This window comes from Anomalospiza imberbis, chromosome 6, assembly GCF_031753505.1.
Source record: "Anomalospiza imberbis isolate Cuckoo-Finch-1a 21T00152 chromosome 6, ASM3175350v1, whole genome shotgun sequence".
NCBI classification, from domain to species: domain Eukaryota; kingdom Metazoa; phylum Chordata; class Aves; order Passeriformes; family Viduidae; genus Anomalospiza; species Anomalospiza imberbis.
The window spans coordinates 46,757,171-46,865,427 of record NC_089686.1 but is presented as its reverse complement, the minus strand read 5'-3'; the positions used below and the strand labels follow the sequence as shown (position 1 = coordinate 46,865,427).

Genomic DNA, 108,257 nt, shown 5'->3' with positions numbered 1-108,257 from the left:
TGGGGAGTAAATAACGTTTCTCAGGGAGGGGCTGGCTCTGCACCTCCTTCAACTGCATCTGTTTTGGGACTAATATGCACCAGCCCCATAAATTATGCAGTGAACCTCAAGGCTATGACTTCAAAATAAGAGGACTGGAAAAAGCACACACACACAAAAAAAGTAAGAACTGCAAGTTCCAAAGCCCTTTCTGGATGCTGCATAGCCCTAAATCACCACAACAGCATCACCAAAAACCAACCTGGCAATAGATTTGGAACCCCAAACCCAATTCAGAGATGTTTCCTTCTGCACAGCCTGTTCTAGGCTGATTCTAATGTTGACACTGAAAGCTGAGGCTTTAAAATCCCTTTACAAGTCTTTCTCAGGTGACTGATTTCCTCCTCCATCTCATTAGCGGCTGCCAGCAGATGCTGTTTCCCCAGCAGAAGCCACACTTCACTTGTTACAGTCATCTCAAAACCACCCTGTCATTTCTCCTCTCCTCACGGCCACAGCGAAGCCTGGAGAATATTCATCAAGAGGCAGACACAGAAGCAGCTTTTTATGGTTAAACTCAGGTCATTAATCTCTATTGAGACTTTTCATAATCTTCCTCAGCTTCATGTTTGTTTAACTCTTGGGTAGTCACTCTGTGGAGCTCTGGGTAATCACAGATTAACTGCTTTTTAATATTAATAGCATTTCATTAATGTGCCAGGCTCTCTCCCCTCCAGAGTCCAGGCAATAGCTATTAGCACTGAGCCTGCAGCTCCCTGTGGTGAAAAGGACTTTCTTCTTTGGGGCCAAAATTCCACAGCATGAGTCCAGACCTTGTGTTCTGCGGCTGCTTTGTAGCAGAAGGATTTTAGAACAGGAGCAATTCCTAGTGCAGGGAGCTTCCTCCTGCAGATGGCTCAGAGAAGCTGCTCTGGAGTCACCCCAAACTGCAGCATACTCAAGGGCATGTAGCGGCACCACTCCGATGCCCTCATCCTTCTAGGAGAGATCTTTGCTTACATAGCCCCAACACCAAGGCCCCACAAAGCAGGGTGGGGCGGGACATGTGGCCACAAAAAACCTCCCAGATTAAACATGAAACCTGTCCAGAAGTGAGGTGAGGGCTGCAAGCCAGCCTTTACCAGGGTGGTGTGATCACAGTGTGAAAGCAAGAGCCTCAGCCCCTCCACCCTGGCAGGACTTCTAGGTGCCAGAGGTGCAGACGTTGCTGTGCCACTCTTGTAGGACCATATGAGGTGAAAGGAGCTGACACTATGCATCTTCATCCGTGCGGTGCATGGGGATGGCCACTGGTGAGTCCCAGAGCCTGAGTCACATCTTAGTGTGCACAAATCATCACGGGCTGAGAACGGGCTAAGTGTGAAGCCACATTGCTTCTCATTTAGCCTCTAGCCAGGACACAGAGCACACATTAGAGAGGCACTAAAGAGCTAGTTTGACGTCTCCAACACCTTCCTCATCCACCTGTATTCCTTCTCTCATGCCTCTTAATTTTCTTCAATATCTTGGTCTTGTTTAAAAGCCTTCACAGGAAACATGAACACACTTCTCACCAAGTTATTCACAACTAAAGAAACTTCCCACCCATGCCACCAGCACGTTAACCCTCTGCTTTATAAATATCAGTGGACTCTGTTTCGCATGAGCCTGAAGCTCTGTGTATTCCCACCACCCAGCCCATGAGCAGTTGGGATGAGCCCTTGACATTCCCCACTATCACCCTCTGCTCCACGTCCAACCTTGCCCTTGGATGCCAAGCTGCCCTGTCCCAGGTGCCACACAGAGCACGAGCTGCACCAGCAGCCAGATCATCTCTTGGCCAGAAGGAGTCTCAGTCCCCTCTTTGCTGACAATGAGCTGGGACCAACATGTCTAGAGCTTGCTGAGCAGAAGCCCCTCACTCTTCCATAAGCCCACCATCCTGCTCCCTGGGTGGAGAAGGAGACCCCCCACTATCTGGAGTGCAGGGGCAGCTTGAGGTGGGACTTCAGTCCCAGGGCTTTGTCCACCACCTCCGGGGGCTGCAGGATGTGCCACTGGGCGAGGGGCCGGCGTGGGTTGGACAGCATGTCAGACCAGTGCCGCAGCTGGTTGCCTGTGGCTCGGCAGCCCAGGAAGAGTTTGCCGATGGGCTCATTCTTGGTCACTTTGTCATGATCCCAGACGGAGATGACTACGTCCACATTCTAGGGGGGACACAAGAAAGAGGGTCAGTGGGAAGAGGTCTGCTGCAGTGAGGACCTGCTCAGGGAACTTCACGGAAACCCACCTGGATCTGACTGAAAGGCACCTCAAAAACAAACACCTCGTTGAAGTAAGGGCTTAAGGTGTTTTTCTTCACACTTGTCCTTTTTTTCTTCCATTTCTTCCTGTTCAGTATGAGATGCACCTTGACAAAAGGATCTGAAGAGAGAGAGGGCACATCTTGCACAAGTGACAGTTTTTGACTGAAGAACTCAGCCACAAAACAGCTTTCCTGAGCCATTCCCAAGGAGACCATGGCATCCCACTTGTCACTCCTTATGGTGAGACAGCCATCTCAGAGCTCACTTCCTCCTGCCAAGCTCCCTGTACAATCCAGCCATGACATCTCCTCCTGGAAGATACCTCCAGTATGGCCCAAAGCTGGAGTATCTGTGCTGTGAGAGGCTGCGAGTCAGCCAAGGGGTGACATATGGTGGTTGCAGCAGGAAGCAGGTCTTAACACCAAGAGTTTTCAAGGCTTTGCAGCTCTTGGTGCCACCACTGAGGCCTGGGCAGTAGTAGGAAGCGCAAGCAGCCCGCACTGACCTGAGAGTCCCTCCGAGTCCATCCGCTTCAGCTGCTTGGCTTCCAGGATGAGCACCGTCAGCTTGCCAGTGCTGGGGACATAGCGCATCGAGAAGCAGATCTCACCCAGATGCTCTTCCTGATAGAGAGATGCCACTAATTAGTACCAGGCAGAGGAGCCAGCTCACCTGAGGCTGGAGCACCAGGCTGGCCCCAGGTTTCCTGAATCGCCCCCACTCTCATGCTTGCCCCTAAGGGCTTGCTTCTTGGGGCAGTGGCAAGCCAAACAACAGAATATCCCTCCCAGCAGTTTCCCACCCACCAGGACCAACCTCCACTTTACTGGCCACCGCCAGGTCACTCCACTGCTCGATGACATGCTGCAGGTTGACACTGGCCAGGGGCAGCTGAACCTCACCAAAGATGTCATGCTTGGAAAAGTGGTTGAAGTCATAGATCTGCATCACCAGCGTGGATTTAGACACCTCAGCCTGGGGTACCTGCAGGAGAGGATCCAAAAGCCTGGACTCACTCCTCAGTGGCAGCCCTGCCCCATGAGGGTATTCCTCTCTCACATTTCCCAGTCCTGATTGCACAAGCAACTCCCAGTCTGGAGAGTTTTGTTCCCAGGGAGCAGTGTCTATGCAACACTCTTGATGGGATCCAAAAAACATCATTGGCTTTGGTTTGCACCTGGAAAGTGAAGGTCTCGTTGAAGATGGGGTTAAGGGTCTTGCGGTAAACCTTGGTCTCATATCTCTTCTTCATATCGGATGTTAGGTAGACAATCACATATGGGTCAGATGTGCCTCCACTGCCCATGGCCTTCAGCTCAACTGCCTGCTTCACGCCAACTTTCAGCTGGAGAGGAGTGAGACACAAGGTCACCAGGTGGAGAAGGATAGGATCAGACAGATGGGGCTCAGTGGGAAGTGAGTGCAACAGTGAGGAACACCTTGACACCATGCAGGCATGAGAGCTAGTGGGCTGCAGGCAGCTGGGAGAGGGCACGTCCACCTCAGTGGGCAGCAAAGGGTGACCATGCAAGAGCATGGCTTTTTCCCTGCTGTGCCATGGCCATGAGCATCCCCACCTCCTGCATGCGGAAGTTGTACTCCAGGGAGTACTGCAGCTTTCCTCGCCGCTTCTGCTCTACTTCCCGCTCCAGGTCCTCCATCTCAGGCTGGACCTGTGGCAGAGAGCAACACTCAGCCATGTCCCTGCCATGCTGTGCTCCCACCATCCCTGGGGCTAGGCAGTGCAGCAGCAAACCCCTCAGAGGGGAGGAAAGTGGGATTGAGGGGAAGGGAGGACGCACAAGGTTGATCGTGGTGGAGTTGCTGACGGCGCACAAGCCGATTCTCTCCTTCTTCTTGGGCCTCCTCTTGGTACAACAGCACTTGACAATGCAGATGAGGAAGAGAAGGAGGAGAATGGCCCCTGCCACAGCCACGGTGATAAGCGCCCATTTGGGTACTGGTGCAATGTTCAGGGAGCGGAGTTGGATAGAAGAGTTAAAACCAAGCAAAACATATAGAGTACATTTAAACCTCTTCCTGGTGCTTCAGCGTTAAGGAGTTGTACTTTCAAAATTGCCCCTAGAATCCTGGACAGGCCCCATGCAGGGAGACTGAGGCTGAAAACCATTCCCCAAATGGGTAGCAAAGATACCCTCTGCTCCTGAAGTAGTGTGGTACTACTCTGCAGTAATCCCACCCTGATGGAGCCCACCAGAAAATGGAATTGAAGGGAAAGTGAAGTGAATACACAGCCTCAGAGTCCAGCAGCCCCACCAGGTAGTGCTGCCTGGGAGAGGAGGGCAAAAGACACCATACTTACACGTGATCCAGCTAAGCCAGCTGTCCAGGGAGCCTGGCCAAGCTGTGGTGGTGATGCTGGTGTGTGGGGAGGCTGTAGTCCTGCCTTTCCTGGCTGCCACTGCCATGGCTAATCTGGGGTGACCTGGGAACACAGGCAAAATTAACAGGGTGGGGATTTCCTCTCCGGTAGCACGTGTGCTGCCTGTAGCCCAGGGCTCTAATGAGAGCAAACACAATTAAAATATAGAGCTCAGGGTAAGCGATTACAGCCTGGCCACATTGACAATGAGATGTGAAATGGAGTGGGAAGGAGCTGCTGGCAGGGAGGGCTCTGCACCAGCCAGCCCCTCCCATACAGCCTTCTCCTTCATATCCTTGCAAGTCTGCCTGCTGAAAGTGGAGAGGTTGTGGGGTCCAGGAAGTTTTGAGAAGAGGAATCACTTGGCTGTAGGGGATAAAAACCAAGAGCTATTTTGTGCTGGGTCCTCCCCGGCCAGGCAGAGTGAGCTGAAGGGTTTGCTCAGCTCCAGGAAAGCCCCATCATCAGCTAACACCCCTTTTTGGCCATTTTCCCTCCTGTCGCAGGCCTGAGGAGCGGTAAGGTTGGTTCCTGGGCTTGCAACAGGGCCTGGTGCCCTCCTTGCCGGTGGCAGTGCTGCCACCAGGCTGGGGCCACACCGGCTCAGAATCTTTGCGTGAGCTTGGCCTGTGCACGTGGGCAACGCTGACACAGCCTGAGGGAAGGCTTCACATTGAAAGCAGGATGGTTTTACAGCATTACTTTCCCCACGGCAAAGCTCTGATTCTAGCATGAACACTTCCTCATAGTCAAATTCCTTTCGCGTCAGCAGGACAGGTGTGCCCGGAGCCGTGCCGCGCAGTGAGTGGGTCTGCAGCCACCACGGCACAGGTGGCACCCAGCCCCGGTGCCCGGGCTGGCAGGTATGTGCCTGTGGCTGCCAGCCTCCTGCCCTGCGTTCCAGCGGGTGCCTGCTCAAGCAGCCAACTCCACCTCGCTCTGCCTGCACCCTGCCCACGCTCTGCCCGTCCCAAGGTACTCCTTGCATGGGGATCTTCCTGGGGAGGAGGAAACCACGTCTGCACTTCCCTTTGCTGAGCCCGCAAAGCCAGCAAGCAGCCTTTCTTTTTCCAGCACACAATTAGGAGTGCCAGTACATTTTGCCTGACACAGGCTGTTTCACATTAGTCTAACATTGAACGTGGTTTAAAAAAACCTTTATCCCAACCCCAAAGAATGAACCGAACCACCACCTTGGGAACGATGGGGACAGCCCTGCTGCGGTCTGGCACAGGAGACGTAGTCTCAGTGGGCAGTCTGCTGGGACCATCGAGCATCCATGTTCCTGAAAAAGGGGCTGGGGGAACCCTGACTCTTGCTCCCACGCTGTGCTGACTGGGTTGCCAAATCCAGACTTACCCACAAGTATCCTTCCCAGCGTCAGCGTCCCCTCCCTGCTGCGCAGGCTGCAGTCAAGCCACCACGTGTGGCAGGGGCATGCTGTGGGCTGAGATGGGAGCCCACCGGGCACGCAGCTGAGGGTGCAGAAGGGATGGTGGCTGCACTGTACAGCTGAAACTGGAAAGTCTGCTTTGCCAGCTCAGGAGCCGGGTGGCCCCAGCAGCTCTGCCGGCCCCACCTCGCCGCTGACCCAAGCAGTGTTCATGCAGGCGAAAAGCCAGCGGGGAACTCCCTGCCGGACCAGGAAGCAAAACCTGCCCTCCTGCCTGCAAGAGGCTGGAGGGCATTGCTGCCCAGCTCCATGCACTGGGAAATTCGCTTCTCCAAGTTATCCCTGCAGCGATGCTGGGCTGGACTGTGTGGCTGCAAGCACTTAGCACAAAGGAATGGACACTTTCAAGGGGATGGGTGCATGACTGCATCCATCCCTGGTGAGCTCTGCACTTGAGAAGCCCAGCTCCTTGGCCCACAGGGCATGCACTGTGTGAGGGCTGGCAAAACGTGTGTGTGGATGAACAGGAATGCTCTGCTGCAACACGGCAGGGAGGACAGACAGGACAAGGGGATACTGCTTGGGTGGTTTCATCCTCCAGCACCAACAGAAGCACCAGGCACACAGCCAGAAGCAATTTCACAGGCTTCCACTGCATTAAATGTATGTTTGTAAACTTCTTCCCTTGTTGCCAATTCAGCAAAGTCTGCCCAAAACCTGCCTTATCGCCACGTAAATTTGGGGTGGTGTCAGCAGCAGGGAGCAATACCGTGAAACTGCCAGTGTCTAGTGGCTGATGTAGTGATGGGAGGAGATGCCCAGAAACCAGACCTGTCCCAGCTCTGTCCCACCACCCTAACTCACCAGTCCTTCCAGATTTTCACATGGCCACAAAGGCGTTCCACAGCAGGTGCCTAGCCACAGGAGAAGGGCTAGGGCTATCCCTCAGCCACCCAAAAAATAGCCACACTCACAAGGGCCTTGCACTCCTGCTGCTCAGAAAAGCACCATCTCCAAGAGCAGGAGATGCAGGAATGGTGCTGCAGGAATGATGCTGCAGCAAACCTCTGGGGGAACTTTTTGCTCTAAATTGGAAATCCCAAGGGATGCACAAGAGAAATGCATTATGAGGATGGGGGAATAGGGAATATTAAAATCCTCCAGGGAAAGGGGGTCTGCATATGCACACTAAGAGCTGAGTACATAAGTAGCCTTTTCAACAGGTTGTTTGCTTGAGACAGCTAAAAGAGAAGAGATTCAGATCTTAGGAAGAAATTCTTTACTCAGAGGGTAATGAGGCACTGGAACACGTTGCCCAAAGAAGTTGTGGCCTCATCCCTGGAAGAGTTGAAGGCCAGGATGGATAGGGCTCTGAGCAAGCTGATCTGGTGCGTGGCATCCCTGCCCATGGTGGAAGGGGTTGGAACTAAACTATCTTTAGGACCCTTCCAACCAAAATCATTCTGTGATTCTATGATCTCAGTGAGACCAAGCTGCACAGGACCCTGGTGGCTTCCCACATTTTGGGAGGAGATTTGGTGATCCTGGTGATAGCCTGGCGTCATGTAGGGGGACAAGCGCTCAGCCTTAGTGCAGGTGAGTTTGGTCTCATTGGCAAGAGTCAGGCTGGGCAGGCTGCTGCAATGGAACTTGTTCCAGCAGCAGGGCAAAGGAAAAGCTGTATGATGGTCCTGTGTCGGCCCCCCTCTCGTCATCCTCTCCCCGCCACATCCCTGACAGCCACACTCTTGGACAGAAAAGGGGTGTTGAACTGTCTTGGCACCATGAGCCCCACAGAGCTGAGTGCCACACAGCCTACCCAGAAAAGTAAAATCCTAGCCCCAAAATCAACCCTGCCCAGGACAGCATGTGAGACAGGGCTTTCAGAAAATTAGGGAAAAGAGACCCAAAACCATTACAGTAGAATTACAAACGCGCTGCCCCCAGCCACACTCTGCACCTGCCTTTGCTCCCCGCATGCCTGCATACGCCGCGAGTCACTCTCGACCAGGTACCCCTATTTTTTTCGGTCAAAAATACAACTATTCAGGGGCTGGGAAATGAGAGGACTGGAGGCACGCTATAAATACTCCAGCTGCAGAAATAAGACATCACGGCTTGTGGACAGCGATCAGCCACTAAGCACAAGCACCGAGAGGGCTCGGAAGCAGGAACAACGCCGAGTCCCCTCCGCAGGGTGACCGCGGCTGCGTCCGCAGCCAGGCCCAGGTGACCGTGATCCTGTGCAATGCCAGCTGGGAAATGCAGTCTGGCCCGGGCACGACGCCAACCAGCTGGCTGCCTACAAATCCCGGCTCCCGCCTGCTTCCTGCAGGGCGGACAGGGGGAAATATAAACAGCAGCGCCTTGGGCAGGGTGGGGATGCTGCCGCCGGACGGGCTGTGCCGGGGAGCCGAGGCGGCGCTGGCGGTGAGTGTGGGCTTTTCTCTCTAGCAGAACCCTGCCTGTGTGCAGGGGGTAACATCTGCTCCCTGCTAGGCAGCCGTAGGAAGAGCTGCGGGGACCAGCAGCACCCGCCTGGAATGGTTTCCTGCGGTTTCGCAGCGAGGCGTGTGCCTGTGCAGATCCGTGTGTCTGATGCGAACAGCGCTGCGGGCTGTCGGGGCAGGGAGATGGAAAGGAGAAGCCGAGCTTGGTCTGTTGGAAGAGCGAAGCAGAAATTAGAGGTGGATTCTCCCACCAGGAAGGGCTGCTCAGCTCCGTTGCGTCCTTGCATTTAATTTTGACTTTCAGAGAATACTTGGCTGGGATTATGTCAGAGGAAAGCTTCTGCCGGCGCAGCTGGGCTGGTGTTTGCCACCCTCTCTGGGAGGAGACCCCTTCCCAGCATGGGGTGGAGGAAGCAGAGGGATGCTCAGCACCTGCTGGCTTTCCAGGCAGCCCTGGCTGGGGCGGTAGCCCTGCTGCAGGACTTTCTAGTCCTCGGGCAGTCGGGGAGTGCACTGAGCAAGCACTGAGCCCCCCCTGGCAAGGCTGTGGCTCTCACAGCTGGCATCAGCCAAGTGTGTTGCCTACTGGCCCAGACAACATTTTGCCGTCCCTGAACAATAAACATTAATTAATAAAACTGGGGCAAAAGACAGGTCTCTGTGGAGACCCTGACTTGTCCTTTACACTGCATGTTGGCTTTGCTCTTTGCTTGCCCAGCCCCCATTACAGTAATCAGGTAGGGCCTGTCTGGCTCACAGGGCTACGGAGGGGCAGACCAACCCCATCACAGGGGTCTCAGCTTTTATCCAAGCCCTCACCACACACTTCTACTTTCTCTGGCAGATGAGCTGCAGATGCAGTGAACTCCTTCATTTGTAGATACAAATTCACCATTCAAGCAAAACTGGCAAAAAAGGCAACAAGGATGTGGACTAGAAACCTACCTATAAGATCTAACCTACTTTGGCTTTTAAAAACAGTTTAAAAAAAAATTTTGCTTGGAAAAGAGCTCTACAACAGCTTTCAGCAGTTCCACACAGAGTTTTTCTCTTTGAGAAAAACGAAAGTAAAAATAAAGCAGTGATCTGCATTTGAAAAGCCACTTTTCCATCACATTTAGTTGGAACTACTAGAACAGTTTTTCTCGGCACAAAGCTGCTGTCAGCAGAAACAGGTTCATTTGGGCTGCTGTACTTGGTGTGTAGGATGTTTCCTGTCTCCTTTCCACTCTTCTCCCTCTCAAGAATGACTACAGATTGGCTATATCTGTCCATTTTATTTTATATTTTCTCTTAAAGGCTGAGAGTTGAAGATGGCAGAGCTGGAAAGCACAGTCATAAACACCAATGTAAAACAGGTAAAAGGCTGTCCATTACAAAACACACATCCTGTATTTCCAAACCAAGTTTTGAAATGCCACCACAGAAGAGAACACACCACAGCCCAGAACTGTCGTGGCCTGGATTGCTCGTGCCTGGGTTTCAGCAGAAGTGGCTGTCCCACGGCTGCTGGGCACCTGGTTCCAGTGAAGTCCATGTGATTTCCAGTTGCTTGGACTGGGCACATACATTTGCTCACACTTAAATTTTGGAGCAGCCAGAGAGAAAGCAGCAGCTTCTCCACATACACAGAGACTTCATTCAACTGTCCAGAACAGACAAAACCAAAGGGTAATACCAGCAGTATGTGCAGAGAAACCCAGCACAAACAGATGATTGTGGCTCTGCTGTCCCCACAAAGAACAAAATTATGGAGCAATCCCCTCTGTGTGAGCTGTCCTTGGAGCATGTGGTACTTATCAGACAGGTTAGAGTTTCACAACTGCCAGCTCCTTCCTTGGTGGCCTGAAAATGAAGACTGGGTGTGGTATCTCTGGTATCAGAACTGTGACACAGGGTTGATACCTCCAGCACCCAACCCTACCACTCTGGTTGGTGCCCCCTGCTCACCCCACCTCTGTGAGCTCCTTCTCTGCTGTCCCCTGACTCCTCTTTTCTCCCTGTCCTGCAGAAAGACCCCAGCACGGCACTGGTCATTGCTGTGACCACCAGAGCCATCTTCAACCTGGAGGAGGAGCACAAGCTCTACCTGGAAAAGGGCAAGGAGGCGTACACAAGGCACCAGCAGGCCAACCAAGACAAGCCCTTGCCACCAGGCACAGCCTTTGCCTTCATCCAGGTGAGCCCCACACCTGTCTAGGGGCACATGCAGACATTGGCAGGATGGGGTGAAAGCTCAGCTTTCTCAGCTTTAAGTCTCAACTCCCATCACGGGGTGTAGTTACGCCTGTGCTTATCTCCTGGCCTCATTGCAGGGCATGGACACCTGTGCTCCTGACCAGTCCATCTCCCCCTGGCTTTTCCAGGATGGTTGCTCTGTCTGGCTCTCCATAACATGCCAGCCCTGCCATAGCTGACAGATGCAGCACAAACCACTCACCTTAACTGCAAAAGAACCCCTGCAAAGGTACCACAGTCATGCCTCTTTAAAAGAGTCCCATCTCCTCCCAGGCAGTGCAGTATGTTAACAAGAAGATCCTGGAGAGCAACCCAGCAGAGAGGGACCTCTTTGACATCCTGGTGCTCTCCAACAACAGCCCAGAGAGCGGCGTGCGCATCATCAACAGCGCCAAGCACTACGGTAAGGGGGACCCATCCCTGGCAGTGCCTGACACCCTTGGGAGGCTGCAGAGCAGATCAGGCACCACAGTGCATCATCAGTGGCAAATGGAGAGCCAGGGGATACAAGGGGAAGTGGGGAAGGGGTTCTCTTTGAGCCCAGCTCCCCTCAGCCATATCTTTCACACCAGGAAGTCTGGCAGCATTTTGCATGGCCCGGGCATGTTCAGGCAGGTACTGAAAATAAAAAAAAGTTGTTTAAAAAAGCCACCCTAAATCCCAGAGTCAGGAGGAATGCTCATTTAAGGGAGGGATGGAGGGAATATTTTCCTGCACTCTGCAGTTTTATAGGAGCAACAACAGGTCAAGAAGATGCAGCAAGAACACAGGCATTGGGAAATCCATTGCCCTGTGCTCTTACAGCAAAGCACACCGAGACATGGTGGGGGAGTGAGGGGCTGTCAGGAGGATGTTGCTTCATAAGACTTCACTCACATCCCTTGTCCTGAAGGCCTGGAGATCTCCAAGTTCTGCTTCGTCAGTGATGAGGACTCCACACAGTACCTGAAGTCCCACGGCGTCAAGCTGTTCCTCTCAGCTGACAGGACAGATGTCTGCAATGCCCTCCAGAGAGGTATGTTCTCCCCTCCATCCCACGTCCCCAAACCCACCACACTTTTTCCAAGCAGCTCAGTACCAAGAGACAACACCAGAGCCTGTGATTTCACAGGGACGAGGGGTGAATGGCACATTGATTACCAGTACAGTCCTGAACAGTTCAGTCTCCTTTTCTGTCCTTACCAGTAGCATGCAAACACACCAAGTTTGCTGAGATGCCCTCACAAGTCACTGAGTGCATTATGCATCATTCTGAAAACAGCTCTGCCATGGGCTGGTCATTCCCTGCCCGACATTTAAGCCTTTCTAACCAAAAATGAAATTCCATTCATCAGAGTTTATCAGTGTTCATCAGAGTTTATCAGTGATTCCCAGGACTTTATGAGGATGCCACAGAAATTTGCTGTCTTGGTACATGCAGAGTTACTGTGTGCTCAGTGATAGATGTAAGCACATGCCTGACCTCAATCAGAGGCAGTGCAGTCTCCCCAACTCCTCTAATGAGATTAATCACCTTCTTATTAATTCACTTGGGTATGAGCACATCAGCTGGCCACTGTCCTTCAAGGTCAGGAGCAAGCCATCTGCAACCTGGACTTTCCTTCACTACACAGCACATTCCTGGAACCTCGTTGAGAGACTCATTGCCCTGACAAGTGTCTCCCATCTGGGAGCCTGGGTCCACATATGAGGGTGGGCAGGGAGCAGCTTGTAGGAAGAGACTGTAATTAAGCCAATTACCACAATCAATGGAGATGCCAGCCTGTATTATTCACACCACGGGGTGCTAAATCTGGGCATTAAAGATTGAAGCTTGGCAGGGTGAGCAAGCACCAGGAGGAGTGCTGCTAATGCCTTGACAACCACCCACCATCTCTTACCACACTTCAGTGTCTCCCCAGACCTCGGTTTCTGATCAGCAGCACTTTCTTGGGGGATAATACAGCCATGGAAAAGCTGGGCTGACTCCCCTAGAAAGCTCCCTGACTTGGGGCCCCTGGCATGATGATGTGGGACAGGGCTGCAGCAGATGAGTGGGGAGCAGCTGGCCGTGCATGAGCTGCCCCAGGCAGGGGTGGCCCTCCTGACCCCACCTTGCTCTGCCTCACAGGGGTCTCAGCAGCGCTCGTCTTCCAACAAGAGGTGCAGGCCCCCAGCACTCCACTCCGCGTGGTGTTTGACGGGGATGCTGTGCTCTTCTCCAGCGAGACAGACCAGATCTTCCAGGAGCAGGGCCTGGAGGGGGCAGTGCAGTACGAGCGGGCGATGGAGGCCGTCCCTATAGGAGAGGTGAGCATGCCACCTCGCTTCCATGGGCACCCACAGACTCTGCCGTCTCTCCTGCTAGGGCTTTGGCATGAACAGTCACAAAAGCAGAAATCCTTACAGAGTCCCTGTGCATCCACTACTCAGTCCCTGGTGTGGGCCTGATCTGGAGTCTCACTGGAAATGGATCTGTTATCTCCTATAAATAAGCCGTAAATACCTAGGATTGTGGCTAATCCCAGCACCACCTTTTGTAGCTGTGACGTCTTGCTGTCCAAGTCCCTGCAGGACTCAGACCAAGAGGCACTGCTTGCTGGGATGTATCTTGCTGGTCTCTTTGGGATTAGGATGAGCACCACAAGGCTCACCTTCCTCCCAGGGACCACAGTACAGAGCCCCAGTCCCAGCATTTTCTGGTCCTGGAGCCTACAGGCATTGTGTGCTCTGCAGAGCCCTGAGAAAGCCTGGGAGAGGAACAAGTGGCTTGTACAGGCAGAGTAGGTGTTTGCTATTTCCCACACACTCCCAACTGTCTTGCTGTCCTCCCAGGGTCCCCTGAAGGCTTTTGCCATGCACCTCGGGAAGATGCGCAAGAAGTTTGGCCAGGAGAAATCCCCCATCCGCACCTACCTGGTGACAGCCCGCAGCGGCCGGGACATGGGCATCCGAGCCATCAAGACGCTCCGGGAATGGGGTCTGCCCATCGACGAGGCTTTCTTCATGGATGGGGCTCCCAAAGGCCCCATCCTCGCCCAGATCCAGCCTCACATTTTCTTTGATGATGGGCTTCATAACATCCAAGGGGCCCAAAATGTGGGGGTACCCTCTGCCTGGGTCCCTTCCTGCTGCTGATGGGCTGCAGGCCAGCAGTCCTCCCTCCCAGCTACACAGGGGACTGGGTCAGTTGGAGGCAAAACTTCTGGTGGAGAAGGAAAGATCTCCTAACATGCAGCAAGCAAATCTCAGGGAAAGGGGACGAGAGCATGGACTCCCATGCAAAGCTTGATGCATATTTCTGCTCCTAATAAGGGGTTCTCTACATCTTAGGATAAAGCCAAAAGACACAACTGCTCCAGGATGGGAGGACACCTTTGCTGTGACACTGAGGACTACACCTACCTGCCCTGTAGGACCTGGGAACTTTTCTCAAAGAAATTAGTGAAGCTAATGCCACACACACAAGCTGAAAGAAGCAAGAAAAAAATGCTAGTTTTGGCTGTGCTCAGACAGTCTCCAAGATTGAGCAACACAGGAAGGACATCAGCCTGTTGAGCTGAGTCCAGAGGAGGCAGACCAAGATGATTAAAGGGATAGAGCACCTCTCCTGTGAGGAAAGGCTGAGAGAATTGAGGTTGTTCAGCCTGGAAAAGAGAAGGCTTCAGGGTAACCTAATTGTGGCCTTCCAGGACCTGAAGGGAATCTACAGGAAAGATGGAAAGCAACTATTTACAAGAGCATGTAGTGACAGGACAAGGGAGAATGGCTTTAAATTGAACAAAGGCAGGTTTAGATCAGATATTAGGAAGAAATTCTTTACTGCGAGGATGATGAGGCACTGAAATAGGTTGCCAAGGGAAGTTGTGGATGCCCCATCCCTAGGAGTGTCAAAGATCAGGTTGAATGGCGCTCTGAGTAACCTGGTCTAGAGAAAGGTGTCCGTGCTCACACCAGGGTGGCTGATACTGGATGATCTTTAAGGTCTCTTCCAACCCAAACCATTCTATGATTCTATGATTTATTCCCAGGATCTCTGCCTAAAGGGAGACCTCAAGACCCTGCCTCACCAAACACACTCATCCTGGTTTCCTGAGGAGACTGATGTGCTAGTGAGTGCTTCAGGCAGCTCCAGCTGAACTCAGAAGAGGGAGAAAGACTTAAAAACTGTAAAGGACCTACAAACCTTTTAGAAATGGGTGCGTGGGTTGAAGAAAGAAAGCCCAAGATCTTCCTCCTCATAAAAGAGATTATAGCACAAGAGAGCTTTCCTGAGACATGCATACTGCTCAGAGTGCTTTTAGGAGACAGACCTGTGGGACACTCACGTCCTGGAGCTGCATGACAGGGACAAGGCTACAACCCAGCACTGAGGTCCCACCAGGAGAGGGCACTGGAGATAGGCTGCCTGCAGCACAAGCCGTGGAGGGGCCCGGGCTGCAGACCAGCACTACGGGGGCTGGGGCAGGACTGGGAGCTGTGCCCAGACTTAAATGGATCTCCAGAGCTGTGGGTGGAGGGCATGGGTGGGGGTCTCAGGAGCAACTGCTCCTTGCACATGGGGTACGTGGGTGTGCTCAGCTACATGCCTGACATCATACCACACCCCGAACAGGGATGCCTCTCCTCTGGCAGTTTGGATTCAATTCTTAATTTTCCTGGGGAACAAGGAACCTGCAAGGTTCACCTGCAAGTTTCTTTCCCCAGGGCTGGATGTGAGTTGACACTAGAGACCACTGTGCTTCCTGGGGACATGGCACCTCAAATCCCTGCCAGCTGTCCAGAAAAAAACCCACAAACTGGCTGCTCAGGTGGCAGAGGCATTATGGATGAGGAGATAAAGATGATGCTGGCTTCGTTTTTTTTAATCTCAGTGTAATCAGAAAATAATTATTTTTAAAGGCTTCACAAGTATTGGTCTAACCAAAGCTTTTTTCCTCCCAATAAATAAATAAACAAGTATCCCAGTGGGAGTGCTTGTTCCTCATGCCTGTATCTAGCAGTGTGGGAGGAAGGGTGGGATAGCTCAGTGCTCCTTTACATACATCCATTTATTTATCAGGTGTTTGGCATGTTCATCAAAATGGCTTAAATACACAAGAAACCTTCAGTGGGCTTTGGATTGGGCCCCTGAATGTCATCTTGTATCTGTCTCCAAGCTCACTCCTGGCTGCCTTGGGCATGGGACTCTGCACTTCTTGCCTTAGCAAGGGCAGCTGCTGGCCCTGACATGCCACTGGCAGAGGTCCTGTCCCTGCTTTCGTGACCACCATGTAGGTCCAAACTCGGGGCTGCTAGGGCAGGGCAGGGATGCCAATGTGCACAGATTTGATAGGAAACCGCCTCCAAAGAAGCAAAGCCTGGCAGGGTCTTGGAACCAGCTGTCTGGCCCCTGGCCCTTTAGCTCAGTGCAGATGCTGAAATTAGATGTTTTGAGGTAGCAACATCAACATCAGCCACTCATCATTCGCTAATAATGCTAAGCAGCCGTCAGCTGAGCAAACATTAATTACAGGATGCTCCAAACATGCTCAGTAAGCAGGTGCAGATATTCGTCCCACTTTTGTGCAGGTCAGATACCACCGGGCTCAGTGTGGTGATCCAAGCCCCCACCTCCACCCCTGGCTACCACACACAGCTAGCTGCTTCCCTGGCAACTGCTGCTGGGGACACGGACCCAGTGCTGGAGGTGACGGTGGTCCTGGGCATCTTCCACCACCTCGACCCATTGCATTTGCTGATGCTTGGATGAGGCCAGCAGGAGCTTGGTCGCTGCCTTGGGCAAGAGGAAATTTGCCGAGTCAAGGGTGGTGGGGACAGGCCCACGTGAGCCACTGCAGTGCGTGGGATGCGAAGGCAGGGGGAAAGCACCACATGCCTTCTTCCAGCACTGTCAGCACAGTGGGGGATGACAGGGCAAAACGTGCCCAAAATAAGAAAAAAAGGAAGGAAACTCGGGGCTTGGGAGGTTGCATCATATAGGGCCAAGTACAGCTGCTTCAGGCCATAGTTCAACCTTGTAGCATCAAAACTCCACTTATTGCCCTGCTCCAACAATGTGCCGTCGAAAACACCCTCTGCCAAGGACTGCTGCAGCTTCATGCCCTGCTGCAAGGACAAACTTGCTGTTTCTGTCTTAGAGGCAGCTGTAATAATTTCGTTTATGCTTGGGATGCTCCTCAGGTTTTGGCTTCTGAGGCATCTTAAGCTCCCTCCTTCAAGGGATTGCTGATGCCCCAGGGTCTTGTGCCGCTGCTGCACCCTGAAGAGGGTTTAGCTGCTGGGGCTGGTCATGGCATGCTTCTCTTGATACCCATTTCAGGTTTTGCTGGCCAGGCAAGGCAGGAGCAGACCACACTGCCGTGTCACCACCACACATAGGCTCCCTTTGAACCCTGCTGGGTTTCATACCTTTCCACTCCAGGAAGAGAAGTGCCAAGGGGACTCTGAGGAACTGCACTTGATTCTGACCATCGCTTTCCAACAACCCCCCATGACCCCAGCCAAAGCTGCCTGGTGTCTGGATTCCCCTCTGAGACACCCTCCTGGTCCAGAAAAGGAAGTGGGCCCCTACTCTTCTCAGCCACAGGCAGGCCAGCTGCCTCCTCTGCAGGGCCCAGTTCTGCCAGCGATGCCAAACAAGTGGCCCTTGTTTCAGGGTGGGGCGCGTGACCCCGGGGATCAGAGGCTGCAGCTGGTCGGCCCCGAGGAGTTGTGGTAGAACTTTGCCCAGGACCGGTGGCCTTAATCCCTCCCTCACTGCACCGGTCAATTCAGAGTTGCAATGCTAAAAACAAAACAACTCAGTGCTAAGCAAGAGAAAGGGTTATATGAAATGGTGGTACTGCAGGGAGGGGAGATTGGTGATATTTGTCTGCTAATAGAGATCTGCAGTGGCAGTGTCCGAGCTGTTCAGCTTCATTGACTCCTGGCTGCAGAGAGAGAGGATGCTGGAGGCTGCACACCTGGGTGCAGCTGCAGTGTCTGCCAAGGATGCTCCCACACCTCCCTAACCTACAAGCACCTTTGGTCATGAGCACTGAGCAAGGCATCTTTACGTTTTTGACCATAACCCTGACCCTAAGTCACCCTGGTGGCAGTGTACCTTGAGAAACACTCAGGAGTTCTCAGCCAGAGAGGCCGAGATGCCATGTCCCATGCTGCAAAAAATTATTAACCGGCTGTTGTGCATGTAGAAGGTCAGAGAGAGGGTGTGCAAAGCCACAGACTGTGTTTGCCAATGTGCTTAAAACTGGTTTCAAGATCTTAACCCCAGGCAGTCACACTTAAAATAGTGGCTGTGGTGGCAAGTAAAGATGGAGCTTAGCAGAAAGGTGACAATAAATTAGAATTCAGAGCCTTTGTGGAAATATTGACACAGCAGAAACTGCCCCAGGAGGTCCAGACTGACTCACCAAATCACCAGTGAGAGCTGGTTGCTCCCACTGCAAGAAAACACATTGCAACTTTTAAGCTGATCCTTGGGTTGCAATGGGGTGTTGACCCTCATCTTTCTGAGCCCACACTTCTCTCAGGATCAGAAATGTCAATTACTTCAGTGTTTTATTACGTGGAAGAGACATGATTGTAAATACGATGGTTGTCTTAGGGCAGCTTCTGCTGGAAACTAAAGGAAATAATTAAATGACATCTATTGCTGGCAAAGGAAATGAAATGTATGTTTGGATGTGGCTGGAGGCACTTCTCTGCATCACGATGGAAACCCTACCAGCATGCCAATACCCCCCATCCCAAGCCAGGCTTACATGGGGGACAGAAGCAGGAATTGCTCAAGGTGGTGACAAGGTGAGTTGGGTCCCTGTGTTCCCTATCACGTCCTGGCGTGGGTGGGGATGAATCAATACCGTCATTGTCACTTATCACCCCATCCTGTCAGCCACGGGTCACGCTGCCTTGCTGCCAGGGTCTGCCAGGATTGTTGTTGCCCATCCCTGGCAATTTCAGCCTGCTGCAAAATAACTCCGGTGAAGCAAACAACATGAGATCCCTGCCCTGAGGACCAGACAGGGCCAGCAGCCAGGAAGAGGCAGGTCCCCTCCTCCCCAAAGTGGGTGCCAGGTGTGTCACTAGCCATGGGGGAGGATGGGCCAGGGGATGATGAAGAACATCCAACGCTGAGCAGGGTCAGGAGCGGGCAGGTGGTGTGGGGGTGGCAAGGATTTGGGCAGGGCCATGAAGTGCGTGGGACACAGGGACAGGTGATGTCAAGCTTGGCAGCAGCCCACTGAGACAAGGTAGTGTGTAAGTAAACCCTAGTGAAGACACCAGAGCAGCTCAGAATCTTAAAGACCATAAGTATATTTCACTTATTAAATACTTTCTGTGTTTTGTTTTTAAATAGCTAGGGAAAAGATGGAAGATAGCTAGGAACAAGATGTGATGAAAACACTCCACATTTGAAGGCTGCTGCAAATGGCCCTAATGAGGATGGAGCCATGCTCAGGGCTCCTGCCTGTTATGACATCCAGTTGTGTCACACGGCCACCAGTGAGCCACCCTCACCCGCCAGCAGGATCACAGTTTGCAGCATGAGAGACACCAAATGAAAAAATACCACCCAGCCTTGGCCATTTGCAACTGCACTTAGCATTCCCCCAAGGTCATTGCAGCCCATGATGGTAGCCAGAACATGTTTCAGCAGGCTGCTGGCCCGCTGTGCCTCCAAACCAGCCCCAGCCAGCCGGCATGAATGGACTGGGATTGCCACCACCCATGAGGCCAAGGACATCTTCCCCAGTGCACACAGCGCTGGGACACAACAGCCAGGGCCTGCATGAGTCACCTTGTTATGCTCAGTGCAACCCCTCCTCTGCTCCCAGGTTTCCCACCACCCAGAGCTGCTCCTAAACCACCTTTTAGTCTTGCTTTTGTGGGTGTTACCCTGAAAAAGGGTGTAGTTTGGGATGTGCCAGCGCCACTGCAAAACGCACCCTCACCTTGTGAATTGTACATCAGTTTAGGAAACGGTGTAGGGAGTGGGCGAAGTCCTGGCACTGTGCCGGGAAAAAGTTACCACTGATTCCCTCGGGATCTCAGGGATGGTGAATCAGGCTCTGCTAATGAGCTGCATCCAGCACCTTCACACCAGCACCAGCACCAGTGGAGGCAGGCTGTTTGAAACCGGACTTGCCCAGGCTTGTGTACCCGTAGGCTCTGCTCAGCTCAGATGGGAGAATGGTTTTCTTTTCTTGTAGCAACGAGCTTCAAAATTAGAAATGCATTTTCTTGAATTTGAAGATGCCCTCTAAAAATCCCACCCACAACTGAGCAAAAAAATAATCTGCATCTCTGAGCTGAAGCTTTCCTTGCCCTGTACGTCATTGCAGTTCACAACATTGGTGCTGCTGTGATAAATACATTTAGGAAAAAAACACTGCGGAAAGGGTGGAGGCAAACACACAGCCATGTGTAAGGACAAAGAGACAACTATAGCAGCCCTGGCAGAGATCTGCCAAACTGCAAATGGGAGACCTGCTAGAGCCCCCCAAAAATAAGGCACTTGAAACTGAACATGAGCCAGTGTGCTCCGGTGGCCAAGGAAACCAGTGGCATCCTGGCCGGTATGAAAAACATTGTGGCCAGCAGGGCTAGGGCAGTGATTGTCCCTCTGTACTGGTGCTGGTGAGGCTGTACCTCAAGTCCTGTGTCCAGTGATGGGCCCCTCACTACAAGAAAGTCATTGAGGTGCTGAAGTATGTCTAAAGAAGGGCAATGGAGCTGGTGAAGGGTCTGGAGCACAAATCCTATGAGGAGAGGCTGAGGGAGCTGGGGGTGTTTAGCCTGGAAAAAAGGAGGCTCAGGAGAGGCCTCATCGCTCTCTACAACTGCTTGAAAGGGGACTGTAGTGAGGTGGGAGCTTGTTTCCCCAGATAACAGATGACAGGATGAGAAAAAATGGCTTCAGGTTGTGGCAGGGGAGCTTTAGACTGGATATTGGAAAAATTTATTCCCTGAAATGGTAATCAGGCATTGGAACAGACTGTACAGGAAAATGGTGGAATCACCATTGCCAAAGGCACTTAAAAGCCATGTAATTGTGGCACTTAGGGACATGGTTTAGTGATGGACTTGGCAGTACTGGGTTAATAGTTGGACTCAATGGTCTTCTAGGTCTTTTCCAACCTAAAGGATTCTATGTTTATAAACTAAGCTGCATCAGGTTCCTGCCTGAGGGGCAAAGGGCAGATGGGACAGCCAGGTGTCACTTGCAGAGGAGACCCCAATCTCCCAGAGCTGGAGTGCTCTTCCCAACTGGAGCTATTGGAGCTGAGTCATTTGACCCCACCTTGGGAATCCTCTCAAGCAGGCACCAAGGTTGTGAAAGCATGGCAGGGCCCCAGGGGCGTGTCACCCCACACCCACAGCTGTGGCTGCAGGGGAAGATGCGCTGGTTCACCCTTGGAGCCACAGGGGATGCAGGGGGCTAGGGAGACAGAGCAGCAATGAAAGGGATTAATCCACTGTGACAAAAATAGGAGTGAGAAGGGATACATCCCTCCATTGTGTCTCACAGGTTCTCTAGATACCTCAGCCATGGCACTCCTTGTTTGCTCCACAAACAAGGAAAAGTGTGTAAAAAACTCTAAGCCCAGGCTCATGCTACTCTATCTTTTTAAGATAATATGGTGCAACTCTCACAGTCCCAGCCTATAAATACCCAGACGTGCTCCCAGCTCCTGGTTAAACATACCCACTGTACTTCTCAACGCTTTAACATCAGGGCAAACATTCCACAGAGGTGCTGAGGGAGCCTGAATGCAGAAATCCTGTCTCCTTACTGGAGCCACTGGCTTCCCAGCATGCAGGCACTGCAGTGTCAGCTCCAAAACTACTGGTTCCAAGGGACAGAGACAGATTAAAAACTCAGGGATAAGACCCCCAGTCCCTTCCCATCCTGCAAGCACCCAGGAGAGGATCACTATTGTAACATTCCCTGACACAGCCCCATTCTCCCTTTTTCCCAGTAAACCATTGGAAACATGGGGCACGTAAGTCACTTAGAACAGCTCAAAAAGCAGCGACTCTCTTGCACTGGTATGAGAGCAGTCCCAGATGAGGATACAAGGTTTGCTACCATGAAGCTCAAGGTAAGGCTCATTCATAATAGCAAAGCTTGCCTCTAATCCCTTGGAATCAAAAAAACAGACACAGCCTGGGTCCAGAGTTCTTTACTTGCTGAAGCACTTTGCTGTGCACCGTGTGATGGTACGTGACTAGTACAGCATGCTGTACTCACCGGCCCATCCCTGCACACTGGAGCCCACTCCATAGCCACGGGATTCTAGCAGAGACTGGCCAGACTGGAAACGCTCGAGGAGGAGCTACCATAGGTGCCTCAGCCTGGGAGCCAAGGTGCAGGTTGTCTGGCCAGCTACAGTTTCCCAGCCACTTCAAAGAGAAGAGAGGAGGACTGGTATTTCACTTGCTCTGCCACAGGCTCCAGGAAAGCCTATAAGGGACATAGGGGACGCCTGGGCCTGGCGTCAGAACTGTCCTTTTTGTCTGCAAAGGACATTTGTAAAGGGGTTTAGAGCCCTTTGGGAGGGTGGATTTGCTTGGATGGGGCCACGGTCGGGCTGGTTTATGTCTGACCCACTCCTGCCCACAAGCATCCAGGGGGATGAGAGGAGGAGACCCGTGAGCTGGAGCCCGCAGCAGCAGCAGCAGCAGCGATGCCTCTGGGGTCAGGCTACCGGTGCTGGGGACCCGCTATGCCTTGGCCCCTTGCCCGAATGAGCCACACGGGATTTTGCTGAGTCACGCAGTGCCGCAGGGCCGGGAGGGCAACGGGTTCTGCTGACTCATGGTCAGTGGCACTCAGCTTGACCACACACCCGCAGGGGCAGGAAGGAAGCAGGTGCTGGCCGAAATAACGGGACCCACCAGGTCCAACCAATGCCTCCAGCGATCACTCCAGAAAACCTCATCCCAATGGCAGCTGTGTCCCACAAGCAGGCGGCAGGTTTCCTGAAGCCCATCATCTTGACCAAGATGTGGCAATTTCGAGAGCTCGTGGGACAAAATACAGCCCAGGGCAGAAATGCCCTCTAAAAATACTCGGGATGGGTCACGGCTGGGGGGATAGCACGAACGGACCCAGGGCAGCAGGGTCCTGTGGGAGGCCATGGGAGGATGGAAGAGGCTTAGGGACAGAGTGCGGGAAGGAGTTGGTGCAAGTGAGGTGCCAGTGACCTGACCCAGCAATTTTACAGAAGTTGCATGAACACGAATGTGACAGGAGAGGGACAGGAACTTCATCACAAAGCTAGGGGTCCCCCACTCCAGCAGTGCCCAGCTCGTCCCACAGGCTGCTACTTTCCCATTCCCATGATTAGGCACAAGCAGGAGCAGGAAACAAGCCCTCCCAGCCCTCAGGACTTGGAAGGGAAAATGTCTGTAAATCTGATTTAATTTTTATTGTTTTTCTAGCAGGTCTCATGGCTCTGTAGGAGCTCTGTTGGGCCAAACTGGACAGAGATTAGCTGTGGCCTCCTGAGTTGGTGGGGTGACACCTCTGAACCCTGTTAGGACAGTCCGGTGGTGGTGAGGAGCCCACCCCGGTACTCCTCGTTGCTCAGTCTGCATTTTGAGGAAGGGGCAGACCTCAGGGACTGCTGGTGGCCGGTGTCCTCCCGGGCTCTGCCCTGCACCAGCATCGTTCTCAGCGGCTGTAGGTGGCACAGTACCCCCACAGTGCATTTTGAGGGGAGGCAGATATGGCTTGACATCCTCCACCGCACCTCCCAAAAAAGCTGTGGCCTAGGCTATCTTCTCCAGAAGCACCCATCTCAGAGGGACTAGAGGGATGAGTCCCCCAAACTGGAGGTGTTCGGGGGCCAGGGAGAAACACGGGGCTTGGGGGGCTGCCACGGCCCCCCATGGCGGGGGTGCGCAATGAAACCCCCGTGGTGGCAGCGGGTGACACGGTGGCCGAGGGCCGTGAGCAGCCGAGCCCTGCACGGAACTCGGGGTCTGCAGCCTGGAGCTGTGCATGTGTCCTGTGCCTTCCCCCCCGCCCCGCTCCACTCCACTGGGAGAAAAAACGCCAGATAACCTGGAAAGAACAAAAAAACCCAGCCCAGCAGAAGGAAGTTAGAGGCAGGGCAGCAGGAGCACGCGCGGCCGGGCACGCATCTCATGATTGATTTCAGGGTGTTTATTCCCCTTTCCCGGGGGCTGAGTCACGGCCCGAGGCGCCGGGGGTCAGCCCGGGGGGGCCGTGAGGCGGCGCCCCCGGCCCCGCTGCCGCTCCCGCCCCGTCCCGCCCTCACGTGACGCCGCCGGTTGCAATTTTAGACCGTCAGCTGACTCCAGAGATCCGTGGAGAGGGGCCGCTCTGCCTACAAAAACAGCGACGGAAAGCGGGAGCGGCGTCTCGGCCTCTCAGCGTCGGGACCTCCAGCCTCTGACCCCTCGTCATCGCCGCCAGCAGCGCCATCGCCGCCATGGGCCCCCGCGGCCTCCTCCTGCTGCTCGCCCTGGCCGGGTCCTGCGCCGCCCTCATCAGGTGAGGGGAGGGGGCTCCTCAGGGGCTGCTGAGCCCCCAGGGTTGGGAGGGACAGGGGAAACGCACCCCCGGTGCTGCTGCAGCCGTGGCCTCCGAGCTCCACTCACAGCCCTCCATAGCGGGTGGCTCCCCCTCCATCAAAGCAAGGAGGGGAAGGTTCGGAATATCCCCCCAATCCTGCGCATGGAGGGGCCTCGCCCCAGCTTCCCCTACACCTGGTGACCTCTGGCAGCCCGCCGGCCTTTCCCCCTATCCTCTGGTTTTGGAAAAAACACTGAACGCAGCGCGCCGAGGGGGGATCTAGCATAGGGTGCTGGCAGGAGCCCAAACCTCACCCACCTCGTACTGGCGCGTTCCCTGTTTTGAGTGGAGCCCTGCTGCCCCCCTTCCCTAGGTATCCTTGCCCTGCACACCCTCTTTAACGGGAGTGTGTTTGCCGTCCTGACACAGGATCCCCCTGACCAAGTTCCCTTCCATGCGGCGGATCCTGAGAGAGGCAGGCAGCGAGATCCCAGATATGAATTCCATCACCGAGGCCATCAAGTACAAGCTGGGCTTTGCCGAGGAGGGTAAGCCCACTCCGGAGATTTTGAAGAACTACATGGATGTGAGTAACAACCCCCCTGCAGACCATCCCCTGCACTGCAGCGGACCCCAGCACAATGTCACTTGTAGGGGTACCCATCCCAGGGGGTGGTGAGACATGCCAGCCTCCCACCAGCCAGGAAGGCAAAGGCGGGAGAGATGTTGACCCTGTAGGACAGATTCATTCACCCCCATGGCTTAGTGAGTGAGTACCAAAAGGTGCTTCCCATCATTACTAAACTAAAAATACTAATAGTAGTAATTATAAGAACAATAAATAACCCAGTGCCACCCAAGCAGGAGCTTTACAGTTTGTGACCTATTTCCTTTCCCCTTTGTCAGTAATTAACAATCATAAATAGGGGCCTGCTCACTTACAGTCATTCCTAGCATCTTCTGGCCATTTGGATTCTACTTCTGTCAAGACAGAGGCATAAAAATCATGCTCTACTCCTTGAGGATGCTAGCTTACTATGGTACTGGGGATGCAGGACCCTTCTTCTCACTATCCTTCATCTTTTGCACTGCCCTGGGAAAAGCCACCCTTTATCTCCACTTTCTTGTCAGCAGTTTAGGGAGCAAAGAGACCTGGGTGGTGGTGGAAAGAGAAGCCATCAGATAAAGGGCATGAAGTTTGCCCTTGCTCTGCTGCCAGACACGTGTGAGGTTTACTATTTCAGGGTTCCTTACCAGGCAGTGTAGGATATGAGCATTAGCTGGCAGAATGAAACTGGGCCCAGATATTTAGGCATTAATTCAGCACATGTTCCCCCTGCTGCCCTTCCCCAGCAACTCTTGTCACCCAGCCAGCGCCGTCCTGTCCTGGGAAGGGCCACCGGTGTTTCAGTTGGCAATGTTGAAAGCGAGGGCAAGCAGTTGTGTCACAGTGCTGTCTCTTGCAGCCACAGCTCAGACCTCCACTCAGGGCAGCACTGTTTTCCCTTGTCACAGTGGCACCAATCCAACCTGTGGTGGCAGATAAGGGACCACTGGGTCCCTCCCAGCCTGGCTGAAAATACTTTGCTGCCAAATGAATTCTTGGGACAAACCCCACTAGCCTGCCTCGTATGCTCCCTGCCCTGGGACCCTTCATGGGTCTGTGTGTGTGACAAACGGAGCCCCTGTACCGGGGGTTAATTTTCAAGCCCCAGCAATAATTACAGAACCACTGGAAGCAATGCTGCCTCCCCATTATGGCTAATTGCAATGTTGCAATGGATTGTTAATTACTTAGTGAGCAAGCCTTGCAAACTAAGCGCACAGGAGGTGAACAGCTTTGATAATCCTGTTTTCTTCCCTTCCCCCCTTTCCCCCCTCTTAATTAAGTACACGTGGGGTTTGGAAAGGCTACTGGCTGACTTCCCTCGCTAGCAGCCTTCTCTCCAGAGCCCTGAACCAGCTCCTCACCAGGCAGGACACAGCTCCCTGCCTGTTTGGGAGGACTGGGGAAAAATGAGTCCTTGTATCATCTGCCTAGCATTCTCCATTCATCCTCTCCTCTGTGGAGAGAGGGTTACTTTGCCAACAACTCAGCCATTCAGGTTTCTTCCAGTTCCAGCAGAAATATAGTCTCAGAGCAAAGGTGTATCCATCAGATTCCTGTGCTACAGGGACTTCTCCCAGTCTTTCACCTTAGAGGCCTAAATCCATCTCTGGTGGTGCTGCTCATGCTCTTTGCTCCCACCACTCCTCCAGTCTTCCACCTCTCCAGAGTGAGCATTTGTTTATTCCCTCATATTCCTGGAGCTCACCAGCAAGCACCAAAACCTGCAGCAGCTGTACCTCCACCTGCAGTGGGCAGTGCTGCTGCTCGCTGCAACCCACAGTTTCTCTGCAATCACACGAGCAAAGCAGCTTCCCAGCCAGTTTCAGCTTTTCAATAACGCAGGTGTTTTGCTTGGCTTCCTTCCGTTGTTTTTTTCTCATCCTTGTAGTGAACTGCATATTAGCCTGCAGACCTTCCCCCTTCTGTTCTTCTCTGTCTCCCTGCCCCAAATGTCCTCCCCCGAACACACCCATCCCACTTGTCCTCGATTTATCCTTTTCACACCCGCTGTAATGAATTGTGAACGCTGAAGGGGAACCTCCCTTCCAGAGGACAAAAGGCTGGGAACCCATCAGTGCCAAAACCAAGAGGAGGGCAATGTTTAGATAAGAAGCTGATCCTCTATTCAACCCTAAGAGATTTTTTAATCTTTAATCCCTGCTTTTAGCCAGCTGCCTCTACTCATGGCTCCCTTTTTCTGCTTTGCAGGCCCAGTATTTCGGTGTGATCGGTATCGGAACACCCCCCCAGAATTTCACTGTGATCTTTGACACTGGCTCCTCCAACCTCTGGGTTCCATCCGTGCACTGTTCCATGTTGGACATCGCCTGCAGTAAGTGTCACGGGTGCCAGAAGCTGCCAAACAGCTTCTCCTTCCCTGCAAAATGTGGAGCCTTGCATTGCAAGAGGAGAAACTGAGGCAGCAGTGTGAAAGGACTTGCCAGAGGCTGATGGGCTTTTTAGGGTGAGAGCTAGAAATACAATCCCAGCTTCCTGCATCCATCCTTCATTAGTCCTTTCCTGGGTTTTTTCTTTTCCAAGTAAGTCCTATACAAGGCCAAATTTTCTCCAACAGCTTCAGCCCTACAGCAGGGGAGCAGCATCACTGGCTGTGATGTTTCTCCCCAAATTATAGACCAATGCTGCTGTTATCCCATTGCACAAGGCTGACTTTTTTAAGTCAGCCTCTTGCCAGATCTGATACAAACTGTCCTAGTTTCTGGTTTATTGCTGCACAGAGCATGTGTGTGCATGTTTATGGAGTTATAATTAACAAGAGCCAGGTAGGCACAATGGAATGAGAATGTCTTAGAGACTACAAGTTGGGTTTTTTTAATTCTGTGGCATTCCTATGCAATAACCTTCCACAGCTGAAGATGTCAAACCTGGCTATGGCAAAATGCCATTTAAAAGCTGCTGGTTGTGCTGCTTAAGCAAAGTGGAGAAACCTGTGGAGTCAATAAATGCAACCATGAAAGGCATTCCACAGAGCTCACTGGGAGTAGAGTGGAAATTTGGACTTCCTGTACACAGATCTTCTCTTTGCATATGTGAAACGAGCTTTAGAACACTGACAGGGTGGTGAGGTTCAGACCTGGTATGCCTAGGGAATTCTTGATTTGTAGCAGGGAGATGGTTTCTCAAGGCAGTGCCTCGTGAGGTCTTGTCTGGGACCAAAGGGCTCGTCTTATGAATATACAAGGAGCTTAAACTCCTGCCAGACTGGAATCCAAACTGGGACCCAGACAGCCTAGCTGGGAAACTCCTTGTGTAGCTCTGTTACTTTGTGTAGGGCTCAGCTGCTTCATCCTCAGCTGCTGTCTGCACCACTCAGCAACCAGCTATGGGACTGCACTGGCCAGCTCGTGACTCGGGAGGAGTCTGGGGAGGAGGAGTCTGCCTGCCCATAAAACCAGGGATATTCTACAGTGCCCAACCGAGCCAAGGGGAAAAGCAGCTTAGACTAGGGGAAAGCCCTTCTCCTCTGCAAATAAAGCATAAAGGAATATTTTGACTTCTTTCTGTACTAAAAACAATGTATGAAAAGTTTCCAGCTACTCCTAGTAAAAGAAACAGATAAGTCCATGAGGTAAAAGCGTTCCTGCCCAGAGCAGACTATATTTAAAGCCACCCTGGTTCTCCATGGCATGCAGAGGGATACATTTTGCTCTGCTGACTAACACACCACACCAACCACATAACCTCTAGGCTTTTAATACCCAGTAGCCAAATCGGATTTAACAGCCTGAATTAGATCTGCCCACCTAATTCCCCAGACACTAGAAATGCTTTGTTGAACAATCTGGGCATGGCAAACCCTGGGTTCAGGCCTACCTTTACATCATTGAGTGTCCATTTGTCTGGATAAACTGGATGGTGTGGTTAGGTATTGGGGAACCGTAGATATAAAGGAGCACTAATGCTGTGTGTCCCTTTGTGTCCCCTTTCCCAACTGCAGTGGTGCACCACAAGTACGACTCTGCTAAATCCAGCACCTATGTGAAGAATGGCACCAAGTTTGCCATCCGCTATGGCACAGGGAGCCTTTCCGGGTTCCTCAGCCAAGACGTAGTCACGGTGAGTTACGACTGCCCCTGTCCTGTGCTGCCCCAGACTGCTTTCAGTAGAGTGCTTGGAGCTGTTAGATTTCAATGGATCTCCTTTCTTGAGTGTCCTGCTTGCATAGAACATCCTTCAGTGCTGTGTTTCCAAGTCCTTTGAAATGACATGGTAATGATGACTGTTAAGGTAGCAATAACCATGGCAGGCTGAGAAGGGAGAAGGTATTAATCTGCAGGTCGGCAGGCTGGGAGTGGGGACTGCTCACATGGTGCCCCTGCAAACATGGTCTCTGGCCATCCCTTCAACCCTTTTCCTGGTGACCCCAAAAACTTATCAGCCCGAGCACATGCCAACACCACTGCACAGACTGCTGGTGATGCCCAGCTTGTTCTTGGCCAATATCCACACATTAGTGGATGCCCACATGGGCAGCTGCCCAAACACAGGCCAGGAAAGGTCTCTTTACTGCCCCATCCCGGTCTCACATCAAGAACTGGTGCTCATGCTTATAAAGGCTGGGAGGAGGTTCCCCAGCAGTATTCAGTGTGCAGCTTGAATTAGCTGGGTGGTGGTTGCTTCACAGTTTGCTTTTCAGCAAGCAAAGCCTGAGCTTTCTGTCCTATGAAGGACAAGTGCCTTTCATGACTTCCTTCCAGGTACAGATGCTCGGAAGAGTTTGCCAGCTGCCAAACATCAGGGGTGCATGTGCTCTCAGATTACTTGCTCTCCTGGCAGGGATAAGAGCATATGTTTGCTTTGCAGGGGGGGAGAAACAAAGCAAAAGTTTTGAATAAGCACATAAATCTGGGGATTTGGAGGTTTCTGTTTAGGTTCAGATGAAAAGTACTGGCTTGCCAATTTCATCAGAATCAAAAAGTATCCAGGAGAAGTTTAAAGTGTGTGACTCTTGTAGGATGCACTCTTTAGCCCATCCTTATGGCATGAAGATTTCAGGCTAGCCTGGAAGCATCAGCTGTTGCCTCTATGCTGCATCCAGAGATGCAGTAAGGCAAACAGCAAACTTCATTGTCCTTAGAAAGCGTGGGCTTAATGCAAGGGCTGAAATGAGTCAGAAAGAAGATTGCCATTTTTTCCCTTTTTTTGGTTTGTAATTGTCACCCTAGTGCCTGTTCGCTGATTAGCTCTCCACTTCCCAGCAGCTCAGAGGAAGGATTTTGTGCCTCAGTTTGTTTGTGAAGTGGGGATGGCTCTTGTCAGAAAGCACAGCTTGTAGCATTTGATTTCTGTCTGCACAGAAGCAAGAGAAACCTCTTGCATGGAGCTGAGCAATGTTCCACTTGTAGTAGGCAAGAGCAGAGGTGAGTCTGAGGGTCAGGGACCTTCAGCTTGGACACAAGGATGCATCCTTTGATCCACAACATGTTGTAGGCAAGCTCCCAGTCAGGTATAGTGTTGAAAGAAAGACATTGAAATAACCTTCAGGGTGACCCTCTTGGCTCCAGCCATTCTGGTGGGTGGAAGCAGCCACAGCAACCCCTAGCAGCACTGACATCTGACCAAAAGATGCTTGTTGACAGGTAGTCCAGAGTCCCTCAGCCCTAATGTTTTTTTTGAGAGCTCATGTCAAACATCCTCTCTTGTTCTGTGGAGGAGCAATGTCCTGTAGTGCTGCACTCTGCAGTGCTGCTTGCTCTCCAAAGAGCAGCAGGTTCAGCCAGCCCTCTGCTGCTCAGACATCTCATCTCTTTATCACAGCCCAACCTCGGGATGTCCTTCAAGGACAGCAGAGGAAAGATAGCTGACCATGGGGCACAGTGTCTCTCCCATGACTGCAGTGCAGATACACTGCACAGGAGATTACTTTCCTTGCCTCTCCCTTGTGCCTCTATATCCCAAGCCCTAGTGCCAAGCTGTGCCTTAGAGGCCCTCACCTCTTGGTGTGCCTTTGCCATCCAGTGCTTAACTGCTGGCTGAGGCCACTAACAAGGAGGCCAGGTGAGCTGTGGAGGACTGACGCCTGTCTGCTGGAGGGTAGCCACCACACGGCCATCCACTGGTCATGATTTTTCGTTGCTCAGTGTCGGGGCAAGAGCCAGCCAAGAGACAGAGACAAAGGATCTGTGACCTGGCAGGAGCACTGCTGAAGATGGTCTTGGGTTTCAAGCCCTGCTGAGGACCAAGTGCAGGCAGGGTCTGTTGAGAATCCATGACTGGGCAGAAATCTGCCTCCCCCTTGGGATGTGCAAGCAAATATTCAAACAAACCTGACACTCAGTGTTACCAGTCTATTACATTTTACTTTTTTTGAAGTAGAAGCTTCATTGAACTTTCCGAGCCGCTGAGGATCAGTGGTGCCAAGGGGTGGCTTTTGTAAACCTGGAGTGTACAACTGGGGCAGGCGCAGGCGAGCGGATGCGTTGCCCCACACGCTGCCCCCCACATCCTGCCCTGTGGCTTTTAGCTTTCGCAAGGCTCGATCGCCCTTTCCTAGTGCAGTCCTCCAATACCATTAAAGGCAGCACTGCTGTCCCGGCCTTGCACTGTCTAACCCTAGGGGGATATTAGTAATTTACAGGGATCGTTATCTGCCATCAGGTAGGAGAGGCCAGCTTGTCAGTCCAGCCTGGCTCACTACAGGGCTGCTAGCTGCAGGCTGAGAGGCTGAAATTGTCCTAGTGTGGATGCTAAAATTGCCTGTGGTGAGCCAGAAGCTCACAAGCCTCCTGAACTGCTAGAGCCAGAAGCCAGCAGATGCATCCTGCTCCCCATCAGCAGAGCTATCCTCCTTTCTCTGATCATCTTTCTGGGGATCTGCCCTTGGAAGGCGTTTCAGCTTTCCAGTGGGGAATGCCAGTCCTTCTCATGGCTGGCAAGGGAGGTGACCTTTGAATTCTCAGTATTCTGCTTGCTATTTTTGTGCTTCAGGCTCAACCTCACTTTCTTGGCTGGGTCTTCTCCGCTTTCACGGCAGGTCTCTGCAGGCTGGTGGCTCTTCCAAGAGATTCAGCAATATCCCGGGATGTTCCTTATTAGGGGACATCACAGGGATTGTGGGCAGAGGTGGGAGGGATTTGTGCTCCCAGCTGAGGATGAGTGAAGCACCCAAGGAGGTAGGATACACAGATGACTTAGATGATGTCCAGAGTGGGAAAGAGGATAAAAGGAACAGCACAAGAGCTTTTCAGACTGGGAGGAAATGATGAAGTAGGTGACAGAGGAGGAGATGCAGGAGGGACAAATGGATATGAGTCCTCTGAGGCCAGTGCTGGGACGCTGCAAAAGGCTGAAGAGATTCTCCTGCCCTTAGAAGTGTGCTGAGCTTTGCAGGGACTCAGGAGGTTGCACTGAGCCAGAGTTGCCAGTCTCTTCCCCTGGTAAGAGTGGCACCAGGGTATCTAGTTTCTGTAGCGGGCTACAAATGGAGTGGTGGAAGCAGGCAGGAGTGTGGCAGCACACTGAAGGACGTGCTACAGCCTGTGTTCAGTGAGGTTCTGTTACCACCCAGGTCCCCTGAGTCAGTTTTCTTTACAATCTGCTTTTCCCTTCCCTCCCCATCTCCCCACAGCTTGGTGACTTGAAAATCATGGATCAGATCTTTGGGGAAGCCACAAAGCAGCCAGGCATAACATTCATCGCTGCCAAGTTTGATGGCATCCTGGGCCTGGCATTCCCAAGGATCTCTGTGGAGGGCGTCGAGCCTTTCTTCGATAACGTCATGAAACAGAAGCTGGTCGACAAAAATATGTTCTCTTTCTACCTAAACAGGTAGTGTTTGGTTTGGTGGCACACCTCTGGTTGCAAGGGCAAGCCAGTGGGCTTTTCTCTGTTTCCCAGTAGCACCTCTTGTCATCTGCTGTTTTACACTCTGGACAGCACTTCCCAGTTGAGGAAGTCACAAGCAAGTTCTGCTTGCAGGAGCAGTCAGGCCAAAATCTCTTATGTTTGCTGCTCTGAAGTAAGGAAACAGGAAGTTGAAATGCAGTTCTTTTTCTGACAAAAAGCTGGGTAGATCTGTGACCAGATTTCTTAACTGATGAATAGACAGAGGATGTTTCCAGAGGAAAGAAAAATAAAAATAAACAGGGCTGTGATCATGAGACTGATATTAGTGCAGTCCCCTTTTAGAGAGGTAAACAGCCCTAATCTGCTGCCAAAATCCATAAGCCATGTGGTCACCACCATGTCGCCTCCCCAGCAAAGGTGCCCCCCATCAGTCATCACTAATAAGGGGGCCAGTGCTCTCTCACCACCCTGGGAAATCATCTTCTGCAGCTGCCAGCACCTTCCCACCCACTCCTGCTCCCCTCAGGACACCCCGTCACTTTTCTGGCACCACAGCAGCGAATCTGAACTACTTCAGCCCAAAAAGTAGCATGCCAAGAGCAGGTAGGGCAGAGAGGGCTGCTGCTGGCCATTCAAGCACCAGCCCTCCCCCATCACCATATTTCTTCCCATCTGCTCAGGTAACCTTGAGGATTCACTCCAAGGCTGCTGGTTGTCAGAGTTGAGTGCAGCTAACCTAACCCTACATCAGCTGTGTCCAGCCCTGCACAGGCACTTTTTACAAGCTGATTTAGGAAGTCCCTGTGTCAGTGCTTAGTTCCCCTTTGCCATCCCCCTTCCCTGCCATGAGTTTCTTCAGGTTTCTATGAGAAAGTACCAGGTGAAAAGCTCCAAGATGCTTTGGCTGGGCCAAAATATTCCCATTTCCCCATCCCAGCCTGTGTCACGGTATCTGTCCTTATATTGACATAACATAGCATGACATAAGTTATCTGTTTCCAATACTGTTAATGCTGTGCTTCACCTCCAAGCAACGCAGCAGGTATTTTAGGAGGCACTTGAAGCGGGTTGTTCTCACCCTGGCCTCCATGTTCACAGGATTGGGTATTGTTTTTCAGAGATCCCTCTGGTGTCCCTGGCGGTGAGATGGTCCTGGGAGGGACCGACCCCAAGTATTACAAGGGCGAGTTCAGCTGGTTTAATGTGACGCGTAAGGCCTACTGGCAGATCCACATGGACTCGTAAGTTCCCTGTCCACCTGACTACATGCATGGAGTCACATGTGCTGACAGCACATGCTTGAGGCTTCAGTGCGATCCTCCTTGAAAAGGAATCATCCCTGCAACATATCCACACTAAAAAAACCAGATATATTCGCACCCTAGGGCTGGGTTGTTTGTCACTCGGAGACAAAAGGCAGAAGCCATAAGGAAATGTTCTGCAAAATCCTTTCCTCTTGTTTGTGGCTTGACCCTTGGCCTTTGAAAGGATGCCTGCTGCATCCTTGTGAAGCGGAGAAAAATGCAAGTGTGTCCTCCTTGCAGGCAGGGCAAGCCCCATAGATTAAACCCCTGTTTTGCTCAGCTATCAGCAAGGCCTGAGCTGCATGGCTGTCCTGCACACAGCTCCGGAGGAGCAGGATGAGGCCTCAGGAAGCCAGCCCTTGACTGAAGGGCACGGCGCAGCAATCAGCATGCATTGTTGGAGGCAAAGGGGAGGAGAGCAGGCTGAGCTGACGGCCGCCAGCCCCACGGTCTATTCTGAGCTCTCCCACGTGATGGGAACTTAGAAATGGCCTGTGATCAGAGTGTGTCCTTTTCCTGGGAATTGCATCCCTCCCCAGTGCGGCATTTCAGTTCTCATTTTCCCCCAGAGCTGCAGCGTTGGCAAAGTATGGCAGACCCTTGGCTGGAAGGCTTTGTCTTTCTGCACCGCTGTGAAATGCAATGCGGGCAAGGAAGCCAAGCAGCTCCTGGCTTGCCTTTTCTCTGCACAGGAGCCCTTTCCTTGCCCATGGCTGTCACACCACCCTTTTAACCCTTTTTTTTCTGCAGTAGCACAGGCCATAAAAGTCCATAATTCATTGTCCTTAGCTCTCTCTCACGTCCATTAGCTGCAGCACTAGCTCTGGAGTGCAGGTAGCAGGCAGGGTACGCAGGCAGCATCCAGGCTCTCTGCAGAAATGCAGTTAGACTTCAAGGCACCTGCTCAGTCACGAGCAGACCACAGGGAGCCAGGGGGTCTGTGCGTTGAGTTGGTGCTGCATCAGTGTTTCTGAACATCTGTGCATCCTGGGTGTCTGTTACAGCCCTCCCTTGCCTGCCTGCATACTGCTTCCTGCTGCCTTCTCTGGGAGGCCTTAAGGGTTGTGTAATGTCTGGGTATCTCTCCCCAGGGTGGATGTTGCCAACGGGCCAAGCGTGTGTCAGGGGGGCTGTGAGGCCATTGTGGACACGGGAACCTCACTCATCACTGGCCCCACCAAAGAAGTGAAGAAGATACAGGAGGCCATTGGTGCAAAACCACTCATAAAAGGCGAGGTGAGGCTGGGCTGGAAATGTGAGGGTCTATGGCCATCACAGCACCTATGCTTACACCATACTTTGTACCTAGATGCTTGTTGAGACCCTAGTCTTCTGCTCCCTCTCATCTTTGTTCCCAGCCTATGCTCCTGGAAAAGCCACTGGCACGTCAGGGACCCCTTCATCTTTTCATCTTGGGCAGCATTCACTATCCTGCTCATGCTCACGGTAGAAAACCCAGGTCCCATAAACTTTGTGAAGCCTTGAGTCACCTCTGCCACCCATCTCTGGAAGGTGGAAGAGAAGGGATCCGAGTTGCAGCTGAGACGAAGTATTCACATTAATATGAGTCCAGAGACACTTTAATAAAAGTATTATTCATGCAAATGGCAACCTTTTGCATGAAGGTTTTCAACCATCAAAGCTAATCTCACAAGACACTCTTCCCTCCCTAAAATTGTGGAAGAATATGGATTATAATTTTTTTCTACTCTGTAGAAAAAAAATTGCCTGCTCTGAAAGCCCTCCCAAATCAGAGCCATGAGCATTTGTTGGGCTTTTCTGCAGTGTCAGTAACCCCAAGCTGCAGCAACAGTTGGCCTAGACCTGCCATCATCCCCAAGACTTGCCATTGTTAATGAAACTGGCTTTGTCTATTTACCTAGCCACAGCTGCCTCTCCTCTGGTAAAAACCCCCAGCCATGCCACATTAGCTGTGGCACTCTGGGACTCAGCAGAGCCAAAAGCTGAATCCAACATCCTTTGACTCCGTGCCTATCCATAAAGCCCTCTTGCCCCTCAGCTTGGAGCCCTAGGCAGGGAGCAGCCTACTTACCCCAGCTCGAGCTTCTGCACTCTGTGCTGAGCTGGTTTTAGGGAAAACCACAGCAAAGATGTAACCCTGTTCAAGGAAGACTGCGGGAGAGTGTGGGCGGTCCAATCTAAAGCCTTTACTGTTGCAATTTCAGTACATGATCCCCTGTGAAAAAGTGCCAACACTGCCTATCGTTGCAATGAAAATGGGAGGGAAGTCCTTCAACCTCACAGGAGACCAGTATGTCCTCAAGGTAAGTCCAGGCAGATTTTTCCTGCCTTATGCTTCTTCCCCAAGGCCTGGCTTTTGCTTCCACTGCACCAAAACACAAGAGCAGCCAAAGCAATGCTGCAGCTGGTGCTCAGGAAAAAATCTGAAAGGTTGGGCTGTCAGGTGGTGGCACTGCCAATGGATCCAGGTAACCTCATCAAAATCTCACAGGAGTAAGACCCCCTGCATAATGCTCATGAGGGATAGCAGGATGGTTAAGGAAGGGGGAGGCAAGCTGTTGCATCACTTTAAACAAACATTGCAACTCTTTTCTGCTGCATTCTGGTGCCATGAGGCCAGCCTTATTACAGCAGAGGCCACCAGCCTGTCATTTAAGCCATCAGAATCAACTTGCAGGGACCATGTTGTGCAGACCTTCACCAATGGCCCTAATTCAGAGCTGCATGGGCTGGGAGGTTTATGGCCATGTGCAGCTTTGCTTGATGCTTTAGTGCTTAAGGGAGGGGGAGTTGGGTTTGCAGTCGCAGAAATGGTGGGTTGGGAGTCACTTTTGCAATCTTTGGATTTCAGTCTGGGAGAGGCTGAAGCAAAGGCAGCCTTGCAGGTCTTCTTGCCAAGCCTGCAAGGTTGAGGAAAGGGAATGGCCTGCTTAAATTGAAGCTTTCACTCTTCTTTCTAGATGAGTGCACAAGGAGAGACTATCTGCATGAGTGGCTTTTCAGGCCTGGACATCCCACCCCCCGGGGGCCCACTCTGGATCCTGGGAGATGTCTTTATTGGACCCTACTACTCCGCCTTTGACCGTGATAACAACTGTGTTGGCTTTGCCTCAAGTGCCTAAACACTTGACCCCCACTGCCTCTGCCACACACACACTTGAAAACACACACACACGGGAGCTGTAGAGAAAGGTTGCCAGTATTAGAAATCCAGTGAGTGGAAAGGAGGAAAAGAAAAAGGAAAAAGAAATTGAACTAGATTTAAAATTACATGGAAAATAGTCATTAGTGCCCTGCTAGCTACTTTTTCCACTGAGTAAGTGGTGCTGGGAGGTCTCTAGCGGACATCTCCAGCTGGAGTAGCCCCTTGCTTTACTTCTAGGTCTTCCAGTATTTCTTTTTGAGAATGATTCTCAGAGGTGAACAAGGCCCTCTCACATCTCCCAGCACTGGTGTCCTTCCTGGGGGTAGGGAGGAGCAGCTGGCTGAAGCCATCCCCTGGCATATCTGTTTGTGCAGAGAGGCTGTGCTACTGCTCTTGGGTTTGATCTTCTGTGCTGGGGGAGAGGGACAAGGGAAGGCTGTCCTGCACATTAGTTCTTACTGCTTTTTCACTCATGAAGTGGGGGAGTGGATGGCCTGGGAGAAATTGTCTTTATGACCCCTCCTTGGCAGGTTGAGGCAGTAACCAGTAGGTCATTTCTCAAGGAGTTTGTGCTGGTTTGGTCCTAGGAAAGCATTTCCTGGGCTGCAGCGGTGGGGAAGCATGGTAATGTGCCCCAAGGATGAGTTTCAGAGCCTAGGGGCCGTGGTGGTGTGTTTTGTTTAGTTGTGGCATTAGAGAGCTGGGAGGCATGGTGTCCACATCCCTGACAGAATGGGACATGGGTTTTTAGGGGGGCTCTAGGCAGTGGGACTTTTCAGTCAGTATGAATATTAAGGGGGTCAAGATAGGTTATAATAGAGGTTAATTGAATTCAGGGCAATACTTGCCCAGCCTTCTGCTGAGCAAAGTCATGTGGCACAAGTTCTCTTGAGTTTAGTGACCTTCTCCCAGGTTCCCCAAACAGCAAATCTTCCCAGCTTCAACCACAGCCAGTGAGTTGAGAATAATGTTTCCTGAAGCAACTAAGAAATCTACAAGCTGAAATCATACTGGTAAAATCTGTGTTAGTTAGCCACATAAGAGCTTTTGGAAACATGATTCACAACATTTTGAACTGCTCAAAACTCAAGAGACAAGTTGGCAGAGCCAGCAAACCTCCTGGGCAGGAGGATGCCATGGCAGCTGCTGGACTTACATTCACTTTCCTTGCTGCCTTGTCCCAAAATCCAGCTGCCTTTAACACCCTCTGTACCTGCTTTCCACTTCACTAACACTGGTGAGGTCTGTTCATGTCCAGCTGTGTTGCAGAGAGAGTGAGGCACAATCCTGCTTTGGATTTGGCTGATTCAGCTGTGCACTCAGATCCTCCCAGAGAGCCGGGATCTGCGCATGTCATGCCACTAACTGGGCTGGCACTGGTAGGCAAACACTGGCAGAGCTGGGAGGATGATAAAATTAAGTTTTAAGCAGTACTGGAAAGCAGAAGAGAGCCTGCCAAGAATCCCAGCCCCTGTGCCGGGAGCAAGAGACTCTCTTCATTTTCCTGGCCTGCTGGATCAGGTTCTGAAGTTAAGGGAGTGGCAGCAGATATGGAGCAAATCTTGGAGTGACAAAAAGATAAGATCAGTGGTGGCCATGACCTCAAACCAGGCTAAACAGATGGCAAAATCCTGGCTACCCAAAATTCACTGATAATCTTGCCAGCAGTAGCAGTGGGGCTAAGAAGTTTTTTGAGAAAGGTCTTTGGTCAGTGAGAGAATAGACAGTTTTGCCCAGCAGAATAAGTTTGGCATTATAACCATGCTTCACCTTGGAGGGGTCTGGCATGGACAGTGGGGACAGGTGTAGGCACACATGGGACACATGCATTGTTCCCTACAACCCCAGATGTGACAAATGCTGCTCCCCAAAGCTTGCTTCTGCCTCCTCATAATCTTCACCTGGAGCTCTGCATCTGGACACCAAAGGACATCTCTTTTAGACTGGCCAGAGAACAGTAGCATGTTACCAAAAAAAAAAAAAAAATCTTCAGTAGCTGCTCCAGAATTAGCAAATGTTCAGCACCTCTCCAGGGATCTTCAGTTTCACACCAGTTAAGTGCTCCGAGCTCCTCCAAGTTCTGCTACATTGTTTCCCAGCTGCAGGATTTCTTCAGCATGGGAAGACAAGAGTTGGCCTCTTGGGTACCTGCTGAATAGACTTGATGTGAGGTGGAAGGTTGACATGGACCAGGCAGTGGCTTTTGAACATGTTCAGCATGAGATTGAAGTGGGATGTGCAGCACAGCCCCCGATGGAGCCCTTGGGCCATGGCTGTGCTGGGCGTGCGCTGCCTCCCGCTGCCTGCGTGGTCCCAGCACAGTGACTCCAGGTGGGCCGGTGTCTTAGCAGGCAGGAGGCAGCTGCCTGGGAAAGCATGGCCCAGAGTGATGCCCTGAGTGACATATTGTAGGATGGGCTGGAGGACCAGTTCACTGCAGTCTTCCCTGAATGGGTCTCCTCCCTTTGTTCTGTTGTTTGCATTTTTAAACCCATCTCTAATCGTGTGACTGGTTTTTTAAAATTATTTTGCTGTCAGAATTAATTGTCTCTTCATAGAAAATTGAAAAGAAAATACAGTATTTTCCCCTTTACTCTGAGAGCGATCTTTCCTTTTGCAGTTTGAGATGCCAAACTTTGTGGGTGTGCAGAGACTGTGTCTCCCTGACCTATTATCCCTGGACATCTGGTTGCCCTCTTGTGTGGACTCCTGTGTGTTTCAGAAGGGCTCCTCCCTTTCTCTCTGATAAGGAAACATGCTAGGACCCTGTTGGATTTGTCTTTTTCAATAAATTAAAACACAACTCAGCCTCTGCAAGGTGACATGACAATGCCAGCTGCCTGGGGCAGCAGGCACTCCCAGCATCCCTGCTAGTCTACAGCCTTCTCCTGGGGCCACACCTCCCCAGCTGAGTATTGCCAAGGGTAGTCCATTAATAGGGAATTTAAGTTGTTCCCTGATCGTCTGGACCAGTTAGAACAATATCCTGCTTAGGATTAGAACAAGTTCCTGTTTAGGATTAGAACAAGTTCCAGCTTAGGATTTGGAATGGTCCTGTAGCAGCCAAAGTGCAATTTCAGTTTCTAAGTTTGGCCTATACTCAACTAAGGTGTGAAGTCTGGGGAAGTCCCGTAGCGCAGTGATGAACATGGTGTAGGGTTTGTTCAACAATGTAGGAAAAATCCATCCCTCTTGCCTAGCTGTGTCATTTTTCGTCCTAGCAGTGCTGTATAGGAGCTGGAGACTCTGAAGCGGAATGAAGGCCCCATGTGCCAGGTGGAAGATAAGAGCTAATCCCTACTTTGAAAAAAGCATCATCTACATAAGCGAGATGGATGCAGCCAAGTCCCAACCCATCTTCTGAGCGCAGATCTAAGCACACAGCTTAGCCGATTTCCCTATTGGCATATCCTGAGCCTTTGTTCCCCCAGGATGCCTAAATTCCCCCATCAGCTGTTCTCCTATGTTAAAGAGATGGATTTAACCCAAAAGGGCTGGCTGGATCCTAAAAACCAATCATGCAGCCCACTGTTCCTCAACAGCCCAAGGGGAGAACAAGTCATCTGCTGCCAAATATTTATTGACAGGAATATGAGGGCCCTGTTTCTGCTGGGGGTTTCTGCCTAAGTCTTCAATCGTGCCTTGTGTACTGAACATTACATCCCAGTGGGAACAATCACAGCCTTGATCTTGGCCAAGAGCAGGAGAAGCCAAGAGCCAGAATTGCCCACCCATGCTTTTCCAGCAGGTAGCAAAGCACACACTCTGCCCCAGGAGCAGCCTGAATGCAGCCCCACACTATCTTCCCCAGAAAGTCCTCAGTTTACTTCAGCCCCCCTGTTTACTGCCCCATCTCTACAGAACTCCATGTACATGACAATTTGGTATTTCACTCTTCATTAAATGTCTCCACTGGTGAGAAAAACCATCAAATTTTTCATTACATGTCCCCTTAAGTAGTGGGGTGCCTGGCACTGACCCCCAGGGCTGTCTTCATGGACCAGACCCTTCTCCAGTTCTGCTTAGGGCTTTACCAAAAGCCGATTAACACAATGGCTTCCTTCTCCTGCCCAAGGGGAGGGAAAATGAGACCCCTAATTTATGGAGATGACTTGCTCATCTGGTTGGCTCAGCAATTTGTTCATTTGGGAAACTATTTTTACTCACCATGAATGACTAAGCACATCATTTTGGGGGTTGATGGCTTTTCCTTTTTCCGCTCTTTCTTGGATTTATTTATTTTTAGGTTTCTTTGGGAGGGAAGAGAAGCAGAGTGCAGAATGAAAGCTCAGAGAACAGGAGACAGAGATCAAGGGAGAATGGGAAGATTGGATTTACCCCTCAGAGTCTCAGGCTGCCTTACTGCTTATGGAACTTAGCAACCCACTGAGCAAATTTATAGGGGTAATAGGAAGGGAGCATTCAGGAGGCTGTGGACTTTTTCCTTCTGGAAAAAAAAAAAAGAAAAAAAAAAAGAAAAAGCAGGGTCAGGTTTCTGAAGAGCTTGAGTAGGATTTGAGACAGAAGATTTTCTCACAGGTCTTACAGCACTTCATTATGCTACAGCCCACATGTCTCTAGTGTGAATACAGGAGAATTGCTTGGGGCAGAAAGCATCCTTCTGTTCTGTTTGTCCCGTGCTTAGTACAAGGGGAAACCAGCCTTGATACCACAGGAATGCAGGCAATTATTCAAACTCATCCCACCTTTTATTTGAAAGGAAAGTAGTCCTAGACCATATGGTTGAGGGTGTGCATGCATGACTTTTGAAGATGCCCAGAAAATTGGAGGAGGGTTAAAATAAAGTAGAATATTGAGGGGTTTTATTCCTTCCATTTTTTATGTCAGTTCCTTGGGGTCACATGAATGGCTGTTGAACCAGAGATGCTGCATATATGCCACTGTGGTCCACGTAATAAACCTCTCACCACTCTCACTTAACATTGAGGAAGATGATGAATCACTCACCCAAAGACCAAAAAGTGCTCTGCAAACTGTAAGGATGACCTGGTACCTGGAGAAGAGGAAAAACAGCCATTCAACCTCTCTGACCTTTCAGTCCTCTTCATACCAGGGAATGTGACTGTCTCTGTCGATCTCACATTCCCCTACACCACCCTGCTGCCTCCTCTTGCCTGCTCCAAACCTCCTCTGACCTTTTTCTCTGCTCACCCTCCATCCCTGCCTGACATTAAGAAGAGGAGCAGCCTTATCCACACAACTTTCCCCAGACAAATGAACAGCAGGTTCATCAGTAGCTCCAGTCTGCATCCATGGGGTTTCATTGTTCCTCCTGAGCCTGCAGCGAGGATACTCTGCACAGCTGAGTTTTTCCAAGCCCTCTAGAAAAGCTGACGACAGCTGGCTATGGTTCTGCCTCTCCTGCAAACCTCTTAATCCCACAGGAGCATCACTCTCACCCTAGCACTGCCTCTGTTTCTTAGCAGCTTCTTGGAGAGATCTGGATCTCATCACAGGCAGCCGTAGCACTAATAAAACCTTCTTTACTTTGGCAGGACCCAACACCGCTCCAGCAGAGATAAATCCTGAACCAGAGGGCAATTTGTCCTTTTTTAACCAATGCAGGCTTCAGAAGGATTAAATTGGTCTCATGGAAAAACTGGACCTCCTCCAGTCTCAGAGACCTGTGGATGTGCAAGAAGTTCCCCCACATCAGACCAACCCACAGGGATGAACACAGGGTGGGTGCCCCTACACTGGAGCCAAACCTGCCTGTGAAGAGCTGAGTGAATTACCATCCTTATTTCTTAGCTCAGCACTTTGTGGATAGGCTTAAGGCTTTTCCAGAGGAATTCCCTTCCCTTGCAGTTTCTGCTCACATGAACTTTTGTTCTACCCACCCCGTTTCCAGCATTCTGGGGATTTCTCTGCTACCCTTCCCCAGCACCACAGCTGAACTGCCTGCTGCAACAAGGCCACCTGCGCCAGGCTGTGTCACTGTGGGGTGACACGGCGTGTCCTTGTGTTCTCACCCTCCCCTGTGCATCGTCCTGAATGACCTGCAAGCTGTCCCTGCACGGCACCAGCGGCTCTCCATCATCACGTCCCTGGGGGGACTCTACCGCAGCACCCTAGAGCTGGGATTCCGTGCAGTTTCCAGAGTGTTAGCAATGGGGGGTAGCAAGCACATCCCTGAGCCTGTGCTAAGCCTGGGCACAGCCAAAGCCTCCCGGGCTTGACCAGGACGCCCCCGCCCCCCTCCCCTAAAGCAGCCACATGCCGTGCATCCTGCTGCCGGAGTGCTCCCACCCCTGCCTGCGTTGGGATTTGCTCCATGCCAGCAGGATCTGTTACCTCACACACAGGATTTATCCCCTTTCCATTCATCCCCTCACAACCAGAGCCCGTTTTTCCCCACAGCATTGCATCACCGCCACCTCCCCTGGTTAATTCCGGTTGTCTTCACGCACTCCTGCCACACTTATTTTAGTTTTTCACCCAGGTCCATAGCGGTGAACCCGCAAACAAGGCTGCAGCCAGTCCCCGCCGCAAATGTCTCTGTGGGTGACGCTGGCGAGAACAGGGCCGAGCATTACCTTCTGCTGCTCGGGGAAGCCGCTCGGCCGGGGCCCAGGAGATGCCCTTCTCCAGCGGGGCGCTACCAGGATGCTCCAAGCAGGAGGTGACGTCCCAGTGGGGGGGACACGAGGAGAAGAGCTGAGACACAGAGGAGCTCTCCTGCGTGAAGCATGTTCGGGGGGAGAAAGGGGGCTGCAGGTTGACTTTCCCATCCCCTAACTCCCTCCCTGCCCATCCCTAGTCCATGGGTGCCCCCCTCCCCGCCCTCCCCTCCTCCTTCAACTCCAGCGCCGAGGAAGCCGAGCCGGAGGCAGTGCTGAGCCGGATATGCAGCGACTCCCCGCATCCCTCCTTGTGAGTATCCCTCGCTCCTCCTGATGCCTTCGGAGGAGACCGATGGACGGACGGACGGGCAGCCAGAGGTGGACTAGTCTCTCCTATTTTCAAAGCTAGGGTGGAGGGGAACTTCTTCTAATACCCCTTCCCTTCCCCATCCTCTATCTTCATCCCCTCTTCCCCTCCTCCTCTTCCTCCACCTCCTCAGCCACGATATCCTTAAAAAAAAAAAAAAAAAAAAAAAAGAAAGGTGGAGAGAGAGGGGGGTATGGGAAACCTGCTGGCAGGTGGAAGGAACCGGGAAATGGAATCACCGTAAAGACTAGGACTCAGGGGAAAAAATCCCCCCCAAAATACTCACCCCCCTAAGGAAGGAGGGAGGGAGGGAGGGGCGGGCTGCTCTGCCGCACCGGGAGAGCCGCTCCGCCCGCAGCCGAGCCACCGGCTCCCATCCCGGCATGGGACAGAAAGGAGAAGGCCCCGACAGACCGACAGACAGGCGGGCGGGGAGGGCTGCGGGGGGCTGCAGCGCGGCCGGCTGACAACTCCCTCGCAGCCCCCCGGCGCCTCCCAAGTGTTTCTTTCTGCTTTTATTTGTCTCCTTTTTTAAAAAAAGATTATTTCCCGGTGGTGACTGGAACGCGGGTCACGCAGGCCAGCGGCAGCGGCGGGGGAGGCCGTGGCAGAGGGGGAGGGATGCTGCCCGCCCTGCCCGCGCCTCTGCCCCCGCCGCGGGGCCGGGGCCGGCGGCAGCTCCGCGCCGAGGCGGCGGCGTCGTGGTCCCCGGGTGTAGCGGTGCTCCCTCCTCCCTCTCCTGCCTGCCCTACTCTCCTCCCTCTCTCCTCTGCCCACTCCCTCACTCCTCTCCCTGCTCTCTCCTCGGTCTCCCGGTCCCTCTCTGTCTCTCCTGCCTTCCCCCCACGTCTCCCCTTCTCTGCTCCTTCCCCCCTTTCTCTTTTCACTCTGGCCCCGACCTTTCCATCCCCTCACCCCCATTTTTGACGGGGGGGCTTTTCGCTTTGTCAGGGCAGAGCGCGGTGACGCCGCGGCAGCCACCACGGAGAGGACACAGGACCCCCCCTTGGGCCCGCCATGCCCCTTTGAGGGGGTGGCCTGGACCCCGAGACCCCCGCAAGGCCCCCCACAGGGCTGCTTCTCCTGCATTGCCAAGCCCCCAGCGCTCCGGCAAGCTTCGCCCATCCTGTCTCCTTCTTCTGCCGTTTATCTCATGGAGAGCAAGAGCTGCAAAGGGGACAGCCTGCGGCCAGCGGTCCCGTGCAAGCACTCGGTGGAGAAGAAGACAATGACCAACCCCACCACTGTCATCGAAATCTACCCTGACACCACCGAGGTGAATGACTACTATCTCTGGTCCATCTTCAACTTTGTATACCTCAACTTCTGCTGCCTTGGCTTCATCGCCTTGGCCTATTCATTGAAAGTGAGTACTGAGCGCGGGGCTCGGGGTAGGGGGTGACCAGGCAGGGGGGAAGCGTCTGGGGGTTGTGCCTGATGTGAAACACATCTTTGCCACCCAGATGAGAGGCTGCAGACAATGGGGATGGGGATGGGAAGAGCTGAGGAGCCTGGGATGTTACTTCAGGTGGGGAAGAGGTGCTTTCACTTGCTCCAAGTACCCTCAGAGGCTCCTCTGTACCGCGGCAGCAGGGTGACAGGCAGGCAACACAGGGCTGCTTTGGCTCATGCTGCACCTGCAGGCACGCCGGCACTAGGTCCCTTATTTGGGATCCTGGCTGTTAGAGATCGTCAGGATAGGACCCAGCAGCATTGGATGGTCAGGCAGGAACAGTAAGAAGCAGCCAGCCAGGATCAGCCATCAGCCGGCGAGTTGCAGGGGGTAAGAACCTTACAAAGTGCAGGGCAATCCTGCCTGTTTCTTTCTTGCCCTCTCCGTTAAAACACCAGAGCTTGTGGCCAGCTTCCCCAACCCCAGCCCAAGCCCTATAAATCCCAAAACAAAGCCTGGAGACCTGCCAGCATCTTTTGGAATGGTAAGAAGGTGGAAGAGAGTGCAGGGGGCTTCCCACAGTGGGCTGGGGGGATAGAGAGCTGTGTTGTTGGAGAGGGTGATGGCGTGGAGCACAGCCCATGATGGGAATGGGACCAGGTTATTATTCCTGATAGCTGCAGGGGAGAGCAGCCCGGCAGGGATGGTGCCTGGCAAACAGGCAGCACCTTGGCAGCTGCCAGGAGAGAGGGCCCTGGGCTGCCCTCCCCTTCCCTGCCTGCCAGATGCAAAACTAACTGAACGGATGTGCAGAGAGCCCGGGGCGGCTGGGTGGCCCGGAGAGGAGCTGGCTGATTTGTTTTGGCAGGCAGCATTTAGAGGAAGGCCAGGGTGCAGACGGGCTTCGTCACAGAAGCAGATCAATTAACTCCATACAGCTCCTGTGAGCTGGACTGTGAGCACCCAGCACTGCAAGGAGGCTGCTCCCAACACGTCAAGGTCTCCATCAGAAAGGCTCAGGGACAAGTCTGAGGCCCCGTGTCTTGGGCTTACTGAGCACTGGCCTGGTCGTGCCTGCCTCAGTTTCTCATTCCCCAAGATGGGAGGTGAGCTCTCATCCATTGCCTGTGCAGCAGGCTCTGATGCTGCCCGGGTGAGGCACTTAATAACTTAAATAATCCTGGGGCGAAGCATCATCACAAGCAAAGAGCAAATCCAGTCAGCAGCAGGCTAATATGAGTGGGGGGAACAAGTCCCTTAACACCCCTCACACCCTGATCCAGCAAGGGAAGAAAACCTAGCTTCCTCCTTGTTTTTTAAAGCCTTTCCTTGTCTGTATTTGCCTTAAACAATTGACATCTTTCCCATGGAAAAGGCTACCATGGGTATCTGGGTACATGTGGTTCCTTGCTGCTGCAGCAGTGAGGGCAGGACAGCCTTAGAACAGGGCTGATCCATGCCCTGGTGACAAGATAGAGTAGTGTCTGCCACCCACAGAGTTTTTACAGGCTGGACCCTTCACTATCCTTGACATGGGATGGAAGGAAGGGCAAAGCCCAGAAGTAACCCAGAGCCTTGAACCAGGACAGAGGTGTGGGCTTGGCATCTGTCTGCAAAAGCCTAGAGGACACAAACTCAAGCATGAAAGAAAGAGGCAGTGGTGAGGGAAGGCAAATGGGCAAATTTGCTCCAAATCAGAGAAAGGAGAATAGAAGACAGCTGTCAAAAACCAGCCTTGGCTTTTAGGCTGAGAAGGCGGTAGCTGATGGGATGTAACCGTGGTACCCAAACAGAGGTAACGCTGAGCGGGTAGAAATAACTCTGCTCTGGTTTTGGAGCTCCCCAGTGGCTGTGACTCTGTGGCAGGGGGAAAATAGAAACAAAATGTCCCTCAGAGGCAAAGGACAGAGCTAGCAAGTGGCTGAAGGGATGCCGGGTGCTCTCATGAGCTGCTGTTGGGGTGGGTCGTGAGAGGCAATGCAGATGCTGGGGCAGTAGAAGGTCTGTCCTGGGGAAGACTGGGATGTTCAGAGCAGCAGCTCTGTTCTTACCCACTGCTACTGCAGGGATCTTCACAACACCCTAGCCAGGCTGGGTGTTATGGTTATTTTTCCAGAAACATGTTTTCTTCTCTTTTACCATCAATAATGTTTTTCCCAGAAGTTCAGAGAAAACAGGAGCAAGAAATGCCCTGGGGACAGATATCCCTTTAAATAGACTTCTCTTGTTCCTCTGCAATTAAATGTAAGGGCATTTGAGCAGTAAGAACTTAAGTCTGACCTTTCTAGGATGTCTGTGCTCTGAAAGGACTGACTAAGGGGCAGTAGGAAGAAGAATGAAGCTGCACCTTCCTTCTCCCTGAGCCTCTTCTGGGACCCCTAACAGCAGAGCCCTCAGCCAGTGGAACACAGGTTTCCTCAAGGGCCATCAGTGCACTGATACCATTAAGTGGTTCCTGGGTTATAGCTTTTACACTTCCTTTAAATAACTAAAACATCTAGCAACTTCAGGAATTATCATTTTCATTATCAGAAATAGCATTTTCAGTTCCCTGTCATACAGGTCACCTGCTTCTGACAGATTCATACTGTTAATAAAGCAGTATCTCCTTCATGACCCGAGTCCATGAGATGTTTCAGTATATATCTTAGCACACCCTAGCATTTCCTCTGGTTTCAGCAGCATAATGCCCACGCTGGAAGACAGATATATCCTTGGTACACTTGAATATTACTGTGAAGCTGTCTCCTTCCTCATGCCCTATTTTATTGGTTTCAGCCACATCTGGGAAAACGGGCAAGTATGCCTGGCCTTTTGCATGCTAGCTGCTGACTTCTAGATTTCTTTCTGCAGGGAAATGCTATTTTGTGGTGATAACCACTTACTAAAAAATGTCCAAAACCCCCACCCCAGCACCAAAGAACTCGTGAAGAAAGAAACACATGAAGTCAGGTGAGGGCAGAAACTGTGACATACGAGGCAGGTTCTGTGTGTGACAGACGTCACAGCCGAGCACTCTGAACAGGAGTGTGGCAGCATGCTTCAGCTTTATTTACCCCCGTAGCAGGCCAGATCCTCAGCAAACACAGATTTCTGGGCTACAACGGGGTCACACAACTCATGGATCCCTCCAGGGGTCATTTCTAGCATGTCAGGCTTCTCAAGGTCAGCCTCCCCGAGTGCAAGCAAGGCGCTTGCATCTAATCATGTGTGCTGGATGCTGGGGGAGGAGAGATCAACAGCAGGACCAGGGAAGTTAGAAAAACCCTAAAGTAACCCTAACTCCAGCCCAGCACAGATAAAAGTATCACTCCAACAGCAGCACTTTGGATTCAGTTGGTTTTGATCAGAGGCAAATGTTGTGGTCTGATATTCAGCAGCTCACTCCCTTCCTCTCTCCCAGCTCCAAGTGGTAATGAATGATGCATCAGTGCCTGGTGGCAGGAGATCTCACTTCAGTTGTTCAGAGCTTCGTCTCTGGAGACTGTCAGGGTGAGCCAAGTCCTCTGTACCCATTGTGCCATGAGGCAGTAGATCAGAGGAGCTGGGATCTGAGATGAGCTGCAGTATGGATGCCTCGATGTGGCTCTATAGAGACAAAGATGCCAAGGAGCCTTGCTGGCTTTTTAAGCCTCACCAGCAACCCACAGCATTACTTGCAGAGTTTTCTTGCCCCTTAAGGTCATGGAAATATGCCAAGCTCTCTTGCCCACTCTCTGCCCAGCCCTTAGCACACAGCTGTGGGCACGACTGTTTGCCCTCCTCTCTTGCCACTTGTTGATCTTCCTTGTTTCGAGTGGAAGCAGACCAGCACAAATCCACAGCTATTTATTAACCCTGAGAAGCTGCCGCACCCAGCCTCTCTGGCAGGCTCTCATCCTGCTTTTCGGAAGGAGCAATGGTTTATGGACGTGGGTGAAATGCAGGGGTGACAGTCCCGTGATGCCAGTGCCGGTGTGGTGGAGGCACGTGGGCTGGAGAGCTCTTGAGCAATTCACAGAGCAAATAAATCAAGGATTGCCTCCAGAGCTCCTTCTGTGCAGGGAGCTCTGCATAGAAATGGGTTTTCTGACAACCAGCTGTGGACTTCCAGGCTGCCTTAAAAACAGCCTCATTAGACTCGTTATCAACAAACCATTTGTCTCCTTCTGCAAGCTGAGGCAGCACTTTTTATTAGAGCAGCAAGTTTGCTGCTCCCAAAACCAAGAGGGGCTGAGCCTCAGGGCAGAGAGAGGGGAGGTGACTGCTGGGGGAGGAACTGGGGTGGTAGGAGCCAAGGGGAGCACTTGGAGAGGAAGCAGAACATAAAACCCCAAGGAAACAAAGGGCAGAGGACGGTGATGAGAGGGAGGAGGGAAGGAGCCTTTGGGCACTGACACGCTGGAGGTGTGGGAGGACAGAGTGAGATGAAGATATTGGAAGACAAGGTGAACAGCAGGAAGGTGACAGGCAAGTAGGGATGGATGGATGGATGGATGGATGGATGGATGGATGGATGGATGGATGGATGGATGGATGGGCCACACCACCTTTTGTTGAAAAAGGAGAGGAGAAAGGTTTACATGTTAGAGCACAAAAGCTGGCTGTGTTTCATGTAAGGATAGGCATGGAAGAAAAAAGAAATTGTGTAAGTTGCCAGCCTGGATCAGAGGTGAACTCTGCCTTGTCCGGGGACGATCTCCAAAGACACCACCACACAGTGCCTGGAGGTGCCCAGGGAAACCCCGGTCAGCAGATGTAATTATCCTCACACTCCAGTCACCTCAGTGCAAAGCAGGGCCAAAAATCCCCATCTAGTTTTAGGCAAGGTGAGAAGGGTCAAAGGGATGATGAGAAGAGCCTGTGACTAAGAAAACACCACACGTGGGTCTAGGGTGGGGATTCAACCTTGTGACCTTGAGGACCTGTCCCTCACTGTGCTTCATCTCTCTGGCTATGGAAAGAATCAGCTTCCAGGGCTCCCAGAAGCTCGTGCACCAGCTACCAGCACATTATGATGATGATGGCCACAGGAGCATGAAAATAGGAAAAGCTGAAGCTGGTCTATAAGAAAGACACCAGCATTTCCTTAAGGACAAAGCAGGGAAGGAGCTGAAATACTTATCTGCTCTCCAGGAGAGCTCCTCCAAAGCCTGGCTCAGTTGCCACAGCAGGACATTAAAGGGAGACATCTGGAAGCATCTGGGGGTGCAAAACCATGCAGGAGGAGGCAAGGCTGCTCTGGAGAGACGTGGGAGGCTGGAGCTGTGAGTGGTGTGTAAGGAGAAATTCCTTTTCATTGTACTTTTATGTGCCCTTGCACTTGTCTGGTGCTTAGAGGCTCCATTTCAGTGTAAATGATTATGGGCAATCAGGGATGATTTTCATGAGGGTGACCACTGAAGCCACAGGGGTTAACAGGAGTGTGTGGGTGGGACCACCTGGAGGTGCAGGGAGAGGAGGCAGCTGGGTGCCCTTTGGTAGGAGTCAAAGGTGGCCATCATTTGGACCCAAACAACAGGAAAGGGAAGAGACAGAAGGGATTAAAAAAAGAAAGAACTGTGGGGAAATGGTGTCACTGGGGAGAGGACAGCCCCAGGCACTCCTCGACACAGCAGCAGCAGCATGACAGGAGCCAAAGGGAGAGCCATGGGAAAGTCAAGGAGAGGTGCTGCTGAAGTGTGTCATGGGAAAGGGCTAAAGCACCAACCACGAGTGTGAGCTGGTGCCAGGTGGGAGATGCTGCTGGGAGAGGCTGCTGGGAGCACTGGAGAAGGCAAAGCATGGAAATTAGGGTTGTAGGGCGCCCCAGGGAGAGGAGGAACAGGAGGTGAGGAGTAGGAGACAGCTCCTGGGGCCAAGAGGAACTGGCCTCACAAAGGTAAAGCGGCTTGGCTGCTGAAGGGTTGCAGAGCTCGGTGTGCCGGCCGTGCTGGTCTGCTGGAGAAGCCTGTCTGCCTGGCAAACACGGACAGAAAACGCCAGCTTGCCCGCGGCAGAAAACACCAGGTTACAGTGCAGGAAGGGGCAAAAGGCATTTGCTCCATGTTGGTTTTGCCTGAGGCAGCCCCACCGCTGGGGAGAGGAAAGTGTGTGAGAGCTTCAAAGAGTCTGCTGGGAGCAGCAAGTGGGATTTCTGGCCTGAATCCAGCACCTCTGGGGCTTCTCACCAGTGCGTGAGGAGGTGCCAACTGTCTGGTGGTGCTGAGCCCAGGGGTTTTTAGGAGGATGTTAAACTTACTGAATAATTTCAAATGTGAGTCATCCCGGACATTCAGCTGACACAGAAAGGCATGTGGGCTCCCAAGCTGCCGGCTTGATGCCTTCCCAGAGATCATCTCCTCTGCTGAGAGAGCTCCCAGCCAAATGTGCCCCAAAGACACATGCAGTTTGTGACTGTCCCCTCTTCCTGACCCCAGAAGGATGCTGAGCTGAGCACTCCACAGCAGGGCAATGGATAGATGGCCCCAGCTGCAGCTCCAAGTTCCAATGAGCAGGGAACATCAGAGGCCGAGGACATGGCACAGTTTGATTTAATACAAGTATGAAAAATAGGCTCATTCTTGCCTATGTGCCTGCCAGCAGCAGATCCTGTGGGTCTCATGCCAACAGCAGCTTCCCTACCCACAGTTCAGAAGATCAGGGATTGCTTGTGCAGAGAGATCCTCATTGCTGTGATGGAGAGAAGGAATGTTGCTTGAGGGTCTGAAATGCAGTTTTGGAGGACCCATGAACTAGCACAACTCAGTGAGAACAAAGGGTGCAGCAACCCTTCCCCATGTCCAGCAGAAAGCTTTCAGGACAGCCCCGTGGGTAAGCACTGCAGGAGGAAGAGAGAAAAGTCTGTAAGATGTGGTCTGAATCTGTTGCAGTGTCTTTTTGGAAAGCTCCTAATCGATAAAAGCCTTTTAATATTCCTCAGTCTGACTGGTGCTGGCTTTTGCAGCTTGCCACCCACATCTGGTGTCCAGCCAGCAGTGCCTGGCGGGGTTCTCACTGCTGGCAGCAGGGCAGGCAAGGGGCTCACAGCCCCACTCCCCACACCCCCCACCCAAGAGCGGGCAGTGGGGCAGGCCCTGTCACACCCTGGGCACCCCACTTGGATAAGGGAGAAGGATGAGGGGTCAAGTGTCCAGGTCCTTTTGTTCATCCTTGTGGCTCCAGGTGCCTGAGTCTTCTGAGTGCTGGCTGAAGGGGCAACCTGGGGACAGGGACATATCCTTGCAAAGAAGCAGTGGAGTCTGACCCCTCCTCTGCTGGGATCTAACTGCAGAGCTGCTGCTGGTGGACAGTGCCATCAACTGCCTGGCTGTGCCATTGCTGCCTGCCTGGCTGTGCTGTCACGCCTGGCTGTGCCATCCACTGCCTCATAGTGCCATCTCTGCCTGCTCGTAGCATCATTGCCTGGCTGTGCCATCTGCTGCCTTGCAATGCCATCATTTCCTTACAGTGCCATGTGCTGCCTGGCTATGCCTTCTGCTGCCTGGCAGTGCCATCCACTGCCTGGTAATGCCACATGCTGCCTGGTAATGCCACATGCTGCCTGGTAATGCCATTGCTGCCTGGCAGTGTCATCTGCTGCCTTGCAGTGCCATCTGCTGCCGGGTAATGCTGTCTCTAGTACATCGGTAATGCCCGCTAGTGGCATTGCTGCTGGCAGTGCCGTGCACTGCCTGGCAGCCTGGAAGAGGTGGGGACAGCCCAGTGACATGGACATGCACAATCATTGCCCACTGCAGAGCTGTCCCAAGGAAAGCCCCATAAAGTCCCAGCCCGTGGGATAATGAAGGGAGCAGACTGTGCTGTCAGAATGGAAAACTGCCTGTGACAGAGATGCTACACAATCCGCATAAGACCTGCAAAAGGAAGGGAACTCATTTACCCAGGGCTACTTAATATGCTGGAGGCTCGTGCACAGCCCTGGAGCTGCAGTAGGATGCCGTGCCAGGTTTCACCCGCTCGGCCCCTCAGTGCAGATGGAGGCACAGGGATGCACACCAGAACTGCAGCCAAACTTCTCCCCTGTGGCCTGGGTGAGCCCAACCTGGCGCTGCAGGGCCAAGGCGCTGTGACACAGTGGGAAGTGTGCTTTAGTGCCTGTGTGCCTGGGGTGTACAATGGCATCTCAGTTCCTTTGTGCACCTTCAGGCTCCAAATGACACTGCTCCACTCCAGGGACCGTGGGGCTCTGGTTTGCCTGGTTGGTAACAGCAACGGGGCACTCTTTCAGGTCTTCTCTGTTCCAAGAATTTCCAGCCCACAGGTATTACAGTGCTTGGCTTCACGAGCTCAACTCGTAGCAGAGACCGGGTGCAAACCTCACCTCAGGATGTTTTATGGCACCCCAAGTGCTCAAATACAAAGAGGCCCAGCCCAGCCCTCACAGTGCACCTGTACAGGTAACCACATACAGGTGCACTGGGGTTTGTGGCTGTTGCTTGAAACACGTCATGTCTTTCATACATATTGCAATTACTTTTTCTAATTATCTTTTTGTCTCAGGTCCGGGATAAGAAACTGCTCAATGACTTAAATGGAGCAGTTGAAGATGCCAAGACAGCCCGGCTTTTTAACATCACCAGCTCAGCCCTTGCCACCTTCTGTATCATCCTTATCTTCATCTTCCTGCGATACCCTCTCACTGACTACTGAGTGAGGCCAACAGCAGCTGCTGCCGCCAAAATGCCTCTACGCCAGAAGTGTCTGCAGTTTCTTGTAGCAAGGACACACAAAACAAGCCAATCACTACACCTTGATTGCCAAAAAAAAAAAAAGTCAATTAAATACATAAATAAATGTTAAATTAGTTTATCAGCCCAGCTGAGCATACCTTTCTTGCCCTGAAATGGTATGTGAACAGCTGAAGGAAAGGGTCTCACTCTTATACATGTACAGGAAGAAAAATAGACCAAGAAATATTTGTTTTATGGCCAACAAGCTGTGTGAAAAGAGCGTGCAAAGCCCAGAGCTACGCACACTTAGTGGCAAACAGTTGAGCTCTAGGAAGCAGTGGGGTCCTGTGGAGCTGGAGACACATACAGTGATGGATGGGGATCATGGCAGGGCTGGCTTACAACATATCAGGTGTGTTCAGACTGCCCACCACCTCCAGCTTGTGGGGGTTTCTTTTCCTTTTTTTTTCTCTTGAATTTCATCCACTGGTTCAAACAACTCCCAACCCCTGGAGAGCTGAAGGTGTTAGGAAGTTTATGCTGGGGAGCCCCAAAGCCTCCAGAGAAACCCCAAAGTGTTAAAGGGCAGGTTTCTCCTTGGGATCTCCCAGCAGTGCTGAGAAGGAAGGCACCTTCTGCAGAACTCGCCTAAGCCACCTAATTGGAGTGCTACTGTATTTCTGTAAACAGTCAATAAAAAGATACCTCTGATATGTGATGCTGCTGGGTTAATTCCTTCCTTAGCAGGGCTGGTCTACTGGTCTCCATGGGCTGGCAAGAGAAAATGCTAATGTCACCAGCAGCTGCTCGGGAAAGATTTAAAGCAGGAGTGAGGGATGCTGCTGCAGGTCGGGGCCGCATGCAGCCGTGAAGGAGATCACAGACCCAGATTTAAGAGCAGAGACCTCGGTGACTCCTTGATGGAAGATCTATGGCAAGCAGGCAAAGGCAGCCAAGCGGGCAGGCCCCCTCCCCTGCTAGGACCAACGTTGAAGAGGGAAATAAATCGCCAGTCTGAACCTGCTGCTACTGCAGCACTTCCCAGGGTCATTATGAAGAGCCAGATTTCAGAGACAACATGCATTTACCACTGAACCAGGCAGGAGCTCAGAGCCCTGCCCAATAGCTGTCTGCAGCTGCCTGTCATGCTGCAAATCAACACACCCTGACTTGAAAACACCCATAAATGAATGACAAGACCAGGACTAAAATACAGTCTATCAGCCCCTCTGACCCTTCATCTCATCTCATATGCCATAGCTGCCTCATCTTTCTCCAGCTGTAAGATGACCTCATGCCAAGGGGCAGCAATCACTGCAGACCAGCCATGGAGCTGGGAGAAGGCATCAGGATCCACCTTTGCACCCACCCTGAAAGCAGAGGTGAAGCAAGAGATGGGGAATGCAGACAGGCTGTAATGGGACACTTCATCATCTGCTGAGTGCATGGTTTAATCAGCAGGCAGTCTCTGGGCTGTGCTTAGTGAGGGGTGTGCCATAGTGAGATGTGGGGACAGATCACGAAGATGCTTCCCTGAAAGCATCATGAGATGTCACCTCCTTCCTGCCTAGGTCTCCACACCTTCATCCTGTCCCAGGCTTCATTTATCAGGGGAGCTATGGGCAGAAAGACCTGCAGTCCTCCCTGCCCCCCATTCACTGGAGAGCATTTCCACACCAGACCAGATCAGGGGTCTGTTTTGCAGATATGTTTCAGTTGGCAGAGCAGTGTATGATGCCCTGAAAGTATCTCAGCCATGAACAGCTCTATGATTACTCATTCAGAGGTCAATACTCTTCCCAGCCTCTCTTGGTTACTTCTTGCTCCCTTCCCTGAAGCAAGACCTGAGGGGCCATGGCCGTCGGCGTTTCCATCCTAACATATGTAGGGGCTATGTCCAGTCCTCGTCCCAGGCTGGGGAAGGAGATGGCCTGTCACAATGGCAATGCCCCTAAAGAGGGTACAGCCAAAAGGACTCACATTGCAGCCACCCTGAACTGACAAATTATATCTCACTGGGACAGTACTACCTTAGGCAAGACCCAGGCCAGTCATCCCAGGATCCTCCGGGGTTAGGAGAGGCACAGAGAAGAAGTTGTATCCCCTTTTCCCTCCCCCTGTACCTGCACCAAGCTCACATTGGCTGTGTCTGAGGCCATGGTATCCATCCCCATCACACCTCTCAAGCTTTTCAGCTCAAACAAAGTGCAGCTGGGTGGGCTCAGGGGATAACTCAGACAGGGTCACCCTGTGTGTAGTGCCAGGGGTTTCAAGCTGCAGGTTTAGATCCCTGTGGAACCAATGGCATCTCTTGCAATAATGAGTGCATTCCTTTCCTATGAGCTGGGACTTATGTCAGCCAAATTGCAAGTGCTTTTGCACTCAGAGACCACCCCCAACTCTAGGGAATCTTGCAGGGATAATGCCACTGTCCCCATCTCCGGTGCTACAGAGGAGAGAACCGCCCTGCTTGGCATGCAGGCATGAGGCTGTTCAGATAAAGGCAGAGCTGACACAAAACTGGAAGTGACCCAAAGCCAGCTTTTTCTACATTTAACAAGTGTGACAAATGAGTTATCATCATCCCTTCCCCTGACAGACCATCTTATCTGCAGGAAAAGGGATGCTGGTTTAATGAACCAGGGGGAATACTGAACTGACTCAGCAGCACTTTTTGCATCTATAACCCATCGAGGATGGAGAGAGGGTTATTATTAGTAGCCATCATATTTATTGTTTGTACCCACGTTGTAGGAGGTGAAATAGCTGCAGCAGGTTGGAGGTCCACCCAGACCCACCATGGACAAGAACAGGGTAGCAAGAAGGATGGCAGGGTAGCACCATGCTCAGCTCCACCACAGCCCTCGCCTCAGCTCCACCTGCAGCTCCGGGCTGTGGGGCAGCAAAACCCCTGTGCTCTCCCTTCCTCTCTCTTAGTGTCTCCCCTTTAATGGAGTCCCTCCAAACCCACAGCAAAAGAAAAGCACCTCCAAAATGGGGGAAGTAAGGGGGACTTGTAGATTTCCAATCTTTTTGGGGAGAAAAAAAATATTCATGCATGGGTCTTCCAAGGTATTCAGCATTCATTTCTCATCTCATCAGTGTCAAGGAACCCTAAACTGAGGCAGCAAAACTACATCCCCATATACTGTCAGGCAAGTACCTCCCAAATTGCACCAACTGTGCTGTTAAGCGAAAGAAATAACTTTTTTGATTTTGAGGGAACAAGGGAAAGAAAAGCAGCAGCCAAATCCAACAGGTCCTCTAATTGCTTTTTTTTTTTTTTTTTTTTTTTTTTTAATTTTGCAAGAAAATTCTGGAAGTTCAGGTTTTGCCAAGGCTGACACCCGCCGCGGCAGAAGGCAGGCTTTCAGGAGTTGCTTCTCTGCCTTTTCACTTCTGCCACTCACAACGTCGCGCCGCTCTCTCCAAATCGCACTTTTTTTTGGCTGCGAAGCCGCAGCCTCTGTTGCACTCCGCGGCGGGAAGGAAAACTGTGAGGAGGGGGTGGAAGAGAGGAACAGCCGAACGCAGCTTGAGAAGCATCTTTTGAGATGGGGAAGAACTGACGGTCACGTTGCCATTTAAAGATTTAATTGTATTCCTTCGGGAAACTGAGCCTGACAGCTTGATGAGGATTGCTTTTTGGTTTTTGTTTAGCTCGGGGGGAGCGATTGTTCCCTGTTAGGCGACATTGTGCCTAGAACACCTGTGCAGATTTTGTGTCCCTGGTAGCTGAAAGGCGTTCGGGATGAGCCTGGGGAAAGGCCACCGAGGCTGGTGAGGGTCACCCTCGTCCGGAGAGGAGATGCTCCGGGACGGGGCGATGAAATGGCTGCGGGGGGGGACCCTGAGGGCAGCGCCAGCACCCAGGAGGAGGTCTCGGAGGCAGGGAGCGGGGTGTCCGAGCCGAGCTGGAGCTGCCAGGCTGCGGGAGGCAGGCAGAGGGCCCTCTCTCACCGCTGCACGCAGCCGGCAGCGCACCGCCCATCGCCGCGGCCTCGGGGCGAGCCGGGAGCTGCGGGCGCCTTGCCCCTAGCGAGGAGCACAGGTCCGTCCATCCTCGCTTCTCCGGGACCCCCGCCACGAGCCCCAGCACCGGGCAAGCGCTGGCTTGTGCAGGAATCAGTTGTGAAGTGAGGGTGCCTCCTAAAACCAGCCAGGAGCGGGTCCCCATCCCTCCGCAGGGATGTGCCCCTCCGTGCCAGCCGGGACATGTGTCAGGTCGCCGGTGCACATTTACCCTCCACGCTGGCAGGGAAAGGTGGCTGGGAGCCAGGCAGTGCGTGAGCAAACCTTGCCGTGCTTATGCAAGTCTCAGTGCTCAGCCGAGCCTCTGCCCCCAGTGCCACGCAGGGCTCGGGGATCCCTCCCTTGCACAAGCGCCACCAAGCCAGTTTGCATACAGCAGCGCATCGAGTCCCAGCTGCGGCGAACTGGTTTGGGTTTGGCTGGTAAACACGACTCCACAATTCTCCTTTATCTATGGGCTGACAGTAACAAACATGAGATGGAGCTCATTCAGGTAAGGACCTCCCAGCCCAGTGTCGACATCCGCCGCTTCCCCTGCCTGGGATGAGCTGCCAGGCGTGCAGGCAGAGCATGGTGAGTCAGGCCTGGAGCAGCCATCAGCCTGGATACCCAAATTAACTGTAAGACAGAAATGCCAATGGCAACCTCTAATTCTGCTGTGGGGTGTGTAATCCTCCAGCAAAAGCCAACAAGGCTGTAGCATCACAGCCCTGCTTCCCAGGCACTCCACAGGCCAGGAAGCAGAGTCATGCTGCTAGCAAGTAGTAACTCTCACCTCCCTTCCCAGCCATGTGCTGATGGCCTGGGTGACCTTACCAAAGCCCTTTCATCCCTGTTTTCCCTTCCAACACTGTCTCATAGGTTGATGGCTTCTCAAAGGCAGAACTGCAGCCTTGCTTAGAGCCACCAAGTTCTGGGACCTTGGGACACTGTGGGTGTCCTGTGATGGGTACAATTGCAGCAGTGCCCAGCTCCGGTTGGCAAACACAGGGGGAGAGCTGGACACTGATGGAGCTGCCTCTTCCCTCCTCTCCATCCCCTCATCCGTGTGCAGGCTGGACACTGAAGAGCTCCTGGCTCTGCAGGCAGACCACGGCGGTGAACAGCCCTGCCGGGGGGAGGAGGGGGAGGCACAGATGGCAGCAGATGCTCTCATCAGTGAAAATGATTGAAGCAAAACAAAAAAAAAAAAACCCTAGCAACTGGTGAGCAGCCTAACAAAAACCAGCACAAGGGTACAGAGAAAGGGTCTGGACCTGACAGACCCTTGCATGGAGCCTAGCTCCATGCTGCCTTCTGGCCCAGGGTAATGTTTTTCCTGTCTCTGACTCACAAAGAAGAAAGACTATGCCTTGTCCCAGAGCACTGGGCAGTGATTATTTTTTAAGGCTTGGATATATTAAAATGAAACCATTTGGTTTCTCTCCCATTCCCCTGTCCCTATCCTCTCTCTTGTCCTTTCCACTCTGCCTTCAAAGAAGTGAATATGACCCCAGACAGCTTCTAAGCACATCTAAGCCCCTCACCTACCCTCACTACCCATGGCAAGTCTTAATGTGGGCCAACATGGCACTCCATTTCAGCACTGGGGGCAAAGGAGCAGGAACGCTTCCTGCACCTGCGAGTGTTACTGCAAAGCCTCTGTGCAGCTTGGCTGCTGCTGCCAGCCTCGGTTGTGATAGCCTCATGCTAGTGCAAAGGTCCTGCTCCTCCACCCCTCCCATCCCCTGACTTTGACCCATCGTGCCAGCATGCAGCAGCATGCCCCACGTTTGGCACATCTCCATGCTCCTGCCCAGCTTTCCTCCAGTATGTCCGGGCCAGAGGGAATCAGAGGGACTTTAGTCAATGTATGATGATTTACTTTTCCTTTTCCCCTTTGGCAGGAGCGCCTCGCGGCGCAGTCAGAGCTACAGAATGAATGCCTCTGCAGCATGTGCTGAGCTGAATGGCACAGCACGCAGCCCTCCAGCCTGCTCCTTCTGTGATTAATTGCACAGGAGCTGCTCCCGCAACGTGCACATGCAGTCAGCCCTGCACAGTGCGAGGGCTGAGCCACGCTGCACACAGGCAGATACTCCTATTGGGAAAATGGAGACAGATGCAGGGCAGCCCCTGTGTGAGAAACACACCGGCCTGGTGATGCTGTAAGTGTCTTTTGCCTGCTCTAGCATGGCAGCTCTCTTCACTGAGTGACACCATTTTGGGCTTTGCAGGAAGAAGGTGGTGCGCACAAAGATAGGTGCATCCATCCCAGCCGTGAGGTGGGAGAGCTGGGGAGGACACGGGCAGGCACCAAAGAAGGGAGTGATGTCCTTCTTAAAGTTGATGTGGAGTTCACCACAGTCAATACATTTCTTTAGGGAACAGAACAGGGCAATACAAAGCCTGACAAGTCCCTTCCTCCAGCACTGCACTGTGCCCCATTCCAGGACATCACAGCAAGGGTGACAGGCAAGCACATGGTGGAACCAACCAAGCCTGGAAGAAGCAGAGCCATGCCAGCCCCAGGGTTGACTCTGGCCGCAGCTATCAGCACAGTTTGGAGGTGCCAATACTCCTTGCAATGGGAACGCAGTGTCTTGTGCCACAGCCAGCCCTGTTGAGCAACGATGACGGGATGCTGGCTCAGCCAGTGGCACAAGCAACTGCATCTAAATAGTTAGGATAGGTTAAAAAAATATTATTTGGCCATTTAAGGAAACTGCAAGTTGACAAAAGTCTCTCCTTTTTGATGGATAGGAAAGTTGGTTTGGCAGCAATTCCTTTTTCCTAGTTTTAGTTTCCTTTATGATCAGGTTCCAATTTTAATCCCTGCAGGATGCATGCAGAAGGCTCTGCTGCACTCTTCTGCACTTGGCCTGCCATGGCAATTAGGGGGCCTGGAAAACGTTTTAGCAAGAACTATTACGTGTACAAGCATAACTTGCATTTGAAACACGTAGCTGGGATGCAATCCATCTTTGGATGTGCCTGAAATCTGGAAGAGAGGAAAAACCTGAATGGGGTGAATTATTTTTTAAGTGCTTTACCTGAAACGGAGTGCTTTCCTTTAGCCATAGGCAACTTGCTGTGTAATTTTTGCTCAGCTCCTGTGGCTGTGACGGAGAGGGGGGTGTGATGGCCCTGGGGCTGAGACAATAGATTCACATCTGGTAGATGGAGCTTAGAGACGAGGCCGCTTTGTTCTGCCTGCCTGACCATTACAGCATTGCCCTGGCTCTCACAGCTTAATTTCCCCTGGGGAAAATAGGGGTAATAGGGATGACCCGAGCCATCCAGAGCTGACCAGGTGTGCTCACAGCGCTGCCCTCGCTCAGGCTGGCTGCCCGTTTCCATGTAGCCGTGGGTCCGCACCCAAACGCCAGAATATCAGGTTGAGCAGGATTGGGATCTAAATAGGGTTAGCTCCCAGCTTTGGGAGGCAGGTGAGGTTTTGCAAGCTTCAGTTAACGCCTGCTCCTGGCCCCAGTGATCCCGGGAGCAGTTTAGCAGCAGTGAATCATTTGTTTTGGTTTCTCCCCACCAGGCGCTTGGCTGCAGCGCCTCGCGCAGAAGCAGTGGGCGTGGGAGAGATGCAGGGCTCGTGGGCTGGAGCCACTCCCATGGCCGTGAGAACCCGTGTCCCACTGGTCCCCAGCCCCGCTGGAGCTGCTCCCCTGTTTGCTGCCAGGGGGCATTTTGTGTGGGTCAAATCTCCTGTGTCCTCATCATCCAGGGATGCAGCAGGGCCACCCATGGATTAGCTGAGGAGAGGTTGCCAGGGATGAAGGCTCAAGAGGGAGCTCAGCTTGGTCCCTTGCTGGAATGTACAGTTCAAGGGTGTCCCTCAGGACACTCCATCCTCTGCCTCACCCTCATCACCTCCCCATCCCTTGCCTGCTGCAAACTCGACAGATTTCTCACATCTGCTTCCCACTCTCCTCCCCTGTGCCATGCCACTGGACAGAGAGGGAACAATCTTCCTGACAGCTCATCTGGGATGCTCATCTGTGATGCGCCAGGTCCAGTATTGGAAACGTTGATTTTAACTGAGTTTGGAAAAAAACTGTTTAAATCCTCTTCCTTCAGCAGGTTTTGTGAGCTCATGGCGCTCTGCCTAGATAACAGCTTTTATGAGGAAACTTTGGGATTTTCAGACTCATTCCCTTCCCCCTCTTTTTTCCTATTTTGCTCCAGAAAAGGGGTGTTTGGTAGGGGAGGAAACAGTCCAAAGCTGAGGCAAGAGAAGGTTTTCCCCAGGTTTTCTCAGGTTTTCCCAGCTGGGTGCTTTGCATGGCCGCAAGGAGGGAGCTGGGCAGGAAAACCAGCAGGAAAGGCTTCGTTCCAGCCATGCCGGTCATGCTGCTGCTCCAGCTCCCACCAGGACCAAGTGTTCTCATGCCACTAAAGACGCGAATACCCATGCTACACCAGCATCTTGCCACTGATTATGAAAATTGGGCTGAAACCCATGAGTTTAGGTAGAATTTCCCCCATTTTGTAGAAGTTTCCCTGCTGACAGCTTTGGGTGAGCTGATTTTCTGCGCTTAGGAGAAGGGCATGAACTCAGCATTGCTTATGCAATGGGGAGAGTGAGACTTTTTAGCATCCCCGGGTTTTATACCTCTGGTGCTTTATGAGAAATGACATTTCTGGGAAAGATTTTGCCGCCAGTTACTGTGGGAGCTCGACGTCCTTGAGCAAGCTGCCGGCCGCATGTCTGGAGACATGAGAGTTAATTTTAAAACATCCGGCATCCGTATCGGCAGGGAGGAAGGTTCCCTTCATTTCCTAAGCACCAGCAAAACCTAAGCTTCTAAACCCTAATCCCTCTCTAAGCTGGAGCTGCCAGGCCAGGGCCAAGGGCAGAGAAAAAACCCCTGCCGTGTAACCAGGCCAGCTGCCCGGTTCTTTGGCGAACCCGCAGCAGGATGGGGAGCCCTAAGCTCCAGGATGAGGATGGAGCCCACTCCATCCATCCAGAAGCCGACCCGTGGGTCAGGCTCCTCCTGCTTTTTTGAGCCAGCTTTTTGGTCGCACTTCGCCACGCCACCCTCCAAGACCGCGCTGCCTCTACGCCCGTCCTTCTGCAGCTTGGGCACCCCAGAGAGAATGAGTCCTGTGGGGCGTCCCGCAGGTCCCCGCTGCTCCCGGCTCAGCACGCAGGGGGCTGGCAGGCGGCAGGGGTGGCCCCAGCTGCGGGAGAGCTCTCGGCTCAGCCTTGCAACGCCCGGCAGCCCGGGAACCATCCATGACCCACAAATACACGGCAGCGCGTTTTCTGCCAGGGGCAGCGCGTTTTCTGCCAGGGGCAGCGCGGCTCCGGGGGTGTCCCAGGCTGGAGGGGCACCCGGGAAGTGCCCCGCCGCTCGGGCCGCTCTCCCGCGGCCGCCGCGGCCCCGGGGCGCAGCGCCCGCGCCCTCCGCGCCGCTCCGCGCCCGCGGGGTGACGTCACCCTGCCCTGCGCCGCCCGCGCTGATTGGCTGCGGGTGACGTCAACGCTGTATCTTCCCCCCCCTTTTTTTTTCTTTTTTTTTTTTTTTTTTTTTTTTTTCCCTTCCCCCGCCACCCCCCCGCTCGCTCCCGAGGCATGACCTCATCGCCGGCGCATTCCCGGCGGCGCGCGGAGCGGCGCGGAGCAGCGCGGAGCAGCGCGGAGCGGACCCCCCCCGCCCGCCCGCCGCGGCATGCGGGCCCTGCGGCGCCGGCAGCGGCCGCGCCAGCGGACAGCCCGCGGAGCGGGGCGGCCGCCCGCGCCCGCCGCGCCGGGTCAGTGCGCGTCCCGCCGCGTCCGCGCCGCGTCCGTGCGGGACGGGGCCGTGCGGCCCGGGGGAGGCGGGGAGGGGGGCGCGGGGGGCGGTGCGGGGCGCCCGGGCGCGGGGAGCGGAGCCGGCATCGCGCCCTGAGGCGGCGGACAGCGCGACAGCATGTGCCGGTATAAGTGCGTGTCTGTGTGTGCACCTAGGTGCAGCGCTTCGCGGCTGCGAGGGGCTGGAACGGCTCCGGTGCGAGGGAGCACGATGTGTGCCAAGTGCTGGGCTGGGAAGGGAGCAGCCCCACGGCGGGGATTGGGGAAAGGAGCGGGGGTTGGCGGGGGGGGGGGGGGTGGGCTGGCGCTCCGCGGCCGCGCATGTCGGGGATGCTGCGCTTGTTTTCGGGGCGGGGGGGGGTGGTGGAAATCCCACCCTGCCTTCGCGGTGTGCGCTTGCCGGGCGGCCGTGGTGCAGGTGAGGAGGGGGCTTGGGAAGCTCCGGGGAATACCCGCTGTCCTGCCGGGCCGGGGGTCGCGGATGGAGGGGTTTTCTGGCGGGGCTGAGGGCTGGTGTTTGAGGAAGCGGTGTTAACAGCGCTGTGGTTTTTCTGATGATGAAAGAGGTTGGAGTGTCGCCCTGTGTCCTTGGCGTTTAAACGAAGCCGGCATGTGTTCAGCAGCGGGGGTTTTCATGCAAGACTTCATTGCAGCGGCTCCAAAGGCGCTGCTCGCGATTAATGAGTTAAGCTGCTCGTTTAAAAAAATCCTCTCCACCTCCCCTAGTGTGCCTGGACCGATTGATCGCCCCCCCCACACCCTCAATCATTATATAGTGGTAAATGTTGCTTTCTGTGCTGAACGTTGTTTGTTTTTAAAGATTCCTGTTTATTTCCCTTATTGATAAATAAGTTCCTTCTCCTTCCTGCTCCCCCCTCCCTTTTCTCCTCCCCCAGAATTAAATTCCTGAGCAACAGCAAAAGCTGATGTCAGTGCTTCAGCTTGCATTGGGGGAGCTCTGTACACAGGTCAGTAATTTGCGGCTTCGTTAGAAGGAAGAATGCGATGCAATGCTGTTCTGATAGGGATATTTGGATTTTTCTAGGCATGGATGCGTTTATCCCTCATATTGCGGTAGTTATCGACAGCTCCCTGGTGGGAGCTGGGTGCTGCATGAGCATATGTAGGAGAGACCACCCCTGTCCCAAGCAGCTGGCGATGACGAATGCATTGGGAATGGTTGCCAGAGGTTCCGTCTCCCTGTGATTTGGGGTAATAAGGCAGACCCCTCTCCCGCAGCAAAGGGTGAGGGTATCCAAGCAGGTAGCGCTGAGGATTGCACCTGGCAGTGCAGGGGCCATGATAACCTTGAGAGCAGCTTGCCCGTGGAGCGGTGTTTGACATTGGCTTGCATTGTCTCATCCCCCTGCACTGAGGCAAAGGCTCGGGGCTCGGCTGCCTGCGCGCCCAAACGCGGCTGTGGAGAGCTTTGTTTTCGGAAGGACTCGATACACCGGAATCGGTGCTTTTGGGTTTGGCCTTGCCTCTCTGTGCCTCTGCTTGCGCTGTCAGAGTGTGCCTGTGCCGGAGGACTCTCTCTGCAGAAGAGGTTTGTTGGGGTTTGGGTCTGCATGGCTTTGATTTCGCTTGCAACATCTCCCAAAACGAAATAAGCTGTGGCACCAAGAAAATCCTCCTGGCCATAGCGTATTTCGGATTTTAAAACACCCTCAAGGACTTCGCAGGTGTCTTGTCCCAAATTTTGCATGGCAGAGCCTGGATGTGCAGGATTGTCTAAATGGCTGGGACAAGAGTAGACAGGCGAGAGTGTGAGCAGCACAGGGATGCCTAGATGCCTCTTTGCAATGGCAGTAGGCAGAAATTCCTGCCCTTGGTCTATTGACAACACAATTGAGAGGCTCAAACCTGAGGCTGGAAGGTTTCCAAGCAGAGATGTCAGCAGCTCACACCAAAAGTCTTCTAGCCCAACAGATTGTCCTCCCGTGGCTTTCAGTTGTCCTTGCTTAGACATAAGGTAAGGAAAACCAGGATCTAGCATTGTTCTTTAAAATCTGGCCTCAGCTAAGCTTGGGAGAGCTGAGCAAAGTAGCCAGAGTCCTTAGGAGCATTCACTGGGGACTCTGCATGGAGATTATTCTTGCAAATACTGCACCATGTTTGTCTGCAGTGTGTTTTTGCTGGGTGCCAGGTACCTCACTGAGAAAGCCACTGAGACTTTGGAGAGCTTATATTCACCTAATATTAAATGAACGTCACTTTTACTATGAAAACACCCCTGAGGGCTGGGTAGTACTAGGCAGTAGTGTCTGTCCCATGCTGCCAAATTGGATCTTAAGAGGTGGGAGAAAACTCTCTTCTCTCCTGTGCAACCCTGTCCTCCCCTAGGAAATCTCCACAGGCTGGAAACACATTGTGCCTCTGGATTTCTGAAGTGACTTCTCTTGGCATGAGTATGAGTGAGTCCCCATTCCATCCCTACTCCTTACCTCTGCAACAGCTGCTGTAATCTGCATGGGCGATGAGGGCTTTTCCTCTTCGGATTTGCTTCCTTGCCTTTAAACAAGTCTTTTCTTAGAGATCAGAGGTTAATTTCCCTAGTGCACAGCTCAACTCCCAAAGCCCTGGGCACAGTCAGGTGAAGAGCAGGTTCACACTGTCAAGAATGGGAGGAGGAAAAGGAGGTGCTCTGGCATTTGGCAACCCTGATTTATGGTGCAGGCTCATAGGACGCTGCCATCACACTGAAACCATGCCAGCAAACTGAATCTAGTAGAGAAGGAGGTGATGAAGAGAAGGAGCTTGTGGATGCTGACCCCTCTCTCCCGATAGGACAGCCAAGGAGAGTCTGTTCTACCCTCTGCCATGGACTGTTCTACCCTCTGCCATGTGTTTAATGGCAGTGTTAAGGGGGAGATGGTTGCAGAAATTCCCGGGTGCTCACGGTCTCTGGGTCTCCCCGCACTCTTTGCTGCTATGCAGAGAAACTTCTGCAGCCAGAGTGGCAATGCAGTCATACTGTGGGGAAAGCTTTGACACTCCTTTGCATCCCCATGCCCTCTGGGTTTTAAAACCTGTTTTTCAAGCTTTACATTTCTTCTCTGAAGATACACCTGTCCTGCCTGATGCCAGTGGGAAGGAGCACTTGACGTAATTATGGCAGGCTTGGGGAAGGGAGGTGAGTGGCCTGGGAGCATTCATCAGATAAGAAGCTAAACAAGCTCTGTGCTCAAGATTTTCTCAAGCTTGCTCAGGAGACCTGGGTGTACTTCTGTGTGCAGGATTATAACACAGCCAGGGGAGTGGGAGGGAGGGTAGAAACTGACTGTGCCAAGATGCCGTGCACTACTGGTGTCAGGGGCTGCTATCAAAGCCAGGCAGAGCTTGTGGTGATCAGTGGTAGTGCGGGTTCCTGCAGGGATGGTGAGTGGTGTAGTTCACCCCAATGATGGCTTTGCCTGCTCATCTGATGGAGGGGCGGACCATATCGTGTGTCTCATCCCCATGGGACTGTTGTTTTGCCAGAAGCAGGCCAGCAGCTGAGACCATGGTGGAACATACCAAGATCTGGTCATGGTCGGTGCCTTGGTGACCCTGTCTCCTCTTTAGCATGAGTTCATGGAGAGGAGAACATCTCTTTCTCTTCCAAGAGATGTTTCTAGACTTTCTGCTCCAAACTTTGGGTCCATGTTGTCAGGAGTCTCCTTTGGTTCTCAACCATCTCCACTTCAAGAAAGGAGATTGAGAGTAAAGGTGGGCTACACTGGAGTACTGTGCACAACACAGAGCCCTGCTCAGCCTGTGCCATGACTGCCATGACTCCTGTAGGATGGCTGGCTCCACTTCTCTGCTATTTGGCTCTTCCTCTGAGGTTTTCTAGACCCAGCTGGACACAATAATCTAGGCTGGTGTGCAGGAGGCTTCTTTCCTTGCTTTGCCCAGGGCTTCGGTGGGGTTGGTTTTGCTGCTTTGGATCTTCAGTTTCCCAAAGCAATAGGTATTGTGTGCATGGTATCGTGGAAGGATCAGCATTTCAGAAGATAGGTGAAGTGCTAGCCCCGTCTGGATTCAGAGGAGAACCTGGAGGTGCTCACTGGAAGCTGATCCAGTACATAGAGTCTCCTGTTATAAACAGGGAGCAATAACAGGACAGAAATGCAGGGGCTGTGTGGATTAAGACTAAACTTACCTAAACAGACTCCCAGGAACCTATAGGGGGCTGGAAATCCTTCTTTGATTTCCTCTTTTCTTCACACTCCTCTTATGCCTTTTCCCATTATGTTTTTTGTGTGTGGAAAGTGCTTGTGGTTCCCTGATGTGTGCCTATATGTCTTGTCTGCCTTTACTGTATTTTCTTTAAATAAAGCCTTTTCTTGGGTCAGAGACCTTGTGTTCTTCAGGAATTTCTCCAGAGTCCTTCAAGGTCCTCTAGCAATTTGCAAAAGAGATTCTCTGTGTAGGGTTTCTGCATGCTGAGTTATGGGGAGCATTATTTCTGAGTCCACTGATGGCTGGTAACAAGGCATTTGGCAACCAGAAAGGCAAGACAGCCTGTTCTGGTGTGGATGCTCGTTCTCCTTTAAGGGAGAGAGGGGTTGGACCAGCTGAACCGCTGAGGTCCCTTTAAACCTAAATTATTGCATGACTAGTCCATAAATACCCACCATCCTGCTTCTCCCAGGCTTTTGTAGGATACCTGTTATTAGGCGGTGCTGGTGAGGGGACATGAATGAGGTGGACCACTGCTTTGATCCTGCACGGAGGCTCCAGTGACAGCATGACCCTGGCATCCTGTCCCCCACCACGTCCTCCAGCCCTGCTAATGATGCAGTGCGTCTTTCCGGTCCGTCTCTGTCAACCCACATTATTCATCCGGCACGGAGGTGCGCAGTGTGCCTGCATCCTGGCTTTTCAGCTCGCCTCTTTTCAGCTTTTTAATAGGGGATTTAGTTCTCTGAGGAGCTCATGCTGTCTAACACATGGTAATTCAGCTGATGCAGCAGAAGCTCGGGGAGAAATTTCAGTCTATTAGGGCATTGCAGGTTTTTTGCATCAAGTAAGTCAAGCCCTTTCCACATATTAAACCTGTGCCTGCGTGAATCACACATCTCCCACTGAAATCCAGACCCTCCAGACAAAGAGGGTCGCTCCGTCTCTGGGGCATGCTGCTGAAAAGAAGCAACCAAGAAGTGTCTACAGCATCTGATTGTTTTTGCGTTGCCTCTAACAACCCTCATTTCCCAGCTTGCGATGGCAGCCTGGTCCTCCTCGAGCCGTGGCTTGAGTGGAGTTATTCATGTCATCTTTATCTGCCTTGGCCGGCAGCCCTGCGTGGGGAGCAGACGGGCACAGCCAGAGCCTCGCTTGGCGCTTGAGGCTGTTGAGTGGAGGGCTGGCGCAGAGAGGGTGCCAGCACTGCTGACTGGAGCTAGCCCATGAAAAGCCACGTTAACCACTTTGCTGCTGTCGGGGACCTCGCAGAGATGTCCCCAGCAGCTGTACTGGCTCAGCACGGCTGACACCCAGAAGCCAAGCAAGCCTGGACCTGTCCCGTACACCTTACCTGCTGCTCACGTCAGGTTCAGGTCTTCTGCTGGAAAGTCAGAAGGATGCAGCAGGGCAGGAAGGTGACCCGGAGGGATGAGCCTCCAGCCAAAACTGAGCCAGGGCCCTCTCAATTGCTCTGTGGGGTGGTGAAGAGACAAAATGCCTCCCACACATCAAGGGAATTTGACTGCTGCAAAAAAACCCGAATGTAAATCTCTGACTGGGCAGAATCTCCCCAGACACATCCTTTTGTAAAGCATTCTCATTGTACTATTAAAAATAGATCGACGCATTCTCTGCTTGCTTGCTGAATGCTGATGCCTGTTAATTCTGTGTCATCCTCACAATCCCTTCTGCTTTGAGCTTGGCTGCCTCTTTGTCTGGCACCTGAGCAAGGTTCATTCAGCACTACCTGATGCAAAGATAAGAGTGAGCTCTGTTGGAGTCCTGCAGGACCGGTGGGAAGGTGAGGGTGACTGAACTGGTCTTAGCTGGGGGTCAGCCAGCCCAAAAGGAGCAAGGCTTGGTGTGATCACCCCAGCTGTCACTTGCAGGGTCAGAAACAGGGCTGAGTGAGACCCGCTGGCATGGAGATGAGTTGGAGGATGTTTAAGCTCTGGGTGGGTGTCATGATATATCTCAGTTTTTTTTGAAACTGGGGTTAAAGTACACATATATGTCATGCTTAACACCTGCCTGGAAGTGGTGAGGGGAATATTGCTGCCTGTTTCCTCCAGCAAATGAGTCCATGTAGTTTGCCACCCACAGCAGCAGTGATAATACAGATTCAGAGAGAGGACCCATGTTGCAAAGTGCTGCAATACCCAGCAGCACTTTGTATCAGTCAGGAGGCCAGGCTGCAGGATTTCATATATGAAGAGCTGTGGCATCTGACCAGCAAGCCATGGCTCGACCCACATGGTCATGAGGATGGAGGAAGGTCTGCAAATCACTTTGTTCACCCCTGTGTCACCTCAGATTAAGAACAAAACCAGCTGGTAATGAATCACGGCCCCCAAGGGAAAAGGAGAAGGCAGGAACATCAGCTTGGGCTTTGCCTGTCTTGTGTGTTTTTTTTCTAGAGAAAGGTAATCCTCCAAAACTCAGAGCTGGTGTCTCCTTGTTAGGGCTGTGGTAGGAATTAGTACCTGAGCTGACACATGCTAATTCATCCCCAACCCATGAGCAATTTGGCTATTGTGTGCATATAGAAAATTCAGCAAGCTATGAACCAGGTCAGAAAACTCTTGTGAAATGCATTTGCTGGCCTGGGGAATGTCTCATCCCATGGAAAACCAACATAGCCCCTTGCATTTTCATTGAATTCTGGATCTTCTAGGGAGAGTCACAGTTTTGTGGGAATAGAAAAGGCATAAATGTGGCCATTGGCTTTTTCTGGCTGCAAACCTGTGCTGGGATCTGCACCTCAGTTTGCACTGGGACTCACCAGAAACTGCAGACAACCCAACAGAAAGGAATATCATTATTCTACGGGGAGGCAGGGGTCCTATTTGTCATTTGAATATGAGTGTCTAATGACACTACACTGGCATTAGCCACTGTCATTAGTCACTGCACAGTGCAGTGGCTGCCCCTGTGTGTGCTGGGTGCTCCCTTTGGCCTCACCTGTGACTGTCCCCAGCACTCTGCTGAGATGGACAAGTTCCTGTCACTGGGGATTGTGCTTAAGAAGTGAAATGCTATATTTATCTGCAGCTTTGAAGAACCACAGCTTAATCCTGTGCTTTCTTTCACTTGGTGTGTAGGTGTTGTGGGAAAATAGGACCCAGGTCCTGGAGACCCTTTCTCCAGGAGACTGCAAATGCACCCAGCAGGTATTTATGGTGTTGATTGTCTTGGGATGAGAGAGGCAGACCAGCCCTGCAGAAGTATCTGACTGCATACCTTTCTGGGCTGCCTCTGTCTGCTCTTGTTGTAAAAAGGCAAAGAAGCACTTTATCCCCAGGATAAACCTCTGGGCTCATGCAGCAAATGATGGGATACCAGGCAGTGGGCAACAAGGGCCCTTGAAGATCAGCAGGACTAGGTTTCTCTTCTCCATCATGACATGTCCTCTGTGATGTGTGCCAGGCTGCTCAAAGGAGAAGGTGCTTTTAGGTCTGGGATGAGAATGTGGCCAGCTCTCAGCTTGGCAGGGTGAGAATGGAAGTGAGCTTTGGTATTAGAAAGCAGTGCTTGGGAGCAATATCCTCAGCATGGGCAAAGGCAGTGATTAAATGGCTGGCTGGTCATGGATAACCTTTGGTCTTGGCTTTTGTAGGCTTTAAAGTGAAAGCTTATGTTTATACTAAAGGGGAAAACCATATAAATCATGTTAAAAGCACAAGTCTAAGAGGAGATACTGCCCTTGTCATCTAGACTCCAGCCAAATTCCTTTCCCTGCTTGTCCCCGTTGGCTTTTCCTGGCCAGATCTCCAGATTGACTACCATTTCTGTAGTCAGAATTTTTTCTGGGAGTGGCCAGTCTATAAATCCTTAACCGCACTTTTTTGGTGGAAACAGGCTGGGAGGCAATTGCATTTGCAGTCATAACCCATCCAAAGCTGCTGGCACAACACCAGGTGGTGAGAGAGGATCAAGGACCCTTTGCTTGGCTTAACTGCAGCCAGGAGAGCTGATCGGCCTTGTGGGGTGAGGGTGCATGGGAGAGACTCCCTGGCAGCTGGATACAGCCTGTCCCCTTTCCTTTCCTCCCTGAATTGTCCCATGCCACCAGCCACGTACCCACGTGCTGAGCACCCCCACACCAGCACTGCGATGTGGCTCCACGCCACGTCCCTCGTCCGGTGTGAATGCACCATCTGGCACTTTGCTGAAGGACATCCTGGCCCTTCAGCCATGTCCTCTGGTGGAAAACACCTTCTGGGCTGCAGGGTGCAGGTGGAGAGGGCAATGGGAGATGCGGGGAGGCGAGTGGGTGCTGCTTGGTTGCATGCAGCTCCTTGCAGAGCTCTCTGGCATGCTGCTTCCAGCCTACAGGAATTGAAAGGAGACTGCGGTGTAGAAAGGAGGAGAAAAAAATCAAAGAAATCGTGAGATCAGCAAGCTTGAAACCCTGGCAAAAGTGCAGTGTCTGCCTCTGGGTGATGTGCTGTGGGAAAAAGGGAATGCTGCCCTTTCCCTCCTTCCTGAAGTGCTCCCTGCATGGAGAGGCATGTGCAGGAGCTCTTGTCCCAGGAGGAATGTGCCTGGCTGTGCAGAGATCCAAGATGGGGTTGTAAGATCAGTGTGGATGAGGCTGTGGGGGAGTCCTCTGTCTGCCATGTGAGTGGCAGGGGTTAGGAAAGAGCAGTGGATCTCAACTTGGCTTAACTGACACCAGGAAAGCCATTTCCATCTCCCCTACATCTTCCTACTGCTGGGGCCTGGGAGATGTCATTCTTCCCCATCCTTGAGATTCATTAGGGAAAGGTGGACAGGCAGATTTTGTGTCTGAGTTAGTGGTTTTGGTTAGTGGTGTTTCCCAGCCTCCTTTTAAGGAGCAGAGGAAAAAAAAAAATCACTCCATTTTTTCATCGTCAAGCAGAGAAATCTTTTGTGCTGCCTCTTAAAGGGGACCTTGAGTAACTGCTGAGAAATCGTCATCAGTTACATCACCTCTAAAACGGCTGCTGCAGGCACCTGACAGCTTTGTCCCACTGCTACTCTGGGGAATCATTATGTTCCAAATTCCTCGCCCTTGGAGAAAGCCTGCACGGCTCGCCGGGAGGGAGGAGCCACTGCGCAGTTTGTGATGCTGTGAGTGGCAGAGCAGGATCGGGAAGAAGGGCTGAGGTTCCCAGCGGATGGGGTAGAGCAGGGGACACATCCTGGAGTTTCCTAACCTCATCCCACTGGCGAGGCTGGGTTCATCAACCCGTGCAGGACCCGAGCATCTTTCTGGGAATGAGCTGAAGGCGCTGCAGTAGCATCGCCTCGGGCCGGAGAGCTGCCGTTGCCTGGCAGCTGCGGGTTTCCAGGGAAACCAGAGGTGCTAACTTGTTAATGAGCCCCGCGTCCCTGATTGCTGCTGCAAAATAATAATAATAATAATTAGTAATGGTCCTGTGATTTAGGAATCCCTCAAACAGCATGAGCCAGCCGAGGGGAGCTTGCTAAGTGCTGAAGCACTTGAAAGATATGAGGGGATGAGGACTGAAAAAGGGTGTGGGGCTTGGAAAAACTGCTGCGGTTTGTATCTTAGGAAGTGTCTGGAGAGCTGGGGTCCTGCCAGCATCCCAGCAGTGAGCCTGAGGCTGGTTGCAGGGCTGACCGCGATGGATAATGGAGCCCTGGCCAGGCAGCATCTCAGTGCAGGGCTCACAAGGCACAGATATTTCCCCCAACCCCCAGGGGTGCAAGGGTAAAAGCCAAATCATTTAGTCCCTTGGTGCCACTGAGTCCCTGGTGGAGATGGCAGTTCTTCAGGAGTGGCTGCTTTCAGATTACTGGGGACAAATAAACAAATATTTGCCTGTGGTGCTCTTATCCCTTGGTAAACTCAAGGTGGAGACAGAAGAGTGTGCTCCTGGGATGAGCATCACATGGAGCGTGCTGTAGCTCCGGTCTCACAGGCGTGATGGAAATGTGTTCCTGCAGCAAGGCTGGCTTGCCTGGGGCAGTGGGGGGAGCATCTCCTCGGTGGGGCTGCCTGTGGAGGGTAGAGCTCTCCAGGAGACCACAAGGGCTTGGTGCAAGGAGTGGACATGCTGGTTAGTGAGGTTTGCGGTTGCTGTAGAGACCTGCTGCCCTTCCAGCTGATGTCTCCAGTAAGAGAAATCAGATCTGTGCCCTTCCCATATCACATCTCTCAGCTGGGGGCCTTGTGCAAGATGAGCAGTTGTGAGAAGTGGCCTCCATCTGGGTGATCTGCGTTGGGCCAGCACAGGGATGAGTACCCATGGTCTCTCATGCCACATGGACAGACTCAGGCTGGGGTGTATCCTGGGTTTTCTTGCTCTCTTGCCTGGCCTGCCCAGAAGAAGGTCACAGCCAGGCTGAACACTTGCCTGCTGTGTGCATCTCTGCCATACTTGTGACTCATGTGGCCAGCTCCCCTCACCTACACACCCGTTTGTGGTGACACCAGTGACAGAGTCCCACTGAATTGGCCCAGCCCTCTGCTAATCCCTGCCCATCTTTCTGTCCCTCGGCTGAAGTGTGGCCTCTCCTGCTGGCTGTCCCTATTCAGCTAAGCCATGTGCCCATCTCCTCATTACAGGCACTCCAGGGAGAGGTGGGATTAAAGGATTATGATAATGTTCTTCAGGAACACTCAAGAAGATTAAGATGGCTTTAATAAACTGATAAGAGAGGAACACAGCTATGTTTCTGAAACTCTAATTTAGGTTCCAGGTTAACCTTTCCCCCTGGTCTCCTGTCACCGGGGTGAGAAGATCTCTTACTTTAGCAGAGCTCCATGGCTAAGCCTCTTTCCTCAGTTTTCCTTCTGACCCATCTGAGCAGAAGCAGAAAGACATCCTCCCTCCTTGTCTGGTCTTCCCAGGTATGAGGGCATTACAGCTGGTTCTTCTCAGAGACCATCTCATACACAGCCTGCACGGTGCTGTGAAGGTGCTATCAGAGAAGTTGCTTGTCTGCCTTTGACCTGGCTGAACCTACACGGAGAAGTCCTCGTGTCTTGGTTCTAATGCCAAGGTTACAGGTGCCTGTGACCACAATGAGCTGGCCAACTCCATCTCCTGTAAAGGAAAGAGGGGCAGAAAGGACTAACCTTGCCCTGCCTTCCCCCACATCTTTTGGGCGGAGCTGGGAGTGGGACCTGTTTGATGTGTCACATGTGTCTGCAGAGGTTTCTCTGGTTGTTCTGCAGGAGGGGGGTTGTTAGCTGACTTGGGAAACCTCGTTGGTCTTCTCCAATCTCTTCCACCCAAGCTTCCGGTCATCTGCCAAACTTTGTGTAGGCCTCTTGTGCCTTGGTTTCTCTTAAGAGTATGTTCATCAGGATCTGTTATCTTTCCTAGACCACTCTGTGTTTGACACCCCAAAAGTTTACCCCTTGCTCACTATCTGGAGATTGGATACCATGTTACATCCAGAGGAGCTCTGCAATGTTGGATCACTCCTTCCTCTCCCTTCACTCATCCCTTAGCCACTGTATTATTCTAGGATTTTTTTGTCTGTCAACTCTTTCTACTCCCTTTTTCTTTCTTCGATGTAATTGGAAGAGCCAAAAAACATTCACAGCCTGGTGTCCTGATGGGTAAGGGAGGCAGAAAGTGATTTGGGGAGTGGGGTGTGAAAGGAAGACTAAGGGGAAAAGCTGGCTAATTTGCATCCTTTCTGAGTGCCCTGGCTCTATAGCCAAGGGACAGCAGGGGGGCTTCTGGCAAGGCGGTAGCAACGTAATGAGGTGTGTCATATCCCAGCAGGAGCCAGCCTCGCTCCCCCTCAGACCCCCTAATTAGAACTGTTTCAATTTTTAAGCCCCCCTGAGGAGAGCTGGGGGAGCGGGGTTCCTTCAGCGGGGGGACCGCCCGATGCCCGCCGAGGGGGCTGCTCTGATTGCAGTTGTGGCGAGGAGCTGCGGAGCGCTCCGTGGGGCCGGGCACAGCGATGCCAGAGTGCAGTGGGGCTGCCAAAATGCTTTTGTGCCAGGAGGGGCTGTCGCTGTCTCAGCTTCTAGGGGATTTTTTTCCCTCCTGTAATTTGTATTAACACATTGGCAGAGGCAGCGGGGGTGTGATACAAGGTCAGAAAAGTACTGCACATCCTAATGTGGTCTCCTATTGGGAGCTTGGATCCTGAGGCTGAAGCCTGGGATACCTACTCCTGCTTTGGGAGGCAGCTCTGGTAGCCCAGGGAAGTTTGGGCTGTTAGTGCTGAAGTCACAAGACAGAGCAAATGCTGGAACCCCCATCCTTACAGTCTGTGGCTTTCCATTCTTTTCCTACAAGCTGGCAGTGTCCTCTGGGTTTGGTGGCTGGTAACTGAGGTCCCTGTCATGTCACCCAGTAGCGTGTCTGAATCAAGCATCTTTTTTGTATCTTGAGCTACCATTGCAGTAGGTGCCTGCAGGTGTAAGAGCTTACGGGAGCTGCTGCCTTGCTCGGATCAGAGTGACTCGTAAGCCTCCTCTGGTCCGTGGACCAAATCCTGATCCTGCAGAGGTCAATGAAAATCTTTAGGCTGGCCTTTTCAGGCACGTTATTCATAGTCCTCCTAATTCAGATGCATTAAAGCTTCAATGAAGCAGCTTGTGGGTTCTCTCTAAAACACTGTCTGGCAAGAGCAAGAGGAGCCAGGTAGTAGCCCAGGCTTATTTTCTGAATGACTGCAGTGGCATTAAAACCTAATGCCATTAAAACATCCTTGCAGTGACATCTTCCATTAAAACTTAAGAGAACACCCTGAACTGAATGCTCCCTAGCCTGCCTGCTGTTCTTGCAGACCTCATGGGCTGGACATGGAGGAATCTTTTTCTTCACCTCAGAGAGCACCAGGCTCGACCCCTGTCAGCTCCTAAGATGGAAACACAGGATATTTGTATATTGGGTATGTGAAGCCCTTTTCTAATTCTGTGCAAGTTAGTTGCTGAAAAGCAGAGAGCTCTCTGGGGCCATCTCAGTCCAAGTACAGCTTCCCAGCACCTCTGCCTTGATGCCTGGCCTGTTTCTTGAAGACAGAAGTAAAGGCCAACTTGATTTCTTGTCCTCTCTTGACTTGCCAGGAGGCAAGCTGGCAAAGATACCCATGAGCAGGCTCTAATAAACAGGCAGGTGAAATCCAGTGTGGAGTGGTTTCAGTGAGCAAACCTGATTTGGTGGTATGTGTGATGGGCCCCGACATAGCTTTTACCATGCAGCAGCAGAACCTTAGAGCTGAGCTAAGCTGCTTCTGTGAAACCATTAGCTCTGGGCTTGGCAGAGGTCAGAAAAAGCAAATTGAGTACGAGGAGCTGTTGGACTGGAAACAGGGAAAGGAGGTGACATCTTGCCCTGTGCAGGTCCCTGGTGTGCCTGGCTCTCACACATGGCACATCAGGGCTGGCCAGTGTGGCAAAAGGTGTCTGTCTCTGTAACTGGTGGCTCTGTAGACGCTTTGACCTGAAAAGCTCCTTCAATTAGGTCTAAATGTGGTAAGAACTATGGAGAAGATTAGGGAACAGGCACATGTGGTGTTTTCTGGTGCAAATAGTAAAGGTCACCCGGAGGAGCCATCAGTTAGCAGATTTGGAGCAAACCAGGGCAAGGACTTCTTCAGTGTAATTGGCAAGCCATTCTGCTCCCTGCCACTGGCCACTGTGTCTGTTAAATTAAAAGCTGACATGACTTCAAAAAGCAATTAGACAAATTTATGGAAGAAAGTTCTGCTGAGGGCTATTAAATACAAAGAGAGAACCTCTGGCTTGGGCAGCTCTGGAGACGCACATGCCAGCAGGCTGGGAGAGAAAACCTCGAAAGTGTGGCTTGTTGCACCCTTAGGTTCTTCTGAAGACATCAAGATATCATCCTGCCTAGCTGATGGGTTGTCATCTCCTTTCTTCTCTTTCCAGGTTCAGCACAATGAGTTGGCATTCTGGGCATTAGCAGCGTGAGGAGAATAGGACGGGTGTTGCCCTGCTCACCCCTCACCCCTCGCTCATTCCCCTTGGGGAGACGGGTGCTGGCGTCCCTGCCCTGCCCTTCCACCCCTTGCTCCCCACTTGCCATAGAGGGGACTGGCCCGTTATGGCTGGGGACAGGCTCCCACGCAAGGTGATGGACCCCAAGAAGCTGGCCAGCCTCCTGAGGAACGGAGCGGAGGGCACCCTGGTCATCGACAGCCGCTCCTTCGTGGAGTACAACTCCTGGCACGTCCTCAGCTCCGTCAACATCTGCTGCTCCAAGCTTGTCAAGAGAAGGCTCCAGCAGGACAAGGTCTCCATCACGGAGCTCATCCAGCCTGCCTCCAAGATGAAGGTAAGGGATCTGACCCTCACCTTTCCTGATGGGTGCTCACGCCCTCTTTTCTTGTGGGATGCAGACTGGCCTAAGGGATCCTTCCCCTCCATCCCTTGACCCAGGTATCTGGCAGCATCTCTTTGACACCCTTTGGAGAACTAAAGTGTGAGCTCATTTGGCCTCAGGGCTGTCCTCGGGAACCTGCTCATTGCCCCCACCCCACTGACGTGGCTCCCTGCTTCAGGAGCCTTCCCCGAGCAAGTCTAACAGGTATATCAGCTTTAGGACTTGTCTTATGACAGCAAACAACCCCTCAAAGCCTTCCTGGAGCTGTAAACTTAATCCCCTGCTAAAAACTCTTCCCCTCCCCTCTGTCATCTCTAACTCCATTCAGGGACATGTAATCCTCCTCCCCTGTGACGCCAGAAGCTCTTATCCGGTGTCATGGCATATTATCTCTCCCAGGCTTCTCTCTATCGCTCCTGGTTAAATAACAGAGGTGGCTCTGAGCCACGGGGCTGGGCTGGAGCGGCGGCCGGAGCAGTGCCGGGTGTCCCTGCAGAGCCGTGGCCCGGGCCATGCTCTCCGCGGAGGCGCTGCCCGAGGGCTGCGCCGGTGGGTGCCACAGTGGCCACGGGACGAGCCCGAGGGTGGTTCACCATCCCCGAGGGCTGCGCCGGTGGGTGCCGCAGTGGCCACGGGACGAGCCCGAGGGTGGTTCACCATCCCCGAGGGCTGCGCCGGTGGGTGCCGCAGTGGCCACGGGACGAGCCCGAGGGTGGTTCACCATCCCCGAGGGCTGCGCCGGTGGGTGCCGCAGTGGCCACGGGACGAGCCCGAGGGTGGTTCACCATCCCCGAGGGCTGCGCCGGTGGGTGCCACAGTGGCCACGGGACGAGCCCGAGGGTGGTTCACCATCCCCGAGGGCTGCGCCGGTGGGTGCCGCAGTGGCCACGGGACGAGCCCGAGGGTGGTTCACCATCCGAAGGGTGGCTTGCCATCACAGCCCTGCCAGTTCGCTCGCACCGTTCCCCTACTCCCGCCTTGTAATTTTATGGCAAAGCGAGGGTAGTTCAGGCGATTAATCAAATGCTGGGCCCAGCTGGAGCCATCTGCGTCGTGTGTCCCCCCCGCCCCGCCACCCCGAGAAGCCACCGCTGTCCGCATTGGCTGGCGGTGACATCACCCCGCGGGATCAAGGGGACTGCCTCTGCGGGGGGGCCGGCCTCACGCAATCTGCTTCGGTGATGCTCCGGGCTGGGCGATTTGGAGGGGATTGCAGAGACTGATTCCTGAACGGCTTTAGCTGCTCTTAAATCCCCTGGAGAATAAAGCAGAATAATCAGTTTTTCGCAAGCTCCGAGGAGAGCGGAGCGGCCGCCCTCCTCCCGGCGAGGGTCACCTCTGCAGTGGCCGCTGTCACGTGGAGCGGCAGCAGCAGCGGAACCAGCGATGCGCAAGGGGGAGGAAGAAGAGGAGGATGATAGGGAAGGGGGAAGCGTGGAAGAGTTAACATCAGCTGATGCCATCCGCCTGCAAACCTGCAGCTCGCCAGCTGCAGTGGAGCAGTGGGCTCCCAAAGGGGCCGGCTGGTCCTTCCTGGCATACCCTGCTCTGTCCCCATGGAAGGAGCGTAGAAGGATCGTTTTCTCCCGGCTCCTGGATCATTGCGTAATGGTCCACGTACTGGCTGGGGATGTGATTGTAACCAGGGATGCTAGGGGAAGAGGAGAGAGGCGTTGCCATCGCCTTTAATTCCTTTTTGCTTTTCTTTTGGTTACGGCTGAAATCCCTTCTGGCACATCCATGGGCAGCAGGCTGCATGTCTCCCCTTCTGCTGCTGCTCTGCACAGCCCCTGCCGTGCCCACCGCTTGCTGGCTCTCCCAACACATGCAGCTCAGGAATTAATTAAGCTTCAGGACACCCTTGAGAGGTTAAGCCACTTGTCCTGGGAAGCTAGAGTCAGGGGACTGGGAGGGGATCATTGCCGTATTCTCATCTGGCATAAAGCAGTGGTGGTGGCTGTGGCTTGGGCTGTCCAAGCCTTTCTGTGCATGCACTTGTGTGTTTTCATTTTGGGGTGATGAACTCTCTTCTCGCCCTTCTTCCTTCTCCCCACCTCCCATTTCACTCAGACTGTATTTTGGGACCCTGAGAAATCAATATGAGCTGCTGCCTCAGCAGAGGCACAGAGGTGCACAGATCCTCAGACGGGGATGCTGAAAGCTGATTTAGACCTCTGACACCCTGTGTCATTCCCCTGCCTCCTCTGCCTCCGCTGGTCAACATCCCCCAGCCCTGCTCTGCCCTTGGCTCCCCGGTGCTGGGGGGCGGGGGGCACGGCTGGCGTGGGGAGCAGATGGCAGGAAGGGTGACATCAGTAGCGCGATTGTCCGGCCCCATTATTCCTCCTGACGAGCCTCCCGCCCTCCTCCTGTTTCCTGCTCCCGGCCGGCCGGGGCTGCCGAGACAAAGGCGGATGGCAGCGACGCGGGGCTGCCCGGGCAGCCAAAGGGCAGCCCCGGGTTCTCGCCTCGTCCCACTCCTCCTCGCCTCCAGCAAAGAGAGCTGAACCTGCTCATCCCATGCCAGCGATTCTAAGCGAGGTGTTCTCTCCTGGGGAAGGAGACGGGCTGATACAGGGCAAAGCATTTGGGCAAACCCCACCTGGCTGCCAACGCCGCTCCTCCTGCCTGCCTGCGTGCTGGCAGCGGGGGTGGGAGAATTTGTCTAATTTGCTTTTCCCGGTGCTCACTCTCTCCCTTTCCATATTGCAGTTAAGGAAGGGTACTGTTAGCAATGCTTCTGTGGGCTGGAGTTGGGAGTGATGCTGGGGGATAACAGCAGCTCCTGGCTTTTTTTTGGAGCAAGGAGAGGAAAGGACCATTTGGGAGGAAAGAAGAAACAGAGACATTTAAAGTCCCTTTCTTTTTTTCAATTAATTAAGCCTATGATCCTATGATCGTGGCAGCTGCCGTAGCCACTACTCCCCAAGCCCCGGGGTGGACTATCTTCCCATGGTGCCCAATCTGGGAAAAGCTGCAGCAGCAATTCCTCTTGCAGTCATTTCCCTCCACACAGAAATGGTACCAACAAACTGCTTCTGCTTGGTTTTGAACCCTTCTCCCAGTGCTGGCAATAGTAAACTCTCACAATAATAAATCCCAATAACAACTGGAATAATTCAGCTCCTCAGTGCAGTTTGGAGAGCAGAGGTTATGGGAAATTCCTGCTTGGGTTTTTCACTAGCATTTCTTTAGGGAAATGTTGAACATTTTACTTCTTCAAGATCCCCCTGGAAAGTCCACCTCTCAACCACTTCTCACTTCCTGAAATGGAGCAATCTCCAGAGCAACTACAGCCATGCTTTGAGGCAAGACAAGGGTCTCTTCAGGTGATGGGAATATTTATTTCTTTGCATTAGGAGCTTGGCTCTGCAAGCAGCTGTTTTGCTTGAGGGAAAGCCGGGGCTTATTTTTGAGCCGTGTGCCTTGCTGCTCTTTATGTTGATAGAAGCCCTGTTATTTCGGTGGGGTGATTCACAGTGTTTTGAAACAATACGTGACTGAGATGTCAGTAGTAATTGGGATAATAATAATAGCTCACTCTTATCTTAGCCTGGATCACCTGTAGAGCATCATTATGACTGCTTGGCAGCTGGGGAGAGACAGAGCTGGGACCTGAGCTGTGTTAACCACACAGTGCTGGGGACTGATGTCCATGTGGGAGTTACCTCCAGCCAGAGCTGGGGACAGTGGTGGGAGGCACAGGGCTTGGCACAAAGGCAATGAATCAATGGTCTCAGCTGGGGTTTGGTTGGAGCTGTTGACTGGGTGATCCTGGCTCCTGGCTGGTCATACCCCATACCCCTCCAGCCAGGATTTTGGCAGGGAGGAGGTTTGTTCTTGGGGAGCTGCTCTGGAGCATGTCCAGCACTGGAGTGGGCCAGCAGCTTTTCAAAGGCATGCATAGGTTTGCAAGCCCCACCCAGCATCTATCTGGAGCCAAAAGACTTGCTTCATCTTGGCCCTCCTGTCCCTTGCTAGATGGATGTGGGGACCTGCTGCAGTTCTTTAAGGAATGGTATCACCCTGCAGCAGACCCCACAGATAGGAATGTTAGAATGACCCTTAAACCCTAGAGGGAACCTATTGGCCAGAGGCCAGATGGCCCCAACCCCCCAGAACCTAGATAAAAACCCACTCCACCATTGTTCGGTCTCTTTTTCCTCATTCTCCCCTGAAAATAAACACATGGAAACTGAGCCTCTCTCTCCTGGCTTCTGAAACTCTGCTCCTCAGCCGTCCCCCAAGACTCAGCTAGCATAATAGTTCAGGGGGCGGTCAGAGGGGATTGCTTCAGGGACCCTGTTTGGAGGGTGATGCCTGGGGTTACTTCAGCAGTCTTGGAGTGACAGCAACCCCTGTTGAAGTGTTGCTTCTCAGAAGGATACCTCTGTTGTCAGCTATGTCCCTGTCCTATGCTAGCACCTGGCAGAAGCAGGAATCTAGTATGGAATGTCTCTTCAGCTTTACCCTCCTCCTCTGCCCCAGTTAGCTTTTAGCCTCCCTATGTTTGAAGCCAGAGAAGGGGCGTTTCAGGAGGGCATGAGATTAATGGGAGACCCATGCGCTTGGTTAAATGTCTGTGTCTTTGTGGTGAGGAGCCAGAATGCCAGTGCATCCTTGTATGCTCCATGAGGGCTCTTCAGGACCTTCCTGCAGGTATCCTCACCCCAGCAAGCCAGGTATTTATTTTCTGCAGCCAGGCCATGCGAGGCCAGCACTTGTTTGGTGTTTACATTGAGTGAAACCGTATAACTTTAATAAGATGTAAACCATGTTGCACATCTTTGCCGTCGCTCAGCAACCCTGCAGTAATGGCCCAGACAAAGCCTTCCCATGTGGAGGAAACACTAAATCCTTTTGTGGGATAACGCTGCTCAGCCAGAGCGGGTATCTCTCTTGCAGCCTACTCAGCCTGGACTGTGCAGCTGGAATGAGCCCCTACCCCACTGCAGAGTGGTTCCTGCCTCACTGTACTTTTGGGGAAAGATGTTTTTGCTGGTGTAGGGCTTCAGGGTGAGAACTGGGTCTTTGGGATGTGCTAGGGAGCCTTGAAGGGCTAGGCAGCTGCAGAGGACTGTTAAGTTCCCGGTTCTGAACCAGCTTGTCAGCCACCGTGTTTCCCTCCAGCTGTGCTTGGATGACCTCCCACAAAAGTCCTGCATCAGGATTGGCTGAGGAAAAGATGCTGGAGTAGATCCTCATCTGGCTTATCTCAGGTGGCTTCAGTCATTTTTCAGTGTCTTATTTTAGAATTCCCATGTCCTTTTCTCTTCCCTCTTACCCTGCCCTTTCATGCCTCCTGTCATCCTGCTGAGCCGCGCGGCCAGTTTTGCCTTCCAGTCCCTGGTGCCAGGCTTGGGGACAGGTGGGTCCTTTGAGCCCCCCTTCCTCGTGCACAGCTGTGCGTGGTGCCCCGACGGGGATTTCTGTTGGTGCGGGGCTGTCCTTCCGCTGCGGCGCAGAGATGTGATGAGCTCAGCTAAATCAGTGCTCCCTGCAGTTTTATTTGGATGGTGCTCACGTTGCTGAGCAGGGAAGCACCTGCAGCAGGGTATGAAAGCAGCATTAATAATGACAGCAACCCTGAGCAAATCTGCTCTGTGGTGAGATAGGGCTTGGCAGTGAGACAGCAAAATGAGGTGGGTGTCCATGAGTGGTACCTTGCTCAAGTGGTCTCCTAGAGACATTTTGGAGAGGGCTTGGCACGGGCTGGCCAATGGGCAGCTCCACTACTAGCTGCTGAGAAGAGAGCAGCTTGCACACATTCCCTCCTTCCCTGCTTGCTGCTGCCTCCCCCTCCTCCCATGATGTGATGGATGTGCCTTACCCCCCCAGCTGGAAGGGCAGGTGCTCTCAGGGCAGGTGTGTGCCATACGCCCAGCTCTTCAGCAGATGAGCTGAGCTATGCCTCTGTGAGGATTTTTATCTCCTTTTGGTGCATGGACCTTCGGGTAAGTGTGGGAGTGTCTGGCTGTGCCTTGAGTGCTCTCGTTGCAATCCAGTCATCAGCAGGCATGGGAGGACTCCTGCCTGCAGGTTATCCCACCTGCCCCAGTTTATCCCTGCAGTGATGGGCAGCTAGGTGCAGTTTGTGATATGTAAAATCACATGAGAGCAGCCCAGGAGCTCCTTCCGCTCTTCCCAGTTTATTCCTGCAGTGTGCAGGCCCCAGCACACATTACAAAAATTACAAAAGGAAGAAAGAGCATCATCCGGAACATCCACTAAGCAAAATAAGAGATTTTCCCTTTCCTTCAGCCCTTAGGGGTGATCTGCAGGCTTGGGGTGAGGTGTAGTGCCTATAGAGGTGCTAGGCATGGTGTTCCCAGGCTGAGCCCTGAAGAGCTGTTGATCCAGCCCCCACTGACTCTAGCCACAGCACAAGGGCTGTGCTGGGAGCACCCCTGCCTGCAGAACCACTCCCAAATCCTTGTGTTCTTGTCCCTGTGACACCAGCCAGGCTGAGGAGGAGTATCTAAGGGTGAAAGTTGGCTGGGGAGGAAGTCATGGAAGAAGTCGTGGTGATTTCTGGGATGCAGTTAAGTAACAGCAAGCTGAGGGTGGGCGATGGGGAGTGACCCCCTTTTGGGCAGGATGCTCGAAAGCACTTGTAGTTGGTGAGAGTGTGCCAGTGGGCACCTCTACTGACACATTCACTTGTAGCCATGGAGTACCATCCCAGCCTGGCTGGACACTCCATTTGGTGGTCAAAACCAGCTTGTGGAAATGGTGTGGAGCTGGAATTTCCTGCTTGTGTGACCACTAAATTCAGCTTTGCTCCGCATGGTGCTGTGGATTCCTCAGTGCTCAGCCCATTTCTCTGATGCCCATTTTTTGCCGCTCCCCTGCAGGTGGAGGCGGAGGACCACCAGGACGTGGTGGTCTATGACCAGAGTACGCGGGATGTCGCCGGCTTGGCTGCTGACAGCTTCCTCTCCATCCTCCTGGGCAAGTTGGACAGCTGTTTCCACAGCGTCTCCATCCTCACAGGTAGGAGCCCTGGGTTACCGCTGCATCTCTAAGGGGCACTCATGCCCTTAGCCTGGAGTAACGGAGCTGTGGCCATCCGTGTCCATGTGCACCCGCTTCCCTGGCCACCAGTGGCTGTGGTGGAGGAAGGCAGCCCTGCATGCAGGCTGAGCAGGCTCAGCCCACGCTGGCATCACTGGGTCTCTCCCATGCCTTTGTTCTTACGCTGTCCATCTCCCCGCCGCTGCACCCAGCAGCCAGGATGAATGGAAGAGGAGGGTACAGAAGGAGGTGTGGTGGCATGGATCCAGCCATCCAAAAGCTGCCCTTTGTTCTCCCATCCCTGTGTTGCTTCATCCCTGGTCAATGTGCCAAGGACCAGACCTGGTTCAGGCACTCTGCTCCCTCTTGCTGCTGTTAAAGGGAGGGCAGGAGAAGAAATCCATGGATGTACTGGAAAGCAGAAGGATGGCAGGGGCAGAGGGTCATCACTGAGTGAGTCAGGGTCTGCTGGAGATGATGCTCTCTGGGCACAAATGTGCAGGCAGGAGGAGGCACATGCTGCCCTAATTACAGCTCTTCTGCAGTGAGGCAGGTGACTGATGAATGAAAAGCTCCGACCCAGCAGAGAGGAGAAGAGAGAGGCAGGGAACTGCCTGAGGGAGAGCTGAAGATGCCTTTGGTTCCCCTTGGCTGGGACAGCCAGGGATCTGCCTACCTTTGAGCTTTCTGCCCATGGATGGGTGGGCAGGCACTGCCCCGTGCAGCCCTGCAGTCCCACTGAGCTCAGCCATGCTCCTAAACAGTGCCAAAGCACAGAGATGGGAATCACCTCTGTCCCTTAAGCCTGTCCTCATCCTGTGGCAATTGGATACTGCTTTGGGGCTGAGGCAGAGGGTACCAACCTCTGTGCCCTGGGACACCACAGGGATGGAGGGAACTGCCACACCCGCAGAGTGACAGACCCTGGGGAAGGGTAATTGTTGGGGGGAAGGTAGCACGGGTAAGTGGCATTCAGGGAGCTCTGCCCATGCAAGGCAGGGGTAAGTGCTCTTGAATTTGAGCACCTGCATTGTGACGGGGAGAATAGAGCAGAGAAACAGTGGGATTAAACCCCCCTGGCCCTGGGTTCTGCCAACAAAACCAAGCAAGGACTGCATGAAATCATGGTAAAGCTAATTATTGTGGCCTTGGTTGCAGGAGCTCTGCTGAGGCCCATGCTGGAGGATGCCTCCCTGAGCTGGCTATGGCAGTCCCTGGCCTGTCTCAGTTGCTGTGCCTGCGGTTCCAAGGTCGCTGTGGCATTAACTAGGGCACAGTTTGGCATATGGTGCAGAAGAAGGAAACAGTAGATTCAGTTGCATCTGGGAAGGAACTTGCTTAGTCATGGGGATGGGTCAGGAAATAGCCTTGGTGGTGTGACCCTGGCACCCTCTAACCCGCTGCCACTTTCTCAGGGCTGGGTGAGGAGCAGTGCTGTGTGCTGGCTGCAAACCCCTGCCCTCCCCCACCGATTTAGGAAGAGGGGATCTCTCCTCCTGGAACCAGACAGGGCTGCGTGAGGTGGCCCTGAAAACCCCGGAGCCTTTTCCTGCCTTAAGGCAAGTGGAGGCCTGGGGGAGCCTCGTATTTCCAGTGCCCCCCAGCTGCATGCACAGCATGCACCAGCAGCGTGCCATCCCCTCCATCAGCATGCCACCACCAAACCCCTGCCAGCAAACCTGCTGTCCCCCACTTGGGCACACGCCTCCTCCATCATCAGGACAGCCATCTCCATCCTCCTGGGCTGCAGGAGCCCCAAGCAGGAGTGTGGCTAGGCACCAAGCAAAGCTCAAGCCTCCCAAATTAAAAGCGCAGCAGGGCTTCATCCATATGTGGAACAAGAGCCACCAGCAGGGGGAAAAAACTGGAGCTGAAATGTAGAACACTGGGTCATGGCGGCGGTGTTTCACACGGAAATCATGACTGGAATGGCTGTGCAGAGCATCCAGGAGAGGCTGGGCACGCTTGCTGACAGGCACAGCTTCCTCTTGCCTGCGATGTGGGCAGCAATGGGCTGGTGTAGAGATAGCTCTGGAGTGCTTGGGGGGTCTGGGGCAGGATGTGTGAGTGGGCCTGATTCTGAACCCTTGCCCTTGTGGGGTTTAACCCCTCAGTCTGTCCACTCCAGCCTCAAGCACCTTGTCCAGCCCCAATCCATTTGGTGTTTCAGAAGAAGTGCCTGAGTTATCTTTGGAGGTGCCTTGTGACCCCAGTGGGTTAGCAATCCCAAAATGGGGAAGATTTCATCCTGTCCCTTAGTGGATGCCATTACCTCAGGGAAGCTGTCCTGAGGGTCCCCAGCTCAGTGTGGCAGCCCTGCACAGCTCCTCTGTGCTGCCCAGCTCTCTCAGCCCCAGCAGATGCTGGGGTCTGTGCCTCCGTGTCCCCATCTCATGCAAACACCAGGCTTGGCTGTTCCTGCTCACCTCCAGGCCACCAACCTTCTGACCCTTGAAGCAGCTGATGGAGGCTGATGGGTGAGGACAGGGGAGCTGGGGCTGGCAGGACTGGTGCCAGGGACTCCTCAAGGGTTAACAGCCCAGAAGCAACGATTCCAGTGGCTGGCAGGGAAGAATCTGAGTCAATTATTCCCAGTCTTGGAAATCATCAGCTTCTCTTCTTTTTTCTTTTTCTTTTTTTTTTTTTTTTAATTGTGTAAGTATAAATAGTGCTGCTTGCTGCCCTCCATCCGTGGGAGCAGAAAGACTGTTGATTTATATGGTTTTCCTGACATCACATGAAGTGGTGGAAAACTGAATGGAGCCAACATTTTTCCTGCATTACGTAATGCCCCCTCCCTCCCAGCCCAGCTCTGCTATTCCTGCAGGAGCCTGACTGTTCTTTAACCTTTGTTTACTTCAGCACAAACCCTTGCTTTTTTGCTTTTTTTCTGCTTTTTTTCTGCTTTTTTTCCTTTTATTTTCCTTCTTTTTTTAATGTTGCTATATTTTTCCTCCCTTATTCTTCCCCTTTGCAATCACCCGCTTGGTTTTTATTAAGGGGCATTATCTGCTTATGAAGCAGCAGCAGCAGTCTGGCTCCATTGCTCCCCGACAGCTCCCGTGTGCCAGCTCTGGTATGAGAGCCTGTCCAGAGCCGTGTGTGGTGCTGAGCTGGTGGGTGCTGAGCTTCACCAGCTCCTCTCCATTTGTCCCGCTGCAGCAGGCAGCGTGGAGATTTTCTTCTACTCCTATTCAGTGGCTAAAAGCGACAGCTGAGGGCTTGGGATGCTGGTCCAGATGATGCTCAGCCACCCATCCTGTCCCTACTTCTGGTCCTTAGGCCGAGCACCGGGCTCCTCTCTCCCACGCTCGAAGCCGTGTGCCAGCTGGAGATAAAACCAGGATGGCAGCCTGGGCTGCGGGGCTTGGGACCCCCCTTGCACGGCAGAGGCTCTTTTTGCTGCAGTTCGTGTGCTGGGGGAGCTTCACCGCTGCGATATCGTGCTCCGACCTGAAACAGGCCCCTCAACTGCGTTCTGAACTCCAGTCATGAGCTTTTCATCTGGCTCGGGAGCGCGTGTGAGATCATCTTCAGCGCCCCCCTCCCCCCGCTTTTGTACCAATTCTTCAAGGAATGTTTAAATTTTCCAGTCCTGTTCTTTCTAAATTTGGAGCGTGTGTTTACTCCCAGGATTCGGAAAGAATGTAACAATATCATCAGCGACAAATCCCTCCCAGCCCTTCACTCACCAACATCCTCAGTGAGCAGGCTGGCCACGACCCAAGTCCTCTCCAGCCCGGCGGTGCCATGGCCATCCAGCACGGCTGCAGAGAGTTGGAATTGCATGGCTGCAGTGATCTGGGTGGAGGCTGAGGTTTTGGGGATTTTGGGGGAATCTACCAAAGACAGGTGCCGCAGGCAAAAAGAAGTAGCAAATAAAGGAAAGGGGATTTCCATTGCAAGAGCTGACTTGGGCTGCCCAGGCATGAGTGGGTTTAGCACTGAAGCACTGTCTGGAATTATTTTAGACACAAGGATTCAGAGATAGATGATTTTAATTGAAAAAAAAAAAAGGAAAAAAAAACCCAGAATGAAAGAAAAAACCACTTTTTTTTTTTGTATAGGGACAGTCCTAAAAAGAGGTTAAACATTAGGGCAACTGAACAGGGCTTTGCTCATCCTTGGCTGAAAATTCGGTAATGCTTTCTCGTGTCGTGTTGGTGTGAAGCCACATGCCAGCCACACATTCCCTTGCTGCCTGCTCCTCTTGAAACATACTGGGCTGGAGCTGTTCTTGAGGAAAAGAGAAGATGAATGAAAAAAGCCAAGCTGAAAGCAGGGCAGAGGCAGGGCAGAGCAGAGGGGCTTGCCTTCAGTCCGAGTCTCAGAGGCTGGAGTGGCAGCATGTGCAGCATGTGCATCCAAAGGTTGTCATGGCATATGCTGAAGATAAAAGCTTAGCAGGATCCAGAACCAGGATTGAGGTATCTTTATTAACTCAATGTAAGGAAAAAAAAAAAAAAAACCACTAAAACCTGAGAAAGAAAATACCCCAAATACCCACATTTTGGTCACAGAATCACAGAATATTCTGAGTTGAAAGAGATGCACAAGTATCAGGTCCAAATCTTAAGTGAATGACCCATACAGGAATCAAACCCTCAAACCCATGGGTGTCACTAGCACAATGCTCTAACCACATAAGCGAATCTCAGGGTTTATCAGTCAAAAGCTGTCTGATGGGAGTGGGGAGGCAGGACCTGAGTGCAGCTGGCAATTTGATGGTCACGTTCCTCATCAGCCACTCTGCACAGCATCACGATTTCACCTGTTGAGTTTGGGCTGTCAGTGTGTCTGCTGGAGACATAGCATGTGCAGAATGTCCCCTGACTGCAGCAGAGCCTCTGCTCAGTACACGGGCCTGAAGGTGCCCTTGGAGGTCAAGCTTTAGGACTATTTCAGGTACCCTCAGGCTGTAATGTCTAAGAACACTTGGGGACTTACTGACATGAATCCATCAGATGCACCTACAAGATTTTCCTTTAAGTCTGATTACTGTCTCTGAACCTCCTGCAAGCACCTCTGTCCACTTGTGGCCATCTCCATCCCATAGCATACTGTGATGAACCCAAAGAAGCAGATACTTAGCTGGCAGGAGGGAGGGTATGAATAAGAAGGGTATGGGAGTGGGATGAGACAGGAAAAAGAGCTCCCATAGGACTCTCAATTTCTTGCTTTTCCCAGACTTGGGAGTTTTGAAGAATCAGCTTTTAAAATAACGTGAATGGGGATTCTGGTTGTTCTTAATCTAAAATTGTCTACATGATGGTCAGGAATGGAAGAAGGGTAAGAAGGGCTGTGCAGGGGCTTACATCCAGCTTTTCTTCAGGCTGTAGTGGTGAGGTGCATGGGGATTACCTGTGGTGATGTTTTTCTTGACTGTCGAGAGGACTGGAGGTAGTATGCTGATACCAGCCTAGAGGGAGAGGCATTTTTTTAAAAAGCAAATGGGAATACCAGAGTTTGTGATTTTTACAATCCTGGAGGTTTAGGTAACTCTCTGAACCTCCATTCCTCTCATGCAAAACATCCCTAGAGGAGTTGCTTCCTTTCCTACAGCAAAGCCATCTGGGACCACTTTAGCCAGGGCAGGACTCTGTTTTCTTGCCCTCTAGCCCCTCTTCAGCGGGTGCTGGCATCCACCTTCAGGCTCCCAGCCAGGGGAGTGCTCCCAGTCTCCTCAGTCCAAGGCTCGGAGGCGGAGTAAGGTGCCCCCTTCTCACCCTGATCCACAACCAGGAGATGCCTGGGAGGCTTTCTGCCCCGCGGGACCAGTGACTGCATCCCTGGGAGGGGTTAAGCCAGGTCACGTATGTGCAAGGCTGATTGTATTCCAGACCTATGCTCTAAACCTCCCTGTTTAGCAACGCTGTCGTCAGACAACTTGTTTTCCCTATTCTATAATTACCCCGAGGAGCTTCCCCTCCCCCTCTGGCTGTGTTTTTTAACCATTGGACCCAGGAAAGGCAAGCAAAAGGGTCAAAGGCAGAGTGGGACAGAGGAGAAGAGGAGTAGGGAAGAGCAGCCCTCTGATTACTATGCCTTAGAAAACTGCTGTGTAATTTCATTTCTCATTTCTGGAAGGTCAAGGGGAGGAAGGCAACTTCCCCAGTAAGAGATCCTGATGGGCAGGGGCCACTGCCTAGTTAGTTTCCTTCCTTTTGAGAAATCTACCTCCCCTCATCCGCCTCCCCCTTTTCCCTGGGCCTGTGCTGCATGCTTGCAAAAGGTCGTCACTGGCAATTATTACCAGGTCCCAGTGCTGGGTGGAGAGAGGAACTGCTGGCCCTGCCCAGCTGGGCTCGTGCCAGGCTATAGGCACTGTCCTGACGGGGTATGTAGGTGCTGGACAGGGACTCATCCTGCTTCCTGCTCTTGCAGGAGGATTAGATGAGTCTCTCCAACCCATTGCAGCAGATGTTTTTCCAGTGAGTGCTGTGGCAATGTGAAGTGAGGCTGACAAGGGTGGGCATCTCTCCCTGGGTGATGCACCTCTTGTCTGATAAATAGGGGCTGGAGGCAGGATGGGTGACATCCTGACCAGGAGGAGCACCTGGGAAAAAGGGACAAGGAGCAGCAGCTGATACATGGAATGTATTTCTGCACTATGGATGTTGCCTTTTATCTCTCTGCTTGCCAGCTGCCCCCTGCCCCAGGTGCCAACCCCTATACTGGTTTTGGCAAAATGGTGCAGAAAACGGGGAGAGAGCAGAGAGGAGGATGCTGCCTGGGGAATGGTGGCTGCAGGTGGCATCTCCATGTGGCTGGACTTCACACTGGTGGAGGAAGGGGGCTGCTGGCTATCTGTGCTTGCTTGTCTTTTGCTGAGGATCGGAGGGGTGCGCGACACTAGTGAGACTCCTGCACTGAGGTTTACTTGGTGGTGTCATACCCAGCTTCCCACCTGGTGATCCCAGGAGCTCTGAACTGAAATCTCAGTCCAAACACATCGTGAAAGATACTGGCATTACCAAAATAACTTGTGCCCAGGGCTGTTGGAAACCTGAGGGAGGTGGACAACCAGAGGGGCAGAGAGAAAAGGCAAATTTTGTTTGTGCATCTCTGGGTCAGGGGGAGGTTGAGTATTGCATCCCCTAATTCACTACATGCTTCCTGCACCGTCCCCCTTGCCCACTGCCCCTGCATGACCCAGTGACCCCGGTAGAGTGACTAGGTCCCCTCCAGTAGACCCCCAGCCACAGCCACCGGAGCAGGTCACAGCTGGATCACCCACCAACACGGGTAGAGCACTGCTGGCACAGTGGCAGTGGGACACAGAGGGATCTCCATCCCTGGCAGGCGTTGGCATTGCCAGCAGCATCATGCGCCCTCCCTTGTAGTGACAGTGGTGGCAAATGTGGGGGACCACAGATCCCCCTGGGGACGTGCTGTGGTAGTCACTTCCCGAGCATGGTTTGTGGGGGAAGGCTGCTTCTCTCTTCCAGCCTAGTTGGAGCTCGCTTTGAATTTTATCCAACCTCTGACCCACATCTGATAATAATCAAACCATATTTGTTACAACAACAAGGCTCGTTAGGAGGCTGGCTCCGCTCGGGGTGGGGGGGAGGAGACAGCACTTAGTTAATGCCAATGACCTCATCTCATGTGATGTCATTCAAAGGAAAAACACTGAAGTCACTCACATATGGCTCAGCCTGGGGTTTTTCAGCCCATAAAGCTTCAGATTTTCAAAGGCACAATACATGCCCCCCCCTTCTCTCCCCCGCTTACTATAATCCTGAATGATTTTCTGGAGGCCTGGGCTCAGAGCAATAAACTCGTAAGGAGCTGTGTGGAGATGTATTAAGGAGTTCTGCGGGTGGGAAGTGGGGGATGAGTAATTTTCTCCCCCAGCACAAATGCAAATCCCCACCTGCTTCAGAAGCCCCTAGAGATGGATAGACCCCCAGTGAGACCAGGAAAGGCCATTCCGACATGTCCCCTCTTGCTGGAGTTTTGCACGTGAGAAGGCTTTGGCAGAGGATAAGTCTCCAGACCATGGTCCTGCTTTGCTGGGACCAGGCAGATAACTCCATCTGATATGACCACGCACAGGTGTGCGCAGCCCAGTGCCAGCAGCCCCTTTTCCTGCCAGCTGTTGGGACCCATTCATTGTCAGCTGTTTGGGACCACTCCAGGATGAGCATCCTCCTGGGTGATGCTCTCCGTGGAGACATGAAGGGACAAGATGAGCTTGTCATTAAGGACCTGCTGTCTCACCCCCAGCTCTGCCCTGCACCAAAGAGCCCCGGAGAAGTTATTTAATCTTTTGTGGCTCAGTTTCCCAAGAGGGAAACTGAGATCATGGCATTGCCCTTCCTGGTGCTGGGGTTCAGAGTTAAACATCACCCAGGCGATACACGTTGGTCCTGCCAGGAGCTGCTGTGGGGAGGGGGTGCAGCCGTGGAGTGCCTTCACGGTACGAGGAGCAGCAGGGAGCCGGGATGGAGTATGGTGCTGCATCCCCCCTTCGTTGTGGGGGTTTGATCGCACACCGCCCTGGCAGGTGCTAAAATGAGGTGTGGGCATGAGCTTCCTCCCCCCGCGTTCCCGTCCCCATATTAACTGCGCGGGGCCAAAGCCGGCGTGGTGCAGCGATCCATCTCCCGCCGCGGCCGCTCGCTGCGGGGGGCTTTGGGCAGGCGAGAAAATCGCGGTTGCGCCTTTAAGCGGGGAGCGAAGCATATGTCAGCCCGGCGTTGTGCTGCGTGTCTGTGTGCTGAGTAAGGAATGCGGCCGCATGCCTGACCCGTTAGCTATGAGCGCGGTACGGGCGCGCAGCGAGCGCGGCGGCGGATGGGGCGGCTGCTCCCGGGCTGAGCTCACTCGGGCTGGAGCGGGCGGCGAAGAGAGGGGCGGCCGGGGAAAGGGGGCTACGCCGAGCCCCCTACCCCGCTCAGCTTTTTTTTAATGCTTTTTATTTTTTCAGCCTGAAGGCTGGAGCCGGGGGGCGACTGGCATTGCTCTGCTGCAGGAGCGCTTTTTTTGTTTTTTTAGTATTTTGTTTGCCCGCCAGCTGTTGTTTGGCGACGGTGAGAGGTGCCCCCGCGAGCCGCAGCCCAGCTGCCTGGATGCCCGTGGATGTAATGATTGCTCCCTCCGAGGACCAGTTCTGGACAGACATGCGCGAGGGGCAGATGAAGCTGAAAATAAGGGTGCGGAGGATGAAGGAGAGCAGGGACAAGAGAGGTTTGTCAGCCGGCCCGGCGCCTTTCCTTCCGATGGGGACGGAGCGGGAAGAGGGGGCTGCGCCGCCGGAGCCCTGCTTTGCCCGGGGGCCGGAGATCGCCTTTGCCGAGTGGCCGGCGGGGAGCGGAGCGCGGTCCTGGCGATACAAAGAGCGCAGGCAGCTGGCGAGCGGGGAGATGGAAGCGAGCGGGGAGCGTGCGGAGGGGAGCGGAGCGGAGCGATGGCCGGTCCCCAGCTAGGGGCGATGAGCGCAGCGCTGGCGGAGGCGGCCGGGCTGGGACGGGAGCTGCACGGAGAGGGCAGCTCCTTCAGGCAGGTGAGCGGCTGCCTGCAGCGGGCAGAGGCGTCTGCAGCGGCCCCGGCGCTAGGCAGCCCTCCCACCCGGTGCGGGGTCCGGTGAGACTGTCCGGCCGCGGGGGCCGCTCCGGCCTCCCCTGAACCCTTCGCCGTCCAGGCAAGCTTGGCGATGGAGCGAACGGAGCGGAGAAGGGAAGGAGGAAAGCTGCAGGAGCCAGGAGGATCTGCCGCCAGCATCTCTGCGCCCTCGGGCGCCGGGTTGCGGGGGCGGGGGGCCACCGGTCTCAGGAGAGTGTGCGGGGCAAGGACGGGCGAGGACGGCGGGGAGAGCAAGGGGCCATCGGCTCAGAGCGCTGCGCTGCTGCCCGCGCCCAGGCGGCTGCCCGCCGGAGCCATTTCGCTTCACCAGCGCTGCCCTGCCTGCCCATCTCGGGTGGTTTCTTTCAGAAAGGGGTTTTGCAGTGTTTCCACCCCCCAGTAACAGGGCGAAGGGCACGCGGAGGAAGGGGACATTAACTGGAACAGATTAAAAATATGCCGAGCCTGGGATGACCTAGATTACCGAAGGGTTGAATCAAGCAACTTCCCCTCCATCACCACTTAAAATGGGAGGCTGCTAAAAGTGCTTGACAGGTTTTTGTGGCATGAAGCACATAACCCAGTGATGGTGTCATTAGTAATAAGTCACTCCTGGAAATGACACATTTTTCTTTACTTAGAATGAGTAAGGCTGGTCCAAAGCAGGCGCAGTCACCAGAGGAAAATCAAGCTCAACAGCTCGAGGAGTGTGTCCGTGGTTGTGTAGGCGGAGGGCTTCCTTTCTGCTGCTTTTCCTTTTTTAAAAGACGTTTTCTGTTTCTTTGGGAGAATGGGAGCAGGCTCTGGGACCAGCCTGCAAGGCATGGGGGGCTGGCACAGGTTGGGAGGCAGCAGGGCACTGTAGCAGCAGATGGACAGAGGCTGTTTGGGTTGACCGCTGGGGAAACAGGGAATGCACATGAATCCGTAATAGGGCTGATTCATCGGCTTTCTCATCCCCACTGCCTGGGGAAAAAAAAAAAAAAAGAACGAGCCAACAGTGGGGTGATGAAATTTTGTACCATATGAGAGGATGGGGAAACCTGGGCAAGAGAGTGGAAAAACAGACTGGTTGAAAACTGGACATCTCTCTCCAATGCACTGAGATGGGGGAACATGAAAGAGCATCAGCCAGGAAAGGGCAAGCTGGACAGGCTGTGGAGCACCAGGATTTCAGCAGGCTTGTGGGAAGGATGCGCAAGGAAATGGGCTGTATCCACATCAGGCATTGCTGGGAGGGATGGGCTGAATCAAAGGGGACTACAGTACCCGGGGAAACAGTGAGGATGGAGGCAGGGGGAAAATTCAGACATGTCCCAGGCAGCAGGAAATGCTGACACAGCCCCGGAGCTCCCTGGAGCACAGTGAGTAAGGGTGGCAGTAAGCAGTGTTTCATCATGCCGCCCGGCTTAGCTGCCGGCACCAACAGGCTCCCACCCAGCACGAGAGTCAGGGAGATGGCGTTTTGCAAAGAGGGATTTTCCCAGCGGCTCTGGGGGTTGATGTGCAGCTTGCCAGGCTCCTCCATTTTCTGTCCTTCGATTCAGTCTGCGGCAGAGATGCTCGGCCGAGCACTAAGGCTCATTGTCATAAGAAGGCTGAGCATAATGCAGGTGAGGGCTGGGGTTTTGCAGGTCCCCACAGCTCTTATCATATCCTGCTGTTCCTCAGTTCAGCAAGGTGCTTTAAGACTTGGGGATGGATGGGTCAAGATGCTGGGAACAGCACGGCCCCCAAGGGGCTGGGCTGATGAAGAGGGGGTATCCAGCACCACCCTGGCCACCAAGACAACGCAGCAGTGACGGAGCCATGCCGGCGTGGCGGCTGCTCCAGCAGCAAGCCGAGGCGCGTGCTCGCTTGCATGCCCCGCTGCTCCTTGCCACGTGCCGCCCTGGCAGCAGCTCCCAGCCACCACAGGCATTTTAATGAGAGCCGGGCAGAGCCTGGCCTTTCTCAGCCCCCTCAGCTGCCAGGAGCTTTAGCGGGGCAGAGGGTCTCCAGCAAAGCCCAGGCGCAAAACTCATTGGTGAGGCTGCGGGCTGCCGCAAAACCTCTGGCAGCTGCCTGGGGAGCCGGTCTCTGAACAGCTCCGTCTGCTGCTCTCTAACTCTCATTATTGCAGCAATGAGGGTGGGCTGTAAAACACATTTTTAATACCCCTGCAGGTCTCCTTCTAGCTTCCCGTGTGAGAGCTGGAGGTGAGGAGTGGGGTGTGGCAGCTGCTGGCCCAGGGAGGATTTCCAGCTCTGGATCCCCTCCTCCTTGCTGCCACAAACTGATGGCACAGCAGAGTGACATGTCACGTCTTCCCTGTTTCTTGGTGGGGACCTTTGAGCCTGCAATGCACAGGGGAGGCTGCTGAACCGGACATGCTGCTCAGTGTGTCCCTAGGGGAACTTCTATGAGACTCATGGGGCTGGGGATGTTCAAGAAGCATGTAGCTCTCTTGAAGAGCAGTTTTGGGATGAGGCAGGTGCCCTGGGCAGCCCTTTCACAGCTTCTTGCAGTCAGCAGGGCACAGCATTAAAGCCAGAGCTGCTGGGTTTTTTCAGAGGCCTCTGAAGGAGGTGGTGAGTCCATGGGGCTGGAGATGAATGTGCAGAGTGCAGCCATCAGAGCAAGGTGTGAGCAGTTTCTCAAGCCCCAGCTCCACTTTACAGCTCCAGCTTCAAAAGATGGCCCCAGTGCAGGGAGGGACACAGGGAACAACACGGAGCTGGAATATCCATGCTTCATGTGTCCCACACCTTCCTTTTATCCTCAGCAGTGTCTGTTAACATTTCATGCAGCTTAATGGATTGTAAATCCCTAAAGCTAAGGCTTACCACCAGAAGGAAAATAATGCCTCACCACATCCCTGTCCCTAGCCAGGACTTTGTCACCTTCTATGTCACCTTCTCTGCACCACCACTGCTGCCCAGCCTTGGCAGAGAAGGGCACAGTGCAACTCACAGGTGACAGATTTTGCCTGTGATGTTGTCGGTGATCCAGCTATGACTAGGATGTCCCCAAAAACCACCTGAAGGTGACAGCCAGGGCAGTAGAGGGTTCCCCAGCTATATCAGGGTCCCAGCTCAGGAGTGCAACATCTCTGTCCTTACATCTTGTAGTCTCCTTCCATGTCTGTGTTTCTGTTCATTTTGGTTGCAGCTGTCTCAGGGCTGTAGGCAGGCAGGGTGCAGGGCCTGGCAGAGGAACTCCTCCCTGTGCAGCTTGCTGCTGGAGGGGAGGAGTCACACGGCTCCCAACAGTAGCAGCAGTGCAGGTACCACAGGAGCCTGCTCAAAGATGCTGCTGGCATCTTCCCCCTGGCCTGATGGACAGGCTCGGGGAGATTCCCAGGCTGTTTGCCTTCCCCCTGCAGCATCTGTTCTCACAATAAATCCAGTTTCACTGGGTGGTTATCATAGATGTTCAGCTGGAAAATGCGCAGAGGGGAGGGCCTGGCAAAGATAGGGATAGGGGAGAAGTTCTGGTGTTTTCCCCTCTCCTCTGTTTGATGGAAGGCTCATGCAGAGCAGGGCTGGGGGCTGGCCCAGAGGGGTCTCTGCAGTTCACAGCAGGAGGTGGAAGAGTGGTCAGCACCCTGTGAGTGAAACCTCAGGTGAGGGAGATACAAGGTCTCCGTTGTTGCACTCTTCTGGCACTAAGTTGCTGCAACACTGTGCCTCGGTGTGATTTTCACTTGCAGGAGGGCGACTTTCACTTCCTAGGCCTCCTAGAACCTGCCTGATGCTGGTTCTTGGCTCCTCTTTCCTCCATTTTCAGCAGTAGCAGTGAAAGCATCCCCACTTTTGTTCTGGTTCCCTTCCCTTTCAGTTCCCACTTCTCTTCCTGGGCGCTATCTCTGCCTCAGGTAATTGCAGTAGGCAGTATTTTTTCCAGAGAATGGTTTTGAGAGCCCGCCATGCTGGAACCATGAGCAGCTCACTGGGCCGTGCCACACAAGGACCAGCTCCTCCCCAGCAAGCCTTCACCAGGGTAGGGGAGCATCCAGAAGAAAACAGAGATCCCCAAACACCCATTCCATGACAGATACAAATCCTTCCTGAGCTTAATTCCACACTTGCCAAGAGAAACGGTGCTCCTGGCATGAGCATTGTGAATAAAAGAGGAAAGGCTAGAACTGGTACTACCCTGGCTCCTCACCTTATTGTGCTCTGCTGCTCTCTCCCAGCAAAACCTGGGATCCGTGGCCTGGGGCATAGAGGGGAGGAAAGCCCCAGTATCAGTTGGAGCCCAGCCAGGGACATTCACTGCCTTTGGGATTGTTTGAAGAGCTGCTTCACTTTCTAAAAATGAAAGGCACGCTGGAGCAGCCGCTGCGGGGTGGGGTGAGCATCACTCCCATGTTGGGATGGTGTCAAGTACCTGGCCCCATCTCTAGGGTTTCCCCCAAGCCCAGACTGCCCTCAGCAGCTGCAGGTATGGGGGAGATGAGGACAGGAGGGCTGGGAGCATGCCTGGACTCCTGGACACAGGGTTGAGGCTTTGCTTAGGACAAGTGAGGCGAGCTATGGGGATCATGTCAGGTGCCAGCATCCTCCAGTTGTGGCAGCCTCTGCCCAGGTAGGTTCTGCAGCTGAGGGTGCTGCTGCCACTCTACAAACACCCCTGCCTGCTTCACAGACCCCTTAGCTCCTGCCTGGAGTTCCCCAGGCAAGGCTGGCAGAGGATCTGCTGCCAGCTGAGCGGGGTGGGGGTAGGCAGTGGGGAGCGAGCAGCATGCCCTGACCTGATTGAACTATGAGATCACCTTAAAGAGCCATACAAAGCCATCCACTGCCCTGGGCAGCTCCTGATGGATGTGAGTGAGTGCAAGAGGCTGGGCACCTATGGACCAGAGCAGGCATCCCTGGGGCTGCATTTGTGTGTGCCCTGCTCCCCAAAAATGTGCAGTGTTCCTTCAGAAAAATTCCCATGTTTCACACAAGCCCGGGGTCAGATCTGTGCCCCACTCAAACTCAAGTGCTGCAGGTTGCTCTAGGGGCAGCTGAAGGAAACACTTCCCAAGGGTTTCTGCCCCAGCATCCCCCAGGCGCCAGCACGGGGCAAAGCAGGGAGGTCGCATGTGTCCATGCAGAGCTCTGGCTAGTGATGGATAGTCCTTGGCAATGGGGCCACAGTAACCAGAGCTATGCTGCACCTGTGCTGGGCCTCCTGCTTTTGCTCTGATTTAATGTCCCAGTTGAGAGGTGATGTCATTTCAGAGGGAGCAAGAGAAAAGGAAGTGCTGGAAAAGATAAGGTGCTTTAACTCTACCTCTCCTGTCTTGACTGGGTTTTAAAGCTGGGAGGTGTGTTAGCTGCCAGACAAGAAAACAGAGGGGAGGAAAGAGGTTTGTTGAAGGACACCTTTTCCTTAGGCCAGTGGAAGCTGACACCAGGAGGTGCTGAGATGGAGTGTGATGGAGGACCTTGGATGTTCCCAAGTGGTGTGAGCATTATTTTGTGCACTGCTTTGGCTTCTCCATCACCTTCATCTCACAAACATGTCCGATGGGTTGTCTGCGGCACCAGTCATGCCTCTCTAGAGCGTGGGTGCCACACCAGCAGCCAGAAAGGTGCTCCAGGAGGATCAGCAGAAGTGTTGCCAAAATGCTGGAGAAGGTAAATTGAGAATATGCCAAGGCTGCTCTGCTTCCAAAGGGGAGAGGGACTGGCTCGTTAAAAGGTCTTGTTTAGCTGTGGAGATGGTCCAGGGATTCTCAGGGTGCTCAGTCCAGAGACTTGGGCTTTCAAAGGGATCTCGTGGGAGTATACTGGTCCCTTTGACAGTCAAAGGCAGTCAAGCCCCCAAGTCCTCTCTGCCCTTTGGGTGATGTCAAGCTGCATCTGCTCATTCGCATGACTGGGAAAACCTCAAGGGAGACTTGAGGCATGTATGACTCAAGCTCCTCTCCACTGCATGAAGCTGCCACCCAGATGTCCTCAGCTGGAGGGGAGTGGAATTAGGCCATTGCTAGCCAGACCTGGCTCTACCCTGGAGTACAGGATCAGCAAGTGAGAGCAAATCAGGATCAGTGGTCTTATGCAACTGTGAAGGATATGCAACGGCACCGAGGGTTTTCCAGCTCTCCTTGCTGCCTGCTGTGCAAGCAGGGCAAGGCTTGCAGCCCTGCTCAAGCTTTCAGGACTGGCTCTCAGGCTTTTGACCCTGCTAGACACTGTGACAATACCTCTGGCTGTCACATGCCAGCTACTGCAACCTCAGCTGGGAGTTTTCTTTAAACACTGCACTTCAAGATGCTCAAGCTGAGTGTGAATGCCCAGCAGCTTGGTGCAATAAACTGGACACTGCTTGCTGTCACATTCAGCAAGGTCAGAGCATGAAAAACAGCAGTGGCTTGCAAGTACTATTATGCCACCATGGTGTGGCAGAAATCATGGGCTTGGCAGGGCTGGGCAGAAGGGCCCTCTCTCAGAAATCACAATGTGTAAGTGTAGCCAATGCAGCAAGGTTTGGGCTGACCTCCCAGACCTCAGGAGTTTTGCATCTCAATGGGTTTGCTTGTCGTCATCCTGCCCTGATGGATTTTGGTATCAAAAGGTGATCCTGTCCTCAGAATAGTAGGGAGCCAAGAAAAGGACTGTCTCTTCCTGTTATTTGTCTGAATGAAGTTGAGAAGAGCCAATTTCATTGGCGAGGGTGTGGGATGCTTCACATGTGCATTAATATCCACCTGCGACAGGGAAAAGTCAGAGCTGGTTCTCCATTCCTTTCTCTGTGTGTGTGTGTCACGGCCATCACAATCTGTGTGCACTGGTTTGTCGTGGCTGGTGGCTTGTTGCTCCTGGAGGCTCTGTTCTCAGGGCTGCAGGGTTATCACCACTTTGCCCCCAGCCCAGGCCTCGGGGTGCCAGGTGCTGATGATCTCAGCCTTGCTGCTCCAAGCTCAGTGTCCCCATTTTCTCCACAGGAGGCTTTGCCACCTTCTCATCCTGCTTCCCAGGGCTCTGCGAGGGGAAGCCAGCTGCCATCCTGCCGATGAGCATCTCCCAGCCATGCTTGCCTGTGGCCAATGTTGGCCCCACGCGCATCCTGCCACATCTCTACCTGGGCTCCCAGAAGGATGTCCTGAACAAGGTACAACCCTGTTGAGGGGACATGTCTGCCCTGTCCCATTGGGGACCCCAGTCATGCAGAGGGGTGAAGGTATTAAGGATTCCTCTCCTTCCTAGTGGGAAGACCACACAGTGCCCTTTAAAAGGTGCCAGAAAGGCTGTGCTGTGATGTCACACTGGGGAAGAAATTTTGTTTAAAGGAAAAGTAATGATGAGAAGAAAGAAAGAGGAATTGCAGTTATAGTGCTGCCAAACATCTGCCTACTGCAGCCATGAGGGAGCCAGCCAGGTGTCCTCATCCATGGCGGGAAGGAGGGAGAGGGACCATGACACCAGACTGGAGATGGAGACAGAAAGGAGGGAGAGAGAAATCATGTACAGGGAGTAGAAGGAAATGAAAGAAAAAAATTACAAGAATGTAAGCCTGGGAGCTGGACTGGCTCCATCAAGCCTGCTGGAAGGGCAGGAACCGGCCCTTCTAGCAGGCTTGATGGAGCCAGTCTGGGTCCGGAACCCTGGAGACCCAGGGCTGAAATCCTGGGGCCAAAATCCTGAGGAGCCAATGCCAGGCAGGGAAAGTGATGGTTTTCTTCCCTCCCCACTTCCTTGGAGGGTTTTGTTCATGTTTTGGAGCTGTGTTTTCTGCCATCCTCGCAATGTGGCCACGTGCTGGAGAAGAGAAGCATTGCCCACGCAAGGCCTCACTCTGTTGCCTATAGATAGAGCATCTTCTGGCCACATTGGTTAATGTAGGGTGCTACCAGTGACTCACTCCACCCTGTTAGTGAGATGTCACACTATTTTATATTATTTTATTTATAATTCTTCCTCAGCTGATACTTCCACAGCTTTCAGACAGAGTTTTTGCTAATTTTCTTTCTTGTATTGTCTTATTCTCTCATACTGGGATTGTTGGGTTTTCCCCTCTGGACCCCCTTTCCAAGTGTCTTTGGCCTTGTTCACTTTACTTGGACCAAAATAAAGCTCTGCTGAGGTTCAAACCTGTGTCATCTAAATTGACACAACCTTTTCAGCGGGTCTCTGCTGTATTATCATCAACAAGGCCAAGGTAGCACTAGGAGACCCACAGGAGAAAATGCTGGGATGGGAAAAGGCAAGGAGTGTTCATGGCAAGACAGACCTTTAGTACATGGTGCGGGCTGAACTCAGCCGATCATTTGATGGCTTCTTTCCCACCAGGACCTGATGACACAGAATGGGATAAGCTATGTCCTAAATGCCAGCAACTCCTGTCCCAAGCCAGACTTCATCTGTGATAGTCACTTCATGCGCATTCCTGTCAATGACAACTACTGTGAGAAGCTGCTTCCCTGGCTGGACAAGTCCATTGAATTCATTGGTGAGCTTTTCTTATGGTTGCAGACTCTCCAATTCTCAGCCTTCACAACCTGAACTCTTCTGTCCTCCCTGGTCTTGCTCGCAGCAACTGTTGTCCCCTCACACAAAGGGGCTGGGGTTTGGGGAGGGAGGCTAGAACCATTTTGTTCACCATCATTGTTCTCTCTGTTTCCTCTGCCATGCTCCAGACAAAGCTAAGGTGTCCAGCTGCCAGGTGATTGTGCACTGCTTGGCTGGGATCTCCCGGTCAGCCACCATTGCCATCGCCTACATCATGAAGACCATGGGTATGTCATCTGATGATGCTTACAGGTGAGTTTTCCCCTGAGGGTACTGGGGGGGTTATGCCAGTATGCTTCACTTGAGGGAAGGAAAGCAGGCTAAGCCCAGAAGGAGAGGGTCAGGGCTCCTTAAAGCTCTGTCTTGCTTGGCTAGGTCCCAGTAAAACCAAAGCAAACCTCCCATCATAAAATGCATGCAACAAGGAATGGTTAGATGTGGTAAAAGGGAGTGGGGAGGCAGTCCCAGCTCAAATCCTGGGGCATCTCAAGGCCCCATGGTTCCCCAAGGTTTTTTTTTCTTTAGAGGGTCTAGTCAGAAGGTTCTTGATGATGCCTCTTCTCCCTAAAGTGGCTGAGAGAGTAGGGGTGGCCCACTGAAGGACCAAGCACCAACGGGGCTGTCTGTGCCTCTTGGCAGGTTTGTTAAGGACCGTCGCCCATCCATCTCACCCAACTTCAACTTCCTGGGCCAGCTCCTGGAGTATGAGAGGAGCCTGAAGCTCCTCAAGGCCCTGAAGTCAAAGGGCGACTGGGGCGAGGGGGATGTCCAGCAGGACCCAGCAGAGGTGGCTGAGAGCAGCCGGCATCCCCTAACACCTACCTCAGAGAAGGCCGAGGATGTGCCGAGGAGCACCGGCTCGGCATCCCCCACCAGTGACCCCGAGCGGCAGGGCGGGACCCCAAAGGTCCTGTCACCCACCACCCTGCAGCAGGGGCTTAATGGCCTGCACCTCTCCTCCGAGCGCATCCAGGACACCAACCGCCTGAAACGCTCCTTCTCCCTGGACATCAAATCTGCCTACTCCCCCGGCCTGCGGCAGGACCCCCCTGGGCCCCCTGGGGAAGCCCCCAAACTCTGCAAGCTGGACAGCCCCTCGGGCTCGGGCAGCCTCAGCCCCTTCTCCCCCGGGGCAGACAGCCCTGACCGGCCCACGGGGCCCGAGCTCCTGCTGGAGGCCAAGGTGAGGCAGCGGCGGAAGCACCGGCACGCAGCGGGCTCGCCGGCCCACGGGCTCAGCCTCAACGTTGGCGGGACCTGCGCCACGCGCAAGAGCCCCAGCGCCGAGGATGGGCTGCCACCACGGCTCAGCCAGCCGCCCACCGCGCCCGGCGCCGCCACCGCTGCTTGGAGCGGGGTGCACCTGGAGTCCCCCAGCACTGCCTCGGGCGAGGCTGGCTGGTACTTTGGCAAGGACTCCGGCAGCACTGGCGGCAGCGGCGGGGGCCTGTTTCCCAGCGCCGGCCCGTACCCGCCGCCATTCGGCTGCGGCGCAGTGGCGGCTGGATGTGAGATCAGACTGAGGGACAAGGCACGGGCCGAGCCACGGGACGGGCGGCACAGCTGGCATGAGGAGGCCGGCGCCGAGAAGCAATTCAAGCGAAGGAGCTGCCAGATGGAATTCGAGGAAACCATGTCTGAGGGCAGAGCTCGGGAAGAGCTGGGCAAAATCAGCAAACAGTCCAGCTTTTCGGGCAGCATGGAGATCATCGAGGTGTCCTGACACTCACCTGGGGTGCTTGGAGACCTGGGACGGGGCTGGGGCGGGGGGCTATTTAAGCTGGGGGGAGCTGGAAGGGGGGCGATGGGGTCGGGGGGTGTATTTATACTTGCGCGTGCATTTTCGGGAGCGCAAGCGCTGAAACCGAAGCGAAGGTGGACGAGTCTTTCCAGAGTCGGGAAACATAGTGGCGGATGCTTAGTGTCCCTCCTGCACTCACCCTGGTCCTTTCCCGCCCATCCCCAGGGCGCCCCAGCCCTCAGAGACCCGCACTCAAAATCTGGGCCTAAAACTCAAGTGGGAAGAGTTGGGGAAGTGGCAGGGATTGCAATTTTGGCTGTGATGATGGGGCACAGCACCTGGAGGGGGAACCACAGCTGCCCCTTCCCTGCACACTGGTGCACTAAGCATGCTCTGCTCTGTTTCTCTGGCTAAGTATCCTAAAAATGCTGCACTGGAGCAGCCCTATACATATATAAATATATATTATATATAATATAAAGAAAAAAAACCCAAAAACACACACACAAAAGAAAAGGTAAATGGTTTTACTGCAATTTTTATTGAGACGTAAATAATATTTCAATTTTTTGTTTTGTTTTTAATTTATTGAAGCTGTTCATTCTGGCAATGATTTGCAGACAATATGGGGCGGTACTTTCAGCTCTATTTTTACTCTGTATGGTATTTAAATCTGAAATACGAGTTTCTAAGCAATATCTGAGGCCTGTGGCTCCTTCTATAGTTGATGTCCACAACATAGATTTCCCCCCTTATCTCTGGGCATACCAACAAGGGGACAGGAGACTCTTCTGGGCACTTTTTCTAGAAATGAACAAGTAAATGAGCAAACCATAAAACCTTGTTATGACACAAACTGAGCCAGAAAACTCTTCTGGAAGCTGCTGCCTCTTCTTCCCACCATGGTCTCTGTTCGTTTCTCCTCATCTCCATCGCAGCCATTACCACCATCCCAGCCATCGTCCCATCCCAGGCATTGTCCCCATCCTGGCCGTCACCCAATCCCAGTCATACACCCTCTCCTCTCCTCCCTTCCTTTTGGCTGCCCATCCTTGCTGGATGTGGAAAGGTGGGAGTCTCCTGAAGTGGATGGAAGGCTGCAGGATGTCACCTCCAGCTGCATGGGGAAAGTGTTGGAAGCTTCCACAGCAGAGGGAGGGATGGGAGGCTGGTGGTAGTTGGGATTTCTTGTTGGTAGGTGTCTTGCCTGCCCGCCCCAGCCCTTCAGCTCCCCCTCACCACAGCTACCTTGCTTGGGAAGTATGGGGACCACTTTCCCTTTGGGGGCGGTGGTTCTTCTGGCTTCCCACATCCTTTGTTTCACATCTGAGAAACTCAGGGGGAGCGTGTTTGCAGGTGCCAGGACTCTCCCAGTCCTCTTGCCCTCCAGGCCAGCTCCCCTCCATCCAGCGGATGATAAGCTGTCCAGACATGAAGCTCTGCAAGCACATGGAGGGGCATAAGTGACTTATTTTTGCAGATAGTTGGCTGCTTCCTCCCGTCTGGTGGGAAGCCAAGCTCTTGCCCCCAAACCCCAATGTCAGGATTGCTGAGAAGCTGCTTTCTGAAGCTGGAGGCACTGAGCTGCCTCCACTGCAAAGCACATCTCTCCCTGCAGCTCTCTTCGCTTTCTCCCTTGTCTCGCACTAGTTTGCAAAGCTGATACCTCAGGGGTCTGTGTTCGTGCATGTCTGTGTCCTGTGTCATCCTTGGAGTGTTGTTTTTTTTTTCTTTTCTGGGTCCACATTGTTTCTCTCCCTTTCCCTTTTTCTTCCTCTTGTCATTCGTTTCTATCTTTAAATCAAACTACCCGTGACAAAACCAAATGATCTCAGGTTTAAAACTGAACATAAAGCAGAGGCGTGAGGAGCTGCAATCACACGAGGAGGGGCTGCTTGCTTCAGCACGTTGCTTCCTCAACCACCTCTGTGTTTGCAGTCGAGGCAAGTCTCCCTGAAGACTCCTTGCTCTCTTCTGGCTTTAGTTTTTCTGGTTTTCCGTGGAGCTATTTGGTGAGATGCTGGGGACCCCCACATGCTCCTGGGTGCTTCCCCACAGTGTGGAAGGGAGGGATGGGGGTGGATGGAGAGCCAGGGACCACCTGCTCTTCTCCCCATATCACTTTTGATGAGAGTGAGATATCTCATAGTCAGTCCTGAAAAGCCTACCACCACCCATCATTGCCTCCAGCAACCACCTCAAACCTGCTCAGTGTTGCCAACCTGAACATTGTTCTCTTCTCATCATGAAGCAGTGATGACACTATTTTCTAAGCTCCCTTTCTAGACTCCAGAAGGCATTTAGGTCCACCCCACGAGCCAGGCAGCTATTTCAGGAGCTCCACTTGCAGCAGGCCGTCCTAAGTAGGTATCAATGTCAAGTCCAGGGAGGGAGAAGAAAAAGGCTTCATCCTTCCTCTGGTGCCTCCTCACTGGGCATAGTGTTAGTGTCACCTGCCTCCTGTCCAAAGAGTGCTTCTGGTCCTCCTTCCCCTTCTGCTGCCCTCAGTGGCAGCATCTCTTCCCAAGCATCCCAGTGGTGATTGTCTGCTGATCTCTGCCCTGCCCATCCCATAGTCCTCCAGGGTTGGTGCCAGCATAGGCTTACTGAGCTCAGGTCAGGCAAGTTGCTGCCAGGAGCTGGTGTAGCTTTGAGCAATGGAGAAAGGCTTAAATCACTTCCCAAGGGATGTAATAGAAAGGACAACAGGTGGCCAAAACCAGTGGGGAGATGAGACAAAGCACTAGCAAGCTCCCATCTAATTCCTCCTGTCAAGTGACACAGTGTGTTTCAAGCACAAAAAAGCAGATGCAGCAAGTCAGGAAGGACTTGCATGTTGCAAATCCCATATGTCTACAAAGAGGCAGTGGTTTGCTTTTTGTCATCTACACTCTGCCATCGCCTGCTTCTGAGACATGTTTGAGGTTTTACACACTGTGGACTCCTGTCTCCTCTGAAACCAGAACAAAGATAAGTATATTTTAAGATTAGTAGATCATAGACATTCATGACCCACCTCTGCAGCCTTATTTTGAT

General features: G+C 53.0%; 5 protein-coding genes and 2 long non-coding RNA genes across 15 annotated transcripts; 4 read left to right on the top strand and 3 right to left on the bottom strand.

Annotated features, from left to right (window-relative positions):
* Positions 1 to 1,713: 1,713 nt before the first annotated feature.
* On the bottom strand, positions 1,714 to 23,451 carry SYT8 (synaptotagmin 8). 3 transcript variants are annotated; one of them, XM_068193941.1, is made up of 9 exons: positions 21,986 to 23,451; positions 4,609 to 4,731; positions 4,088 to 4,245; positions 3,863 to 3,958; positions 3,463 to 3,630; positions 3,102 to 3,269; positions 2,791 to 2,908; positions 2,270 to 2,403; positions 1,714 to 2,186 (listed from the first exon to the last, which is right to left on the bottom strand). In XM_068193941.1, the coding sequence occupies exons 2-9, from the start codon at positions 4,712 to 4,714 to the stop codon at positions 1,953 to 1,955; spliced, it is 1,182 nt and encodes a 393-aa protein (XP_068050042.1). In that variant the 5' UTR covers positions 4,715 to 4,731; positions 21,986 to 23,451; the 3' UTR covers positions 1,714 to 1,952. The 3 variants fall into 3 exon arrangements, with proteins under 3 accessions (XP_068050042.1, XP_068050039.1, XP_068050040.1); XM_068193938.1 differs by lacking the exon at positions 21,986 to 23,451 and adding an exon at positions 6,028 to 7,665; XM_068193939.1 differs by lacking the exon at positions 21,986 to 23,451 and having other exon boundaries at positions 4,609 to 5,483.
* LOC137475989 (cytosolic 5'-nucleotidase 1A-like) lies at positions 9,767 to 14,024 on the top strand. The gene is made up of 6 exons (XM_068193937.1): positions 9,767 to 9,869; positions 10,523 to 10,690; positions 11,023 to 11,152; positions 11,642 to 11,764; positions 12,860 to 13,038; positions 13,564 to 14,024. The coding sequence occupies exons 1-6, from the start codon at positions 9,825 to 9,827 to the stop codon at positions 13,864 to 13,866; spliced, it is 948 nt and encodes a 315-aa protein (XP_068050038.1). The 5' UTR covers positions 9,767 to 9,824; the 3' UTR covers positions 13,867 to 14,024.
* Positions 23,452 to 23,905: 454 nt separating the features above from the next.
* CTSD (cathepsin D) lies at positions 23,906 to 39,717 on the top strand. Its single transcript, XM_068193934.1, has 9 exons — positions 23,906 to 24,256; positions 24,707 to 24,863; positions 27,096 to 27,219; positions 28,846 to 28,964; positions 32,476 to 32,675; positions 33,812 to 33,934; positions 35,089 to 35,233; positions 36,184 to 36,282; positions 36,940 to 39,717. Exons 1-9 carry the CDS (start codon positions 24,195 to 24,197, stop codon positions 37,099 to 37,101), a joined length of 1,191 nt encoding a protein of 396 aa, XP_068050035.1. The 5' UTR covers positions 23,906 to 24,194; the 3' UTR covers positions 37,102 to 39,717.
* Positions 39,718 to 43,557: 3,840 nt separating this feature from the next.
* On the top strand, positions 43,558 to 54,830 carry IFITM10 (interferon induced transmembrane protein 10). 2 transcript variants are annotated; one of them, XM_068193935.1, is made up of 3 exons: positions 43,558 to 44,018; positions 45,027 to 45,441; positions 53,950 to 54,830. In XM_068193935.1, the coding sequence occupies exons 1-3, from the start codon at positions 43,909 to 43,911 to the stop codon at positions 54,097 to 54,099; spliced, it is 675 nt and encodes a 224-aa protein (XP_068050036.1). In that variant the 5' UTR covers positions 43,558 to 43,908; the 3' UTR covers positions 54,100 to 54,830. The 2 variants fall into 2 exon arrangements, with proteins under 2 accessions (XP_068050036.1, XP_068050037.1); XM_068193936.1 differs by lacking the exon at positions 43,558 to 44,018 and adding an exon at positions 44,046 to 44,086.
* LOC137475988 (uncharacterized) lies at positions 52,579 to 53,645 on the bottom strand. The gene is made up of 2 exons (XR_011000177.1): positions 52,964 to 53,645; positions 52,579 to 52,923 (listed from the first exon to the last, which is right to left on the bottom strand). It is a non-coding gene; the product is annotated as an uncharacterized lncRNA (long non-coding RNA).
* Positions 54,831 to 63,752: 8,922 nt separating the features above from the next.
* On the top strand, positions 63,753 to 105,919 carry DUSP8 (dual specificity phosphatase 8). 6 transcript variants are annotated; one of them, XM_068193927.1, is made up of 7 exons: positions 63,753 to 63,902; positions 77,963 to 78,368; positions 85,271 to 85,409; positions 101,917 to 102,083; positions 103,262 to 103,421; positions 103,609 to 103,732; positions 104,120 to 105,919. In XM_068193927.1, the coding sequence occupies exons 2-7, from the start codon at positions 78,138 to 78,140 to the stop codon at positions 105,201 to 105,203; spliced, it is 1,905 nt and encodes a 634-aa protein (XP_068050028.1). In that variant the 5' UTR covers positions 63,753 to 63,902; positions 77,963 to 78,137; the 3' UTR covers positions 105,204 to 105,919. The 6 variants fall into 6 exon arrangements, with proteins under 6 accessions (XP_068050028.1, XP_068050030.1, XP_068050032.1 ...); XM_068193929.1 differs by lacking the exon at positions 63,753 to 63,902 and adding an exon at positions 63,997 to 64,068; XM_068193931.1 differs by lacking the exon at positions 63,753 to 63,902 and adding an exon at positions 64,472 to 64,910.
* LOC137475986 (uncharacterized) lies at positions 95,617 to 101,835 on the bottom strand. The gene is made up of 2 exons (XR_011000176.1): positions 99,147 to 101,835; positions 95,617 to 95,963 (listed from the first exon to the last, which is right to left on the bottom strand). It is a non-coding gene; the product is annotated as an uncharacterized lncRNA (long non-coding RNA).
* Positions 105,920 to 108,257: the final 2,338 nt, after the last annotated feature.

Excerpts from the sequence above, each read along its gene's own strand:
- SYT8 (XM_068193941.1), bottom strand. The coding sequence starts at position 4,714 with ATGGCAGTGGCAGCCAGGAAAGGCAGGACTACAGCCTCCCCACACACC. Across the intron at positions 4,246-4,608 it reads CTGGCTTAGCTGGATCACGT|TACCCAAATGGGCGCTTATC; the intron begins GTAAGTATGGTG and ends ACATTGCACCAG. Across the intron at positions 2,404-2,790 it reads GGACTCGGAGGGACTCTCAG|ATCCTTTTGTCAAGGTGCAT; the intron begins GTCAGTGCGGGC and ends CTCTCTCTTCAG.
- IFITM10 (XM_068193935.1), top strand. The coding sequence starts at position 43,909 with ATGGGTGCCCCCCTCCCCGCCCTCCCCTCCTCCTTCAACTCCAGCGCC. Across the intron at positions 44,019-45,026 it reads GACTCCCCGCATCCCTCCTT|GGCAGAGCGCGGTGACGCCG; the intron begins GTGAGTATCCCT and ends TCGCTTTGTCAG. Across the intron at positions 45,442-53,949 it reads CCTTGGCCTATTCATTGAAA|GTCCGGGATAAGAAACTGCT; the intron begins GTGAGTACTGAG and ends TTTTTGTCTCAG.
- DUSP8 (XM_068193927.1), top strand. The coding sequence starts at position 78,138 with ATGGCTGGGGACAGGCTCCCACGCAAGGTGATGGACCCCAAGAAGCTG. Across the intron at positions 85,410-101,916 it reads CAGCGTCTCCATCCTCACAG|GAGGCTTTGCCACCTTCTCA; the intron begins GTAGGAGCCCTG and ends TTTTCTCCACAG. Across the intron at positions 103,733-104,119 it reads TCATCTGATGATGCTTACAG|GTTTGTTAAGGACCGTCGCC; the intron begins GTGAGTTTTCCC and ends GCCTCTTGGCAG.
- LOC137475989 (XM_068193937.1), top strand. The coding sequence starts at position 9,825 with ATGGCAGAGCTGGAAAGCACAGTCATAAACACCAATGTAAAACAG. Across the intron at positions 9,870-10,522 it reads TAAACACCAATGTAAAACAG|AAAGACCCCAGCACGGCACT; the intron begins GTAAAAGGCTGT and ends CCTGTCCTGCAG. Across the intron at positions 11,765-12,859 it reads CTGCAATGCCCTCCAGAGAG|GGGTCTCAGCAGCGCTCGTC; the intron begins GTATGTTCTCCC and ends TCTGCCTCACAG.
- CTSD (XM_068193934.1), top strand. The coding sequence starts at position 24,195 with ATGGGCCCCCGCGGCCTCCTCCTGCTGCTCGCCCTGGCCGGGTCCTGC. Across the intron at positions 24,257-24,706 it reads TCCTGCGCCGCCCTCATCAG|GATCCCCCTGACCAAGTTCC; the intron begins GTGAGGGGAGGG and ends GTCCTGACACAG. Across the intron at positions 27,220-28,845 it reads CATGTTGGACATCGCCTGCA|TGGTGCACCACAAGTACGAC; the intron begins GTAAGTGTCACG and ends TCCCAACTGCAG.